This window comes from Bufo gargarizans, chromosome 10 (assembly GCF_014858855.1).
Source record: "Bufo gargarizans isolate SCDJY-AF-19 chromosome 10, ASM1485885v1, whole genome shotgun sequence".
NCBI lineage: Eukaryota > Metazoa > Chordata > Amphibia > Anura > Bufonidae > Bufo > Bufo gargarizans.
In genome coordinates, this window is record NC_058089.1 from 71,125,511 (window position 1) to 71,269,689 (window position 144,179).

General features: G+C 43.9%; 1 pseudogene; it reads right to left on the reverse strand.

Annotated features, from left to right (window-relative positions):
- Positions 1 to 76,320: 76,320 nt before the first annotated feature.
- LOC122920067 lies at positions 76,321 to 77,184 on the reverse strand (annotated as a pseudogene).
- Positions 77,185 to 144,179: the final 66,995 nt, after the last annotated feature.

Genomic DNA, 144,179 nt, shown 5'->3' on the forward strand with positions numbered 1-144,179 from the left:
GAGCCAATTTAAGAGGGAATACATGTGAGGGTGTCCTATCTTTTTCCTCAGTTAGAATAGGCATTTTTGTAGAATGACATTTACAGAAGATCTTGAAAAGACTTTTCTTCAGTTTTCTTTGTTTAGTTGGATTACTTTAATCTCTCTGTATTGTTGAAACGGAGATGAAATAACCTTTTATTAAAAATGTTACAAAAAACCACATGCTTTCAAAGGGTGTCCTAATTTTTTCACATGACTGTAACTTCAGGACATTTTCATTACATTTGTGTCACGACTGTGACTGATCCAGACAGGTCTGGGAGGAGAAGGTCGCAGCGACTTGCTACTCGCGATAGCTTGTGAGTTTGCTCCGTGGTTCAGGGTATGTCATCCGGGTTTTGCCTTGTAAACCTTTTTGTCCTGACTGGGAGTTTGTAGGCATCCTTCTCAGGTGAGTTCTGTCTGCCACTCCCAGCTACTAAATTAGTTTCAGTTTCACTTGCAGTCATTGCCAGATATAGTCCTTACTTCCAGTGCTATTCTGACCTTTGAAGGAGATCGTTTGACGGTATTGCTGTGGAGCTCTTGTCTGGCGTGGACTGTCGTTATTGGGATCACCTTCTCTGCTCGTGACTGGATAAGTCTAGCTCTGCTATAGATTGTTTGTTTGTTGCTGTCTTCCCCTGTTGTTCTCCTAGACATGAGTGATGGTGACTAGTGCTCCCATCTGCCTTTCCCCAGTCTAGTCTTGTTAGGGTGACTGAGGGTTTAGGCATCCTGCTCGCCGCACGGGTTCATACCCCGTCTAGGGTATCAGGGCAGACAGGTGCCAGCTTAGGGTTAGTCAGGGGTGACCGTTCTATTTCCTATCCGTAGATAAGGGTCCCCCTTCCCCTCATTTCTGGTGCGACATGACTGCTGCTGGGATAGCGGTCGTGACAATTTGAGATTTTGTTTAATTCTACTGTTCAGTAAAATTTCTGTTTTTGCAAAAGCTGGTGTCAGTGGTGCCTTCCTCGTCTGTGACTTCGCTGTATCCTTGGGAGCCCACCTTGGAATACGGTCTTACAGACCCACTCCTATTTTTAGCCTTACTAATGCTGATTAACCCCCTAAAGGACTCGGCCCTATTTAACCTTACGGACTTGGCCATTTTTTGCAACTCTGACCAGTGTCACTTTAAGTGCTGATAACTTTAAAATGCTTTGACTTATCCAGGCCATTCTGAGATTGTTTTTTTTTTCATCACATATTGTACTTCATGACACTGTTAAAATGAAGTAAAAAAAACAAAACCATTTTTATTTATAAAAAAATTTAAAATGCAAATTTACCAAAAATCTGTAAAAAATTGCAAATTTCCAAGATTCAATTTCTCTACTTCTATAATACATAGTAATACCTGCAAAAATAGTTATTACTTTACATTCCCCATATGTCTACTTCATATTTGGATCATTTTGGGAATTATACAAACCGGATTCCAAAAAAGTTGGGACACTATACAAATCGTGAATAAAAACTGAATGCAATGATGTGGAGGTGCCAACTTCTAATATTTTATTCAGAATAGAACATAAATCACGGAACAAAAGTTTAAACTGAGAAAATATACAATTTTAAGGTAAAAATATGTTGAATCAGAATTTCATGGTGTCAACAAATCCCCAAAAAGTTGGGACAAGGCCATTTTCACCACTGTGTGGCATCTCCCCTTCTTCTTACAACACTCAACAGACGTCTGGGGACCGAGGAGACCAGTTTCTCAAGTTTAGAAATAGGAATGCTCTCCCATTCTTGTCTAATACAGGCCTCTAACTGTTCAATCGTCTTGGGCCTTCTTTGTTGCACCTTCCTCTTTATGATGCGCCAAATGTTCTCTATAGGTGGAAGATCTGGACTGCAGACTGGCCATTTCAGTACCCGGATCCTTCTCCTACGCAGCCATGATGTTGTGATTGATGCAGAATGTGGTCTGGCATTATCTTGTTGAAAAATGCAAGGTCGGGGGGCGGAGCCTAGCAGCAGAGCCGGATGCATGCGTTTTAGAGAGCTCTGCTGCAATCCGGGTTCATCCGAGCCATAAACAGCGTCTTTTTTACTCAAAAATTGGGAAAACCGTGAGAGAAAAGTCCAAGGAGACTCCAGGGAAGTCGAAACAAGCCCTGAGCCAAGGGGATTTGGACAAATTTATAAAAAAATCTGGGGTCCGTTATGAGCCCAAGATGGCCGCCGCTCGACAAGCTTCTATCCCGGTGGGAACAGATGGAGACTCAGAAGCAGAGGATGATAGTGAGAGAGAAGATTTCACATCACAAGCGGACTTACCCTTATCCAGAAGCTTTATGAAGTCCTTGCTAGCAGAAGCGCTGGAGCCCATACGCAGCGACCTAGCAGATATTAAAAGGGACATGCATCAGCTAAATGTCCGGATGGACGATCTGGAAACATCGCAACAGGCCTCACTGGACTTCCATGGCCGAGTTGCAGGCAATCTGGATAACGCTCAAGCGCATGTAAATTATCTCTACTCACTGGTGGAAGACCAGGATAATAGAGCGCGGCACAATAACATCCGAATGAAAGGGGTCCCAGAATCCATTACTACTGAATCGCTGGAACAGGAGGTACAGCGTTTCTTCATGTGTCTTCTCCCTGATCTGCCGGCTGAAAGTTTCAAAATGGACAGGGTGCCTAGAGCGCTCAGGCCGCTACCTAAACCGCAAGAACCCCCAAAGGATGTCATATGCCGCCTTGCGAATTTCCGAATTAAGGAACAGCTTATGATCGCAGCATGGGCGAATCGGTCGGCAGAGATTGAAGGATTATCTGTGGCCCTGTTTCAGGACTTATCTCCGATGACCCGGAAGATTGGAAATTGGCAAATGTCGTGCCCATTCACAAGAAAGGTAGTAGGGAGGAATCGAGCAACTATAGACCAGTGAGTCTGACATCAATAGTAGGCAAATTAATGGAAACCCTATTAAAGGATAGGATTGTGGAACATCTAAAATCCCATGGATTGCAAGATGAAAAACAGCATGGGTTTACTTCAGGGAGATCATGTCAAACAAATCTTATAGATTTTTTTGACTGGGTGACTAAAATAATAGACGGTGGAGGTGCAGTAGACATCGCATATCTAGATTTTAGTAAGGCTTTTGACACTGTCCCACATAGAAGACTTATCAATAAACTGCAGTCATTGAGCATGGGCTCCCATATTGTTGAGTGGATTAGGCAGTGGCTGAGTGACAGACAACAGAGGGTTGTAGTCAATGGAGAACATTCAAAACAAGGTCATGTTACCAGTGGGATTCCACAGGGATCTGTACTGGGACCAATTTTGTTTAATATCTTCATAAGTGACATTGCAAAAGGCCTCGATGGTAAGGTTTGTCTTTTTGCTGATGACACAAAGATATGTAACAGGGTTGATGTTCCTGGAGGGAAACGCCAAATGGAAAAGGACTTAGGAAAACTAGAAGAATGGTCAGAACTCTGGCAACTGAAATTTAATGTGGATAAGTGCAAGATAATGCACCTGGGGCGTAAAAACCCAAGGGCAGAATATAGAATATTCGACACAGTCCTGACCTCAGTATCTGAGGAAAGGGATTTAGGAGTAATTATTTCAGAAGACTTAAAGGTGGGAAGACAATGTAATAAAGCAGCACGAAATGCAAGCAGAATGCTTGGATGTATAGGGAGAGGTATAAGCAGTAGAAAGAGTGAAGTGCTTATGCCGCTGTACAGATCACTAGTGAGACCTCACTTGGAGTATTGTGCGCAGTACTGGAGGCCATATCTCCAGAAGGATATAGATACTCTAGAGAGAGTTCAGAGAAGAGCTACTAAACTAGTACATGGATTGCAGGATAAAACTTACCAGGAAAGGTTAAAAGACCTTAATATGTATAGCTTGGAAGAAAGAAGAGACCGAGGGGATATGATAGAAACTTTTAAATACATAAAGGGAATCAACTCGGTAAAGGAGGAGAGCATATTTAAAAGAAGAAAAACTACCACAAGAGGACACAGTTTTAAATTAGAGGGGCAAAGGTTTAAAAGTAATATAAGGAAGTATTACTTTACTGAGAGGGTAGTGGATGCATGGAATAGCCTTCCTGCAGAAGTGGTAGCTGCAAATACAGTGAAGGAGTTTAAGCATGCATGGGATAGGCATAAGGCCATCCTTCATATAAGATAGGGCCGGGGCTATTCATAGGATTCAGATATATTGGGCAGACTAGATGGGCCAAATGGTTCTTATCTGCCGACACATTCTATGTTTCTATGTTTCTATGACGCTTGGAAAGCGGAGGCAGCTAAAACCTCTCCTAGAGATCCTGAATCAGAAGAAAATATCTTACCGGTGGCTGCATCCATTTGGGCTTCTGATCAACACGCCCAACAGAAAGCAAGTGATTAGATCACATGCAGACCTACCTAGGGTCTGTGAAGTTCTCGGCATCTCTAAGTTGGACATTCCAGATTGGTGCACCGCTCAGAATATCGCATCTTTACCATCTATACCATTGTATGAATCGTGGCAAACAAACTCTCCTAGGAGATATAAGAATAAGCGGCATCAAAATACTGCTGTGGCCAGATCCGAGTTGATAGATGCTGGAGTGCCAGACCACTGAGGATCGCAAGATGGGTCGAGTACCTAGTGCCTTGTTTTCTAATTGGTGGACTGTCAGGTTTTCTTCTATGCTTGTCCATTTTCTCCACATGTTAGCATTGTTGGATTTCATATATTAGTCTTCAGCTATGCCACAAAGGGTTAAGTTTTCCAGCTATGCTGAACTTCCCTTGCAGTATCCTTCCCTGACAGTATAGCGACATCTAGTGTTTATGTGTTACTACCTTTTGTGACTCCCAGGCTCATTATGGGTTAACCCATATCAGCTGGCTCGGAGGTTACCCGGCCCCTTGGAGTAGCTCCCCTCCCCGAGTTAAAGAGTTAGTTACTCTTATTAGTGTTTAACAGGTATGTTACCAATGATTTTCATACATGATGTGCTCACTTATTTGGATCCATTGAAATGGATCAATTGTTATTTTTCCCCTCCCCCTCTTTCCTTGTCTTTCCATCCCCCTCTCCCTTCCAACTTATACGTCTTGAAATGCATGATGGTATTTAGGGTATGTGGTTCTATGCACTCTAACTATGGCTAGTCTATGTATCTGCTCGTACAATGTGAAAGGGCTCAATGCTCCTCAAAAACTGAGTCAAATATGTCATTTTTTACATAAAAGCAAAGTGCAAGTTACATGTTTGCAGGAAACACATTTTCGAGCAAATCACGTCCCTAGACTATCGCATATGCTGTATAATCAATGGTTTCACAGCACTTCGCCAGGCGCTGCAAGCAGAGGTGTGAGCATAGCGTTCCACAAAAATACACCGTTTGTACATACTTCCACGCTGTCAGACACGGAAGGTATATTTATATTAAAGGAACAATAGGCCCACAAATGTACACATTTGGAAATGTCTATGCCCCAAATGTTTCTCGGGTTCCGTGGCTTATAGCAGCTTTGGTTGCTTTAGATAGTTTTGAAGAAGGCATTGTCCTAAATTGAGATTTTAATCTCACATTAATACCCAGACTGGACTCCTCCACGGGGTCATCTGCTCTTTCCAATACTGCCCTTCAGAGAATTAATGCTGCATTAGCACAGAATGGTTTTGTGGATATATGGCGGAGTCTGCATCCAAAAGACAAAGACTACTCTTTCTACTCAGCGCCCCACAAAACTTATCAGAGGTTAGATTATATTTTTATTAAGGTGCAATTTCTCCAATTCTGTATAGCCTCGAATATTGGATCTATTCTTTTATCTGATCATGCACCGGTGTTCCTGTCTTTGGTGATACCTAATATGCCGAGGTCATAATTCCGATGGAGGCTCAATGAAACGTTACTTAATGGCTCCAATATTCCGAAGCTATCTCAGCTTTTACAAGAATATTTCCAGTTAAATGACATAGGTGACTTGTCGTCTATGACTCTATGGGAGGCTCATAAGCCGGTCATGAGAGGTCATTTGATCGCTTTAGGCGCTTTCACAAAAAAGCAAAAATAAAAGAGAATTGAAGAATTAAATATGAAGATTGAACATCTAGAGAAGCGACATAGGCAGGCCCAACAAGATAGTGTACTGGCGAAGTTGGAGAATCTCCGCTATGAAATGAAAAATTTGTTAAACGCCAACACAGCAAAACTTTTCCTTTCTGCGAAATATAAGTTCTATGCCCACGGAAATAAAGCTACCAAAGTGCTCCTGTCCCAGATTAAGAAAAGGAAAATGTCCTTGTATATATCGAGTATTAAGACACCTAATTCCACTGTCAGGGGCGTAGCTATAGGGGGTGCAGAGGTAGCAGTCGCTACCGGGCCCAGGAGCCTTAGGGGGCCCAAAAACCCTTGTGCCACATAAGACACTGGCATTATAGTAAGTACATGCTGGTCAATTTACAAGAATTTAGATTGCGGGGGTGCCCTTTCAATGTTTGCTTCTAGCAGAAGGAAGGCTATGTGCTCCCCTGCCCCTTGCCAACAAGCACTAAGGAAAGGGGGGCCCAAGCTGAACTCTTGCACCAGGGCCCATGAGCCTTTAGCTACGCCCCCGTCCACTGTAGTACGTAAAACTAAACTTATTGCTCAACAGTTCTGTGATTTCTATAGCCAACTGTACAATCTCAGAGGTACCTTATCCCCTTCTAGAGAGGATTACTTAAAATTAGCTACCAAACGCTGGTTAGATAACCTTGACTTACCAGTCTTAAGCAAAGAGCAAGCAATATCTTTAAGCGTGCCTTTGTCATTAACTGAACTACAAAATGCACTAAAAGAGTCCCCATTACATAAAAGTCCAGGGCCAGACGGCTTTCCAATCTCTTATTCCGCTTTCAAAGAAATTTTACTCCCTTTTTTTTTTAAACGTGTAATGAGGCGAGGGAGAGAGGAGCCTTCAACAGCGACATGCTGCAAGCACAAATTTCCATCATTCCCAAACCGAAAAAGGACCATTCACTATGCGCAAATTACAGGCCTATATCACTATTGAATAATGACCTTAAGCTTTACGCAAAAATGTTAGCAAACAGGGTAAAGAAATTCTTGCCAGATCTAATCTCCCCTGAACAGGTAGGGTTTGTGCCGGGCAGGGAAGGTAAAAACAACATCATTAGAGTGATACACCTTATGCAATTAGCAAAACGTTCATTTTCACCTCTGGTTTTGCTTAGTATGGATGCCGAAAAGGCGTTTGACAGAGTGGATTGGCAATTCATGTCCATGACATTGGCCAGATTTGGCATACCTCAATCATTCATTGATGGTGTTATGGCAATGTACAGACATCCAACAGCAAAGGTCCTGGTGAACGGCACTCTCTCCCCCGCCTTTAAAATAACAAATGGTACTCGGCAAGGTTGCCCCTTGTCTCCTTTATTGTTGATACTGACAATAGGAACCTTACTACAGGCATTCCGACAGAACACAGAGATACATGTGATGTCCGTAGGGAAGATAGTTTATTCAACTGCCGCATTCGCAGATGACGTCCTACTTATAGTCACAAATCCAAAAGATGCGTTCCCAGTGATTATGTCTGTCCTGGGTCAATTTCATGAAGTTTCTAACTTCTCTGTTAACTTTTCGAAGTCAACAGTTTTAAACGTATCCTTGCCAGCAAGGGAACAGTCTATTCTGCAACCCACTACGTCCTTCCAATGGACGTCAAAGGCGATAACTTTCCTAGGAATAGAACTTATAGTGACTGTATAGTGAAAATTTTCTACCTATTCCACAACAACATGAAGAATTAATTAGTAGCTGGGATATCCCATTTGTCTCTTGGTTCGGCCGCAAATCCCTGATAAAAATAATACTCCTTCCAAAAGTGCTATATTATATGCAAGCCCTGCCGATCCCTATCCCCCTAGCTTTCTTTAAAAAAGTCCAGAAGATTTTTCTTAAGTTTTTATGGGGAGGAAAAAAAGCGAGGATGCCCTCAGCTTATGTAATCCGGCACTCTACGAGAGGTGGTATGGGAGTACCGGATGTTCTTACTTATCATAAAGCTATTCTTTGTACTAGAAGCCTAGATTGGCTTCGTCCTACTCCGGGTGGATTAGACATTAGGGTGGAGGAGGCGATGTCGAACCTTCCGTTACGATCTTTACTCTTCCTAGATCTGATGAAGGTTAACAAAATATTGAAAACACATAGCTCGATTACTAAACACACAATAGCACAGTGGTGTAATCTGAATATGTTACAGAAACTGATGCCCAACTATGCTTTACTTATGCAAGTAAGGGACGTTATGTTTCAGTCCAGGCTATGTTTTGGGAATACGGTTAAGGAGGGGGTTGAGAATATTACTACACCGATATTGTCCTTGTGCCCAGATGCTGATTTACCATCATTGTCAGAATTGAAGTCACATCCTGCCTTGAAACATTGTACTATGTTCCAAATAGCACATTGTTATCACGTGTTCAAAAAACTGACTAGAGCTCCAATATAGGACACGAATCATACAAAATTTGAGACAATGGCCTTGCAAAAACTGGAACCTAAAAGGAAGATTTCCCAGTTATATACTTCAATTAATTCCTTCACTAATACAACTAGATGCAGATTCATTGATAAATGGGAGGAGGAACTAGCTATACATTTTGATAAATGGGAATTGCCAAAGGTATTATTAGCTCCAGGAAAAGTATCTAGATGTGTAAAGCTGCAGGAAAATGGCTATAAAGTTCTTACACATTGGTATTATACACCACAACGTTTACATACTATGTTTCCAGAAGTTAGCTCTATTTGCTGGAGATGTGATCTTGCTATAGGGACTCAGAGCCATATCTGGTGGTCGTGTACTAAAATAAAAACTTATTGGCAAGAGATTTGTAGGGTTTTATCCCGTATAAGCAGAGTAACAGTCCGGGCGTCGCCCAAACTATGTCTTTTTAGTTTAATGGGAGAAATAGCTGGTACAAAATTGAAGGAGATTCACATCTTGTGTAAAACACTATTGGCTGCTGCCTGTATTCTCGTGGCTGTATATTGGCGGAAATCCGCCCCCCCCCCCCCCCCCCATCGTTAAACAACATTGGTATCTGAAGTGCGACCAAATTTATAGATTGGAGCAATTAGCCCATTGGGATGCCAGAACACCTCAACGCTTTTCAGATATATGGAGTCCATGGAAGAAGTTTAGAGGATTTGCTGACTGAGATAGTACCCCCTAAAGAATGCGCCGATGTCTTCTAGGAATAGTCTTGGTTGAAAATGTAAATGGGATATGAGGACTTACCATACCATACCTTTACCCTCTTCCCCTCAGTTTCTGGAAGTATTCCTGAACCCATTCTGTGATTTCCTTTACAGTAGCATTCCTGTTTGTGGTGCAGTGTCGTTTAAGGGCCCGGAGATCACGGGCATCCAGTATGGTTTTACGGCCTTGACCCTTACGCACAGAGATTGTTCCAGATTCTCTGAATCTTCGGATGATGTTATGCACAGTTGATGATGATAGATGCAAAGTCTTTGCAATTTTTCGCTGGGTAATACCTTTCTGATATTGCTCCACTATCTTTCTGCGCAACATTGTGGGAATTGGTGATCCTCTACCCATCTTGGCTTCTGAGAGACACTGCCACTCTGAGAATCTCTTTTTATACCCAATCATGTTGCCAATTGACCTAATTAGTGTTAATTGGTCTTCCAGCTCTTCGTTATGCTCAAATTTATTTTTTCCAGCCTCTAATTGCTACTTGTCCCAACTTTTTGGGGATTTGTTGACACCGTGAAAATTTGAATCAATGCATTTTTCCTTTAAAATGATACATTTACTTGGATTAAACGATGTGTGGTCGTAAACTACTGTACAGGCACACGGCAGGGCGCAGAAGGAAAGGAATGACATACGGTTTTTGGAAGGCAGATTTTGCTGGACTGTTTTCTTTTTTTTTTTTACACCATGTCCCATTTGAAGCCCCCCTGATGCAACCCTAGAGTAGAAACTCCATAAAAGTGACCCCATCTAAGGAACCGTTTTTATTTTCTGTTATTTACAACATTCATCTGACAGGTTAGATCATGTGATATTTTTATAGACCAGGTTGTCATGGATGCAGCGATACCTAATATGTATACTTTTTTTGTTATTTATGTAAGTTTTACACAATTATTTCTTTTTTGAAGCAAAAAAAATCATGTTTTAGTGTTTCCATAGTCTGAGAGCCATAATTTTTTGGGTGATTACCTTGGGTAGGGTATGATTTTTGCGGGATGAGATGACGGTTTTATTGGCACTATTTTGGGGTGCGTGTGACTTTTTGATCGCTTGCTATTACACTTTTTGTGATGTAAGGTGATAATATTGGTTATACCACCCCACTAGAATGAGTGTGTAGCGGTATATAGTCACAACCAAATTAAAGCTGAATTATTTTGTGTACTGGGTATCTTAAAACATAGCTTTTACTAGATCATTTAAAATATAATAGGTACCACTGGGTGAGAGACAACAAATAACATGTACCTCCACTATTATAAGTCACATTAGGTAAATAAATGGGTGTATCTGTGGAGGGCGGTCCTAGTAGTTGGTGGTAACCGGAATCTGCGTGACCAAGGTGCTGGTGTCTGGTTGCAGTGTTGGCACTCCTATTACACCCTATTATGGCTTTCCTACCTATAAGAGGGCTAGGGGCTGTTCTGAACAGCTGCCTAGCACACATGGAGCACCCGCCCCGACAGGGGCGACCCCATACCGAACCTTTCCCTCAGTATTGTCCTAGTTAGGCACTTAACCCTAAATACAAAGCCCTACATGCCATGTTTCAGTCTTGCTTTTCAGACCTCATCAGGGGACTTCACAAAAGTATTCATGGATAGTGAAAGATGAAGATCGTTTTAGCCTTGTACTTTCACTCTGGATAGTGGGTAGAACTTATCCATGCCATATCATGGGAAGTGTTCCATGTCAGCTGTGTGTCTCACCTCAAACAGTGGCTCACCCAAATCACCACTGTTTGTGGTGAGACACACAGCTAGCATGGGACACTTCCCATGATATGGCATGGATAAGTTCTACCCACTATCCAGAGTGAAAGTACGAGGCTAAAACGATCTTCATCTTTCACTATCCCTGAATACTTTTTGTGAAGTCCCCTGATGAGGTCTGAAAAGCAAGACTGAAACATGGCATGTAGGGCTTTGTAATTAGGGTTAAGTGCAGTACTAGGCCCATACTGAGGGCCCGGAGATCACGGGCATCCAGTATGGTTTTACGGCCTTGACCCTTACGCACAGAGATTGTTCCAGATTCTCTGAATCTTCGGATGATCGGGGCGGGTGCTCCATGTGTGCTAGGCAGGTGTTCAGAACAGCCCCTAGCCCTCTTATAGGTAGGAAAGCCATAATAGGGTGTAATAGGAGTGCCAACACTGCCACCAGACACCAGCACCTTGGTCACGCAGGTTCTGGTTACCCCCAACTACCAGGACCACCCTCCACAGGTTGTGGAACCCACAAGACGTGGTAAGATCCACCCATTTATTTACCTAATGTGACTTATAATAATGGAGGTACATGTTATTTGTTGTCTCTCACCCAGTGGTACCTATTATATTTTAAATGATCTAGTAAAGGTTATGTAAGGTGACAAAAAATGGTTTATTTAGCACAGTTTTTATTTTTTACGGTGTTCATCTTAAGGGTTAGGTCATGAGATATTTTGATAGAGCCGGACGATACGAACGCGGCGATAAAAAATATATATACTTTTTATTTATTTATGTAAGTTTTACACAATAACAGCTTTTTTTAAACAAAAAAAAAATGATGTTTTAGTGGCTGGATCTCACAGGCTCATCACAGGAAGGCAGCGTGATGCCTTCCTTAGGCATTGCACTGCCTTCCATGCCATCGGGTCCCTCCCTACAGCCCCATGGGGACCCGATACTACGGCCACCCGCACAATAAAAAGCCGCAAACTGCAGGTCTGAATTGACCTGCGGTTTGCGGCGATCGCCGACGCGGGGGGGGGGGGGGGTCACGGGAACGGTACGTCATGGGTCTCTAAGGGGTTAAATACTGATACAACAAGTTAACCAAATACTGACCATGTGATAGAGGCCATTAAAGTTCTGCATGGACGTCTTTTCTATCTGAGTAAAACTGATGTCAGACGCAAATGGACAAAACTCATGAAAATTGAGACATGCAAATTTTTCCTTCATGTGTTATCTCTGTTTTGCACCAATTCCTGTTTTTGCCTTACTAATACTGACCAAATACTGACAGTGGGAATGCAGATACTAAAAAGACAAGATCCGTTTTATTTTAATTTTTTTTAGTTGCTCTTCTGGCAGATCAGAAGAAGGGAAAAAAAAATATTGACCTGAACACAAACTTACCACTGACACGCTCCCCACTTTGTCATGGGGCCACTACTTGTATCAGTAGGTAACAGAACAGGTTCTCTAGCAATCTATGCAGAAACAGAAGACGGTGTAAAATAAGACCGCTCTTTCACTCTATAGTAGAATGAGTGGGTAACACAATATCTTATCTATCAATCAATGTGGACACCTCACAAACAGTGAAATGAGATCACTCATTCACAATTTAGTAGAATCAGTGGCTAACACGTTAACTAACAATCTATGTGGAAACAGCAGACGGTGTAAAGAGAGACTCTTGAGCCGATGCACTGTTAAACGGGGTTGTCTCATCATGGACAATGGGGGCATATCGCTAGGATATGCCCCCATTGTCTTATAGGTGCAGTTCCCGCCGCTGGGACCCACACCTATATAGAGAATGGAGCCCCAAAAGGTGGTGGCTGGAGGACTCCGCCCCAGCCACCACCAAGCCGGCTCCCCATAGAAGTGAATGGGAGCATACCGCGCATCCCATTCATTTCTATAGGGTCGACGGAAATAGCTGAGCCAGCGCTTGGCTATTTTCGCTGGCCCTATAGAAAATGAATGGAGGGCGGTTGCTCATGCACAGTCCGCCCTCCTTCACTTTGGGGCACCATTCTCAATATAGGTGTGGGTCCTAGCAGTGGGACTCGCACCTATAAGACAATGGGGGCATATCCTAGCGATATGCCCCCATTGTCCATGATGAGACAACCCCTTTAAGTACATTATACCTGATGCAAACATTGACCTGTAAGGCTGAGTTCACACTTCAGTTATTTGGTCAGTTAATTCCAGCAGTTACTGGTTGGTGCTCAAAATCCTACTCGCAGATAACATATCATGAAAAGATCTGTACCTGTTCTTTGTTTTGAACCTGTAACTGGCCAAATAAGTGAAGTGTGAACTGAGCCTAATAGTGTCGCACGCTGATGTGTTCATCAATATACTGTATGTGATCTGCCTGTCATGCTGACACAGAGTAAGTGTTTCACTACCAGAAAGGGCTAGCTATGCATGCTGCTGCAATGCACAGTAATGTACACAGGGATACACTTTTCCTGTAGACCGGGAGATAGTTGATTTAACGCGCTTTCTGACAAATGAATAATTTTTTTTAAACTTCACTCATCTCTAGCTTGCACCATTAAATATAAGAAAATAAAACTAATTGCCGACGCCAAATCCCCCTTCTCTTTGGGTTGCATAGATACTATAAATATACCACAGGTGTACTATACATAAAAACTATAATATATAAACCATATCCTATGGAAAAGTGATAATTATATGATCAGTGATTCAATAGGTAGACACATAAATATATATTGTAAGCTTGCAGGGGGGGGGGCAGCGTACGGTTCTGTTCATTCACGTGGGCACAGATGATATAAAGTTCACATCCCTTTTTATTTAGGGTCCGATTTCAGGAAGTTTACATCACATGCTTTTTAGTGGAACCCATGATTTCGAGTATAGCAGTAACAAATCACAAAACAAAAGCCTTCCCATCTGGGACTAACTAATAACACAAAGAGTTTGTCTCACCTAGACTACAGTTGGTAGGCTGATGTTCACACAGCATGTATTCTGTTCCCTGGTCCTCAGTATTCACAGCACTGTGTGCTGTCCTTGCAGGCTTCCACCTAAGTGAGCCACAGCACACTGTATATAGTAATCTAACGAGGTTAACTGCCTTAAGGTGTTTCAGAGCATAACAACAAACTGGCCTGGAAGGAAGGGAATGGTTGCTCCCTCTACCAACCTTAACAACCATTCTGTATAATCCAGGCCCCACGTATTCCAAAAAGAATCCTGCCTAAACAACTAAGTTTGTTCAGGCCACAGCACTCCCTGGATTACACTTACTTCACCCAGGTGAGAAATCTGGGTGAAATATACCTTCCTTCCACCAGTATTCCACCTGCATGACCACAATATGTACTGATCTTAATAAAAGGATAATACTATCTCGATCAGATAAGAAATAGAATACTCACTCCACTAGGGAGGTGGTCTGCAGGATAAGCTCAATACACCTACTGGCCTTATGAATCACCTTGGCATGCTGGGCAGTGGATGAACATCCAAAGCTGCACGGCACCCATGCTCACAGGAAGAACATAGTGCGTTCCACCATGGAGCGCTTCCACATGACAGGTCCAGAAGCAAGTCTCCAATATAAGCATTCCAGCTTGGAACACAAAAGACAGTAGGTGGTTTGCCGGTAGGTACAGTGCGTTCCTCCCTGGAATGCACACCCACCTCCGGTTTGGTAAAAGATTCCAATACATACATTCCAGTCTGGAGCGCAGGATAATACGCTTATTATCGGGACGGCATACAGGTATTAGAATAGATCGAATATGAATTAAAACAAATAGGTGATAACAAACAAAAAATAAAACTATTAATTAATCAAATAATAATGAATAGAATAATTGGTTTCTCATCAGTAGCATATAAATAGAGATATCATATACATATATTAAAATACAATAATTAATGCGATAAATATATATAAATATCTAAAAATTATGGGGGTCTTTTATTATACTGAAATACCCCTATATTAGGAGTATTTCAGGTGCAAATGGCGGCACAACGGTTAATTGTGCTGTAATTTCCGACTTATACGCTCACGCCAGATATAAAAAAGTGGGTGTGGGGTAGGCAGGGAAGGGGACATGTCAAAATGTAAGCCAACTAGTAAGCTGGTTTACATTTAGACTGGTGCTGGATGTATCGAAGTTATGTAGCACCGGTTTTAATAAATGAACCCCTATGTTCTAAAATGAATAAATACTTAAAAAGTTATTTATATATTTTACCTCACTAATTGCTAAAAAAAAAAAAAAATCATAGGGGAGGGAAGGGTGCCTGGTTCATAGGAAAAGGTATGAAATTGATGGAAACGCCACCGAAATGGTTCGGGAACAGCATGGGGAGGATGTCTGGATGCATCTTGGACTCCCAGGGATTGATATTGTCTGAGTGGTACGCCACTTTTACAGACTGACAATAATACGCACAAAACCGTTCACATTGTGGAACAATTGTTCATGTAGTGGGACTCCTACAGTCATAAAGCCAATGTGCTAAGTGAAAGGGCTGCCCAAAAATACAAGGAAATGGCACTACAATACACCCTTTGTTACACATAGAAGGGCATAATCCACAGACTTGAAAAATTATGATTGATGGCCTGCTGGTGACCCTCAAAAACATTTGAAGCAAGGGCCTGCTGATCTGACCATCTAAAACATTATGGGTGAGGGCCTGCTGCCGCTTTGGTGACTCTAGATAACCTGGGGCCGATCACACGTGACGACGACTATCCATTTGGATGTCTGGCCTATCAACTTTCGATGTTATTGTCAGCGCAAACCATGGTGACTATGGGTAACGGGGAATCAGGGTTCGATTCCAGAGAGGGAGCCTGAGAAACAGCTATGGCTACCACATCCAAGCAAGGCAGCATGCGCGCAAATTACCTATTAGCTATAATTAGGTGAGGGCTTGCAGGTGATCTGGCCCTCTAAATTATATGCAAGGGCCTGCTGGTGAGCTGACCCTCTAAAAGGTTGTAGGTGAGGGCCTGCAGGTGAGTTGACCCTCTAAAACATTATATGCGAGGGCTTTCGGGTGAGCTGACCCTGTAAAAGATTGTAGGTGAAGGCCTGCAGGTAAGCTGACGCTGTAAAACATTATATGCGAGGGCCTGCAGCTGAGATGACCCTGTAAAACATTATATGTGAGGGCCTGCTGGTGAGCTAAACCTCTAAAATATGATATGCAAGGGCCTACTGGTGAGATGACCCTGTAAAACATTGTAGGTGAGGGCCTGCTGGTGAGATGACCCTGTAAAACATTATATGCGAGGGCCTGCAGCTGAGCTGACCCTGTGAAAAATGATATGCGAAGGGCATATATGCGAGGGCATTATATGCGACGAATAAGCATGTGTTGATATGATGGAAAGGAGAAGGAGGATGAGAAAAGGAAGATTCAACCATATACCCTTGTTTGTGGTGAAAGGGGTGTATGGGAATACAGTGTATTTAGTACATTATAAACAACACATTTAAAGTGCCTTTATAAAAAATGGAAAAAGAGATCCGCTCACCTCTGATCTCTCAGGATAGGTGCTCCAAACCAAAAATTGAGACACCCCTCAAATTTGGATACAGTTTGTAGAAAAGTATGGAATGGGCACTCATATATGGAAATATGGGACACTATTTATTCATAAAACATATAATACAGTAAAATTGCAATATTATAAAACAATCTATCAGAACGCAATGCTCACTGTTTGAGAAAATGTATATTTTCGTAAATAAACCGTTTGGGCAGGGGCTGGTAGCTCCAAATTCTCTCTCTAATATTTCCTAACGTGGGCCCAATAGGTCCTGGGTGTTGGATGTGTATTGTTGAATTCGGAAAGAAAATAATCCTCCTAAAAACTTCATAAAATAATAGCATACACCAATCCTATAAACAATCGCACCAATTGTGAAATTATGACATAGATCAATCCTATATTTTATGTAAAAATCACAGTTATGCTAATAAATCACTGAACATTGGTGGTGAAAATTGTGTCCAGGGATAAGTAGTGTTCAGAGAGCGCTCCACATATTTGATACTTTTTACGCACTAGATACCTTTTGTGAACAATATCGGGTTCCTATTGTGTCAACTATATACTGTTTCAATTTGTTGCAATTCAATTGCTGAAGAGAAAAGTCCTTAGTGAATGACTATTACAGTTTCTTCACTTCACCTTCTTGTATCATAGTATTTTACCCACGAATGTGGGCTTGCCTCCGCCTGTGCTGTTGGTCTAATGGGACTTGCTGGTAGGTCTTTCCTCCGTTCTATGAGCCGGCGTCCCAGCTGCGGAGTTACTCGAGTCACACGTGTCTCTCACAGCTGATCCTAAGGTCTTAGTCCAATGTGAGGATCACGGACTTCAGCTCCCAGGCGCTGGTAGATGACATGTTGAGGTCTTTTGTTGCACGGTGAAGAGATTCTTTTCTCTTCTTTATAGTGCACTAAATTCCATAGAAAAGAGTGTTCATCCAAAATTTACGCCATACGCGTTTCAGGGAGACGCTTTCCCCTTCCTCAGTGGCATACCCCGATTCTGAAAGTCAGTGTAATTTATAGTTGGTACTGGTCTTTCGAAAAATCCGGTCTGGATCTTAGTTATATCCAAAAATCGGTCTGCATCCAATTCCTGGATATCATTTTGCATCCCTGCGGCTTGTTTGCGGTTTCAGTGCGATTTTTTTTATTTATTTTTTTATTATTTATTTTTTTCTCTATAGGTGCGTTTTTTCTGCTATATTTGCAGTTTTATATATATTATTTAATCCATTCGAAATTTTTCATGTTGAACCTTCCATTCTTGTATTTTACCTTGCAATGTTCGATGCAGGGAATACTTTGTGTTTTTTCAATATATATTATTACTACAACTTATTCAATAAAAGCAGTAAATATCATTGAATACCATATAAAGATAAAATTAAAAATATAAGTCAAATATAAAATCAATGAATATATATGTGCTTAATGCAGATTTCCATTAGTTCTGTGTGGAAGGGGTGTCTTCCCTCCAATAACAAATAACTTCAAAGATTATTTCAATAAAAAAAAAGCATCTACAATTTGATTACTTTTTCTTTGGATCTATATGCGTTTTTTGTCTCCCATCCACAATATTACATTTGTGAGATCAATTATAAAGGTTTTTTTTATGTAGAATCCATATATTATGCATATCTGTAGTTTTCATTTATCCTTAGGGCTTGGACAATGTAGAAAGGAGGGTGCCCGTGTGGGGTAGAGGGAGAGTTGCAGTGCTGGAAAAAACAGCCTGACATGCAACTCTGCATCGACGCCCACACGGACCACCCTATTTACATATAAAGCCAAATATCTCCAGTTCTGCGTATAAGCCCCTGGCAAGAGGCTACCAAATTCATATATTTTCCTGGCTTCTGCCCTTGATAGTCTCTCGATCTGATTTCCTCCCCACCAATGTTTCTCCACCTTCTCCAGTGCCATGAAAGAGAGACCCCTTGAGAACTTTGTTTTCCTACAGCCTAAACATCTCCCGCATCTAAAAAAGCCTTTTGGTTGAAGCCAATTTGATGTTATGCCGTTTTTAGTTCTCTCTTTCACTGAGGGGGCTATTTGAATTCCTAAATTTGGAGCCCTTGTGTATGTATTTTTAGGAGTTGGAGGCAGAAGCATCCCTATGGTTTTATCGTTATGTAAATGATGCCAATGGGATTTTATGATGGATTCTATCTGCTTTGCCTGAGTGTTATATGGCAGGATAATTCTAAAAGTTTTCTTCTTGTTTGGATTTTTGTGTTGGCTCAAAAAAGGTCTTCCTATCTAAGTTTTTGTAACGCACCTAGTTGATCAGTTAGGATCTCAACTGCGGAAGCAATGGACATCCACTATTATCCCACCACCCTTGTGTTTGGCTGTGGGATTCGCGGTTACTCAGTATGTACCCCAGGCGTCACTCTCAGTCTTAGGCGGAGAGTTTGGGGTAACAAAATCATTTACCGCTATCCATCCAATTAGTTTTACTGATGGCAAGGGGGGACTCCCAGAATTACAGGAGTCACAAGTTAGTATAAGCTAGTGCAGAGTTCAGAGTTAGCATCTAGTATGCAATAGCTTCAGAGTTAGTATATAGCATGTCCTCAGTTTAGTATATAGTATGCCATAGGTTCAGAGTTAGTATAGCATGTCCACAGTTTGTTATATACTATGCAGTAGGTTCAGAGTTAGTATAGCATGTCCACAGTTTAGTATATACTATGCAGTAGGTTCAGAGTTAGTATAGCATGTCCATGGTTTAGAGTTGAATTGGGAGTATCGCCTCACACCAGCAGTAACCACCCCACTCTGAGTTCCAGGACATTAATCAGAGCAGATAACAGGCATATACTTGCGGTTAGTTGATCCTGGCTAGAAGCCTGTGGCAAGAAGGTAGACAGTCCTTCACGAAGTTGTTAGGTATCCAGGTTTGGATATGTGGACAGAGTCCTCAGATGCAATGGAGCTAGCAGGGTGCGCACTCCATTAGTGGAACACCCTGCTTAGCACCTGCCTACTATTTAACCACTTCAGCCCCGCTAGCTGAAACCCCCTTCATGGCCAGAGCACTTTTTACACTTCGGCACTACACTCCTTTCACCGTTTATCGCTCGGTCATGCAACTTACCACCCAAATGAATTTTACCTCCTTTTCTTCTCACTAATGGAGCTTTCATTTGGTGGTATTTTATTGCTGCTGACATTTTTACTTTTTTTGTTATTAATCAAAATGTAACGATTTTTTTGCCAAAAAATGAAATTTTTCACTTTCAGCTGTAAAATTTTGCAAAAAAAAACGACATCCATATATAAATTTTTCACCAAATTTATTGTTCTACATGTGTTTGATAAAAAAAAAATGTTTGGGCAAAAAAAAATGGTTTGGGTAAAAGTTATAGCATTTACAAACTATGGTACAAAAATGTGAATTTCTTTCCAAAATGGGGTCACTTGTGGGGTAGTTATACTGCCCTGGCAATTTAGGGGCCCAAATGTGTGAGAAGAACTTTGCAATCAAAATGTGTAAAAAATGACCGGTGAAATCCGAAAGGTGCACTTTGGAATATGTGCCCCTTTGCCCACCTTGGTAGCAAAAAAGTGTCACATATCTGGTATCGCCGTACTCAGGAGAAGTTGGGGAATGTGTTTTTGGGTGTCATTTTACATATACCCATGCTGGGTGAGAAAAATATCTTGGTCAAATGCCAACTTTGTATAAAAAAATGGGAAAAGTTGTCTTTTGCCAAGATATTTCTCTCACCCAGCATGGGTATATGTAAAATGACACCCCAAAACACATTTCCCAACTTCTCCTGAGTACGGTGATACCAGATGTATCACACTTTTTTGCTGCCAAGGTGGGCAAAGGGGCACATATTCCAAAGTGCACCTTTCAGATTTTGCAGGCCATTTTTTACACATTTTGATTGCAAGGTACTTCTCACACATTTGGGCCCCTAAATTGCCAGGGCAGTATAACTACGCCACAAGTGACCCCATTTTGGAAAGAAGACACCCCAAGGTATTCCGTGAGGGACATGGCGAGTTCCTAGAATGTATTTTTTTTTGTCACAAGTTAGCGGAAAATGATGATTTTTATTTTTTTTCTCTTTTTTCCTTACAAAGTCTCATATTCCACTAACTTGCGACAAAAAATAAAAAAATTCTAGGAACTCGCCATGCCCCTCACGGAATACCTTGGGGTGTCTTCTTTCCAAAATGGGGTCACTTGTTGCGTAGTTATACTGCCCTGGCAATTTAGGGGCCCATATGTGTGAGAAGTACTTTGCAATCAAAATCTGTAAAAAATGACCGGTGAAATCCGAAAGGTGCACTTTGGAATATGTGCCCCTTTGCCCACCTTGGCATCAAAAAAGTGTCACACATCTGGTATCGCCGTACTCAGGAGAAGTTGGGGAATGTGTTTTGTGGTGTCATTTTACATATACCCATGCTGGGTGAGAGAAATATCTTGGCAAAAGACAACTTTTCCCATTTTTTTATACAAAGTTGGCATTTGACCAAGATATTTTTCTCACCCAGCATGGGTATATGTAAAATGACACCCCAAAACACATTCCCCAACTTCTCCTGAGTACGGCAATACCAGATGTGTTACACTTTTTTTGCAGCCTAGATGCGCAAAGGTGCCCAAATTCCTTTTAGGAGGGCATTTTTAGACATTTGGATCCCAGGCTTCTTCTCACGCTTTAGGGCCCCTAAAAAGCCAGGGCAGTATAAATACCCCACATGTGACCCCACTTTGGAAAGAAGACACCCCAAGGTATCCAATGAGGGGCCTGGCAAGTTCCTAGAATTTTTTTTTTTTCGCATAAGTTAGCGGAAATTGATTTTATTTATTTTTTTCTCACAAAGTCTCACTTTCCGCTAACTTAGGACAAAAATTTAAATCTTTCATGGACTCAAGATGCCCCTCAGCAAATACCTTGGGGTGTCTTCTTTCCAAAATGGGGTCAGTTGTGGGGTGTTTGTACTGCCCTGGCATTTGAGGGTCTCCGCAATCATTACATGTATGGCCAGCATTAGAAGTTTCTGCTATTCTCCTTATATTGAGCATACAGGTAATAAAGATTTTTTTCAGCCTCTGGGCTGAAAGAAAAAAATGAACGGCACAGATTTCTTCATTCGCATCGATCAATGTGGATGAAAAAATCTCTGCCAGGACATAGGAGCTCCGCCTTACATCCATACCCACTTAGCTCGTATGCCCTGGCAAACCAGATTTCTCCATTCACATCAATCGATGTGGATGAATAAATCATTGCCGGGATTATTTTTTTTTATATATATATACAAAGTGTTTGCCAAAGCATAGGAACGCCGCCTCCTCCTCAGCTCGTATGCCTCGGCAAACATATCTGTTACTGCAGAGGAGAAAATCCCGTCTTGCAGCGCCGCATACACCGACTTGCGTGTAATCTGACAGCAGCGCAATGCTTCTGTCAGAATGCACATCGGTGCTGCAGCTGGTCGATCGGTTGGTCCACCTGGAAGGTAAAAAAACAAAAAAAAAAAAACAAAAGAAAAAACCAGGCCGCAACGCAATAATTTTATTAACTTTGCAACAGAACATGTAACTTTAACTTTTTAACTGAACATTAACCTTTTTGCTTACTGGTGTTTTTTGTTTTTTTTTGTTTTGTTTTTTTACCTTTATAGAACAAACCTCTCCTTCCCCATGGGTCAATGTGCAAAGCGCAAATCGCCCAAAGATGTGGCGAAGTGCGTTATGCACTTTGTCCCATGTGAAAGGAGACGTTTGCAGCAGCAGTGAGTGAATGGGCCCTAATAGCCCTGTGTGCCTATCCCGGTGAGATGATCCCTATGCTAATAGTGTACCTGTGAGTGGTACTTCCGGAAACACTCTCCAAAGCATAGGGCAGGGTGGTCAGGGCAGTCAGGACAGAAATAGCGGGTGTCACGCCTTATTCCACTCCTGCTACAGACACGACATCTTTTTCGGGGTGACGGTTGGGTTGAGGTACCAGGAACGACATTGGGGAAATGTCGCTCGTGTAGACGGCTAACTACACTGGTGGATGGGGCCACGGAACCTCCTGGGTACAGGAGGTTCTCGATGATCTCTTCCTGAAATTTGAGGAAGGATCTAGTTCTCCCAGCCTTACTGTAGAGAACAAAACTATTGTACAGAGCCAATTGAATTAAATATACAGACACCTTCTTATACCAGCGTCTGGTTCTGCGGGAAACTAAATACGGAGACAACATCTGGTCATTGAAGTCCACCCCTCCCATGTGAAGGTTATAGTCGTGGACTGAGAGGGGCTTTTCAATGACACGGGTTGCTCGCTCAATTTGTATTGTCGTGTCTGCGTGAATGGAGGAGAGCATGTAAACGTCACGCTTTTCTCTCCATTTCACCGCGAGCAGTTCTTCGTTACACAGTGCAGCCCTCTGCCCCCTTGCAAGACGGGTGGTAACGAGCCGTTGGGGGAAGCCCGCGCGACTAGTTCGCGCGGTACCACAGGCGCCAATCCGTTCTAGAAACAAATGCCTAAAGAGGGCCACACTTGTGTAAAAATTGTCCACATAAAGATGGTACCCCTTGCCGAATAAGGGTGACACCAAGTCCCAAACTGTCTTCCCACTGCTCCCCAGGTAGTCAGGGCAACCGACCGGCTCCAGGGTCTGATCTTTTCCCTCATAGATCCGAAATTTGTGGGTATAGCCTGTGGCCCTTTCACAGAGCTTATACAATTTGACCCCATACCGGGCGCGCTTGCTTGGGATGTATTGTTTGAAGCCAAGGCGCCCGGAAAAATGTATCAGGGACTCGTCTACGCAGATGTTTTGCTCTGGGGTATAAATATCTGCAAATTTCTGGTTGAAATGGTCTATGAGGGGCCGAATTTTGTGGAGCCGGTCAAAAGCAGGGTGGCCCCTGGGACGGGAGGCGGTGTTGTCACTAAAGTGCAGGAAACGCAGGATGGCCTCAAAACGTGCCCTGGACATAGCAGCAGAGAACATGGGCATGTGATGAATCGGGTTCGTGGACCAATATGACCGCAATTCATGCTTTTTTGTCAGGCCCATGTTGAGGAGGAGGCCCAGAAAAGTTTTAATTTCGGAAACTTGGACTGGTTTCCACCGGAAAGGCTGGGCATAAAAGCTTCCCGGGTTAGCGGTGATAAATTGTGTGGCATATCTGTTTGTTTCGGCCACAACTATGTCTAAAAGCTCCGCAGTCAAGAACAGCTCAAAAAATCCCAGGGCCGAACCGATCTGAGCTGTCTCAACCCGAACTCCAGACTGGGCAGTGAAAGGGAAAACTACAGGTGCGGCTGAAGTTGGGGACTGCCAATCAGGGTTTGCCAGCACCTCTGGGATTCTAGGGGCTCTACGAGCACGTCTTTGCGGTGGCTGCGACGGGGTCACTACTGCACGTGCCACCGTACCAGCTTCAACTGCCCTTCTGGTGCTCGCTACTTCACCAGGTTGTACGGCAGTGCTGGTACTAGGTCCAGGGAGGGCTGGGCTGCTGGTGTATGCCTCACCACGTAATCCGACAGCACCAGCCCCACTCTGCTGCTCTTGAAGCGGATCCTGCGCAACCTGTGGTCTAGCGACACGGGGCCGGGTACGCCTGGTGGTATCAGGGACCTCAGCCTCCTCGTCCGAACTTTGGGTCAGACTGCCACTGCTTTCTACAGGTTCGTATTCTGACCCGCTAGATTCATCAGATGAGGGTTCCCATTCCTCATCCGACTGGGTCAGAAGCCTGTAGGCCTCTTCAGAAGAATACCCCCTGTTAGACATGTGGACAACTAAATTTAGGGGTATTCCCTGAGACTACCCAAGAAAAAAAAAGCAAGCCTGTCTTACAAAGGGGAGGCTAGCGAAGTACCGGAGGCCGCTGCGGTTGATAAAAAATATCAAAACTGATTTTTTTATCGCCGCAGTGCGTGTAAAGTGATTGTGCAGTGATCCCCCCCCCCAAAAAAATTTTTGTCACTGTGGTGGGGCGGGTGTGGGCGAACGCACGTGTGGGCGACCGATCAGGCTTGATCGGGCAAACACTGCGTTTTGGGTGGAGGGCGAACTAAAGTGATACTAGTACTATTATAGATCTGACCGTGATCAGTTTTGATCACTTCCAGATACTATAAAAGTACAAATGCTGATTAGCGATACGCTAATCAGCGAATAACGGACTGCGGTGCGGTGGGCTGGGCGCTAACTGATCGCTAACTACCTAACCAAGGGGCCTAAACTATACCTAAAACCTAACGGTCAATACCAGTGAAAAAAGAAAGTGACAGTTTACACTGATCACTTTTTTCCTTTCACTAGTGATTGACAAAGGGGTGATCAAAGGGTTAATTGGGGTTCAGGGGGGTGATCTGGGGCTAAAGTGTGCTGTTTGGTGTACTCACTGTGAAGCCTGCTCCTCTGCTGGATCCAACCGACGAAAAGAACCAGCAGAGGAGCAGGCAGCCATATAACAGATCATATTTACAAATATGATCTGATATATGGCTCTGTGATTGGCTTTTTTGAAAATCATCAGCTTGCCAGCCGCGATCATTGGCTGGCAAGCTGATGACGAAATGGTCCCTGACGAAATGCCGGCGCGAACTGCGCATGAGCGGGCCGCATAGCGCGTCATCTCGTGTCTCGCGAGATGACGCGTATATGCGTCGTTGTGCGCAGCGCTGCCGCCTCCGGACCGCACATCTGCGTTAGGCGGTCCGGAGGCGGTTAAGGCCCGGGCAGTAAGTGGGCAGAGTCACAGAAGGCCCGGCGGCCACTGCGTTCCACGCTGGAGCGCAAGTCAGCGTAACAACACAGGCGGTCGCTGCGTTCCATGCTGGAACGCAAGTCAGCGTATCATCGCAGACGGCCGGTGCGCTCCACGCTGGAGTGCAAGCCAGCGTATCGTCACAGGGAGCCGCTGCGGTCCAGGCTGTATTGTTACAGTTTTTTACTTTGGCAAGAGCTTCATTGATGATTTATTCAGGATAATCCTTTTCTTTAAATTGATTACTCATAGAGTTGGCCTCTTCCTCAAATTTGCCATCTTCCGTGCAGTTGCGCTTGAGTCGGCGAAACTGTCCGAAAGGGATATTTGTTAGCCACCTTGGCAGGTGGCAACTTAAGAAAAGAATATATCAGTTTTTAGCCATGGGTATATGAAATGTATTACATAGATATCTATTGTCTCTTCGTGTAATCCCAATATCCAGAAATTCAATCCTTTCGCTTCCAATGTTGGAGGTAAATTTCAGATTATTCATGTGGTCATTGATTTTACTGACAAATTTATCAAGATTTTCTTGTGTTCCATCCCAAATGAAAATAATGTCATCTATATATCGCCGCCATAGGACCAGGTCCGCCCCCAGTTCCGGGTCGATGTTATTGACCTCCCACTGTGCCAAACATAATTTGGCATAACTGGGGGCAAACCTGGTACCCATGGCGGTTCCTCTCCTCTGTAAATAAAATTGATCAGAGAAGAAGAAATAATTGTGATGCAAGATGTGGTTCACTCCTTCCAACACGTAATCAATTTGATTCCTATTCCAAAACTCATTCCCAGATAATTTTTCCCTCAGGGCTGCAATGCCTTGATCGTAGTTAATAATGGTATAGAGGGACTGGACGTCCAAAGTACCCATAATCCAATGGTCATGGATGTCCAGACCCTCCAAAATACCCACGATCTCAGTTGTGTCACGTATATAGAATTTTATTTTCCTCACTTCTGGTTGAAGTAAGGTGTCTATATACTGTGACAAGTTGACTGTTAGAGATCCAATGCCCAAGATGATAGGACGACCTGGTGGGTCCACAACGCTCTTGTGGACCTTTGGTAGGTAATAAAAGATGGGTAATCTGCCCGGTGTATCCATAATGAAACTATGTTCTTGTTGTGTTAAAATTCCCTGTTGTAGCCCTTTTTCACAATAATGAGAGACCCCGTTTAAAATCCTCCATAGGGTCTTTTATTCAGGGGGGTGTATGTAGCCTGATCTGCCAACTGTCTGAGGCATTCAGTATTGTATTGATCCTCTCCCCAGATAACCATGGCCCCCCCTTTATCCGCAGGGCGGATAACTACTTTTTCATTTTTCTGTAACTCCTTTATGGCTTTTATTTCCCCATTTGTTAGATTATTCCTGTATCCATTTTTTATTTTCAATTTTTCCAAATCTGCTTCTAAAACTATAATTTTGAAGACATGGAAGGGGGAAATATTAGCAGTTTAGAGGAAAGATCTGTAGTAGAGTCATTCTGAGATCTGGAAGACTACCTACTAAGACAGATCTGGGAAATACGTTCCCTACAGCTATATTTAAATCACAACAAAGTCCCTAAAGGCTTACAATTAATTAAAACTCCTGCACAGGATCTAGCAGGGGAGGCTTTTGATAAAGAATGGGAGGATCTACTACATACACAATCTCGAGCCCTGATGGAGCTTATTATCAAAAGGGGAACTATAATCTTAGATAATCTATCCGAGAAAATAATCAAATTAAAAATAAAGTTAGATAAATTCCCAAAAGAAACAGGTGTATGAAATGTGGCAGGAAATGATACATAAAAGCCTGGACAAAACTGAACAAGAAATTATAGCCCAAAAAACAAAGAAATATAAAAATACAACTAGAAAAGATGATAAAAAAAACACAATAGGGAAGAGCATACAAAAGATCATTCCCACCCCAAATTTAGTGAGCAGAAAGAGCCAAGGAGGTATAATATACTAACCCAAAATAGATTTTAGACTCTGACTGATAACTCTTTTTTAGACCAAACTCCCCCCACCATTCACCACAACTAAAAGAGAAACAACCCCAATCAGCAGATCACAGAAAGACAACACCCTACATACACAGGGCACCATACAATTTGAGACACAGAGCACCACAGGAACAGAGGAATCAAACACATCCAAAAACGGATTTAGGGAGACACGAAATATGGACACCGTACACTCAGAACAATCACAACTTAGAGAATACACGAGAGACACATTACAGGGAGAATTATCAAAAAAGTGGAAGACACGAAGATCACAGAGAAAGAGGGGAACACAGAAACTATCACTGAATTTAAATGACAACATCATTAATTTAAGTGGAGTAAAACTCACTACTACACAGATTGCACTACTGAATAAGGGATTAAAGTTTGCACCGTCATCTTTTTTGAATAAATTTGACACTTATATATAGGCATCCAGAAATCTATTAAAAAAATTTGCCTAAAAAATATTTCATCAAAAACCCACCGCTCATGGAACACCAAACAAAAGATTCATATATCCACACACCGCTAAAGAATAAATAAATAAAAATTCCTAGAGCTGAAATTGGCCCAGAAATGGCCACATTTAAAAAAAAGTGTGGAAGCAGATTTGGAAAAATTGAAAATAAAAAATGGATACAGGAATAATCTAACAAATGGGGAAATCAAAGCTATAAAGGAGTTACAGAAAAATTTAAAAGTAGTTATCCGCCCTGCGGATAAAGGGGGGGGGCATAGTTATCTGGGGAGAGGATCAATACAATACTGAATGCCTCAGACAGTTGGCAGATCAGGCTACATATACCCCCCCCCCCCCATCCCCCGAAAAAAGACCCTATGGAGGATTTCAAACGGGCTCTTTCTCATTATTGTGAAAAAGGGCTACAACAGGGAATTTTAACACCACAAGAACATAATTTCATTATGGATACACCGGGCAGATTACCCATCTTTTATTGCCTACCAAAGGTCCACAAGAGCATTGTGGACCCACCAGGTCATCCTATCATCTTGTGCATTGGATCCCTAACAGTCAACTTGTCACAGTATATAGACACCTTAATTCAACCAGAAGTGAAGAAAATAAAATCCTATATACATGACATGACTGAGATCGTGGGTATTTTGGAGGATCTGGACGTCCATGACCATTGTATTATGGGTACTTTGGACGTCCAGTCCCTTTATACCATTATTAACCACGATCAAGGCATTGCAGTTTTGGAATAGGAACAGGAATAGGAATACGTGTTGGAAGTAGTGAACCACATCTTGCATCACAATTATTTCTTCTTCTCTGATCAATTTTATTTGCAGAGGAGAGGAACCGCCATGGGTCCCATGTTTGTCCCCAGTTATGCCAATTTATTTTTGGCACATTGGGAGGTCAATAACATCGGCCCAGAACTGGGGGCGGACCTGGTCCTATGGTGGCGATATATAGATGACATAATTTTTATTTGGGGTGGAACACAAGAAAATCTTGATAAATTTGTCAGTAAAATCAATGACAACATGAATAATCTGAAATTTACCTCCAACATTGGAAGTGAAAGGGTTGAATTTCTGGATATTGAGATTACACGAAGAGACAATAGATATCTATGTAATACATTTCATAAACCCACGGCTAAAAACAGATATATTCCTTTCTCAAATTGCCACCTGCCAAGGTGGCTAACAAATATCCCTTTCGGACAGTTTCGTCGACTTAAGCGCAACTGCACGGAAGATGGCAAATTTGAGGAAGAGGCCAACTCTATGAGTAATCAATTTAAAGAAAAGGATTATCCTGAATACATCATCAATGAAGCTCTTGCCAAAGTAAAAAACTTAGTTAGGAAGACCTTTTTTGAGCCAACACAAAAATCCAAACAAGAAGAAAACTCGGATTTTAGAATTATCCTGCCATATAACACTCAGGCAAAGCAGATAGAATCCATCATAAAATCCCATTGGCATCATTTACATAACGATAAAACCATAGGGATGCTTCTGCCTCCAACTCCTTAAATTACATACACAAGGGCTCCAAATTTAGGAATTCAAATAGCCCCCTCAGTGAAAGAGAGAACTAAAAAAGGCATAACATCAAATTGGCTTCAACCAAAAGGCTTTTTTAGATGCGGGAGATGTTTAGGCTGTAGGAAAACAAAGTTCTCAAGAAAAACAACAACAGTCACCTCCACGCAAAACTCCCATTCCATGACCATCAAACATTTACCTTACTTGCAACTCTGCCAATGTTGTCTACCTGATCCAGTGCCCATGTTTGAGACAATATATAGGAAGAACCAAACATACCTTGAAAGTCAGGATAGCAGAACACCTAAACAATATTACGAAAGGTTATGAAAAACATTCGCTATCCAGACATTTTAAGGATGTACACAATCAAGACCCTAGGGGTCTCTCTTTCATGGCACTGGAGAAGGTGGAGAAACATTGGCGGGGAGGAAATCAGATCGAGAGACTATCAAGGGCAGAAGCCAGGGAAAAATATGAATTTGGTAGCCTCTTGCGAGGGGCTTATACGCAGTACTGGAGATATTTGGCTTTATATGAAAATCTGGTGGTCCGTGTGGGCGTTGATGCAGGGTTGCATGTCAGGCTGTTTTTTCCAGCACTGCAACTCTCCACACGGGCACCCCCCTTTCTACATTGTCCAAGCCCTAAGAATAAATGAAAACTACAGATATGCATATTATCCTCAGAAAATATATGGATTCTACATAAAAAAAAAAAAATTATAATTGATTTCACAAATGTAATATTGTGGATGGGAGACAAAAAACGCATATAGATCCAAAGAAAAAGTAATCAAATTGTAGATGCTTTTTTTAAATTGAAATAGGCTTTGAAGGTATTTGTTATTGGAGGGAAGACACCCCTTCCACACAGAACTAATGGAAATCTGCATTAAGCACATATATATTCATTGATTTTATATTTGACTTATATTTTTAATTTTATCTTTATACGGTATTCAATGATATTTACTGCTTTTATTGAATAAGTTGTAGTAATAATATATATTGAAAAAACGCAGAGTATTCCCTGCATCGAACATTGCAAGGTAAAATACAAGAATGGAAGGTTCAACATGAAAAATTTCGAATGGATTAAATAATATATATAAAACTGCAAATATAGCAGAAAAAACGCACCTATAGAGAAAAAAATAAATAATAATAAATAAAAAAATCGCACTGAAGCCGCAGGGATGCAAAATGATATCCAGGAATTGGATGCAGACCGGTTTTTGGATATAACTAAGATCCAGACCGGATTTTTCAAAAGACCAGTACCAACTATAAATTACACTGACTTTCAGAATCGGGGTATGCCACTGAGGAAGGGGAAAGCGTCTCCCTAAAACGCGTATGGCGTAAATTTTGGATGAACACCCCGCTTTTCTATGGAATTTAGTGCACTGTAAAGAAGAAAAAGGAATCTCTTCACCCTGCAACAAAAGACCTCAACATGTCATCTACCAGCGCCTGGGAACTGAAGTCTGTGATCCTCACATTGGACTAAGACCTTAGGATCAGCTGTGAGAGACACGTGTGACGCGAGTAACTCCGCAGCCGGGACGCCGGCTCATAGAACGGAGGAAAGACCTACCAGCAAGTCCCATTAGACCAACAGCACAGGCGGAGGTAAGCCCACATTCGTGGGTAAAATACTATGAGGCATTGTATCAAGATACGATCAAGATACGAGAAGGTGAAGTGAACAAACTGTAATAGTCATTCATCAAGGACTTTTCTCTTCAGCAATTGAATTACAACAAATTGAAACAGTATATATTTGGCACAATAGGAACCAGATATTGTTCACAAAAGGTATCTAGTGCGTAAAAAGTATCAAATATGTGGAGCGCTCTCTGAACACTTATCCCTGGACACAATTTTCACCACCAATGTTCAGTGATTCATCAGCATAACGGTGTGATTTTTACATAAAATATAGGATTGATCTATGTCATCATTTCACAATTGGTGCGATTGTTTATAGGATTGGTGTATGCTATTATTTTATGACTTTTTTAGGAGGATTATTACCTAAGTAAGCGGAGGCTGTTTACGCCATTTTCTCTCCAAATTCAACAATACACATCCAACACCCAGGACCTATTGGGCCCACGTTGGGAAATATTAGAGAGAATTTGGAGCTACCAGCCCCTGCCCAAGCGGTTTATTTACGAAAATATACATTTTCTCAAACAGTGAGCATTACGTTCTAATTGTTTAATAATATTGCAATTTTACTGTATTATATGTTTTATGAATAGTGTCCCATATTTCCATTTATGAGTGCCCATTCCATACTTTTCTATAAAGTGCCTTTATGTTCATCAGTTTTTCCTTTGTGGAGTAGATAAGTCATGGTCAATCCAGGCCTTGCTCATTTTTATAAGAGTCAACCTGTCAGCATTTTCAGTTGAAAGGGAGATACGCTTATCTGTTATAATGCCACCAGCAGCAATAAATACCCGCTCAGACAAAATGCTGACGGCAGGGCAGGCCAGCACCTCCAAGGTGTAGAGCGCCAGTTCATGACAATTGTCCAGCTTGGACACCCAGTAGTTGTATAGCACTGAGGGATCATTGAGGACGCTGACACGGTCTGCTATGTACTTCACTATCTTCAAAAAATTTTCCCTTCTTGTGACACTAGGCCGCGCATCAGGGTGAGTGTGCTGGCAGGGTGTCCTGAAACTGTCCCAGGCTTTGGAGAGTGTTGCCCTGCCTCTGTTGGAACTGTTGTGTGTTCCCCTTGTCTCCCCTCCTCGGTTGGCCAAGGAACTACGGACTCTGACGTCAGCATTGTCAGATGGAAATTTTTGGAGCAATATTTCAACAAGGATCTTCTGGTATTGCACTGTTTTGCTCGTCCTCTCCACCAGAGGAATGAGAGATGAGAAGTTCTCTTTGTAGCGGAGGTCGAGAAGGGTGAACAACCAGTAATCCGTGTTGTCTAAAATGTGTATAACGCACGGGTCGTGGGAAAGGCAGCCTAACATGAAGTCAGCCATGTGTGCCAGCGTACCAACAGGCTAGACTTCACTGTCGTCATCAGGAGGATCACTCTCAATCTCCTCATCCTCTTCCTCCTCTTCTGCCCACCCACGCTGAACAGATGGAATTAAACTTCCATGGGTACTACCTTCTGTAGCAGAGGCAACCGTATCCTGCTCCTCCTCCTCCTCCTCCTCTTCATCGTCCAATTCGCGCTGAGAAGAAAAACTGAGGGGGGTCTGGCTATCACCCTGTGTAATGTCTTCCCCCAATTCCACCTCTTCCACATGCAAAGTGTTGTTCTTAATTTTGAGCAGCAAGCGTTTGAGTAGACACAGAAGTGGGATGTTTACTCTGATAATAGTGTTATTGCCCCTCACCATCTGTGTTGATTCCTCAAAGTTTCTTAAAACCTCACAGAGGTCAGACATCCATGCCCACTCCTCGCTTGTGAATAGCGGAAGCTGACTGAAAAGGCGATGACCATGTTGCAGCTGGTATTCCACTATTGCCCTCTGCTCCTCACAAAGCCTGGCCAATATGTGGAACGTCGAGTTCCAGAGCGTGCTCATGTCGCACAACAGCCAGTGAGCTGGTAATTTCAATCGCTGTTGCAGCATTGACAGACCGGCTGAAGCTGTCGATGACTTGCGGAAATGTGCACACGTGGCGCACCTTCACCAGTAGCTCAGGCAAATTGGGGTAGGTTTTCATAAACCGCTGAACCACAAGGTTGAACACGTGGGCTAGGCATGGGATGTGTCTGAGCATGCTGAGCTCCATAGCTGCCACCAAGTTACGGCCATTATCAGACACGACCATGCCTGGTTCTAGGTTGAGTAGCGAGAGCCACAGCTCAGTCTAGTCTCTTATCCCCTGCCATAGCTCTGCGGCGGTGTGCTGTTTGTCCCCTAAGCATATCAGCTTCAGCGAGGCCTGTTGCCGCTTCAACACTGCCGCTTCCCCACTACACTGCTCCCAGCTACCGACTGATTACTGACTGGTGCTGCACGCAGATAAATCAGAGGTGGAAGTGGAGGAGGAGGCGGAGGAGGAGAAGTGGGATTTGGTGCTGGTGGAAACCCTGATCGACGTAGGTCCCAGAATCCTTGGCGTCGGTAGCACATGTGTCATCCCAGGGTATGACTCGCTCCCGGCCTCCCCAACATTCACCCAGTGTGCAATCAGGGAACTGTAGGATCCTTCTCTATGTGTCCGTGGTTAAGTGGACCTTCCCAGTAACTGCGTTGGTCAGGGCAAGTGTGATGTTATGGGACACATGTTGATGTAAGGCGGGCAAGGCACACTTTGAAAAATAGTGGCTGCTGGAGACTACGTAACGCGGGATGGCCGCCGACATCAGACTGTGGAAGGCCTCAGTGTCCACAAGCCTAAATAACAACATTTTCATGGCCAGTAATTTGGAAAGCTGCACATTTAGTGCTATAGTCTGTCGGTCAGTGTCTGGGTATTTTCGCTTGCTTTCAAAGGCCTGGGGTAAGGACATGTAAACGCTGCGCTGGGACACAGAAGTGGATGTGGTCCCTAATGGTGCTTGCAAAGGTCCAGATGCAGGGTGGTAGGCGTCCGGGCCCGCGCCTTCGACAGGGGATTGGCCAGCATGTAACATAGGGGAAGAGGAGGCAGTGGTGTGACCTGCAGACACAGATTGTGGACCCAGGCGCTCATTACACTTATTACGGTGCTTGGATGCCATGTGGCTGATCATGCTGGTGGTGGGGTGGTTGCTAGTGTTCACGCCCCAGCTCATTTTGGTATGGCACAGGTTGCAAACTACTATTCTTTTGTCGTCCGTGCTTTCCTCAAAAAAGCACCATACTGTGGAACATCTACCCCTTAGCAAGGGAGATTTCCAAAAGGGAGTGCTCCGTGGAACAGTTGCGGGCCTGTTTGGTGTGGCCCACCTTCTCCCTTTTGCCACCCTACTGCCTCTTACAGCCTGTTGCGATGCTGCAGATCCATCCCCCTCTGAACTGCTGTCCCCGCTTTGCTTTCCACCTAACCAGGTTGGGTCAGTGACTTGATTGTCCACCACCTTCTCTTTCACTTCCTGACTATGATCATACTCCTGATTTGTTAACCTAACTATAACCTTAGTGATTGAGAACTGTGTCTCATCCTTTTCATCAACCTTTTGAGAGAATAATTGCGGTTGACTCATTGGCAACTCTGTCTCATCATTATCCACCTCATTAAACACTAATTGCCATTCCCCACCGTCATGTTCTTGTGACTGTGGATGCTCAAGAGGTTGGGAATCAACGCACAAGATCTCATGTCCCTCTTCAAGCGTGCTTGGCGAGATGGACAAATCAAGTAATGGCGATGAAAAAAGGTCCTTGGAATATCCGAGTGTGGGATCACTTGTTTGGCCAGGGCCAGACTGTACATGGTGGAAGGAAGAAGGGTCAGGGTGAGTATTGTGTTGACCAGCCCCTTGGCTACTGAGACTGGACTTGATGGAAGACAGGACAGGGTGGTGTTTAACTGACTGGAAGCATTATCTGCTGCAATCCAACCGACCACCTGGTCGCACTGGTCTGACTTCAAGAGTGGTGTCCTGCGCCGCCCTGCAAACTGGGACATGAAGCTAGGTATCATGGATGATTGTTTTTATTGTGCTCTGGCAGCAGGTACAGTTTCTCCGCCCCCAGGGCCATGGCCTTTGTGTGCAACATCAGCATCACGGCCACTTCCCCATCCCTTACTGCTCGCCTTCTTCATTTTAAATGTGATATATGTATGAAAGTATGTCACACGTACAGTAACGTAGGATTTGGAAGTGTATGTGCAAAACAATTTACATAGGTATTTCTCATTAGGAAACGTTATACAGGACAGGTACCACAGGTAATGTCACTGTTCGCAGTGTCTACGGAAAAAGGGACGCTGGATGTCACTGATATTTTAGGGATGCGCACACTTTAAACAGGAGATGTGGCGCAGATAACTTATCTGTCCTCAGCGGACACCGTCTATGGAAAAAGTGCACTGGATGTCACTGATATTTTAGGGATGCGCACACTTTAAACAGGAGATGCGGCGCGGATAATTTAACTGTCCGCAGCGAACACCGTCTAAGAAAAAAGTGCATTGGATGTCACTGATATTTTAGGGATGCGCACATTTTAAACAGGAGATGTGGCGCGGATAATTTAACTGTCTGCAGAGGACACTGCCTACAGAAAAAGGGCACTGGATGTCACTGATATTTTAGGGATGCGCACACTTTAAGCAGAAGATGTGGCACAAATAATTTAACTGTCCGCAGCGGCCTATTACAGCGCAGGGTGCGCTAAAAATATATATTGCTGCTGTTACACACAATAGTCCTTAAAAGTCAATTTTTGTATAAAAATCTTTCTTTTACACTCTCTACACTGTCTATCCCTTCATATGCACAGCTCTCCCTAACACTGAGCAATTTAGCGCAGGTTGCGCTAAAAATTGAGTTGAGCGGACACCTGGATGTTCGGGTTCGACGGGTTCGGCCGAACTTCACAAAAAGTTCGAGTTTGGGACCCGAACTTGACCCTGAACCCGAATCCCATTGAAGTCAACTAAAATGGCTCTAAAAATTTTTATGGGATGGGCTACAGTGCTGCAAATGGCAGCAAAATGTGGTTAAAAGCAAGGCAAATGCTCTGCAAACAAATGTGGATAGGAAAATGACCTAAAATAACATAAAATACGTAAAAATAAAAAGTATAATCTTGATCTAGGCGGAGGAGGTCCATATGAAGTAGGAAGTTGAGGAGGCGGTGGATGTGGCGGTGTAGGTGGAAGAGGAGGGGGTAGCCAACACTAGTTTTTGGTTTTAATTTTAATTTTTTTTGTTTAAATTAGGGTACACCCCAAAATATTGGGAAATATAACCTGTGATAACCCCCACCAACTGTGCTAAACAAACGTTGAAACAATACACTGGCTGCATGGCAGGCCAGCGCCCCCAATGCGTAAAAGGCAAGCTCTGGCCATGTGCCCAATTTGGAGTCCCAGAAGTTGAAGGGGGCAGACCCATCAGTCAGTACGTTTAGGTGTGTGCACACATACTGCTCCACCATGTTGCATGTCCCTGTGATGTCCACATTCCAATTGAATATCTTCTCTATGAACTTTCGATGTTCTTTTATGCGCCTATCATGGTGATTACAGGTAACGGGGAATCAGGGTTCCAGGCCGGAGAGGGAGCCTAAGAAAGGGATACCAAATCCAAGGGAGGTCAATAGAGGAAATGTGATCGAGCGGAAATGTGGGAGAAGTTATCAAAGCGGAAGGATCGAATGAAAGGAGGGGGCGCATGGCAATTACCCACTCCCGACTCGGAGGTAGTGACGATAAATAACAATACAGGACTCTTAAGATGCCCTGTTATTGGAATGATTAATAAAAAATTACAGGGAATGTCACTGGGGTATTTTGGATTTGGAAACGTTAGACAGGAGAGGTCCTGCTGCCGCTTTGTTGACTCTAGATAACTTTTGCCTGATCGCACATCCCCGTGACGTCCACTATCCAATTGGATATCTTCTCTATCAACTTTCGATGTTCTTTTCTGCGCCTACCATGTTGATCACGGTTAGCGGCAAATCAGGGTTCCGAAGAGGGAGCGTGAGAAAGTGATACCACATCCAAGGGAGGTCAATGGCTGAAATGTGATTGTCTGCTACATTGTCGGATGAAATACACAAATTTTTGCCTGTTATATACCCCTGCTCTACCTAGTAGACAGTTAAATAAATTTCACTAATTTGTCTGTTACATTGTCATATGAAATTCACCAATTTTTGGCTGTGATATACCCCTGCTCTACCTAGTAGACAGGCAAATACATTTCACTAATTTGTCTCTTACATTGTCAGGTGAATTCACCAGAGCAGGGGTATATCACAGCCAAAAATTTGTGAATTTCACCTGACAATTTAACAGACAAATTAGTGAAATGTATTTATCTGTCTACTAGGTAGAGCAGTGGTATATCACAGCCACAAATTGGTGAATTTCATATGACAATGTAACAGACAAATTAGTGAAATTTATTTAACTGTCTACTAGGTAGAGCAGGGGTATATAACAGGCAAAAATTGGTGAATTTCACACGACAATGTAGCAGACAAATTATTGAAATTTATTTAACCGTCTACTAGGTAGCGCAGGGGTATATCACAGCCAAAAATTGGTGAATTTCACCCGAAAATGCAACAGACAAATTAAATTTATTTACCTGTCTACTAGGTAGAGCAGGGGTATATCACAGCCAAAAATTGGGGAATTTCACCCGAAAATGTAACAGACAAATTAGTGAAATGTATTTACCTGTCTACTAGGTAGAGGAGGGGTATATCACAGTCAAGAATTGGTGAATTTCACCCGAAAATGTAACAAACAAATTAGTGAAATGTATTTACCTGTCTACTAGGTAGAGCAGGGGTATATCACAGCCAAAAATTGGTGAATTTCACCCGACAATGTAACAGACAAATTAGTGAAATTTATTTACCTGTCTACTAGGTAGTGCAGGGGTATATCACAGCTAAAAATTGGTGAATTTCATATGAAAATGTAACAGACAAATTAGTGAAATTTATTTAACTGTCTACTAGGTAGAGAAGGGGTATATCACAGCCAAAAATTGGTGAATTTCACCCGACAATGTAGCTGGCTTTGGTGTGCTCGATCCCTTGACACTTTTGCACCCAGCTCCCTCTTCTGCTGTGCTGGTGGCTCTGTGCGACCACCGCCTCTTCCTCTGAACGACAAAGGTCTCTTGCATGACCTTGATTCCATGTGGGGTCGAGGACCTCATCGTCCTCCACATCATCTTCCAAACAGTCTTCACCCCTACCCTCCTCCTGTCCGTCTGCATACTGCATAAAGCCACAGCAGTTGGCACCTGTGTTTTGTCATCATCCGAGACGTGCTATGGTGGTCCTCCCATGTACCCATCCTGAAATATAAGTGGTTGGGCATCGTTGCACTCAATCTCTTCCACCTTTGGGGCAAGGCTATGTGGATGGCCCTGGGAAACCCTGCTAGCAGAGTCATCAAAAAGCAGAAGAGACTGCTCCATGACTTAGGGCTCAGACTGCTTGGCTGATTTGCAAGGGGGTGAGGTGAAGGACTGATGGCCATGGGCTGCAGGTGCCAACTCTGATCTTTCAACAGGAGACTGGGTGGGAGCAGTGGCATATCTACCATATAGGCAGACCACGCAGCTGCTATGGGGCCCGTGAAAAATAGGGGACCGCAGTGGAGAAGAGGCTACACCCCCTAATTGCTCTTGTCTATCTTTCTAAAGCTAAAGGACCTTGGTTGATGATGTCATCATAGGTCCTGTAAGGGAACTGCACAGTGTAAAGTGTAGTTCCCAGGTTAGAACAGTGCATCTGCCAGGACCTGTGATGACATCATCTTCAACATCACAGGTCCTGCAGAATCTAGCACAGGAACTGCACCAAAAATGGTGTAGTTCCTAGGTTTGAAAGGTACATCTGCCAGGACCTGTGATGACATCATCACAGGTCCTTCAACCCCAAACAGCAAGAATTAGAAGTTCACAATCAGCTCTGCATTGATCCATACAGAATGGACTGGAATGGAGTGGTAAGAGTAGGTCCTCCACTTCTTGTCATTTACTCATTGCTCACTCATGTATAATACTTTAGACAGTTGCAGTGACCACTAACTCATGTACCTCACACACACAGTGACCATAATATTACTGACCACATATTTCTGCAAACACTGCATCTACAGTATTATACCTTGTATGTTTCACATCAATACACTGCTCTGTATATATACAGTACAGACCAAAAGTTTGGACACACCTTCTCATTCAAAGAGTTTTCTTTATTTTCATGACTATGAAAATTGAAGATTCACACTGAAGGCATCAACACTATGAATTAACACATGTGGAATTATATACATAACAAAAAAGTGTGAAACAACTGAAAATATGTCATATTCTAGGTTCTTCAAAGTAGCCACCTTTTGCTTTGATTACTGCTTTGCACACTCTTGGTATTCTCTTGATGAGCTTTAAGAGGTAGTCACCTGAAATGGTCTTCCAACAGTCTTGAAGGAGTTCCCAGAGATGCTTAGCACTTGTTGGCCTTTTTGCTTTCACTCTGCGGTCCAGCTCACCCCAAACCATCTCGATTGGTTCAGGTCCGGTGACTGTGGAGGCCAAGTCATCTGGCGCAGCACCCCATCACTCTCCTTCATGGTCAAATATCCCTTACAAAGTCTGGAGGTGTGTTTGGGGTCATTGTCCTGTTGAAAAATAAAAGATGGTCCAACTAAACGCAAACCGGATGGAATAGCATGCCACTGCAAGATGCTGTGGTAGCCATGCTGGTTCAGTATGCCTTCAATTTTGAATAAATCGCCAACAGTGTCACCAGCAAAGCACCCCCACACCATCACACCTCCTCCTCCATGCTTCACGGTGGGAACCAGGCATGTAGAGTCCATCCGTTCACCTTTTCTGCGTCGCACAAAGACGCGGAGGTTGGAACCAAAGATCACAAATTTGGACTCATCAGACCAAAGCACAGGTTTCCACTGGTCTAATGTCCATTCCTTGTGTTCTTTAGCCCAAGCAAGTCTCTTCTGCTTGTTGCCTGTCCTTAGCAGTTGTTTCCTAGCAGATATTCTACCATGAAGGCCTGATTCACACAGTCTCCTCTTAACAGTTGTTCTAGAGATGTGTCTGCTGCTAGAACGCTGTGTGGCATTGACCTGGTCTCTAATCTCAGCTGCTGTTAACCTGCGATTTCTGAGGCTGGTGACTCGGATGAACTTATCCTCCGCAGCAGAGGTGACTCTTGGTCTTCCTTTTCTGGGGCGGTCCGCATGTGAGCCAGTTTCTTTGTAGCGCTTGATGGTTTTTGTGACTGCACTTGGGGACACTTTCAAAGTTTTCCCAATTTTTCGGACTGACTGACCTTCATTTCTTAAAGTAATGATGGCTAGGGACGAGCGAACCCGAACTTTTCGTAAAAGTCCGGGTTCGGGTTCGGTGTTGGTCGCTTTCTTGGCGCTTTTTGAAAGGTTGCAAAGCAGCAAATCAACAAGCGTCATACTACTTGCCCCAAGAGGCCGTCACAGCCATGCCTACTATTGGCATGGCTGTGATTGGCCAGTGCAGCATGTGACCCAGCCTCTATTTAAGCTGGAGTCACGTAGCGCCGCACGTCACTCTGCTCTGATCAGTGTAGGGAGAGTTTGCAGCTGCGACGTTAGGGCGAGATTAGGCAGTGATTAACTCCTCCAAAAGATTTCATTCAGTAATCAATGTGCAGCTGTGGATCATTGAACTGCTGCTATTCAATTGCTCAGTGTTTTTAGGCTGCCCAGAGCGTTTTTCATTCACTTTTTTCTGGGGTGATCGGCGGCCATTTTGTGTCTTGTGGTGCGCCAGCACAAGCTGCCACCAAGTACATTTAACCCTCAATAGTGTGGTTATTTTTTGGCTATATCCTACATCGGTCAAGCTGTCACACCAAGTGCATTTAACCATCAATAGTGTGGTTATTTTTTGGCCATATACTACATCAGGGGCAAGCTGAGCCTGTCACCAAGTGCATTTAACCCGTCAAGTTATTTAGTGTCCGTCAAAGCACAGTTTTTGTTCTCGGTTAAAATACAATTCCCAATTTAGCAATTTCCTAATTTAATGGTTTCTGCTGTATCAGGCCTACTTTAAATCTGTCCCTAAAAGGGTATATAAGATTCGAGGTGCAGATAGGGTTATTCTCAATAACTTCACACACACGCTACTGTGCAATTCCAAGTCTAATTCTGTGTGTAAACGTATACCTTTCACCCAGCGCCTAAATACTAGGCCTCAAATTTACATCCATCTTAATCTGTGTTTATTGCTGTGGCTGGTCAAGTTATTTAGTGTCCGTCAAAGCACAGTTTTTGTTCTGGGTTGAAATACAATTCCCAATTTAGCTATTTCCTAATTTAGTGGTTTCTGCTGTATCAGACCTACTTTAAATCTATCCCTAAAAGGGTATATTAGATTCAAGGTGCTGATAGGGTCATCCACAATAACTTCACACGCTACCGTGCATTTCCAAGTCTAATTCTGTCCGTAAACGTATACCTGTCATTCAGCGCCTAAATACTAGGCCTCAAATTTACATCCATCTAAATCTGTGGTTATTGCTGTGGCTGGTCAAGTTATTTAGTGTCCGTCAAAGCACAGTTTTTGTTCTGGGTTGAAATACAATTCCCAATTTTGCAATTTCCTAATTTAGTGGTTTCTGCTGTATTAGACCTACTTTAAATCTATCCCTAAAAGGGTATATTAGATTCAAGGTGCTGATAGGGTCATCCACAATAACTTCACACGCTACCGTGCATTTCCAAGTCTAATTCTGTCCGTAAACGTATACCTGTCATCCAGCGCCTAAATACTAGGCCTCAAATTTATATTCAGCTAAATCTGTCGTTACTGCTGTGCCTTTATTAGTGTAACACGGTACCTAAATAGATAGCCAGATAGTGTTAGGTGTCTGCAAAAAAAGGCCTGAATTTGAATTCAATACATTGGGCCAAATAATATTTTTCTCATTGTGGTGAATGGTAACAATGAGGAAAACATCTAGTAAGGGACGCGGACATGGTCGTGGTGGTGTTAGTGTACCATCTGGTGCTGGGAGAGGACGTGGCCGTTCTGCCACAGCCACACGTCCTAGTGTACCAACTACCTCAGGTCCCAGTAGCCGCCATAATTTACAGCGATATTTGGTGGGGCCCAATGCCGTTCTAAGGATGGTAAGGCCTGAGCAGGTACAGGCATTAGTCAATTGGGTGGCCGACAGTGGATCCAGCACGTTCACATTATCTCCCACCCAGTCTTCTGCAGAAAGCGCACAGATGGCGCCTGAAAACCAAGCCTATCAGTCTGTCACATCACCCCCATGCATACCAGGGAAACTGTCTGAGCCTCAAGTTATGCAGCAGTCTCTTATGCTGTTTGAAGACTCCGCTAGCAGGGTTTCCCAAGGGCATCCACCTAGCCCTTCCCCAGTGGTGGAAGACATAGATTGCACTGACGCACAACCACTTATGTTTCCTGATGATGAGGACATGGGAATACCACCTCAGCATGTCTCTGATGATGACGAAACACAGGTGCCAACTGTTGTGTCTTTCTGCAGTGTGCAGACTGAACAGGAGGTCAGGAATCAAGACTGGGTGGAAGACGATGCAGGGGACGATGATGTCCTAGACCCCACATGGAATGAAGGTCGTGCCACTGACTTTCACAGTTCGGAGGAAGAGGCAGTGGTAAAACCAAGCCAACAGCGTAGCAAAAGAGGGAGCAGTGGGCAAAAGCAGAACACCCGCCGCCAAGAGACTCCGCCTGCTACTGACCGCCGCCATCTGGGACTGAGCACCCCAAAGGCAGTTTTAAGGAGTTCCCTGGCATGGCACTTCTTCAAACAATGTGCTGACGACAAGACCCGAGTGGTTTGCACGCTGTGCCATCAGAGCCTGAAGCGAGGCATTAACGTTCTGAACCTTAGCACAACTTGCATGACCAGGCACCTGCATGCAAAGCATGAACTGCAGTGGAGTAAACACCTTAAAAACAAAGAAGTCAATCAGGCTTCCCCTGCTGCCTCTTCTGCTGCTGCCGCCTCAGCCTCTTCCTCCGACTCTGGAGGAACGTTGGCTCCTGCCGCCCAGCAAACAGAGGATGTACCACCAACACCACCACCTCCGTCACCAAGCATCTCAACCATGTCACACGACAGCGTTCAGCTCTCCATCTCACAAACATTTGAGAGAAAGCGCAAATTCCCACCTAGCCACACTCGATCCCTGGCCCTAAATGCCAGCATTTCTAAACTACTGGCTTATGAAATGCTGTCATTTAGGCTGGTGGACACAGACAGCTTCAAACAGCTCATGTCGCTTGCTGTCTCACAGTATGTTGTTCCCAGCCTGCACTACTTCTCCAAGAGAGCCGTGCCTTCCCTGCACAACCAAGTATCCGATAAAATCAAGTGTGCACTGCGCAACGCCATCTGTGGCAAGGTCCACCTAACCAGAGATACGTGGACCAGTAAGCACGGCCAGGGACGCTATATCTCCCTACCTGCACACAGGGTAAATGTAGTGGCAGCTGGGCCCCAGGCGGAGAGCTGTTTGGCGCACGTCCTTCCGCCGCCAAGGATCGCAGGGCAACATTCTTTGCCTCCTGTTGCCTCCTCCTCGGCTTCCTCCTCCTCTTCTTCCACCTGCTCATCCAGTCAGCCACACACCTTTACCACCAACTTCAGCACAGCCCGGGGTAAACGTCAGCCGGCCATTCTGAAACTCATATGTTTGGGGGACAGGCCCCACACCGCACAGGAGTTGCGGCGGGGTATAGAACAACAGACCAACGAGTGGTTGCTGCCGGTGAGCCTCAAGCCCGGCCTGGTGGTATGCGATAATGGGCGAAATCTCGTTGCAGCTCTGGGACTAGCCGGTTTGATGCACATCCCTTGCCTGGTGCATGTGCTGAATTTGGTGGTGCAGAAGTTCATTCACAACTACCCCGACATGTCAGAGCTGCTGCATAAAGTGCGGGCCGTCTGTTCGCGCTTCCGGCGTTCACATCCTGCCGCTGCTCGCCTGTCTGCACTACAGCGTAACTTCGGCCTTCCCGCTCACCGCCTCATATGCGACGTGCCCATCAGGTGGAACTCCACCTTGCACATGCTGGACAGACTGTGCGAGCAGCAGCAGGCCATAGTGGAGTTTCAGCTGCAGCACGCACGGGTCAGTCGCACTGCGGAACAGCACCACTTCACCACCAATGACTGGGCCTCCATGCGAGACCTGTGTGCCCTGTTGCGCTGTTTCGAGTACTCCACCAACATGGCCAGTGGCGATGACGCCGTTATCAGTGTTACAATACCACTTCCATGTCTCCTTGAGAAAACACTTAGGGCGATGATGGAAGAGGAGGTGGCCCAGGAGGAGGAGGAGGAGGAAGAGGGGTAATTTTTAGCACTTTCAGGCCAATCTCTTTGAAGTGACTCAGAGGGAGGTTTTTTGCAACAGCAGAGGCCAGGTACAAATGTGGCACCCAGGGCCCACTATTGGAGGACGAGGAGGACGAGGATGAGGAGGAGGTGGATGAGGATGAAGCATGGTCACAGCGGGGTGGCACCCAACGCAGCTCGGGCCCATCACTGGTGCGTGGCTGGGGGGAAACGCAGGACGATGACCATACGCCTCCCACAGAGGACAGCTTGTCCTTACCTCTGGGCAGCCTAGCACACATGAGCGACTACATGCTGCAGTGCCTTCTCAACGACAGCAGAGTTGCCCACATTTTAACGTGTGCGGACTACTAGGTTGCCACCCTGCTGGATCCACGGTACAAAGACAATGTGCCCACCTTACTTTCTGCACTGGAGCGTGATAGGAAGATGCGCGAGTACAAGCGCACGTTGGTAGACGCGCTACTGAGAGCATTCCCAAATGTCACAGGGGAACAAGTGGAAGCCCAAGGCCAAGGCAGAGTAGGAGCAAGAGGTCGCCAAGGCAGCTGTGTCACGGCCAGCTCCTCTGAGGGCAGGGTTAGCATGGCAGAGATGTGGAAAAGTTTTGTCAACATGCCACAGCTAACTGCACCACCACCTGATACGCAACGTGTTAGCAGGAGGCAACATTTCACTAACATGGTGGAACAGTACGTGTGCACACCCCTCCACGTACTGACTGATGGTTCGGCCCCATTCAACTTCTGGGTCTCTAAATTGTCCACGTGGCCAGAGCTAGCCTTTTATGCCTTGGAGGTGCTGGCCTACCCGGCGGCCAGCGTTTTGTCTGAACGTGTATTCAGCACGGCAGAGGGCGTCATTACAGACAAACGCAGCCGCCTGTCTACAGCCAATGTGGACAAGCTGACGTTCATAAAAATGAAGCAGGCATGGATCCCACAGGACCTGTCCATCCCTTGTGCAGATTAGACATTAACTACCTCCCCTTAACTATATATTATTGTACTCCAGGGCACTTCCTCATTAAATCCTATTTTTATTTTCATTTTACCCAAAGTTGAATGAACCTCTCCTCTGTCTGGGTGCCGGGCCTAAATATCTGACAATGGACTGTTCCAGTGTTGGGTGACGTGAAGCCTGATTCTCTGCTATGACATGAAGTTTGATTCTCTGCTGACATGAAGCCAGATTCTCTGTTACGGGACCTCTCTCCTCTGCCTGGGTGCCTGGGCCTAAATATCTGACAATGGACTGTTCCAGTGTTGGGTGACGTGAAGCATGATTCTCTGCTGACATGAAGCCAGATTCTCTGTTACGGGACCTCTCTCCTATGCCTGGGTGCCTGGGCCTAAATATCTGACAATGGACTGTTCCAGTGTTGGGTGACGTGAAGCCTGATTCTCTGCTATGACATGAAGACTGATTCTCTGCTGACATGAAGCCAAATTCTCTGTTACGGGACCTCTCTCCTCTGCCTGGGTGCCTGGGCCTAAATATCTGACAATGGACTGTTCCAGTGTTGGGTGACGTGAAGCATGATTCTCTGCTGACATGAAGCCAGATTCTCTGTTACGGGACCTCTCTCCTCTGCCTGGGTGCCTGGGCCTAAATATCTGACAATGGACTGTTCCAGTGGTGGGTGACGTGAAGGATGATTCTCTGCTATGATATGAAGACTGATTCTCTGCTGACATGAAGCCAGATTCTCTGTTACGGGACCTCTTTCCTCTGCCTGGGTGCCGGGGCCTAAATATATGACAATGGACTGTTACAGTGGTGGGTGGTGTGAAGCCAGATTCTCTGCTATGGGACCTCTCTCCAATTGATATTGGTTAATTTGTATTTATTTTATTTTTATTTTTATTCATTTCCCTATTCACATTTGTTTGCAGGGGATTTACCTACATGTTGCTGCCTTTTTCAGCCCTCTAGCCCTTTCCTGGGCTGTTTTACAGCCTTTTTAGTGCCGAAAAGTTCGGGTCCCCATTGACTACAATGCGGTTCGGGTTTGGGACGAAGGTGTTTGCTCAACTCTAATGATGGCCACTCGTTTTTCTTTACTTAGCTGCCTTTTCTTGCCATAATACAAATTCTAACAGTCTATTCAGTAGGACTATCAGCTATGTATCCACCTGACTTCTCCACAATGCAACTGATGGTCCCAACCCCATTTATAAGGCAAGAAATCCCACTTTATTAAACCTGACAAGGCACACCTGTGAAGTGAAAAACATTTCAGGTGACTATCTTTTGAAGCTCGTCAAGAGAATGCCAAGAGTGTGCAAAGCAGTAATCAAAGCAAAAGGTGGCTACTTTGAAGAACCTAGAATATGACATATTTTCAATTGTTTCACACTTTTTTGTTATTTATATAATTCCACATGTGTTATTTCATAGTTTTGATGCCTTCAGTGTGAATCTACAATTTTCATAGTCATGAAAATAAAGAAAATCTTTGAATGAGAAGGTGTGTCCAAACTTTTGGCCTGTACTGTATATATATATATATATATATATATATATTGCATATATTACACAGTATTATAGATGCAATATGTACAGATATATAGTATATACAGCAGTGTACTAATATGTGAGGTATGAGGTATAATATATGCAGTGTGTACAGATATATAGTATATACAGCAGTCTACTGATATGTTAGGTATGAGGTATAATAGATTATGTGTGTACAGATATATAGTATATACAGAAGTGTACTGATATGTGAGATACGAACTGTCAATACACTGCTTTATTTACTATATACCTGTACACACTGTATCTATTATACTGTACCTCTTACCTCATATGTGAGTACAGGCTGTATATACAATATATCTGTAAACACTGCATCCATTATACCTCGTACCTCACATGTTAGACTACTGTATTTACTATATACCTGTACACACTGCATATATTATACCCCGTACCTCACATATCAGTACACTGCTTTATTTACTATATACCTGTACACACTGTATCTATTATACAGTACCTCTTACCTCATATGTGAGTACAGGCTGTATATACAATATATCTGTAAACACTGCATCCATTATACCTCGTACCTCACATGTTAGACTACTGTATTTACTATATACCTGTACACACCTCATATATTATACCCCGTACCTCACATATCAGTACACTGCTTTATTTACTATATACCTGTACACACTGCATCTATTATACAATACCTTGTACCTCATATGTCAGTACAGGCTGTATATACAATATATCCTTAAATACTGCATCCATTATACCTCGTACCTCACATGTTATACTACTGTATTTACTATATGCCTGTACACACTGCATATATTATACCCTGTATCTCACATATCAGTACACTACGGAATATACTATATACTTGTACACACTGCATGTATTATACCTTGTACCTCACATAACTGCACACTGCTGTATATACTATATACCTGTACACACTGCATATATTATACCCTATACCTCACATATCAGTACACTACGGAATATACTATATACCTGTACACACTTCATGTATTATACCTCGTACCTCACATAACTGTACACTGCTGTATATACTATACATCTGTACACACTGTATATATTATAGCTCTTGTGTGCCAGGGCTGTTTTGTAATCCTAATCCGGGCCTGATGGCATAAATTATAAAACGCAGCAGCAAGAATAGTTTATGGAACAGGCCTGGAATGGGTAGTGGCAGGGGCTATAAAAGGGGAATGGGGGCCCAATTTACATTCTTGCTATGGGGCCCAGTGATTTCTATGTACACCCCTGTGTCAGCCACCCCATCTACTATCACCTGTACTTGTTCTGGCCTCACCATTCGTAGAGCCACATTTGGCCCAACCAAATAACACTGAAGGTTCTGTCGCCTACTCGCCAATGTTTCCCTTGTGCGTGTAGCTGGCACAGATTGACCACGTCCTCTCCCTGCAACAGGAGCTCCACCAGCAGCACCACGACGGGGGCCATGTCCTTTATTTGACGCTCTCCTCATTCTTTGCGCTCACCCACCAAAAAAACATATGGTTTATGTCAGGTGACAATGTAACCGCCAATAGTCAACAATTAAAGTTCACTGAGAGTAAGGCAATGATAGTGTCATAAAGAGGAAACATTTCTTGAGGTCACACAACAGTGTGACAGGCAAATTTTATACAATTACTTCACGGTCTCAACTTTTTGTAATTTTTCAAGCAACAATGTCACTGCAGTATTGACTGGTTGTATTTGACTGTGACAAATTCAGGAAAGGACCCAGACGTAGTTTCTTGCCCAAAATAGGTGGGGGTTTTTTAAAACAGAATATAACGGTATCAAACTCTTGTATTTGACTGTGAAAAATGCAACAAAGGCCCCAGATGTAGGGTCTTGCAAACATTTGTGTTTTTTTAAACCCAGAATATAACAGCAATATTTAAAGTTCGTATTTGACTGTCACAAATGAAACAAATGCCACAAAGGTAATATCTTGCCCAAAATGGGTGCTTTTAAAAAAAAAAACAGAATACATAACAGCGGTATCTAGAGCTTGCATTTGACTGTGACAAATGCAGCAATAGACCCAGGTGTAGGAGCTTGCCCAAAAATGGGTGTTTTTTTATGCCAGAATATAACAACATTATTTAACGCTTGTATTTGACTGTGACAAATGCAGAAAAGGCACCAGATGTACGGTCTTGCAAAAAATTGGTGTTTTTTTAACCCAGAATATAACTGCAGTATTTAAAGTTTGTATTTGACTGTCACAAATGCAACAAAGGCCGCAAATATATTACCTTGCCCAAAATGGGTGTTTTTTTTATTACCAGAATAAAACAGCGGTATCTAACGCTTGAATTGGACTGTCAGATATGCAGCAAAGGCTGAAAATGTATTATCTTACCAAAAATGGGTGTTTTTTTAAAACCAGAATATAACAGCAGTATCTAACGCTTGAATTTGACTGTGACAAATGCAGCAAAGGCCCCAGTTGTAAGCTCTTGCAAAATATTGGTGTTTTAATACCAGAATATAACAACAGTATATAGCACTTGTATTTGACTGTCAGAAATGCAGCAAAGGCCACAAATGTATTAAATTGCCCAAAATGGGTGTTTAAAAAATAAATAAGAATATAACAGCAGTATCTAATGCTTGTATTGGACTGTAAGAAAAGCAGCAAAAGGTCGCAAATGTATTAACTTGCCCAAAATAGTTTTTTTTTAATACCAGAATATAACAGCAGTATCTTACGCTTGTATTACATTGTCAGTAATGCAGCAAAGGCAGAAAATGTATTATCTTACCCAAAATGGGTGTTTTATTAAAACAAGAAAATAACAACAGTATCTAATGCTTGTATTGGACTGTCAGAAATGCAGCAAAGGCCTCAAATGTATTAATATGCCCAATATGGGTGTTTTTTAATAACAGAATATAACAGCAGTATCGAACGCTTGTATTGGACTGTCACAAATGCAACAAATGCCGCAAATGTATTATCTTGCCCAAAATGTTTTTTTTTTTTTTTTTTTATTAATATGCCCAAAATGGATGTTTTTTAATACCATAATATAACAGCAGTATCTTAATCTTGTATTTGACTGTTACAAATGCAGCAAAGGCCCCAGATGTAGGGTCTTGCAAAAAATGAGTGTTTATTTAAAACCCAGAATATAACAGCAGTATTTAAAGTTTGTATTTCACTGTCACAAATGCATCAAAGGCTGCAAATGAATTAACTACCCCAAAATGGGTGTTTGTTTTTTTTAATAACAGAATATAACAGCAGTATCTAACGCTTGTATTGGACTGTCATAAATGCAGCAAAGGCCGCAAATATGTTATATTGCCCAAAATGGTTGTTTTTTTAATAACAAAATATAACAGCAGTATCTAGCGCTTGTATTTGTCTGTGACAAAATCCAGCAAAGGCCCCAGATATAGGGTCTTGCAAAAAATATTAGTTTTTTTTAAACCCAGAATATAACTGCAGTATTTAAAGTTTGTATTGGAATGTCAGAAATGCATTCCACAGCGGTATCTAACGCTTGTATTGGACTGTCAGAAATGCAGCAAAGGCCGCAAATGTATTATCTTGCCCAAAATGGGTGTTTTTTTAATACCTGAATGTAAGAGCAGTATCTAATGCTTGTATTTCACTGTGACAAATGCAGAAAAGGCCTCAGATGTTGGGTCTTGCACAAAATTGGTGTTTTTTTAAACCAAGAATATAACTGCAGTATTTAAAGTTTGTATTTCACTGTCAGAAATGCATCAAATCCTGCAAATGGATTGTAACATAGTAACATAGTACATAAGGCCGAAAAAAGACATTTGTCCATCCAGTTCGGCCTGTTATCCTGCAAGTTGATCCAGAGGAAGGCAAAAAAAAAAACTGTGAGGAAGAAGCCAATTTTAGGGGAATTAAAAATTCCTTCCCGACTCCAATCAGGCAATCAGAATAACTCCCCGGATCAACGACCCCTCTATAGAAGCTATAGCCTGTAATATTATTACGCTACAGAAATACATCCAGGCCCCTCTTGAATTCTTTTATTGTACTCACCATCACCACCTCCTCAGGCAGAGAGTTCCATAGTCTCACTGCTCTTACCGTAAAGAATCCTTTTCTATGTTTGGTGTACAAACCTTCTTTCCTCCAGACGTAGAGGATGTCCCCTCGTCACAGTCCTGGGGATAAATAGATGATGGGATAGATCTCTGTACTGACCCCTGATATATTTATACATATTAATTAGATGTCCCCACAGTTGTCTTTTTTCTAAAGTGAATAGCCCTAATTTTGATAATCTTTCAGGGTACTGTAGTGGCCCCATTCCAGTTATTACTTTAGTTGCCCTCCTCTGGACCTTCTCCAGCTCTGCTATGTCTACCTTGTTTACAGGGGCCCAGAACTGTACACAGTACTCCATGTGTGGTCTGACTGGCGATTTGTAAAGTGGTAGGACTATGTTCTTATCACGGGCATCTATGCCCCTTCTGATGCAATCCATTATCTTATTGGCCTTGGCAGCAGCTGCCCGACACTAGTTTTTGCAGCTTAGTTTGCTGTTTATTAAAATTCCTAGATCCTTTTCCATGTCAGTGTTACCGAGTGTTTTACCATTTAGTATGTATGGGTGACTTGCATTATTCCTTCCCATGTGCATAACTTTACATTTGTCAGTGTTAAACCTCATCTGCCACTTATATGCCCAAGCCTCCAATCTATCCAGATCCCTCTGTAGTAGTATACTGTCCTCATCAGTGTAAATTACTTTACACAGTTTAGTGTCATCTGCAAAATCTGATACTTTACTATTGAAGCCTTCTGCAAGATCATTTAATAAATATATTGAAGAGAATAGGGCCCAATACTGACCCCTGAGGTACCCCACTAGTGACAGTGACCCAATCTGGGTGTGTATCGTTAATAACCACCCTCTGTTTTCTATAATTCAGCCAGTTATTTACCCAGTTATTCTCCCAGTCCGAGCATTCTCATTTTATATACTAACCTTTTATGTGGTACAGTGTCAAATGCTTTGGAGAAGTCCAGATAAACGACATCCATTGATTCACCGCTGTCAAGTCTAGAACTTACCTCCTCATAGAAACTGATTAAATTAGTTTGGCATGACCGATCCCTCATGAAGCCATGCTGATATGGCGTTATTTGCTTATTTCCGTTGAGATGCTCTAAGATAGCATCTCTCAGAAAACCTTCAAACAGTTTACCCACAACAGATGTTAAACTTACCGGCCTATAGTTTCCAGGCTCTGTTTTTGGACCCATTTTGAATATTGGCACCACATTTGCCATGCGCCAATCCTGTGGGACATTCCCTGTCAGTATAGAGTCTGCAAATATCAGAAATAAGGGTCTGGCTATGACATTACTTCATTCCCTTAGGATACGGGGGTGTATGCCATCCGGTCCTGGCGATTTGTCTATTTTAATCTTTTTAAGTCGCTGATGTACTTCTTCCTGGGTCAGACAGGACACTTTTAATGGGGAATTTATTTTTACATTCTGCATGTCATCTGACAGTTTATTTTTCTCACTGAATACATTGGAGAAAAAAATATTTAACAGCTTTTCTTTATCCTCGTCGCACCCCCCTCATTACTCTTTAAAGGGCTGACACCTTCAGATTTATACTTTTTAACATTTATATAATGTAAGAACATTTTAGGGTTAGTTTTACTCTCTTTGGCAATTAATCTCTCAGTCTCTAGTTTGGCCACTTTTATTTGTTTTTTTACATGTTCTATAGTTTTTTAGTGCTTCCATGCTACCCTCCTGTTTCAGTGAATTATATGCTTTCTTTTTGTCATTTATTGCTTTCTTTACAGTTCTATTTATCCACATTGGTTTCTTTTTGTTCCTTAACCTTTTATTCCCATACGGTATGTACCTCTCACAATGAGATTTTAGGATGTTTTTAACCACCTCCCGACCGCCTAACGCACGGATGCGTCCGGAAGGTGGTTGATTCATTCCTCCTGGACGCATCCGTGCGTTATCTCGCGACAGCCGAGATTTCCTGTGAACGCGCGCACACAGGCGCGCACGCTCACAGGGACGGAAGGTAAGCGAGTGTATCTCCAGCCTACCAGCGGCGATCGCTCGCTGGCAGGCTGGAGATGTGATTTTTTTTAACCCCTAACAGGTATATTAGACGCTGTTTTGATAACAGCGTCTAATATACCTGCTACCTGGTCCTCTGGTGGTCCCTTTTGTTTGGATCGACCACCAGAGGACACAGGCAGCTCAGTAAAGTAGCACCAAACACCACTACACTACACTACACCCCCCCCTGTCACTTATTAACCCTTTATGAACCACTGATCACCCCTGATCACCCCTGATCACCCCATATAGACTCCCTGATCACCCCCCTCTCATTGATCACCCCCCTGTCATTGATCACCCCCCTGTAAGGCTCCATTCAGACGTCCGTATGATTTTTACGGATCCACGGATACATGAATCGGATCCACAAAACGCATACGGACGTCTGAATGGAGCCTTACAGGGGGGTGATCAATGACAAGGGGGTGATCACGCATATAGACTTCCTGATCACTTCCCTGTCATTGATCACCCCCCTGTCATTGATCACCCCCCCTGTAAGGCTCCATTCAGACGTCCGTATGATTTTTACGGATCCACTGATACATGGATCGGATCCGCAAAACACATACGGACGTCTGAATGGAGCCTTACAGGGGGGTGATGAATGACAGAGGGGTGATCACCCATATAGACTCCCTGATCACCTCCGTCATTGATCATCCCCCTGTAAGGCTCCATTCAGACGTCCGTATGATTTTTACGGATCCATGGATACATGGATCGGATCCGCAAAACGCATACGGACGTCTGAATGGAGCCTTACAGGGGGGTGATCACCCATATAGACACCCTGATCACCCCCCTGTCATTGATCACCCCCCTGTCATTGATCACCCCCCTGTAAGGCTCCATTCAGACGTCCGTATGATTTTTACGGATCCACTGATACATGGATCGGATCCGCAAAACACATACGGACGTCTGAATGGAGCCTTACAGGGGGGTGATCAATGACAAGGGGGTGATCACGCATATAGACTTCCTGATCACTTCCCTGTCATTGATCACCCCCGTCATTGATCACCCCCCTGTAAGGCTCCATTCAGACGTCCGTATGATTTTTACGGATCCACTGATACATGTATCGGATCCGCAAAACGCATACGGACGTTTGAATGGAGCCTTACAGGGGGGTGATCACCCATATAGACACCCTGATCACCCCCCTGTCATTGATTACCCCCCTGTCATTGATCACCCCCCTGTAAGGCTCCATTCAGACGTCCGTATGATTTTTACGGATCCACGGATACATGGATCGGATCCGCAAAACACATACAGACATCTGAATGGAGCCTTACAAGGGGGTGATCAATGACAGGGGGGTGATCACCTCATATACACTCCTTGATCACCCCCTGTCATTGATCACCCCCCTGTAAGGCTCCATTCAGACATCCGTATGTGTTTTGCGGATCCGATCCATGTATCCGTGGATCCGTAAAAATCATACGGACGTCTGAATGGAGCCTTACAGGGGGGTGATCAATGACAGGGGGGTGATCAGGGAGTCTATATGGGTGATCACCCCCCTGTCATTGATCACCCCCCCTGTAAGGCTCCATTCAGACTTTTTTTGGCCCAAGTTAGCGGAAATTTTTTCTTTATTTTTTTTTCTTACAAAGTCTCATATTCCACTAACTTGTGTCAAAAAATAAAATCTCACATGAACTCACCATACCCCTCACGGAATCCAAATGCGTAACATTTTTTAGACATTTATATTCCAGACTTCTCACGCTTTAGGGCCCCTAAAATGCCAGGGCAGTATAAATACCCGACATGTGACCCCATTTCAGAAAGAAGACACCCAAGGTGCTCCGTGAGGGGCATATTGAGTCCATGAAAGATTTAAATTTTTGTCCCAAGTTAGCGGAAAGGGAGACTTTGTGAGAAAAAAAAAATCAATTTCCGCTAACTTGTGCCCAATTTTTTTTTTCTATGAACTCGCCATACCCCTCATTGAATACCTTGGGGTTTCTTCTTTCCAAAATGGGGTCACATGTGGGGTATTTATACTGCCCTGGCTTTTTAGGGGCCCTAAAGCGTGAGAAGAAGTCTGGGATCCAAATGTCTAAAAATGCCCTCCTAAAAGGGATTTGGGCCCCTTTGCGCATCTAGGCTGCAAAAAAGTGTCACACATGTGGTATCGCCGTACTCAGGAGAAGTTGGGGAATGTGTTTTGGGGTGTCATTTTACATATACCCATGCTGGGTGAGATAAATATCTTGCTCAAATGCCAACTTTGTATAAAAAAATGGGAAAAGTTGTCTTTTGCCAAGATATTTCTCTCACCCAGCATGGGTATACGTAAAATGACACCCCAAAACACATTCCCCAACTTCTCCTGAGTACGGCGATACCACATGTGTGACACTTTTTTGCCGCCTAGGTGGGCAAAGGGGCACACATTCTAAAAAGCACCTTTAGGATTTTACAGGTCATTTTTTACACATTTTGATTTCAAACTACTTACCACACATTAGGGCCCCTAGAATGCCAGGGCAGTATATCTACCCCACAAGTGAAACCATTTTGGAAAGAAGACACCCCAAGGTATTCTGTGAGGGGCATGGCGAGTTCCTAGAATTTTTTTTTTGTCACAAGTTAGCAGAAAATGATGATTATTTTTTTTTTTCTAACAAAGTCTCATATTCCACTAACTTGTGACAAAAAATTAACTCGCCATGCCCCTCACGGAGGACCTTGGGGTGTCTTCTTTCCAAAATGGGGTCACTTGTGGGGTAGTTATACTGCCCTGGCAATTTAGGGGCCCTAATGTGTGCGAAGTAGTTTGAAGTCAAAATCTGTAAAAAATGGCCAGTGAAATCCTAAAGGTGCTCTTTGGAATGTGTGCCCCTTTGCCCACCTAGGCTGCAGAAAAGTGTCACACATCTGGTATCGCTGTACTCAGGAGAAGTTGGGCAATGTGTTTTGGGGTGTCATTTTACATATACCCATGCTGGGTGAGATAAATATCTTGGTCAAATGCCAACTTTGTATAAAAAAAATGGGAAAAGCTGTCTTTTGCCAAGATATTTCTCTCACCCAGCATGGGTATATATAAAATGACACCCCAAAACACATTCCCCAACTTCTCCTGAGTACGGCGATACCAGATGTGTGACACTTTTTTGCAGCCTAGGTGGGCAAAGGGGCACACATTCCAAAATGCACCTTTTGGATTTCACCGGTCATTTTTTACAGATTTTGATTGCAAACTTCTTCTCACGCATTTGGGCCCCTAAAATGCCAGGGCAGTATAACTACCCCACGAGTGACCTCATTTTGGAAAGAAGACACCCCAAGGTATTTTGTGATGGGCATAGTGAGTTCATGGAAGTTTTTATTTTTTGTCACAAGTTAGTGGAATATGAGACTTTGTAAGAAAAAAAAAAATCATAATTTTCCGCTAGCTTGTGACAAAAAATAAAAAGTTATATGAACTCACTATGCCCATCAGTGAATACCTTAGGGTGTCTACTTTCTGAAATGGGGTCATTTGTGGGGTGTTTGTACTGTCTGGCCATTGTAGAACCTCAGGAAACATGACAGGTGTTCAGAAAGTCAGAGCTGCTTCAAAAAGCGGAAATTCACATTTTTGTACCATAGTTTGTAAACGCTATAACTTTTACCCAAACCATTTTTTTTTTGACCCAAACATTTTTTTTAATCAAAGACATGTAGAACAATAAATTTAGCGAAAAATGTATATATGGATGTCGTTTTTTTTGCAAAATTTTACAACTGAAAGTGAAAAATTGCATTTTTTTGCAAAAAAATCATTAAATTTCGATTAATAACAATGAAATACCACCAAATGAAGGCTCTATTAGTGAGAAGAAAAGGAGGTAAAATTATTTTGGGTGGAAAGTTGCATGACCGAGCAATAAACGGTGAAAGTAGTGTAGTGCAGAAGTGTAAAAAGTGGCCTGGTCATTAAGGGGGTTTCAGCTAGCGGGGTTGAAGTGGTTAAAGATATCCCATTTTGTGGCTGTATTTTTATTTTTGAGGACTTTGTCCCAGTTAGTTCGGCCCTATGGCCTCTCTTAGTCGGCTAAATTTAGCTTTTTTGAAGTTTGGTATTTTTGTTCCTCCCTGTAGAAACGCTCTTTTGAATGATAATTGGAAGGTTATTACTTTATGGTCACTATTTCCCAGGTGTCCCCCAACCTGCACATCTGTTGCTCTGTCAGGCCTATTGGTTAATACTAAGTCCAGTATGGCCGTCCCTCTAGTCGGGTCCTGAACCAGTTGGGAGAGGTAATTGTCTTTGGTTATTGCCAAGAACCTGTTTCCCTTATGAGATATACAAGTTTCAGTTTCCCAGTCTATATCTTGGTAGTTGAAGTCCCCCATAATAACCTCCTCAATTTGATTTGCCGCCTCGTCTATCTCGTTTAGTAGTTGATAGGGATGAGCGAACCCGAACTGTATAGTTCGGGTTCGTACCGAATTTTGGGGTGTCCGTGACACGGACCCGAACCCGGACATTTTCGTAAAAGTCCGGGTTCGGGTTCGGTGTTCGTCGCTTTCTTGGCGCTTTTTGAAAGGCGGCAAAGCAGCCAATCAACAAGCGTCATACTACTTGCCCCAAGAGGCCGTCACAGCCATGCCTACTATTGGCATGGCTGTGATTGGCCAGAGCACCATGTGACCCAGCCTCTATTTAAGCTGGAGTCACGTAGCGCCGCACGTCACTCTGCTCTGATCAGCATAGGGAGAGGTTGCAGCCGCGACGTTAGGGCGAGATTAGGCAGTGATTAACTCCTCCAAAAGACTTCATTCAGAGATCGATCTGCAGCTGTGGATGATTGAACTGCTGCAATTGAATTGCTCACTGTTTTTAGGCTCCCCAGAGCGTTTTTCAGTCACTTTTTTCTAGGGTGATCGGCGGCCACTTTGTCTTCTGGTGCGCCAGCACAAGCTGCCACCAAGTGCATTTAACCCTCAATGGTGTGGTTGTTTTTTAGCTAAAGCCTACATCAGGGTCAAGCTATCACACCAAGTGCATTTAACCAGCAATAGTGTGGTTATTTTTTGACCATATACTACATCAGGGGCAAGCTGTCACCAAGTGCATTTAACACTCAATGGTGTGGTTGTTTTTTGGCTAAATCCTACATCAGGATCAAGCTGTCACACCAAGTGCATTTAACCGTTAATAGTCTGGTTATTTTTTGGCCATATACTACATCAGGGGCAAGCTGAGCCTGTCACCAAGTGCATTTAACCCTCAATAGTGTGGTTGGTCAAGCTGTCACACCAAGTGCATTTAACCATCAATAGTGTGGTTATTTTTTGGCCATATCCCAGTCTAATTCTGTCAGTAAACTTATACCTGTCACCCAGCGCCTAAATAATAGGCCTCAAATTTATATCCAGCTAAATCTGTCGTTACTGGTGTGGCTGGTCAAGTTATTTAGTGTCCGTCAAAGCACAGTTTTTGTTCTGGGTTGAAATACAATTCCCAATTTAGCAATTTCTTAATTTAGTGGTTTCTGCTGTATCAGGCCTACTTTAAATGTATCCCTAAAAGGGTATATAAGATTCAAGGTGCACATAGGGTCATTCTGAATAACTTCACACACACGCTACTGTGCATTTCCAAGTCTAATTCTGTCAGTAAACCTATACCTGTCACCCAGCGCCTAAATAATAGGCCTCAAATTTATAGCCAGCTAAATCTGTCGTTACTGGTGTGGCTGGTCAAGTTATTTAGTGTCCGTCAAAGCACAGTTTTTGTTCTGGGTTGAAATACAATTCCCAATTTAGCAATTTCTTAATTTAGTGGTTTCTGCTGTATCAGGCCTACTTTAAATTTATCCCTAAAAGGGTATATCAGATTCAAGGTGCACATAGGGTCATTCTGAATAACTTCACACACACGCGACTGTGCATTTCCAAGTCTAATTCTGTCAGTAAACCTATACCTGTCACCCAGCGCCTAAATACTAGGCATCAAATTTCTATCCAGCTAAATCTGTCATTACTGGTGTGGCTGGTCAAGTTATTTAGTGTCTGTCAAAGCACAGTTTTTGTTCTGGGTTGAAATACAATTCCCAATTTAGCAATTTCCTAATTTAGTGGTTTCTGCTGTATCAGGCCTACTTTAAATTTATCCCTAAAAGGGTATATCAGATTCAAGGTACACATAGGGTCATTCTGAATAACTTCACACACACGCTACTGTGCATTTCCAAGTCTAATTCTGTCAGTAAACCTATACCTGTCACCCAGCGCCTAAATAATAGGCCTCAAATTTATAGTCAGCTAAATCTGTTGTTACTGCTGTGCCTGTATTAGTGTAATACGGTACCTAAATAGATAGCCAGATAGTGTTAGTTGTCTTTAAAAAAGGCCTGAATTTGAATTCAATACATTGGGTCAAATAATATTTTTGTTGTTGTGGTGAACGATAACAATGAGGAAAACATCTAGTAAAGGACGCGGACATGGTCGTGGTGGTGTTAGTGGACCCTCTGGTGCTGGGAGAGGACGTGGCCGTTCTGCCACAGCCACACGTCCTAGTGTACCAACTACCTCAGGTCCCAGTAGCCGCCATAATTTACAGCGATATTTGGTGGGGCCCAATGCCGTTCTAAGGATGGTAAGGCCTGAGCAGGTACAGGCATTAGTCAATTGGGTGGCCGACAGTGGATCCAGCACGTTCACATTATCTCCCACACAGTCTTCTGCAGAAAGCGCACAGATGGCGCCTGAAAACCAAGCCCATCAGTCTGTCACATCACCCCCATGCATACCAGGGAAACTGTCTGAGCCTCAAGTTATGCAGCAGTCTCTTATGCTGTTTGAAGACTCTGCTGGCAGGGTTTCCCAAGGGCATCCACCCAGCCCTTCCCCAGCGGTGGAAGACATAGAATGCACTGACGCACAACCACTTATGTTTCCTGATGATGAGGACATGGGAATACCACCTCAGCATGTCTCTGATGATGACGAAACACCGGTTGACAACTGCTGCGTCTTTCTGCAGTGTGCAAACTGAACAGGAGGTCAGGGATCAAGACTTGGTGGAAGACGATGCAGGGGACGATAAGGTCCTAGACCCCACATGGAATGAAGGTCGTGCCACTGACTTTCACAGTTCGGAGGAAGAGGCAGTGGTGAGACCAAGCCAACAGCGTAGCAAAAGAGGGAGCAGTGGGCAAAAGCAGAACACCCGCCGCCAAGAGACTCCGCCTGCTACTGACCGCCGCCATCTGGGACCGAGCACCCCAAAGGCAGCTTCAAGGAGTTCCCTGGCATGGCACTTCTTCAAACAATGTGCTGACGACAAGACCCGAGTGGTTTGCACGCTGTGCCATCAGAGCCTGAAGCGAGGCATTAACGTTCTGAACCTTAGCACAACCTGCATGACCAGGCACCTGCATGCAAAGCATGAACTGCAGTGGAGTAAACACCTTAAAAACAAGGAAGTCACTCAGGCTCCCCCTGCTACCTCTTCTGCTGCTGCCGCCTCGGCCTCTTCTGCTACTGCCGCCTCGGCCTCTTCCTCCGCCTCTGGAGGAACGTTGGCATCTGCCGCCCAGCAAACAGGGGATGTACCACCAACACCACCACCTCCGTCACCAAGCATCTCAACCATGTCACACGGCAGCGTTCAGCTCTCCATCTCACAAACATTTGAGAGAAAGCGTAAATTCCCACCTAGCCACCCTCGATCCCTGGCCCCTAATGCCAGCATTTCTATACTACTAGCCTATGAAATGCTGTCATTCAGGCTGGTGGACACAGACAGCTTCAAACAGCTCATGTCGCTTGCTGTCCCACAGTATGTTGTTCCCAGCCGCCACTACTTCTCCAAGAGAGCCATGCCTTCCCTGCACAACCAAGTATCCGATAAAATCAAGTGTGCACTGCGCAACACCATCTGTGGCAAGGTCCACCTAACCACAGATACGTGCCCAGTAAGCACGGCCAGGGACGCTATATCTCCCTAACTGGACACTGGGTAAATGTAGTGGCGGCTGGGCCCCAGGCGGAGAGCTGTTTGGCGCACGTCCTTCCGCCACCAAGGATCGCAGGGCAACATTCTTTGCCTCCTGTTGCCTCCTCCTCCTACTCGGCTTCCTCCTCCTCTTCTTCCACCTGCTCATCCAGTCAGCCACACACCTTCACCACCAACTTCAGCACAGCCCGGGGTAAACGTCAGCAGGCAATTCTGAAACTCATATGTTTGGGGGACAGGCCCCACACCGCACAGGAGTGTTGGCAGGGTATAGAACAGCAGACCGACGAGTAGTTGCTGCTGGTAAGCCTCAAGCCTGGCCTGGTGGTGTGCGATAATGGGCGAAATCTCGTTGCAGCTCTGGGACTAGCCGGTTTGACGCACATCACTTGCCTGGCGCATGTGCTGAATTTGGTGGTGCAGAAGTTCATTCACAACTACCCCGACATGTCAGAGCTACTGCATAAAGTGCGGGCCGTCTGTTCGCGCTTCCGGCGTTTACATCCTGCCGCCGCTCGCCTGTCTGCGCTACAGGGTAACTTCGGCTTTCCCGCTCACCGCCTCATATGCGACGTGCCCACCAGGTGGAACTCCACCTTGCACATGCTGGACAGACTGTGCGAGCAGCAGCAGGCCATAGTGGAGTTTCAGCTGCAGCACGCACGGGTCAGTCGCACTGCGGAACAGCACCACTTCACCACCAATGACTGGGCCTCCATGCGAGACCTGTGTGCCCTGTTTCGAGTAGTCCACCAACATGGCCAGTGGCGATGACTCCATTATCAGCGTTACAATACCACTTCTATGTCTCCTTGAGAAAACACTTAGGGCGATGATGGAAGAGGAGGTGGCCCAGGAGGAGGAGGAGGAGGAAGAGGGGTCATTTTCAGCACTTTCAGGCCAGTCTCTTCGAAGTGACTCAGAGGGACGTTTTTTGCAACAGCAGAGGCCAGGTACAAATGTGGCCATCCAGGGCCCACTACTGGAGGACGAGGAGGACAAGGATACGGAGGAGGTGGAGGAGGATGAAGCATGTTCACAGCGGGGTGGCACCCAACGCAGCTCGGGCCCATCACTGGTGCGTGGCTGGGGGGAAACGCAGGACGATGACGATACGCCTCCCACAGATGACAGCTTGTCCTTACCTCTGGGCAGCCTGGTACACATGAGCGACTACATGCTGCAGTGCCTGCGCAACCACAGCAGAGTTGCCCACATTTTAATGTGTGCAGACTACTGGGTTGCCACCCTGCTAGATCCCCGGTACAAATACAATGTGCCCACCTTACTTCCTGCACTGGAGAGTAATAGGAAGATGCGCGAGTACAAGCGCACATTGGTAGACGCGCTACTGAGAGCATTCCCAAATGCCACAGGGGAACAAGTGGAAGCCCAAGGCGAAGGCAGAGGAGGAGCAAGAGGTCGCCAACGCAGCTGTGTCACGGCCAGCTCCTCTGAGGGCAGGGTTAGCATGGAAGAGATGTGGAAAAGTTTTGTCAACACGCCACATCTAACTGCACCACCACCTGATACGGAACGTGTTAGCAGGAGGCAACATTTCACTAACATGGTGGAACAGTACGTGTGCACACCCCTCCACGTACTAACTGATGGTTCGGCCCCATTCAACTTCTGGGTCTCCAAATTGTCCACGTGGCAAGAGCTAGCCTTTTATGCCTTGGAGGTGCTGGCCTGCCCGGCGGCCAGTGTTTTGTCTGAATGTGTATTCAGCACGGCAGGGGGTGTCATTACAGACAAACGCAGCCGCCTGTCTACAGCCAATGTGGACAAGCTGACGTTCATAAAAATGAACCAGGCATGGATCCCACAGGACCTGTCCATCCCGTAACCATATATTATTGTACTCCAGGGCACTTCCTCATTCAATCCTATTTTTATTTTCATTTTACCATTATATTGCGGGGCAACCCAAAGTTGAATGAACCTCTCCTCTGTCTGGGTGCCGGGGCCTAAAAATATCTGACAGTGGCCTGTTCCAGTGTTGGGTGACGTGAAGCATGATTCTCTGCTATGACATGAAGCCTGAATCTCTGCTATGGGACCTCTCTCCTCTGTCTGGGTGCCGGGGCCTAAATATCTGACAATGGACTGTTCCAGTTTTGGCTGACGTGAAGCCTGATTCTCTGCTATGACATGAAGCCTGATTCTCTGTTGACATAAAGCCTGAATCTCTGCTATGGGACCTCTCTCCTCTGTCTGGGTGCCGGGGCCTAAATATCTGACAATGGCCTGTTCCAGTGGTGGGTGACGTGAAACCTGATTCTCTACTATGACATGAAGCCTGATTCTCTGCTATGTCATGAAGCCTGATTCTCTGCTATGACATGAAGCCTGATTCTCTGCTATGACATGAAGCCTGATTCTCTGCTATGACATGAAGTCTGATTCTCTGCTATGACATGAAGCCTGATTCTCTGCTGTGGGACCTCTCTCCTCTGTCTGGGTGCCAGGGCCAAATATCTGACAATGGCCTGTTCCAGTGGAGGGTGACGTGAAGCCTGATTCTCTGCTATGACATGAAGCCTGATTCTCTGCTATGGGACCTCTCTCCTCTGTCTGGGTGCCGGGGTCTAAATATCTGACAGTGGCCTGTTCCAGTGGTGGGTGACATGAAGCCTGATTCTCTGCTATGGGACCTCTCTCCAATTGATATTGGTTAATTTTTATTTATTTTATTCATTTACCTATCCACATTAGTTTGCAGGGTATTTAACTAGGGTATTTTGCAGCCTTCTACCTTTCCTGGGCTGTTTTACAGCCTTTTTAGTGCCGAACCCGAACATCCAGGTGTTCGCTCAACTCTAATTATCTTGCCACAAATGAGTGTTTTTTTTAATAACAGAATATAACAGCAGTATTTAAAGCTTGTATTCAACTGTAAGAAATGCATCAAAGGCTGCAAATTAATTATCTTGCCCAAAATGTTTTTTTTTTTAATACCAGAATATAACAGCAGTATCTAACGCTTGTATTGGACGGTCATAAATGCAGCAAAGGCCGCAAATATAATATATATTGCCCAAAATGGTTGTTTTTTTAATACCAACATATAACAGCAGTATCTAACGCTTGTAATTGTCTGTGACAAATGCAGCAAAGGCCCCAGATGTAGGGTCTTGCAAAAATGTTGTGTTTTTTTAAACTCAGAATATAACTGCAGTATTTATAGTTTGTATTTCACTGTCACAAATGCAACATAGTCCGCAAATGTATTATCTTGCCCAAAATGGGTGTTTTTTAATACCATAATATAAAACCGGTATCTAACGCTTGCATTAGACAGTCATAAATTCAGTAAAGTCTGCAAATGTATTATCTTGCACAAAATGGGTGTTTTTTCAAATAACTGAATATAACAGCAGTATCTATCACTTGTATTGGACTGTCAGAAATGCAGCAAAGGCTGCAAATGTATTATCTTGCCCAATATAGGTGTTTTAAAAAAAATAAGAATATAAAAGCAGTATCTAACGCTTGCATTAGACAGTCATAAATTCAGCAAAGTCTGCAAATGTATTATCTTGCACAAAATGGGTGTTTTTTCAAATAACTGAATATAACAGCAGTATCTATCACTTGTATTGGACTGTCAGAAATGCAGCAAAGGCCGCAAATGTATTAACTTGCCCAATATGGGTGTTTTTTTTAAAAACAAGAATATTACAGAGGTATCTAACGCTTGTATTCGACTTCCAGAAATGCAGCAAAAGCCGCAAATGTATTATCTTGCCCAAAATGGGTGTTTTTTAATACCAGTATATAACAGCAGTATCTAACGCTTGTATTGAACTGAGACAAATGCAGCAAAGGCCTCAGATGTAGGGTCTTGCAAACATTTTGTGTTTTTTTTAAACCCAGATTATAACTGCAGTATTTTAAGTTTGTATTTCACTGTCACAAATCCAACAAAGGCCGCAAATGTATTATCTTGCCTAAAATGGGTGATTTTTTTTATCTAATTCCAGAATATAACAGCATTATCTAACGCTCGTATTTGACTGTAACAAATACAACAAAGGCCGCAAATGTATTATCTTGCCCAAAATGGGTGTTTTTGTAATACCAGAATATAACAGTGGAATCTAACGCTTGTATTTGACACGGACAGATGCAACAAAGGCAGCAAATGTATTATCTTTCCCAAAATAGTTTTTTTTATACCAGAATATAACAGCGGTATCTAATGCTTTTATTGGACTGGCAGAAATGCAGCAAAGGCCGCAAATGTATTTTCTTGCCCAAAATGGGTGTTTATTTTTTTATACCAGAATATAACAGTATCTAACGCTTGTATTTGACTGTGACAAATGCAGCAGACCTCAGATGTTGGGTCTTGCAAAAAATTGGTGTTTTTTTTAAACCCAAACTATAACTGCAGTATTTAAAGTTTGTATTTCACTGTCACAAATACAACAATGTCCGCAAATATATTTTCTTGCCGAAAATAGGTGGTTTTTTTTCATGCCAGAATATAACAGCGGAATCTAACGCTTGTATTGTACAGTTATAAATTCAGCAAAGTCCGCAAATGTATTATCTTGCACAAAATCTGTGTTTTTTTTAAATAACCGAATATAACAGCAGTATCTAACGCTTGTATTAGACTGTCAGAAATGCAGCAAAGGCTGCAAATGTATTATCTTGCCCAATATAGGTGTTTTAAAAAAAATAAGAATATAAAAGCAGTATCTAACGCTTGTATTTGACTGTCAGAGATGCAGCAAAGGCTGCAAATTTATTAACTTGCCCAAAATGGGTGTTTTTTAATACCAGAATATAACAGCAGTATCTTACACTTGTATTTGACAGTTACAAATTCAACATAGTACGCAAATGTATTATTTTGCCCAAAATGGGTGTTTTTTAAATACCAGAATATAACAGCGGTATCTAACGCTTGTATTTGACTGTGACGAATGCAACAAAGGCTGCAAATGTACTATCTTGCCCTAAATGTTTTTTTTTAATCATACCAGAATATAACAGCGATATCTAACGCTTGTGTTGGACTGTCAGAAATGCAGCAAAGGCCGCAAATGTATTATCTTGCCCAAAATGTGTGATTTTTTTTATACCAGAATATAACAGCAGTATCTAACGCTTGTATTTGACTGTGAGAAATGCAGTAAAGGCCTCAGATGTTGGGTCTTTCAAAAAAGTTGGTGTATTTTCAAACCCAGAATATAACTGCAGTATTTAAAGTTTGTATTTTCACTGTCACAAATGCAACAAAGTCCGCAAATGTATTATCTTGCCTAAAATGGGTGTTTTTCTAATACCAAAATATAACAGCGGAATCGAAAGCTTGTATTAGACGGTCATGAATTCAGCAAAGTCTGCAAATGTATTATCTTGCACAAAATGGCAGGTTTTTCTAATAAATAACAGAATATAACAGCAGTATCTAACGCAGTATCTTGGACTGTCAGAAATGTAGCAAAAGCCGCAAATGTATTAACTTGCCAATATGGGTGTTATTTTTAAAACAAGAATAATACAGCAGTATCTAAAGCTTGTATTTGACTGTCAGAAATGCAGCAAAGGCCGCAAATTTATTATCTTGTCAGAAATGTTTTTTTTAAACCAGAATATAACAGCAGTATCTAACACTTGTATTGGACTGTCAGAAATGCAACAAAGGCCGTAAATGTATTATCTTGCCCAAAATGGGTGTATTTTTATTACCGGAATATAACAGCAGTATCAAACGCTTGTATTTGACTCTGACAAATGCAGCGAAGGCCTCAGATGTTGGGTCTTGCAAAAAATTGGTGTGTTTTTTAAACCAAGAATATAACTGCAGTATTTAAAGTTTTGTATTTTACAGTTACAGATGCAACAAAGGCCTCAAATGGATTATCTTGCCCAAAATCTGTGGGGTTTTTTATAGCAAAATATAACAGCAGTATCTAAAGCTTGTATTCGACTGTCAGAAATGCAGCAAAGGCCGCAAATTTATTATCTTGCCCAAAATGGGTGTTTTTTTAATACCAGAATATAACAGCAGTATCTATTGCTTGTATTTGTCTGTGACAAATGCAGAAAAGGCATAAGATGTAGGGTCTTGCAAAAAATTTGATTTTTTTTAAACCCAGAATATAACTGCATTATTTATAGTTTGTAATTCATTGTCACAAATGCAACAAAGGCCACAAATGTATTATCTTGCCCAAATTTTTTTTTTTATAACAGCATTATCTAACGCTTGTATTTGACTGTCAGAAATGCAGCAAAGGCCGCAAATTTATTAACTTGCTCAAAATGGGATTTTTTTTATACCAGAATATAACTGCAGTATCTTATGATTCTATGTCACTGTCAGTAATGCAGCAAAGGCAGAAAAGTATTATCTTGCCCAAAATGGGTGTTTATTTAAAACAAAAATATAACAGCAGTATCTAACGCTTGTATTGGACTGTCATAAATGCAGCAAAGGCCAAAAATGCATTAACTTGCCCAAAATGGGTGTTTTTAAATACCAGAATATAACAGCAGTATCTTAATCTTGTATTTGACTGTTTCAAATGCAGCAATGGCCCCAGATGTAGGGTCTTGCAAAAAATAGGTGTTTTTTTAACCCAGAATATAACTGCAGTATTTAAAGTTTGTATTTAGCTGTCACAAATGCAACAAAGGCCGCAAATGTATTATCTTGCCTAAAATGGGTGATTTTTTTTCTAATTCCAGAATATAACAGCATTATCTAACGCTCGTATTTGACTGTAACAAATACAACAAAGGCCGCAAATGTATTATCTTGCCCAAAATGGGTGTTTTTGTAATACCAGAATATAACAGTGGAATCTAACGCTTGTATTTGACACGGACAGATGCAACAAAGGCAGCAAATGTATTATCTTTCCCAAAATAGTTTTTTTATACCAGAATATAACAGCGGTATCTAATGCTTTTATTGGACTGGCAGAAATGCAGCAAAGGCCGCAAATGTATTTTCTTGCCCAAAATGGGTGTTTATTTTTTTATACCAGAATATAACAGCAGTATCTAACGCTTGTATTTGACTGTGACAAATGCAGCAGACCTCAGATGTTGGGTCTTGCAAAAAATTGGTGTTTTTTTTTTAAACCCAAACTATAACTGCAGTATTTAAAGTTTGTATTTCACTGTCACAAATACAATAAAGTCCGCAAATATATTTTCTTGCCGAAAATAGGTGTTTTTTTTTCATGCCAGAATATAACAGCGGAATCTAACGCTTGTATTGGACAGTTATAAATTCAGCAAAGTCCGCGAATGTATTATCTTGCACAATATAGGTGTTTTAAATAACCGAATATAAAAGCAGTATCTAACGCTTGTATTAGACTGTCAGAAATGCAGCAAAGGCTGCAAATGTATTATCTTGCCCAATATAGGTGTTTTAAAAAAAATAAGAATATAAAAGCAGTATCTAACGCTTGTATTTGACTGTCAGAGATGCAGCAAAGGCTGCAAATTTATTAACTTGCCCAAAATGGGTGTTTTTTTATACCAGAATATAACAGCAGTATCTTACACTTGTATTTGACAGTTACAAATACAACATAGTACGCAAATGTATTATTTTGCCCAAAATGGGTGTTTTTTAAATACCAGAATATAACAGCGGTATCTAACGCTAGTATTTGACTGTGACAAATGCAACAAAGGCTGCAAATGTATTATCTTGCCCTAAATGTTTTTTTTTTTCATACCAGAATATAACAGCGATATCTAACGCTTGTATTGGACTGTCAGAAATGCAGCAAAGGCCGCAAATGTATTATCTTGCCCAAAATGTGTGATTTTTTTTATACCAGAATATAACAGCAGTATCTAACGCTTGTATTTGACTATGAGAAATGCAGTAAAGGCCTCAGATGTTGGGTCTTTCAAAAAAGTTGGTGTATTTTCAAACCCAGAATATAACTGCAGTATTTAAAGTCACAAATGCAACAAAGTCCGCAAATGTATTATCTTGCCTAAAATGGGTGTTTTTCTAATACCAGAATATAACAGCGGAATCGAAAGCTTGTATTAGACGGTCATGAATTCAGCAAAGTCTGCAAATGTATTATCTTGCACAAAATGGCAGTTTTTTAAAATAAATAACAGAATATAACAGCAGTATCTAACGCAGTATCTTGGACTGTCAGAAATGTAGCAAAAGCCGCAAATGTATTAACTTGCCCAATATGGGTGTTATTTTTAAAACAAGAATATTACAGCAGTATCTAAAGCTTGTATTTGACTGTCAGAAATGCAGCAAAGGCCGCAAATTTATTATCTTGTCAGAAATGTTTTTTTTAGACCAGAATATAGCAGCAGTATCTAACACTTGTATTGGACTGTCAGAAATGCAACAAAGGCCGTAAATGTATTATCTTGCCCAAAATGGGTGTATTTTTATTACCGGAATATAACAGCAGCATCAAACGCTTGTATTTGACTCTGACAAATGCAGCGAAGGCCTCAGATGTTGGGTCTTGCAAAAAATTGGTGTGTTTTTTAAACCAAGAATATAACTGCAGTATTTATAGTTTGTATTTTACAGTTACAGATGCAACAAAGGCCGCAAATGGATTATCTTGCCCAAAATCTGTGGGGGTTTTTATAGCTAAATATAACAGCAGTATCTAAAGCTTGTATTCGACTGTCAGAAATGCAGCAAAGGCCACAAATGTATTATCTTGCCCAAAATGTGTTTTTTTAAATAACAGCATTATCTAACGCTTGTATTTGACTGTCAGAAATGCAGCAAAGGCCGCAAATTTATTAACTTGCTCAAAATGGGATTTTTTTTATACCAGAATATAACAGCAGTATCTTATGATTCTATTTCACTGTCAGTAATGCAGCAAAGGCAGAAAAGTATTATCTTGCCCAAAATGGGTGTTTATTTAAAACAATAATATAACAGCAGTAGCTAACGCTTGTATTGGACTGTCATAAATGCAGCAAAGGCCAAAAATGCATTAACTTGCCCAAAATGGGTGTTTTTAAAATACTAGAATAGAACAGCAGTATCTTAATCTTGTATTTGACTGTTTCAAATGCAGCAATGGCCCCAGATGTAGGGTCTTGCAAAAAATAGGTGTTTTTTTAAACCCAGAATATAACTGCAGTATTTAAAGTTTGTATTTAACTGTCACAAATGCAACAAAGGCCGCAAATGTATTATCTTCCCCAAAATGGGTGTTTTTTTAATACCACAATATAACAGCAGTATCTAACGCTTGTATTGGACTGTAAGAAATGCAGCAAAGGCTGAAAACGTATTATCTTGCCCAAAATGGGTGTATTTTTAATAGCAGAATATAACAGCAGTAACTATTGCTTGTATTTGACTGTCATGAATGCAACAAAGGCCGCAAATGTTTTATCTTGCCTAAAATGTGTGTATTTTAATAACAGAATATAACAGCAGTATCTAAAACTTGTATTCGACTTTCAGAAATGCAGCAAAGGCCGCAAATGTATTATCTTGCCCAAAATGGGTGTTTATTTAAAGCAATAATATAACAGCAGTATCTAATGCTTGTATTGGACTGTCATAAATGCAGCAAAGGCCAAAAATGCATTAACTTGCCCAAACTGGGTGTTTTTAAATACCAGAATATAACAGCAGTATCTTAATCTTGTATTTGACTGTTTCAAATGCAGCAAAGGCCCCAGATGTAGGGTCTTGCAAAAAATGGGTATTTTTTTAAACCCAGAATATAACTGCAGTATTTAAAGTTTGTATTTCACTATCACAAATGCAACAAAGTCCGCAAATGTATTATCTTGCCCAAAATGGGTGTTTTTGTATAACAAAACATAACAGCGGTATCTAACGCTTGTATTGGACTGTCAGAAATGCAGCAAAGGCCGCAAATTTATTAACTTGCTCAAAATGGGATTTTTTTTATACCAGAATATAACAGCAGTATCTTATGATTCTATTTCACTGTCAGTAATGCAGCAAAGGCAGAAAAGTATTATCTTGCCCAAAATGGGTGTTTATTTAAAACAATAATATAACAGCAGTATCTAACGCTTGTATTGGACTGTCATAAATGCAGCAAAGGCCAAAAATGCATTAACTTGCCCAAAATGGGTGTTTTTAAATACCAGAATAGAACAGCAGTATCTTAATCTTGTATTTGACTGTTTCAAATGCAGCAATGGCCCCAGATGTAGGGTCTTGCAAAAAATAGGTGTTTTTTTAAACCCAGAATAAACCTGCAGTATTTAAAGTTTGTATTTAACTGTCACAAATGCACCAAAGGCCGCCATGTATTATCTTCCCCAAAATTAGTGTTTTTTTAATACCAGAATATAACAGCGGTATCTAACGCTTGTATTGGACAATAAGAAATGCAGCAAAGGCTGAAAACGTATTATCTTGCCCAAAATGGGTGTATTTTTAATAGCAGAATATAACAGCAGTAACTATTGCTTGTATTTGATTGTGATGAATGCAACAAAGGCCTCAAATGTATTATCTTTCCTAAAATGGGTGTTTTTTTAATACCAGAATATAACAGCAGTATCTAACGCTTGCATTTGACAGTCACTAATTCAATAAAGGACCCAAAATGTATGATCTTGCAAAAAATGGGTGTGTATTTAAACTGAGAATATAGTTGCAGTATTTAAAGTTGTATTTCAAAGTGACAAATGCAGCAAAGGCCCCAGATATAGGGTCTTGCAAAAAATGGGTGTTTTTTTAACCCAAAATATTAGTGTTTTTTTAAACCTTGAATATAACTGCAGTATTTAAAACTTGTAACTTTGTCACAAATGCACATATGCTGTGCTAGTGCACTGAACTTGCATATATTGCCTGCCGACGCCCACCTAACTAACAGACAGATAAACGTTATTTTTCTGTGTCACTGGGCTCAGGGCAGGGTAAAAAGATGGTGCATTGCACCCACAAAACAAAATTGCTGTAGATCGCAGAGTTAACAAGCACTTCTGATAACAGATTATTTCCTATTCTCTCCCTCACAGAAGCAGCATCCTATCCCTACACTACTAAGAGCAGAGTGATGTGCAGCGCTATGTGACTCCAGCTTATATAGAGGATGGCTCACATGCTGCACTGGCCAATTACAGCCATGCCATTAGTAGGCATGGCTGTAATGGCTTCTAAAGCCACAAGAGTTAAAAGCTTGTTGATTGGCTGCTCTGCAGCCTTTCAAAAAGTGCCATTAACTCGCCGAACACTGAACTCGAATTTTACTGAAAAGTTCGGGTTCGCGTCCGGGGTCCAAAAATCCTGATGTTTGGTACGACTTTACAGTTTGGGTTCGCTCAACCCTAGCTACAAATATACAGGGAGTGCAGAATTATTAGGCAAGTTGTATTTTTGAGGATTAATTTTATTATTGAACAACAACCATGTTCTCAATGAACCCAAAAAACTCATTAATATCAAAGCTGAATATTTTTGGAAGTAGTTTTTAGTTTGTTTTTAGTTTTAGCTATTTTAGGGGGATATCTGTGTGTGTGCAGGTGACTATTACTGTGCATAATTATTAGGCAACTTAACAAAAAACAAATATATACCCATTTCAATTATATATTTTTACCAGTGAAACCAATATAACATCTCAACATTCACAAATATACATTTCTGACATTCAAAAACAAAACAAAAACAAATCAGTGACCAATATAGCCACATTTCTTTGCAAGGACACTCAAAAGCCTGCCATCCATGGATTCTGTCAGTGTTTTGATCTGTTCACCATCAACATTGCGTGCAGCAGCAACCACAGCCTCCCAGACACCGTTCAGAGAGGTGTACTGTTTTCCCTCCTTGTAAATCTCACATTTGATGATGGACCACAGGTTCTCAATGGGGTTCAGATCAGGTGAACAAGGAGGCCATGTCATTAGATTTTCTTCTTTTATACCCTTTCTTGCCAGCCACGTTGTGGAGTACTTGGACACGTGTGATGGAGCATTGTCCTGCATGAAAATCATGTTTTTCTTACCTTGCAGACTTCTTCCTGTACCACTGCTTGAAGAAGGTGTCTTCCAGAAACTGGCAGTAGGACTGGGAGTTGAGCTTGACTCCATCCTCAACCCAAAAAGGCCCCACAAGCTCATCTTTGATGATACCAGCCCAAACCAGTACTCCACCTCCACCTTGCTGGCGTCTGAGTCGGACTGGAGCTCTCTGCCCTTTACCAATCCAGCCATCTGGCCCATCAAGACTCACTCTCATTTCATCAGTCCATAAAACCTTAGAAAAATCAGTCTTGAGATATTTCTTGGCCCAGTCTTGACGTTTCAGCTTGTGTGTCTTGTTCAGTGGTGGTCGTCTTTCAGCCTTTCTTACCTTGGCCATGTCTCTGAGTATTGCACACCTTGTGCTTTTGGGCACTCCAGTGATGTTGCAGCTCTGAAATATGGCCAAACTGGTGGCAAGTGGCATCTTGGCAGCTGCACGCTTGACTTTTCTCAGTTCATGGGCAGTTATTTTGCGCCTTGGTTTTTCCACACGCTTCTTGCGACCCTGTTGACTATTTTGAATGAAACACTTGATTGTTTGATGATCACGATTCAGAAGCTTTGCAATTTTAAGAGTGCTGCATCCCTCTGCAAGATATCTCACTATTTTGTGACTTTTCTGAGCCTGTCAAGTCCTTCTTTTGACCCATTTTGCCAAAGGAAAGGAAGTTGCCTAATAATTATGCACACCTGATATAGGGTGTTGATGTCATTAGACCACACCCCTTCTCATTACAGAGCTGCACATCACCTAATATGCTTAATTGGTAGTAGGCTTTCGAGCCTATACAGCTTGGAGTAAGACAACATGCATAAAGAGGATGATGTGGTCAAAATACTCATTTGCCTAATAATTCTGCATGTAGTGTATATTGCTGCTGTCACACACAATAGTCCTTACAAAGTACCAAAACAATATTAAATTACACTCCCTACACTCTCTCTGTCCCTTCCTATGCTCAGCTTTCTCTGACTACAAATGAGCCGAACATGCGTCATCGGGTGCTATATAGCACACAATGACGCGTTCTGGCCAGCCAATCACTGTAAATTCAGTGAGTGCAGTATTTACCTACACGTTTGTTGGCTGCGTACCTACACGTTTGTTGTACCGCCATGTGCCGAGCATCGAGATGCTCGAGCCGAACAGGTGTTCGGCCAAGCATGCTCGGTCATCACTAATAAATAATTCATGGATGTTACCTACTGTACCTAATTTATAAAAAAAGCTACCTAAAATATTACAACCTACTGTATTATGTATATTCGAATCATTTAATATTCTAAGGAAATATATTACCTAGGACATTATAATATCCTAAAATATATTCTACTAGTTTCACATATTCTAGGTTCTCATTTAACCCCATGGGTGTAATAGAATTGAAATGAAATAGCCAATACATTTCCTTCCTGCTGCATAACTATTCATAGGATTTGCATATCCATTCCAACAGGGGCTACTCTTAAAAGGGCTGGATCGCCAATATGGACTGTTGCAAAATGTCTAGACACATTGTGTTTAAAATAACAGTTAACAGTTTGTTAGCAGTTTGTTGATAGCCTTAATAAAACACATGGAACCTACATTTTACAGCAGAATTTAACACTATATTTCTTGATTTATGCCTTATAGCATCAGGAAATGGGTGTTTTTTTAAAACCAGAATATAACAGCAGTATCTAACAATTGTATTGGACTGTCAGAAATGCAGCAAAGGCCTCAAATTTATTAACTTGCCCAGAACATAACAGCAGTATCTTACGATTGTATTTGACTGTGACAAATGCAGCAAAGGCCCCAGATGTAGGGTCTTGCAAAAAATGTGTGTTTTTTTTTTATCTCAGAATATAACTAGTGATGAGCGGGAGGTGCCATATTTGATTTCATGATATTTTGCCAATATTAGTTTAAATATTTGTCAATATATTAGTCGAAATCGAATATTTGTGATTATTATTGTAAGGGATCGTCTCTTTGCAGGGGGCCACACTGACAGATATCTCACCAGACAACTGATTTTCATGTCCAAACTGTGCATTTATTTTGACAGTATGCTTATAAAGGATAGTCCAGTTATACATCACTGGGTGGGGTGAGGTTCCCGCACAGCCAACACTTAAAACGCAAATAAACTCCTGCCCGTCTAGGCGCTACCTAAACAAAATACGTCCCTACCTCACTCATAGAGCTCAGTTCACACATAGACATTATATGCGGCTTTCCTCGGCCAACATCAATACTGCAGCCTTAAGGCTGTGGCAACTCCAGTACCTTTTGGGGGAGTGTGGCCCAGTAGTCCTCCAGATGCTGGGCGTGCAACACTCGTTCTCTAGGTGTCGCTAGGTCCTCCAAACCTCAGGCTATTGAAAGCCTTAAGGCCCCTCAGTCCTTCTGACTGAGACCACACACAGAGCCTCTGCTTCACAAAACAGTCTTGCTCTCCCTCCTCAGACTGACCTACTCTGAGGCGCTTTATGCAAGCCTGATTACAGCAGGCCTCACCTGCAATCACCTCAGGTAGAAAGAAAAACCCATACTGGAAGGGTGTGGACTGGGAACTCCCTTTACCAAGCCTAGCCACCAGTTCAAGTAAAATCCAGCCCGTGCATGCAAAAATGTCTCAGCAAACTATGCTTTGCTGAGACTACTGCCACTCTCTGGATTTTATCTGTCTCACATATCTGAGATACCTGAAGTGGGACAACACACCTTCCAGCACTGTTCACATTACCACATACCCCCCCCCCCCCCCCTTCTTCAGACCGGAAGATGGGATCAGTGTCACATATTTCTCTCTATTCTGCCACCCCTAGGCTAGCAGAGATCGGTTTTTCATAAACACTGACTTTCTACCTAGCAGACAGTGTCTAATGGACTCCTCCTTCTCCTCTTTGCTGAAGAACTTTTTCTTAGCTTTCTGGCTTGCTCCTTTTCCAGATTTCTTCTTCTTAGGTCCACGACCTCTAACTTCCGCAATCTTTACAGTCGTGTTTTCCATGAGGAGCTCCTGCCTCCTCCTTTTGTTGGAGATCCAGCTGGTCAGTTTTATACCACCCTTTAGCCACTCTGGTGTCACCTGGTCACGTTCGCTTTGTTTCTTTCTTCTATCAACAGATAACACTTCACTTTTTTCTTTACTCCTCAAAGGGTTTAGCTCAGGTTTGGCTTCAGAGTCCTCTATTTCTTCAGTGGCTCTCCCCACTTCGGCAGACCCCTCTTTAGCCTTATCCTTGGTCTTTGGAACATCTGAGGATTTCTCCCACTCCAACTCATCGGCCTTAGCTTATTCAGCCTTTGAGTCTCCTTTGGAGTCTTCCTTCACTCTGTTGGCTTTCTCTTCCTCCTCGGACACAGCATCATATACTTGCATTCTTAACCCCTCCTCCTCTTTCTCATCAAGGTTGGAGGTACTGGAGACACCAGGGTCCTCATCAGACTCTTCATCTTCTGGCATTCCTTCCAGAGGGTCACCCAGGATATTGTTCTCCTTTCAGGCAGGCTCTAGGAGAGCCATCTCACAGTAGTAGACAACATCTGTATACTGGCCGTCTGTCTCCTCATATTTCTTCCCTAGCAGACTGCTGGCTTTCTGGAAGGCATTGACGGCAGAGGGGACATCTTTCATGACCCGGTCCTGGCTACTCATTGCCATGAGTCTCTTGACTTCTGCCTCCACATCAGCTTCATCAACTTGTTCAGAAGAAACTTCTTCCATCTTCTCTGCCTCGGCCGGCAGTGCAGTACCACCATCTTCAGGCCCATTCTTAACAGGCTCTGACTTCTTGGCATCTTTCAAAGGCTCCTCCTCGTCAGGTTTCTCATTTTCCTTTGATCGAGCCAACCTGTCATCTTGAGAAGCTCTTGCCTCTAACCTGTCAAGCTTAGTTTTCTCCAACTCATAGACGTTCTTCCCAACATCATCCTTTGAGCTCATGAGATCCTCCATCTCTGCTCTGGGTTGCTTATTCAGCCTCTCACATTCACCTCGCTCCTCAAGCGCTTCTTCAAGGGCTCTAACCAAGGAGAAGGCCTTGGTCTCCTTCTCCCGAGCATCAGCCTCATCTCGGTCATATTCTTTGGCATATCGGGCCGAGCTGTATTTCTCTATATGAGACATAATTTGCCTCTGGTGGTCCAGGTCCACCATCAGATCATCCAATTCTCGCTGAAGTTTGTTCTTGGTTTTGCGCACAAACGTGATGGAAGCGCCCCTCTCTTTGGCCTCCTGTTCTAGCTGCTCCCTGCTTTGCTCTGTTGCAGCAGCAGATGTAGGAGTACCACCATTCTCTTTTGGACACCCTGTGGGGGTTCCACCCAGAGTCTCTTAAAGCACATTGTCCATGTCTACCGCAGTTTTCTGTGCTTCTTTGGAGCCTTTACTCTTCACCTGGATATCAGGCAGTAGATCCTTCAGCTCACTCATCTCTTTCTGATTGCAGCTGTACTGACACATCTTGTTATCTACCACTGCCTGGTTATAGGTCTCAGTCACTAGGCTGACGTCTCCCCACTTAACTCTCATCACATCAGGTATAACTATTGTCTGGTCACTACTAGCAACTACTTTAATTTTGCAAGACCTTTACTGGGTAGCTTCTTTCTCTGAGTTGGTATTGGGCTACGGCACATGCGTCACCTATATTACTTGTGTCATCAGTTCTGACCTCTAGGGGCACCGATGTGCTAATCCCCACATTGGCCACTTCCCCAGCAACCATAAAACCCCATGGGTACTGCATATCCACCCCTGGTATGTGTGGTACACCCTCTGGGCTCACAACATTAACCAGCATTTTTGTATCACATATATTTTTACCAGGAAGGGGCACTTTTCGCCTAATCACATACTGAAAGGGAAAAGGCATGGCATCATCATATACTTCACATGACCTCACATTTTCATTTTTCAATTCAACTACATCGCTATTTTCAATAGTCCTTTCCCTTAAAGGGACAGGTACAAGTTCTGCAGGAGTTTGTGCAATCTCTGCAGAAGTGTCACCATTACTCCACAACTTCCAAAACAAGGGGAAATCACGGCCCAAAACGACATCATGTGCAAGCTTGTTTGCAATCTCAAACGTATAAGTCCCAGTTCCCACTGGAGTCTCACATTCAGTGAGAGCCACCAGATAGTCCTTACTATCCGCATGAGTGTTCCACACATAGTCCCCAGCTACCAAGCTGGCATGTACCAGGCTCATCTGGCACCTTGCGTCCAACAATGCCTGGACTGAACTGCCATTCACCACAATGTTGCACATTTTCAGCGCAGTCTCTAGTCCCAGTGTCTCAACACCTCCTGGCCCAGCATATAGCATCTGCCTCTGGCTCACACCACAGTTCACGGTCTCTCAGGTACCAGGGCCCGGTCAGTCACATGCCCAACCTCCAGTGCCGTGCTCACTGTCATGTGGTCTGCTACACCAGCAATTATAGGAACAATCTTACCCATTGCCGCCTTGGGTTCGTCCCTCTCACGTACGATACGTCCATCTCCACAGTAGACATCCTTTTTTCAGAATGTTGGGAATCTCCCATCTTGGAATCCTGGTCATAGGACAACCAGGTGCACACCTTCCCACTTGGCGACATCTCCAGCAGCACTCTTTCTGTTGCTGGACAGCTGCACGCTGTTGAGGTTGGTTGCTCTTAGCAACAGCATTACGGCATCTTCGCATATCCTCTCTAGGACTCTGTACACCTTGGCAGAAAACACTTCAACTCTTGAGAGCCGCACTGCTCTCCATCTCACTCTCTTCCCATCGGTTGCCCTTGGCAACGGCATACACCACCTCTGCATCCAACCGCATCCTGAGAACCTGCAGTTCTTGGCTCCTAGTCATGAGGTCACTGCCCAGTTCCTCCGCACAGCGGTTATCATGGGAAACGCCTTGGGTTAGGACGTCTCTTGGTTTGTCCAACCCGCACATGAGCTTTTCCTGCTCCTGTTGCCACATAATTTGCCTTTGGCTAGCCTTCAGATTGGCCTGCATCAGCTGCTTGGCGAAATCCTCCATCCACCCCATAGCAACAGATAATCCTCTCTAGCAACACAGCAAGAGGGAAACATTTTTTATTTTTTCAAACAGGTCAGTCTCTTTCTGGTCTTCTGGCCCTGTAAATCTCTGCACCACAGCAAAAATAGTCCACAATAGCATGAGCAGCCCTTGCTCCACCAAATAAACAGGCTTCCGGCCCTTTAAACTCCAGCACAGCAGGATTCAGCAGCACCTGCTCTTTCTCTTGTTGTTTCCCCTAGCAACCAACTGTTGTCCTTCTCTCATGGACAACTAGCCCGCATCCTCCACCATGTGTAAGGGATCGTCTCTTTTCAGGGGGTCACACTGACAGATATCTCACCAGACAACGGATTTTCATGTCCAAACTGTGCATTTATTTTGACAGTCTTCTTATAAAGGATAGTCCAGTTATACATCACTGGGTGGGGTGAGGTTCCCGCACAGCCAACACTTAAAACGCAAATAAACTCCTGCCCGTCTAGGCGCTACCTAAACAAAATACGTCCCTACCTCACTCATAGAGCTCAGTTCACACATAGACATTATATGTGGCTTTCCTCGGCCAACATCAATACTGCAGCCTCAAGGCTGTGGCAACTCCAGTACCTTTTGTAAGAGTGTGACCCAGTAGTCCTCCAGACGCTGGGCGTGCAGCCCTCGTTCTCTAGGTGTCGCTAGGTCCTCCAAACCTCAGGCTATTCAAAGCCTTGTGGCCCCTCAGTCCTCCTGACTGAGACCACACACAGAGCCTCTGCTTCACAAAACAGTCTTGCTCTCCCTCCTCAGACTGACCTTCTCTGAGGTGCTTTATGCAAGCCTGATTACAGCAGGCCTCACCTGCAATCACCTCAGGTAGAAAGAAAAACCCATACTGGAAGGGTGTGGACTGGGAACTCCCTTTACCAAGCCTAGCCACCAGTCCAAGTAAAATCCAGCCCAGAAAATGTATACAAAAATGTCTCAGCAAACTATGCTTTGCTGAGACTACTGCCGCTCTCTAGATTTTATCTGTCTCACATATCTGAGATACCTGAAGTGGGACAACACACCTTCCAGCACTGTTCACATTACCACATTCTATATAATGCGAATGTTACGCGAATTTATATTCGCATTGCAAATTAAACTTTGAGTTCCTAAAGGTTGTATTGCTAGAATTGACGAAGATAACGAATATCACGAATATCACTATATTCTCAATCTTCGTTCTATTCAAGAAAGCCAACCATTAGGAACTCTGTTCTAAGTTTAATTCGCAATGCGATTAATATAACCTGTATTACTCCATTGCAAATTCAACTTAGAGATGGGTTCCTAATGGTTGTATTGCTAGAATTGACAAAGATGACAAATATCACGAATTCACAAATATAGCACTATATTCTCAATCTTCATTATATTCTAGCAACAACCATTAGGAACTCAGCTCTAAGTTGAATTTGCAATGCGAACATATACTCGCATTGCGAATTCAACTTCCTAATGGTTGTATTGCTAGAATATAGCACTATATTCTCAATCTTCGTTACATTCTAGAAAGCCAACCATTAGGAACTCAGCTCTAAGTTGAATTCGCAATGCGACCATATACTCGCATTGCGAATTAAACTTAGAGCTGGGTTCCTAATGGTTGGCTTGCTAGAATTGACGAAGATCACATCATATTCGTTAATTCTAGATAGCCATAGCCAAACAATAGTGAAGTAAGTTGCATATACCCCAATGCAAGAATATTACTTTGCCTACTTTTTAAAGTACATGTCACTCTTAAAGGGGTGGTCGCTCTTAAAGGGGTGCTCACTATTAACCACTTCAGCCCCGCTAGGTGAAACCCCCTTCATGACCAGAGCACTTTTTACACTTCGGCACTACACTACTTTCACCGTTTATCGCTCGGTCATGCAACTTACCATACAAATAAATTTTACCTCCTTTTCTTCTCACTAATAGAGCTTTCATTTGGTGGTATTTCATTGCTGCTAGCATTTTTACTTTTTTTGTTATTAATCAAAATGTAACGATTTTTTTGCAAAAAAATGACATTTTTCACTTTCAGCTGTAAAATTTTGCAAAAAAAACGACATCCATATATAAATTTTTCGCCAAATTTATTGTTCTACATGTCTTTGATAAAAAAAATGTTTGGGCAAAAAAAAAATGGTTTGGGTAAAAGTTATAGCATTTACAAACTATGGTACAAAAATGTGAATTTCCGCTTTTTGAAACAGCTCTGACTTTCTGAGCACCTGTCATGATTCCTGAGGTTCTACAATGCCCAAACAGTAGAAAACCCCCACAAATGACCCCATTTCGGAAAGTAGACACCCTAAGGTATTCGCTGATGGGCATAGTGAGTTCATAGAAGTTTTTATTTTTTGTCACAAGTTAGCGGAAAATGATGATGATTTTATTTTTTTTATTTTTTATTACAAAGTCTCATATTCCACTAACTTGCGACAAAAAATAAAAAATTCTAGGAACTCACCATGCCCCTCACAGAATACCTTGGGGTGTCTTCTTTCCAAAATGGGGTCACTTGTGGGGTAGTTATACTGCCCTGGCAATTTAGGGGCCCAAATGTGTGAGAAGAACTTTGCAATCAAAATGTGTAAAAAATGACCGGTGAAATCCAAAAGGTGCACTTTGGAATATGTGCCCCTTTGCCCACCTTGGCAGCAAAAAAGTGTGACACATCTGGTATCGCCGTACTCAGGAGAAGTTGGGGAATGTGTTTTGGGGTGTCATTTTACATATACCCATGCTGGGTGAGAAAAATATCTTGGTCAAATGCCAACTTTGTATAAAAAAATGGGAAAAGTTGTCTTTTGCCAAGATATTTCTCTTATCCAGCATGGGTATATGTAAAATGACCCCCCAAAACACATTGCCCAACTTCTCCTGAGTACGGCGATACCAAATGTGTGACACTTTTTTACTGCCAAGGTGGGCAAAGGGGCACATATTCCAAAGTGCACCTTTCAGATTTTGCAGGCCATTTTTTACACATTTTGATTGCAAGGTACTTCTCACACATTTGGGCCCCTAAATTGCCAGGGCAGTATAACTACGCCACAAGTGACCCCATTTTGGAAAGAAGACACCCCAAGGTATTCCGTGAGGGGCATGGCGAGTTCCTAGAATTTTTTATTTTTTGTCACAAGTTAGCGGAAAATGATGATTTTTTTTTTTTCTCTTTTTTCCTTACAAAGTCTCATATTCCACTAACTTGCGACAAAAAAAAAAAAATTCTAGGAACTCGCCATGCCCCTCACGGAATACCTTGGGGTGTCTTCTTTCCAAAATGGGGTCACTTGTGGGGTAGTTATACTGCCCTGGCATTGTAGGGGCCCAGATGCGTGAGAAATAATTTGAAATCAAAATCTGTAAAAAATGCCCTGTGAAATCCGAAAGGTGCTCTTTGGAATGTGGGCCTATTTCCCCACCTAGGCTGCAAAAAAGTGTCACACATGTGGTATCGCCGTACTCAGGAGAAGTTGGGGAATGTGTTTTAGGGTGTCATTTTACATATACCCATGCTGGGTGAGAGAAATATCTTGGCAAAAGACAACTTTTCCCATTTTGTTACACAAAGTTGGCATTTGACCAAGATATTTATCTCACCCAGCATGGGTATATGTAAAATGACACCCCAAAACACATTCCCCAACTTTTCCTGAGTACGGTGATACCACATGTGTGACACTTTTTGCAGCCTAGATGCGCAAAGGTGCCCAAATTCCTTTTAGGAGGGCATTTTTAGACATTTGGATCCCAGACTTCTTCTCACGCTTTAGAGCCCCTAAAAAGCCAGGGCAGTATAAATACCCCACATGTGACCCCACTTTGGAAAGAAGACACCGCAAGGTATCCAATGAGGGGCCTGGCAAGTTCATAGAATTTTTTTTTTTTTTTGCATAAGTTAGCGGAAATTGATTTTTTTTTTTTTCTCACAAAGTCTCACTTTCCGCTAACTTGGGACAAAAATTTCAATCTTTCATGGACTCAATATGCCCCTCAGCGAATACCTTGGGGTGTCTTCTTTCCAAAATGGTGTCATTTGTGGGGTGTTTGTACTGCCCTGGCATTTGAGGGTCTCCGCAATCATTACATGTATGGCCAGCATTAGGAGTTTCTGCTATTCTCCTTATATTGAGCATACAGGTAATGCGATTTTTTTTTTTCCGTTCAGCCTCTGGGCTGAAGGAAAAAATGAATGGCACAGATTTCTTCATTCACATCGATCAATGTGGATGAAAAAATCTCTGCCCAAAAAAAAGAAGGAGGGGAAAGGCGTCTGCCAGGACATAGGAGCTCCGCCCAACATCCATACCCACTTAGCTCGTATGCCCTGGCAAACCCGATTTCTCCATTCACATCAATCGATGTGGATGAATAAATCATTGCCGGGATTTATTATTATTTTTTTTATATACAAAGTGTTTGCCAAAGCATATGAACACCGCCGCCTCCTCAGCTCATATGCCTCGGCAAACGTATCTTTTACTGCAGAGGAGAAATCTCGTCTTGCAGCGCCGCATACACCGACTTTTGTGTAATCTGACAGCAGCGCAATGCTTCTGTCAGAATGCACATCAGTGTTGAAGCTAGTCGATCGGTTGGTCCACCTGGAAGGTAAAAAAAACAAAAGAAAAAAGAAAAAAACAGGCCGCAAACCTCTCCTTCACCATGGGACAATGTGCAAAGCGCCCAAAGATGTGGCGAAGTACATTATGCACTTTGTCCCAGGTAAAAGGAGAGGTTTGCAGTAGCTGTGTGTGAATGGGCCCTAATAGCCCTGTGTGCCTGTCCTGTGAGATGTGATCCCTATGCTAAGTGTACCTGTGTGTGGTACTTCAGGAAACACTCCCCTAAGCATAGGGCAGGGTGGTCAGGGCAGTCAGGACAGAAATAACGGGTGTCACGCCTTATTCCACTCCTGCTACAGACACAACATTTTTTTCGCGGTGGCGGTCGGTTTGAGGAACCAGCAACGACATTGGGGAAATGTCGCTCGTGTAGACGGCTCACTACACTGTTGATGGGGCCACAGAACCTCCTGTGATACAGGAGGTTCTCGATGATCTCTTCCTGAAATTTGAGGAAGGATCCTGTTCTCCCAGCCTTACTGTAGAGAGCAAAACTATTATATGCAGCCAATTGAATTAAATATACAGACACCTTCTTATACCAGTGTCTGGTCCTGCGGGAAAGGAGATAAGGAGCCAACATCTGGTCATTGAAGTCCACCCCTCCGATGAGCAAATTATAGTCGTGGACACAGAGGGGCTTTTCAATTACACTGTTTGCTCGTTCAATTTGGATTGTCGTGTCTGCGTGAATGGAGGAGAGCATGTAAACGTCACGCTTGTCTCTCCATTTCACAGCGAGCAGTTCTTGGTTACACAAGGCAGACCTCTCCATCTTTTCAAGACGGGTGGTAACGAGCCGTTGGGGGAAGCCACAGCAGCCAATCTGTTCTAGGAACAAATGCCTGAAGAGGGCCACACTTGTGTAGTAATTGTCCACATAAAGATGGTACCCCTTGCCAAATAAGGGTGATACCAAGTCCCAGACTGTCTTCCCACTGCTCCCCAGGTAGTCAGGGCAACCGACCGGCTCCAGGGTCTGATCTTTACCCTCATAGATCTGAAATTTGTGGGTATAGCCTGTGGCCCTTTCACAGAGCTTATACAATTTGACCCCATACCGGGCACGCTTGCTTGGGATGTATTGTTTGAAGCCAAGGCGCCCGGTAAAATGTATAAGGTACTCGTCTACGCAGATGTTTTGCTCAGGAGTATACAAATCTGCAAATTTCTGGTTGAAGTGGTCTATGAGGGGCCGAATTTTGTGGAGCCGGTCAAAAGCTGGGTGGCCTCTGGGATGGGAGGTGCAGGAAACGCAGGATGGTCTCAAATCGTGTCCTGGACATGGCAGCAGAGAACATTGGCATGTGATGAATTGGGTTCGTGGACCAATATGACCGCAATTCATGCTTTTTGGTTAGACCCATGTTGAGGAGAAGGCCCAGAAAAATTTTAAATTCGGAAACTTGGACGGGTTTCCACCGGAAAGACTGGGCATAATAGCTTCCCGGGTTGGCGGATATAAATTGAGTGGCATACCGATTTGTTTCTGCCACAACTAAGTCCAAGAGCTCCGCAGTCAAGAACAGCTCAAAAAATCCCAGGGCCGAACTGATCTGAGCTGTCTCAACCCAAACTCCAGACTGGGCAGTGAAAGGGGGAACTACAGGTGCGGCTGAAGTTGGGGACTGCCAATCAGGGTTTGCCAGCACTTCAGGGATTCTAGGGGCTCTACGGGCCTGTCTGTGCAGTGGCTGCGACGGGGTAACTACTGCACGTGCCACCGTACCAGCTTCAACTGCCCTTCTGGTGCTCGCCACTTCACCATGTTGTACGGCAGTGCTGGTACTAGGTCCAGGATGGGCTGCGCTGCTTGTGTTTGCCTCACCACGTAATCCGACAGCGCCAGCCCCACTCTGCTGCCCTTGAAGCGGATCCTGCGCAACCTGTGGTCTAGGGACAGGGACCTCAACCTCCTCGTCCGAACTTTGGGTCAGACTGCCACTGCTTTCTACAGGTTCATATTGTGACCCGCTAGATTCATCAGATGAGGGTTCCCATTCCTCATCCTCATCATGCGGCGGGGCGGGCGTGGGTGAACGCACGTGTGAGCGACTGATCAGGCCTGATCGGGCAAACACTGCGTTTTGGGTGGAGGGCGAACTAAGGTGACACTAATACAATTATAGATCTGACTGTGATCAGTTTTGATCACTTACAGATACTATAAAAGTACAAAAGCTGATTAGCGATACGCTAATCAGCGAATAAGTGACTGCGGTGCGGTGCACTGGGCGCTAAACGATCGCTAAACTACCTAACCAAGGAGCCTAAACTATCCCTAAAACCTAACAGTCAATACCAGTGAAAAAAAAGTGACAGTTTACACCAGGCATCCTCAAACTGCGGCTCTCCAGCTGTTGTAAAACTACAACTCCCACAATGCCCTGCTGTAGGCTGATACCTGTAGGCTGTCCGGGCATGCTGGGGGTTGTAGTTTTGCAACAGCTGGAGGGCCGCAGTTTGAGGATGCCTGGTTTAAACTGATCACTTTTTTCCCTTTCACTAGTGATTGACAGGGGCAAGAAGGGGTGATCAAGGGGTTAATTGGGATGCTGGGGGGTGATCTGGGGCTAAGGTGTAGTGTTTGGTGCTACTCACTGTGATGCCTGCTCCTCTGCTGAGACCAACCGACGAAAAGGACCAGCAGAGGAGCAGGGAAGCCATTTAACACATTATATTTACAAATATAATGTGTTAACTGGCTTCTGAATGGAGATTTTAAAAATCGCCAGCCTGCCAGCAACGATCATTGGCTGGCAGGCTGGTGACGAAATAGTGCTTTAACTTTTGCCGGCCCGCGATGTGCATGCGCGATCCGGCTGAGATCGAAATCTTGCGTCTCGCGAGATGACGCACGGATGCGTCCAGGAGGAATGAATCGACCGCCTCCAGGACGCATCCGTGCATTAGGTGGTCCTGGAGCGGTTAAATAACTTTTATTGATTAGTGTATAAAGTAGCTGGCCATCAGTTATATAGTTCTTTACTTAGGAATATTTCAATAGAGCATTTAATTATTATTTTTTTGTGGGATGAGTTGACTGTTTGATTGGGACTATTTTTGGGGGCAGATGTCTTTTCTATTGCTTGGTGTTGCTATTTTTGATATGTAAGCTGACAAGAAAATGGTGCATTTTTTTGGGTGCTGTTTTTTTGGGGTTTTTTCAGTGTTCAACACAGGGGTTAAGTCATGTGATAATTTTTAATGAGCACTTTAATAGGGACGTGGCAATTCCATAATATGTCTACTTTTTTAATATTTAACCTTTGAACAATAACAACAGTTTAGAGGCCCTGAAAAACAGATTTTACTGTCTCCATTGTCTGAGAGTCATATTTTCTTTTCATATTGTCTCAAGTAGTGTATCATTTATTGTGGGATGAGGTGACGGTTTGATTGGTACTATTTTGGGGTGCATACACCTTTTTGATCGTTTGGGGTTGGAATTTATGTCATGGAACGTTAAATATGTAAATATGTCTGTTTTTGACACTTTTTAGACATTCTTCCACACATATTGTAAACAGATATGATTCACATATTCACTGTTGCTGGGCAGATTCAATTCCCTATATGGACATAAGGCTAATGTAAACATATTCTCCCTCTAGAATGATGTCACCCAGCATCCGGTCCCGCATACAGATCCTATAGCGTATTCTATTTAACCCTTCAATGCCCTCTTAAGTCATTAATATAACTTATCTTCTTTCTCTCATAGAGAGGTAAGTAGCATATGATTGTCCAGGGTCTGTGGGTTTTGGACACATTACGCAAAACATCTGTATGAGGGAAGGGATACATTGAATACAACAACATATAACAATCAAGGAAGCAATTATAATTATAATACTGAGAATAATGTTCTCAACCAACTCAAATCCGGCAGCCAGCTCAATAACCATTCCCACCAAGAGGATGAATCAACATCTTTCTTGATATTATTAGCAATTTCATGTAACCCTTGAATATGGGACTGGATTGATCTGGAATGGTCAGATAAATTAAAACAACACATTCCTTTAAAATCTTGACATCCTATATTATGTTTAATTAACAAATACAGTAATCCACAGCAAATCGAGTTTTTAGCAATGCTCCTCATATGCCTTGTATATCTAAAAGCATATCTGATAAGGCAATAGAGGTATGATTAAGAGATTTAGCCAAGGCACATGCAATAGAATTTATAGTACGAGTATTATATATAGCCAGTCCAGGCACTCCTAATATAGAGGCACCCAAACTTGTATATTCTGTACGGCAGAGAAGGGGTAAAGGAGAGTCATAGTCTTCTGATAAAGTCTTGGTAACTGATCTGTATGCTCTCCTGATAGGGGGTTGACTTGGAAGGGCCAAAGTCAGCCTGGATAACGCACAGGGACCTCCATTAACATTAGCAGGAATGTAATTGTAGGTGCTGTTACCACAAGACAAAAAACATCCATTAGGGAGCATTATATTATAGATAAAACTGTGAGTCACAATGGTCTTATTACAACTCATGGAATTATCCAGGGAGCTAGCAAGCCTACTATTCTTTTTACAGGTGTCGTCAATATAATTATATACACTATTCTTAGGTAGTCCACTTTTTACTGTATGTCTCTACCATCACAATATAAAGTCATATCCTGGGAAAAAGTAAAACAAGTCTCTGCTGCAGTCACATTAATAGTATTTATTCTAATATTATCCCTGCTATTTCCTAATTTCTGACACTCCCCACAGAAGTCATTCAAAGGAATAAAAGATTGTGTATTGTTAGCCTTCAACCAGACTTCAAATAGCGATTCATCGAGTGTAGGCATAGCAATAACACATGTTTAAGATCCCGTGGGCTCTGTAAGTCTTTAAGGCACAATGAGCTAACATTTAGAGCATTTGCCATCCTGACTATACTATTCTGTTCATAATAAAATGGAACGGGAGCAAAGGGATCTTGCTCCTGAGCTCTTTTATATACTGACTGATTATTTGGTGCACCGCAGAAGAAACTCATCTCCTCTGGGTGATAAATACATGTAGTAATAAGCCAGACTGGCAAGAAAACACAAAGGTTAATAATTATCAGCAGACAAACAAATCTCACAGAATATTGTGGGGTCATCATTTTCAGCCTGTGGCAAGGCACTTTTCAGGGAAACTTCTTCTGAGCTCCCCTCTTTGTTCAGGGAATTCACACCTGCTTCACCCTATTTGTCTGTCTGTCACCGGAGAAGAAGCCTCAGGGACCCTTTTCACTCTGCTAGCGTGAATCCAGATTGGAGCCTCTTCTGTGAGAATCGCTGTTCTGGTGACTGCTACCACTCGGGTGGGTGGTCCAAACGGGAACTCAGTCTGTTTTCGTCCTTTTTCCAGGCGCTGGACTATCACCATGTCTCCTGGTTGGAAAGGATGCGTGGGTTCCTGTGGAGAGAAAGGAGAGGCATGAGCAACATCTTGTTCATTTTGATCTAAGACCTGGTATATACAAAAAATCTCTCTGATTGAGGTCAGTGGTTGCATGTGCTCCCCTATGGCCAAGACCATGATATTGTGCAATTAAAATCGGGGCACTTGCAACTGGGATACATAGTTACCCCTCTTTGCAGATAAGACCCGTAATAGGGTCTTGTACTGCACCTACCAACTGCCATTCTATTTTGTCACAACTAGTAGCCAAATCCTGGAGGCTAAGCAATAGATTCTCAGTAAGGGTAATGTCTGGAACTAGGGAGGTCATTTGAATTGTTGCTGCCTGATCACCTAGGGCAGTGATGGCCAACCTTGGCAATCCAGCTGCACTGAAACCACGACTCCCAGCATGCTCCAACTATTTCTATAGAGTTCTGAGAGCAGCCAAGCAAGGGGAGCACCCTGGGAGCCGCAGCTCCACCACAGCCGGAGCGCCAAGGCCAGCCACCACCGACCCAGGGCATTCCCTTTAACTATGTGGATTTGGAGACCAGTATGTGCCTGACAATGGATCCTCAGCCCTGTCTCCTGCACTAACATTGCTGGGAGAAGTGGTTCTATCTTTAAAACATCAACTTAAGTAGGAACAGCATATCCTGTCCAAGATGATCCATCTTCCAAGAACCTGCATTTATCTACCAGAAACTCCAACATTTGGCTTAATTGGAGATATTAAATTTGAATTTGAATTAGTTATTTTTATTTACTACTCCCAAAAAGCACATGGATCTAATTTTGGATCTAATTTTGCACACCCTTAAGACAGCAATTAATTGGTGAGAGGAGTAGGAATTGCATTGCTATCTACTCTTACACATGTGATACTACCCTTAGCCATGATAGATCATGGAACATGTGTGCTATGAGGCAATAGAAGCATATCCTAAGGATTGTATAGATAATAGGGATCTAGTATTTGATTGTGGGTTGTTAATTCCCTATGGGCGTTTCATTTGAAGGTTGAACAGTTGTAGCTCCTCCCACAGGCGAGGAAGTGGGCAAGTACATACAAAGTCTTTCCTCTCCCCTCTAGTGGGGAGGACTGATGGGCAGCCACGCCCGCCGTAGGTCTTTGTTCAATACACCTTTAACAACATGGAGGGACAAAATGAACTTCTTAAGATCATCCACAAAGGCAGCATTTAGGGTTTTCTCATGCATAGCCAAAGAAAGCTCCAAAATCCAAATCCACCCAACTTTCCTAGAGTTTAGTGAAAACTGTCTCTGTCCCAATGCATATTCAGACAATGTGACTGACTGATGACCTAAACGCTGCCACCTAGACTCAACTATCTTCACTATGCAGTAAATCCCCAGCTCCACATTGGACTAAATTTTCCAAATCACACCAATATTCCGAGAAAACTCTCCATATTTTAACTAATTTTCTATAAAGCAGCATAAGTACTCTGAATTCGGAATTCTATTCATCAGGGCAAAATTTATGTTACTACTAGGTGTGGTAGATGTCATACATCATACAATGATGCAGACATCCCTAGACTTTCACTCATATCTCAATAAGGACATAGAATAGGTGCAACCTTAGATTGATAGGATTGGACACTTCCAATTGGCATCATGGAGCAATCACTGCGGGCACTTCCTTAACTAGTGAAACATACAAATTGGAAAGATTATTTGCAAACATCATTGGATCTAATCCAATGCTGGAGCCCTGTCTAGACAATCTATAGATAACATACATCAGTATCTTCACAGTCTGCAGATGCATTACCAATTACCAGCCCCCTTACCCCAACCCTGAATTCCTGAGGTGGGGTTTCAGTAAGAGCACAGGAGGGGGATGTGAATACATGATGGGAGGGGTTCTTTTTGAGAGCACTGTCCAGAGTGCAAACATGAGAAGTTCTTGCGGAACTACAAGGACCATAAAGTCACAGCAGATGTGGTGGGGGACCTAGGGTGATAGGTGTAGCCATCTCAGCGACCATAGCGCAGGCTGCCAAACTCCTGAGACACGCAGGCATGCCCTGAACCTGTACGGAACCACTTTTGAGAAAAAGGCAACAGGGCGGAATTTGCCTCCATGATCTTGTGCCTGGACTCCTGCCATGGTTTTACAATTGTCCCTGGCAAATAAGTGAAACATCACACCATAGTCGGGTAGGCCCAAGCCAGGACTTGAAACCATTGCACATTTCAAATGACTAAAAGCTTGTAACATTTCATCAGACCATTTAATGAAGTCAGGCATATCAGTATTAGTGGCTTGTCTCAGAATATTATCATAGTAGGAACAATCAGCAATCCATTGGCGGCAGTAACCAATCATGCCAAGTAAGGTCAACATGTCTCTCTTGGTTTGTGGGCGGGGCAGACCTAGTACGGAGGTAATTCTGGCATGGCTGATTTTCCTCTCACCTTTACTGAGAACAAAGCCCAAATACTCAACACTTTCCATACACCATTGTAATTTTTTGTGACCATATTCACATAACCTCAGTAATAAACTAACACAGTCTGTCTGGCAGGCCTTCCAAGTAGGACTACAAATGAGGAGATCGTCCACGTATTGTAGAAGGACAGAACCATCAGGGTGTAATGACCGACGTCACGCACATGGAGGAAAACAGGGAAAGCCCTGCCCAAGGGAGAGGGAAAGATGGTGACCCCTAACTCACCTTGCGGCTGGCACCTGACTGCCCTGACGTCCCTAGATGGGTTCCTCACCCGTGCGGCGATCACGTACCTAAACCCTGGCTTTCCCTGAAATGAGCCCTAGATAGTGAACGGGCCGGTGGGATCGCTAGTCCGCACCACTGCACTAAGAGGGAAACACCAGGGAGAGGACAGACGAATACAGACAAACACATGGTGGGCGACCACAGCAGTCCACAAAGGTCCAACAGGGATCCGGAGGGTAGCGTTCTGAATCAACAATCAGAGAACGCAGCAACACAGCTCCAGTGGGTCAGAATAGATGTCCAGGCAGGAAGCTCTATCTCTGGCAACCAGAGAAGTGTGAGAGAGGAATATAAGGAGGTTTGGGAGTGCTGGACAAGGAACAGCTGAGGAGAAGGAGCTACGGATCCCTGAGTGAGCCAAAAGGGTTTGCAAAGCAAACCCAGAAAGCTACCATAAGGAAAACAGCCCTATCTTAAATAGAGCGTGCAGCCAACTACTGCGACTTCCTGACCCCGGGTATAACGGAGTCAGGCGTGGTTCTCGATACCCTCGTGACAGAGGGGCAGTCCAAGGGCGCAGTGTAACTTGGAGGACTCGGGATGACGCAAAGAGAGCTACGGCGTCGTCGGGGCTCTTGTTTTTATTGTGGGGATCCCGACCACTGGATCCGTCAGTGTCCTAAAGCTCTGCCTTCTGGAAAGTCATCCAAGTCTGAAGGATCCAAGGACAAGGTACTCCCGGAGGTGGTAAGAAGTAAATTATTGTTGCCGGTTTCTATTGCCTTTGGAGTCTTAAAGTGGTCAGGATATGCCTTTGTGGATTCAGGGTCAGCTTTTAATTTTATTGATTGCAAATTTGTTGAAAAAATGGGAATTCCTATGCTAGAATTGTCCACCCTGATCCAGGTTGTCGCCATCAATTCTACCCCCCTGCTAGGGGGCGTGGTAAAACTCTGTACTCCAGAGGTTACCCTGTCTGTGGGGGTCTGCCACTCAGAGAAATGCTCTTTCTTTGTTTTAGAGAATCTTCCTGTTCAGGTAGTCTTTGGCATGCCCTGGCTTCAGCAACACAATCCGATCATTAACTGGAGTTCGGGCGAGTTAGAGAGATGGGGGCCTAACTGTAGTTCTTGCTTAACCGCATTTTAAGCTGGAGTTTCATCAGATATTATTCCTCATTTTATTTCTGATTATTCAGATGTTTTTTCCACCACTGAGACAGATACTCTCCCTCCCCATAGGTCTTATGACTGTGTTATCTACTTGGTACCCGAGTCCAAATTTCCTAAAGGACAGATTTATATTCTTTCCGATCGTGAGTGCAGGGCCATGAAAGACTATATCCAGGAGAGTCTCAAGAAGGGACATATTAGACCCTCCACCTTTCCCCAGGGAGCAGGATTCTTTTTTGTTAAAAAGAAGGACGGTGGTCTCAGGCCCTGCATTGACTATAGAAATTTTAATAAAACCACTATTAGGAATCAGTATTCAATCCTGTTGATTCCTGATTTGTTTAACCTGATTTTGGGTGCTTCGTGGTTTTCTAAAATTGATTTGTGAGGAGCGTATAACCTAGTTCATATTAAGGAGGAAGATGAGTGACGTGAGTACGTCGCGTCTCGCTCTCCCCTCTGCGCTGGCCTCCTCCCTGCAAGCGCTGATGCCCTGACGCTGAACAGCTGACGCTGGCGTCCTCCTCCCAAGCTCCGACGCCCTGTGCCGAACAGCTGATGCTGGTGCCCTCCGATGCGCCGAACTCCGATGCGCTGAGCCGGACAGCTGATGAGGAGAGCAGAGCTGCGTGCCCGGTTTGACTCTCGCATAGCTCCTGTCTCCGCGTGTTAAGTGGAAGACGTTGCTGCCGGCCGCGGCTGTCTTGCTCTCTGGCTTGCTTTAGACTTGCTCTAGACTTCTGGCCCCTGTGCTGCTTCATCTGCTTCACCTGTTTGATTTTGATCTGCTTGATCTCGTGTTCGGCTGTTTGGCTCCTCTTTGTGGCCCCTGACCGGTTGTTCACTGGTCTGTCTGCTGCCTGCTGCCTCGCTGCTCTGCTTGACGCTGGATTGCTGGATTGTCTGCTCCTCCGGATTTTTCGTCTTGCTGGGTTTCTCCCGCCTCCTGTCTGCTGGTGCGTCGGTGTGCCTGCTGCTGGACTCCTTGACCCCCTGCTATTCGCCTGCTACCGGGTCTCTCTGCCACTCGGACGGATATCCCATATCTATACCACGGCTTGGACTTGCTGCTACGGTCACGGCGGACACTGGGACTACAACGTCGGTCACGTGAGAACTGAACTTTGATTTCGTACCTACCGTACTGTTAATGTGCTGTGGAGATAGCTTTTGCCAAAAACTAAAAAAAAAGGGAACTAAAGGAAAGAGAGAGAAAAAAAAAGAAAGGAGAAAAAAAAATAAAAATAATATTATAAATAAAAACAAAATAAAGGCGAGGGTAAAGGAAAAAACAAGGGAAAAAAAAAAAAAAGAAAAATAAAAGGAAGGAGGGGGGAGAAAAGGGAAAAGAAAGGGAGAAAAGCGAGAAGGGGCGATTAAAAAAAAATATATATATACAATATAAAGTGTTGGAAATGGCCCCAAAACGACGTTCAATTGACTCTTCCACTACTAAGCTGGGGGCTAAGACTCCAGAGAATAAAATTGATAAATTTTTAAAATCGCCCTTCTTAGCTGAAAAAAACCCAGTCAAAATCAAACCTCCAGCCAAGATGAAAAAACTGGCGAATACTCGTCAAAATGCTGATCTCTCTGAGGATGGATCAGAGGACGTTGACCAGGAGGGAGGCGAGGAAAGCTCCTCTGCACAAATACGAACGGAATGCGACCCATCGGTTTTGGATAAAATCCTTTGCGCTGTAGAAAATAATGGCACTCTGGTGCAGGGAATGTCCATGCAATTGGGGTCAGTGCAGAGCGATATTTCCTTAATAAGAGAAGATCTAGGAAAGATAAGGGAGCGAGTTCTTAGCGTGGAAAAAACCATTGATTCCTTGCAAACAGGCATGGGCATGCTAAAATCCAAAATGATAACTCTGGCCTCAGAAAATCAAGCACTACAAAATAAGCTAGAGGACCTAGAAAACAGGTCAAGGCGCAATAATGTGCGTATAATCGGTTTTTCTGAAGGAGCTCAGGGCCGACAACTAGAGGAAGAAATTAAAGATGTGGTCATGCATAGCTTTGGGAGCGAGAACTTTTCCCCTATGTTCCAAATAGAAAGAGCACACCGAATACCAGGAGGGAAGCCCATACCAGGGAGACCGCCGCGTGCAATTTTAATCAAACTTCTACTGTCTGCTGATAGAGACATGATTTTGAAAAGAGCAAGAGAATGTGCACCCATTGAATATCAGGGTACTAAACTGCTCTTCTTTCCTGATTTTGCGCGGCAGACTCAGGAGAAAAGAAGAAACTTTATAGAGATAAAGAAACGTTTGGCGGCTAAGGAGATCAAATACTCTCTACAATATCCAGCGAAATTGAGAGTAATCCATAATGGGACTTCACTTTATTTTGAGACACCACAGCAGGCGTTAAACTGGTTGGAGCAAATGGGCATCTGAAATTTTGTATTAGCAGGAATGAAGGGAAGGAAGGGAGGGAGGGGCGTCCAAGGATATTAAATATCTGCTATAGTATCCAGCGATCCAAGAGTGATCCACAAGGGAACTGCTCAATCCTGCTTAGAGAGAAAGAAAGGAAAAAAAGAAAAAAAGCATAAGAAGCGTTAGAGCAGCTGGAGAAAACGGATATTATTATGGAAGGGAGGGGCTAGGGCAAGGGAGAACGGCCGGGGGTTTAGAGGTTCGCTGACCAGATCGGGCGGATCAATGGAGAGGGGAATGGGAAGGGTGGGAACCCACCTTGCAGGTTTGGGGAGGGTTTTTTTTTTTTTTTTTATGCATAATGAAGGATGTCTACTCGGATTGTAACCTGGAATATCAGAGGGCTCGGTGAAAGGGTAAAAAGGCAAGCCATTATGGATGCACTTAAACGATATCTTCCAGCAATTATTTGCATGGTAGAAACCCATCTTACCAAAGAAACCGTGTCCCGCTTGACAACGGGATGGCATTTGCAGTCCTACCACTCCACTTTTAGTGGCTCCTCTAGGGGTGTTTCAGTTCTGATCCATAATTCTGTGGACTTCATCCTTATTAAATCCTATATAGATGACCAGGGTAGATTTATTTTTTTGCATGGTAAGCTGTATGGCCATAGCTATATCCTCGCTTTTTTTTATATACCTCCGCCCTTTTCAATGTACCCATTGGTCCAGCTAATACTCTTTTTTGAAGGGAGATCAGAATGCCGGCTAGTTTTGATGGGGGACTTTAATGCAGTAATGGACCCCAAGAAAGACAGGTTCACACTAGATGCAGAACATAGGAGGAATCTATCTGCCTCCCCGCTGCCACAATTCTGCCGGGAAGTTGGACTGGTGGATATATGGGAACATCTTGGCGGAGGTAAGCGAGTATACTCTTGCGTTAGCAGGGGTGGCAGAGCTATGTCCAGAATTGATTTAGCATTTACCAATGAGAATAATCTCTGCAATATCCGCAAGATACGATATGGCGTAAGAACAATCTCGGATCACTCACCGGTATTGATTGAGGTTTGCACTGGGAAGAATAAGGATAATAGGGGGCTAGGATTTAAGTTGAACCCATATTGGTTTTCTATCATGGACAATTTTCAGTCCACTAAATCATTGATATCCTTTTTTTGGGAAGTGAACCGCCCCTCTGCTAACATCAACATAGTATGGGATGCCCTGAAAGCATATCTGAGGGGGGTCTTCATAAGCGAGATCGCTGCAGCAAAGAGATCATTTAAAAAAAAAGAGGAGGAGTTGACCAGGGCTGTAGCAGGCGCAAGCGAGCGTTTTATCGCCCAACCTACTGAGTATAATAGGGAGGAGATGCAGAAGGCCAGCTGCTCCTTGGATAAATACATAACAGAGAAAGCAACTCATAGAGTATTCTTCAAGGGTTTAAAATATTTTTCGGAGTCTGGACGCCCCGGCAGGTTGCTGGCTAGGATAATTTCACAACAAGGCAAGAAAAATCAGTCTATTGTTTCGATCCGTAATACAGCAGGGGAAATTATAACAGATTCAGAAGGAATCAGGGACACCTTCCTACAATATTTTACCCAGATATATAGCCCCTCTCCTGGCCTGCCGCCTGACCTAGCGACGCGGTTCCTCGAGAGGATCTCACTTCCTGTTTTAAATGAAGCCCAAATAGAATATCTGGAAGAGGAGTTATCCCTTAGGGAACTTCAGGAGGCTTTGGGATCCATCACAGGGAACTCGTCGCCGGGGATGGATGGCCTTCCATATGAGGTTTACCGCAAGTATAGCGATGTGATTCTCCCTCAACTACTAGATGTCCTTTCTCAGGCAACACAGGGAGGAAATTTACCATGCACCATGATGGAGGCTCTTATTGTTTTAATTCCCAAAAAGGATAAGGATCCGATAGAAACGAGCTCCTATAGACCGATCTCGTTATTAAATACAGATGCTAAGCTACTATCTAAAGTTTTAGCTAGGAGGCTTTCACAGGTTATATCAACTATTATTCACTCAGATCAAAATGGCTTTATGCCAAAAAGGGGCACTCACCATAATTTGCATAGGTTATTTATTAACATTCAGTCTCCGGGGTGTGGGGCCCGCTCCATCCTGTCGCTGGATGCTACCAAGGCCTTCGACAGGGTGGAGTGGACTTTTCTCTGGGCGGTAATGAAAAAAATGGGCTTTGGCCCCAGATTTATGGCGATGGTTCAGCTATTATATAGCTCCCCAACTGCTAGGATCAGGATTAATGATACGATCACAGAGAGCTTCTCCCTAGGAAGAGGCACCCGTCAAGGCTGTCCTCTTTCACCTCTTCTTTTTAATATTTATATTGAACCCCTAGCAGCCAGCATAAGACAGGATCTGCAGGTGGCTGGCTTCGGTTTAATGGGGAAGCATGACCGTGTATCCCTCTATGCAGATGATATTTTGCTTTTCCTTCAGCAAACAGAAACTACTCTCCCTCGTATAATGGATTTGGTTGGTTTTTTTTCTGCTCCGTCTGGCCTAGAGATCAATTGGGAGAAGACTGCTCTCCTTCCTATAGACGAGCTGCGAGGTAATTGGGATGATCAGCTAACTGTCTCTGAATCAATAAAGTACCTGGGGATTTCAGTTTCTGCCAAACCTTTGGAATATTTACAACTTAACTTGATTCCCCTACTGATAAAGCTGAGGGCTAAATCCAAGATATGGCAAAAAATTCTCCATACGAGAGCTGATAGAATTTCTTTAATCAAAATGGTAGTACTGCCCCAGGTTCTTTATGTCCTGCGCAACTCGCCTGTATGGATCGCAGATAAGTACTTTAGACTAATTGAGCGGATGCTTAACGATCTACTGTGGGGGAGGAAGCGTGTCAGACTGAAGGCGCTCTACTTCTCTATGCCCTATAGTCAGGGAGGCCTTAACCTCCCTTACTTCAGGGGCTATTTCATGGCCTCTCAGCTTTGCCTTTTTAGCGATTGGGAAAATAGCCATTTCTGCAATAGAGTGGTGAAAGACTCAGGCTTTACGGATTTTTTTACTGTATTGGAGTCCGATTACTTACTAAATACACAGACCGGGTATACACTTTTTTGCAGAATGGCTATAAAGACCTGGCGGGTCATTAGGAGCTGGTGTGGAGTTGAGGCATCACTTATTTGCACCCCATTGTGGCATAACCTAAAGCTTGTGAATATAAGGGACTTGAAGTGCTGCCAGTACTGGAGGACGAAGAAAGTTCAGTATTTACATCAGGTGGTTAGTGGTGGACAAATTCTGTCCTCAATGGAAATAAGGCAGAGGGCAGATATGGGCGAGGTGGCTTGGTATGCATATTTCCAATTGAGGTCTGCACTCTCTAGCACTTTGAATAGTCACCTTCTTTTTATAGATTCTCCTGAATTCTTACACAATCTTATTATTAAGAAAACTGCTACAAAAATCAAAATGTCATATTGTTATAGACACTTAATGAAACACTTTTTTATGGGTCTTCTTTCTCCAGGACAGAAGTCCTGGTCTTTGCTACTTTCAGAGGTGGGTCCCCCAGATTGGGAGACTATAGGGGAAAGCTTAAAATATGTCTCACACAATTTCAATCACACTGTTGTACAATTTAACATTTTGCACAAAATATATGTGACACCTATGTGGTTATATAGAAGAGGACTTAGGACCTCCTCTGATTGCCCACGCTGCGGCGACTCCGGGGCAGATCACTTACATCTGTTCTGGGATTGCCCGATGATGGGTAGCTATTGGAGATCAGTCCAGACCACCTTGGCTTGCAAACTGAACATGCTTGTTCCCTTGTCCCCCAGGATATGGGTCTTGGGAGACTTATCGGAGGTTAACTATCAGCCCATAAATCGTCAATTACTGATTAAGGTTATGTTCCTGGCTAGGCTTATTGTCGCTAGACTATGGTTTAGCTCCTCCATCCCAGATTGTGGTAACTGGTTGGCTCTGGTTGAGAAGGTGAAAAACTACGAGAAGATTTTGAGCAAACAAAGAGGAGCTTACTTAAAGTGGAGTGGTCTGTGGGAAGAGTGGGATACGGTTTAATTAATTAATTTAAAAAAAATATATATATATATATAATTTTTTTTTTTTTTTTTTTTTACCCCTGCAAGGTTGGGAGGGGGGGGGGGGTGGTTGGGGCGGGTTGGGGATGATTTCAGCATTTAAGATATTATAAATGTCATTTGGATATGTATTTTTGTATTATAAATAAAATATGGAGATTAAAAAAAAAAAAAAAAAAACATAATAAAAAAAAATCCTCACTGACCATTAATGAGCTCCTGTCACCTCCTGTGTACAGTGCTCAGCTATTTTTGGAATTGTTTCTCAGCGGGACCCTCCACAGGACACACTGTAGTCTGCTGTTTGACTGTGCCGAATGTAAGGGCAGCCTGCATTCCCTTAAGGATGTATAATAAACTAATTAACAAGGCAGAGAAGACTCCTCTGAATTTCGTGTGATGATCATCTCTTGATAATAGTGATGATGAAAAAAAAAAAAAAAAAAAAAAAAAAAAAAAAAGAGGAAGATGAGTGGAAAACTGCTTTTAATACTCCAGAGGGACACATTGAGTATCTTGTTATGCCATTCGGTCTTTGCAATGCCCCAGCTGTGTTTCAGAATTTCATGAATTACATTTTTAGAGAACTCATCGGCAAAGTTATGATTGTTTATCTTGATGATATTCTTGTCTTTTCACCTGGGATTCTCTTGTGTCTCACATCAGATTGGTTCTTAAAATCCTCAGGGAGAATCATCTGTCCGTTTAATTAGAGAAATGTGTGTTTGGTGTTCAAGAGATTCCTTATCTCGGCTATATTATTACTCCTCATTCATTTAAAATGGATCCCAGTAAGGTATAGGCTATCCAAGACTGGGTAAGACCATCCTCCCTAAAGACACTCCAACACTTTTTAGGATTCGCCAATTTTTAACGTAAATTCATAAAGAATTTTTCTGTTATTGCCAAGCCCCTTACTGACTTAACTAAAAAAAGGTTCTGATCTGGTTAATTGGTCGTTGGAAGCCTGTCGGGCCTTTGATACCCTTAAAAATTGTTTTCAGATGGCTCCACTCTTGGTTCAGCCCGATACTGAGGAACCTTTTGTGGTGGAGGTTGATGCCTCGGAGGATGGTCTGGGGGCCATCCTTTCTCAGTTTAAGGCCATGCGCCTTCTTCTCCCGTAAGTTCTCTCCTTCGGAGAGAAATTACGATATTGGAAACCGCAAATTACTGGCCATAAAATGGGCATTTGAGGAATGGAGGCATTTTTTAGAAGGGGCTAGATACCGTATTACTGTCCTCACCGATCATAAGAACTTAGTGTTTCTTGAGGCGGCCAAACGCCTTAATCCTAGACAAGCCAGATGGGCCCTGTTTTTTACTTGTTTTAATTTTTCTGTCACTTTTATGAAGGCAGATGCCTTGTCCCGGAGTTTTAATGCCGTCCAACCTCCTGACACCCCAACCCCCCAGAACCCATCTTGCCGGCAAGCATCTTTGTGGCAGCAGTTTCTGCGGATCTTTCCTCTAAGATTGCTCCTCCACAAACACCGGCAGATAAGTTATTTGTTCCTGAGTGTTTTCATTTTTAATTATTGGGTAAATGTCATAACTCCATGCTCTCTGGTCATCCAGGTATTGCTGCCACTAAAGAAATTGCTGCTAAGGTTTTTCTGGTGGCCCACTTTGTCTGAAGATGTTCGGTCTTATGTTTTGGCTTGCGATGTTTGTGCCAGGTCTAAGACCCCGAGAACACTTCCCGCTAGTGAACTGCAACCACTACCCATTCCCTGCAAGCCATGGTCTCACATTTCCATGGATTTTATTTCTGATCTGCCCATATCATGGCCGGCGTTGCCGATCACATACGTGACACAAAGGGAGGGAAATGGGAAGGCCCTGTCCAAGGGAGAGGGAAACTCACCTTGAGGCTGGCACCTGACTGCCCTGACGTCCCTAGACGGGTTCCTCACCCGTTCGCCGATCACGTGCCTAAACCCTGGATTTCCCTAAGATGAGCCCTATGTATATGGTGGTGGAAACACTAGTCCGCACCACTAACACTAAAGGAAAACACCAAGGAGAGGACAGACAATACAGACAAAACATATAATCCCAGGTGGGCGACAACAGCGGACAACAAAAGCCCAACAGGGATCCGGAGGGTAAAGTTCTGGAACAACAACCAGGAATCACAGCTACACAGCTCCAGTAGGTCAGTATAGAAGTCCAGGCAACCAGATAAGTGGGAGAGGGGAATATAAGGAGGTTGGGAGTGCTAGACAAGAAACAGCTGAGCAGAAGAAGCTACGGATCCCTGAGTGAGCCAAAAAGGATTGCAAGGCAAATCCAGAAAGCTACCATTAAGAAACAGCACTATCTTTAGACATAGAGCGCGCAGCCACCCGCTGCGACTTCCTGACCCCGGGTATAACGGAGTCAGACCTGGCTCTTGACACCCTCGTGACAGCCCCCTTCTGAGGGGGAAATCAGTGGTGTGGGTAGTGGTTGACCGTTTTAGCAAGATGGTGCACTTTGTTCCTTTAAGTAAGCTCCCTGATGCAAAGACCTTAGCATCCTTGTTCATTAAACATGTGGTATGTATGCATGGTGTCCCTGAGAGTATCGTCTCTGATAGAGGCGTTCAGTTTGTTTCTGGTTTGTGGAGGGCTTTTTGTCGAAGATGCGACATCTCTTTATCCTTTTCATCTGCTTTCCATCCACAGACAAATGGGCAGACGGAACTGTTAAAGGGGTTGTCCCATTTCATTAATTGCTGTTAATCAGTTTCCCCAAGTGTCCTTGAATAATCTTCTAAATAACTTCTATTTCCTAACTTGCACGGTTCTCCTGAAAAATGCCTTCATCTGCGCCTCTGTTGTCTACCTGTATCCCATGGATACGGCCACATACTTGCGGGGCTTGTATGTGCCGCGCCTGCGCACAATGTCCTACCTTCTCCCCAGCCGGCCGCTCGAGAACGCGCACGCATGCCTCCCTAGCTTGTAAAACAGCCGTGTCCTGCATGCTGGAGATAGTGCCGGGGAGAGAAACAGTCTGCCTGCCACGCTGCTGTCCTGCAGATGCTAGAGGAGGAAGGAGGGCCCTGGAAGATCACAGGGCAGAGGTTAGTGATTGATATGATCTCCTATTAGTCCCGGGCCGACTCCTTCTGGGCACCGGAGCACACGGCGTCCTCGGTTGCTATGATGCCGTGCGCTCCCTCCTGCCGCCGGAATACAGTGATACATCTTATAGATCATAGCAGTGTATTACTGTTTTCCGGCAGCAGGAGGGAGCGCACGGCGTCATAGCAACCGAGGATGCCGTGTGCTCCGGCGCCCAGAAGGAGTCCAGGCAGCAATCCACAGATGCCCCCACCCCATAAGTGCCCTCCACAGATGCCCCCACCCCATAAGTGCCCTCCACAGATGCCCCCCCCCCCCTATAAGCTGGGTAATAGGTCAGTGATAATATCAGACACCGGGAAAGCTGGGTAATAAGTCTATAAGACTTATTACCCAGCTTTCCCGGTATCAGATATTAGCACTGACTTATTACCCAGCTTTCCCGGTATCAGATATTATCACTGACTTATTACCCAGCTTTCCCGGTGAACAATATTATCACTAACTTATTACCCAGCTTTCCCGGTATCAGATATTTTCACTGACTTATTACCCAGTTTACCCAGCTTTCCCGATGTCTGATATTATCACTGACTATATATAATATTGTACACCGGGAAAGCTGGGTAATAAGTCTGTAATATTATTGTACACCGGGAAAGCTGGGTAATAAGTCCGTGATAATATCTGATACCGGGAAAGCTGGGTAATAAGTCAGTGATAATATCTGATACCGGGAAAGCTGGGTAAGCTGGGTAATAAGTCAGTGATAATATCTGATACCGGGAAAGCTGGGTAATAATTCAGTGATAATATCAGACATCGGGAAAGCTGGGTAATAAGTCAGTGATAATATCTGATACCGGGAAAGCTGGGTAATAAGTCAGTGATAATATTGTACACCGGGAAAGCTGGGTAATAAGTCAGTGATAATATTGTTCACCGGGAAAGCTGGGAAATAAGTCGGTGATAATATCTGATACCGGGAAAGCTGGGTAATAAGTCAGTGATAATATCTGATACCGGGAAAGCTGGGTAATAAGTCAGTGATAATATCTGATACCGGGAAAGCTGGGTAATAAGTCAGTGAAAATATTTGATACCGGGAAAGCTGGGTAATAAGTTAGTGATAATATTGTTCACCGGGAAAGCTGGGTAATAAGTCAGTGATAATATCTGATACCGGGAAAGCTGGGTAATAAGTCAGTGATAATATCTGATACCGGGAAAGCTGGGAAATAAGTCAGTGATAATATCTGATACCGGGAAAGCTGGGTAATAAGTCAGTGATAATATCTGATACCGGGAAAGCTGGGTAATAAGTCAGTGATAATATCTGATACCGGGAAAGCTGGGAAATAAGTCAGTGATAATATCTGATACCGGGAAAGCTGGGTAATAAGTCAGTGATAATATCTGATACCGGGAAAGCTGGGTAATAAGTCAGTGATAATATCAGACATCGGGAAAGCTGGGTAAGCTGGGTAATAAGTCAGTGATAATATCTGATACCGGGAAAGCTGGGTAATAAGTCAGTGATAATATTGTTCACCGGGAAAGCTGGGTAATAAGTCAGTGATAATATCTGATACAGGGAAAGCTGGGTAATAAGTCAGTGATAATATCTGATACAGGGAAAGCTGGGTAATAAGTCAGTGATAATATCTGATACCGGGAAAGCTGGGTAATAAGTCAGTGATAATATCAGACATCGTGAAAGCTGGGTAATAAGTCAGTGAATATATCTATGTATATCTAGCACAGATCATATGGCTACTAGCTAACATGCATTTGGGATGTAGTGATTTATTGTTTTTGCTGCACAGAATGGGTTTGTAACACAGGTTTTATGAGTAAAAGTGTATTAGAATGCAGGACAGCCACAAGTTACTCCATTAGTTCACTAGCATTGGTCAGTGGTCACTGAGTGATTCCCCAGCAGGGGGATGGGCTTTACATACTCTGCAGGCTCCATGTGGATGACTCATCCACATGAACGAGCACGCAAGGACTGAGCTCTGAGGGTGAGTCATGAGGAGTGGCCGGCCTTCACTCAACTGGAGCCGAACCAGGAAGTTATCAGGACATTTACTGCTAGTAAGATTGAAACAGCAAAGTGGGACAACCCCTTTAAATCAGGTAGTGGAGCTTTTTCTAAGGTGCTATGTATCACATAATCAACTCTTTTGTGTGAGATACCGCCCGTTGGCAGAATTCGCTATTAACAATCGAGTTAATTCTTCCACGGGGGTGTCTCCTTTTATTTGTAACAGTGGTTTGCATCCTCACTTTTGTTCTAGTCCCTCTGTATTCTCACTCAACCCACAGGCATATTCTTTTACCTCTAGACTGTGCACAGTTTGGGCACAGGTTCAAACGAACAGGGAAAAGGCCCAGGAAACCCAGTGTAAACATGCCAATAAGAGACGTTCCAAGGGGGTAAATTTTGTACTCGGCGATAAGGTGTGGTTGTCGACTAAGATTCTTGCTTTGAAACAGTGTTCTAGGAAATTCTCTCCGCGTTTCATTGGACCATACAATATTATTGAGGTTCTTAACCAGCGTCCTTTAGACTTCAGCTACCCGACTCTTTTCGTATACATGATGTGTTTCATAAGTCGTTGCTTAAGAGATATGTGTCACCAATGGTTCCGGTTAAAAAACCTCCTCCACCTGTGGAGGTTGAAGGTCAGGAGGAATTCATTATCTCTAGAATTATTGATGTTAGAAAGGTTAGGAATAGAGTTGAGCGAACACCTGGATGTTCGGGTTCGAGAAGTTCGGCCAAACTTCCCGGAAATGTTCGGGTTCGGGATCCGAACCTGATCCGAACTTCGTCCCGAACCCGAACCCCATTGAAGTCAATGGGGACCCGAACTTTTCGGTCCTAAAAAGGCTGTAAAACAGCCCAGGAAAGGGCTAGAAGGCTGCAAAAGGCAGCAACATGTAGTTAAATCCCTTGCAAACAAATGTGGATAGGGAAATGAATTAAAATAAAAATTTAATAAATAAAAATTAACCAAAATCAATTGGAGAGAGGTCCCATAGCAGAGAATCTGGCTTCACGTCACCCACCACTGTAACAGTCCATTTTCATAAATTTAGGCCCAGCACCCAGGCAGAGGAGAGAGGTCCCGTAACAGACAATCTGGCTTCATGTCAGCAGAGAATCAGTCTGCATGTCACAGCAGAGAATCAGGCTTCACGTCAGCCACCACTGCAACAGTCCATTTTCATAAATTTAGGCCAAGCACCCAGGCAGAGGAGAGAGCTCCCGTAACAGACAATCTGGCTTCATGTCAGCAGAGAATCAGTCTTCATATCATAGCAGAGAATCAGGCTTCACGTCAGCCACCAATGCAACAGTCCATTGTCAGATGTTTAGGCCCAGCACCCAGGCAGAGGAGAGAGGTCCCGTAACAGACAATCAGGCTTCACGTCAGCCACCACTGCAACAGTCCATTGGCATATATTTAGGCCCAGCACCCAGGCAGGGGAGAGAGGTCCCGTAACAGACAATCTGGCTTCATGTCAGCAGAGAATCAGTCTGCATGTCATAGCAGAGAATCAGGCTTCACGTCAGCCACCCCTGCAACAGTCCATTTTCAGAAATTTAGGCCAAGCACCCAGGCAGAGGAGAGAGGTCCCGTAACAGACAATCTGGCTTCATGTCAGCAGAGAATCAGTCTTCATATCATAGCAGAGAATCAGGCTTCACGTCACCCACCACTGTAAGAGTCCATTTTCATAAATTTAGGCCCAGCACCCAGGCAGAGGAGAGAGGTCCCGTAACAGACAATCTGGCTTCATGTCAGCAGAGAATCAGTCTTCATGTCATAGCAGAGAATCAGGCTTCACGTCAGCCACCACTGCAACAGTCCATTTTCATAAATTTAGGCCCAGCACCCAGGCAGAGGAGAGAGGTCCCGCAACAGACAATCTGGCTTCATGTCAGCAGAGAATCAGTCTTCATATCATAGCAGAGAATCAAGCTTCACGTCACCCACCACTGTAAGAGTCCATTTTCATAAATTTAGGCCCAGCACCCAGGCAGAGGAGAGAGGTCCCGTAACAGACAATCTGGCTTCATGTCAGCAGAGAATCAGTCTTCATGTCATAGCAGAGAATCAGGCTTCACGTCACCCACCACTGTAACAGTCCATTTTCATAAATTTAGGCCCAGCACCCAGGCAGAGGAGAGAGGTCCCGTAACAGAGAATCTGGCTTCATGTCAGCAGAGAATCAGTCTGCATGTCATAGCAGAGAATCAGGCTTCACGTCAGCCACCACTGTAAGAGTCCATTTTCATAAATTTAGGCCCAGCACCCAGGCAGAGGAGAGAGGTCCCGTAACAGAGAATCTGGCTTCATGTCAGCAGAGAATCAGTCTTCATGTCATAGCAGAGAATCAGGCTTCACGTCACCCACCACTGTAACAGTCCATTTTCATAAATTTAGGCCCAGCACCCAGGCAGAAGAGAGAGGTCCCGTAACAGAGAATCTGGCTTCATGTCAGCAGAGAATCAGTCTTCATGTCATAGCAGAGAATCAGGCTTCACGTCAGCCACCACTGTAAGAGTCCATTTTCATAAATTTAGGCCCAGCACCCAGGCAGAGGAGAGAGGTCCCGTAACAGACAATCTGGCTTCATGTCAGCAGAGAATCAGTCTGCATGTCATAGCAGAGAATCAGGCTTCACGTCAGCCACCACTGCAACAGTCCATTGTCATAAATTTAGGCCAAGCACCCAGGCAGAGGAGAGAGGTCCCGTAACAGACAATCTGGCTTCATGTCAACAGAGAATCAGTCTTCATATCATAGCAGAGAATCAGGCTTCACGTCACCCACCACTGTAAAAGTCCATTTTCATAAATTTAGGCCCAGCACCCAGGCAGAGGAGAGAGGTCCCGTAACAGACAATCTGGCTTCATGTCAGCAGAGAATCAGTCTGCATGTCATAGCAGAGAATCAGGTTTCACGTCAGCCACCAATGCAACAGTCCATTGTCATAAATTTAGGCCAAGCACCCAGGCAGAGGAGAGAGGTCCCGTAACAGACAATCTGGCTTCATGTCAGCAGAGAATCAGTCTTCATATCATAGCAGAGAATCAGGCTTCACGTCACCCACCACTGTAAGAGTCCATTTTCATAAATTTAGGCCCAGCACCCAGGCAGAGGAGAGAGGTCCCGTAACAGACAATCTGGCTTCATGTCAGCAGAGAATCAGTCTGCATGTCATAGCAGAGAATCAGGCTTCACGTCAGCCACCACTGCAACAGTCCATTGTCATAAATTTAGGCCAAGCACCCAGGCAGAGGAGAGAGGTCCCGTAACAGACAATCAGGCTTCACGTCAGCCACCAGTGCAACCGTCCATTGGCATATATTTAGGCCAAGCACCCAGGCAGAGGAGAGAGGTCCCGTAACAGACAATCTGGCTTCATGTCAGCAGAGAATCAGTCTTCATATCATAGCAGAGAATCAGGCTTCACGTCACCCACCACTGTAAAAGTCCATTTTCATAAATTTAGGCCAAGCACCCAGGCAGAGGAGAGAGGTCCCATAACAGAGAATCTGGCTTCATGTCAGCAGAGAATTAGTCTGCATGTCATAGCAGAGAATCAGGCTTCACGTCACCCAACATTGGAACAGTCCATTGGCATATATTTAGGCCCCGATACCCAGACAGAGGAGAGATTCATTCAAATTTGGGTAGCCTCGCAATATAATGGTAAAATGAAAATAAAAATAGGATTGAATGAGGAAGTGCCCTGGAGTACAATAATATATGGTTAAGGGGAGGTAGTTAATGTCTAATCTGGACAAGGGACGGACAGGTCCTGTGGGATCCATGCCTGGTTCATTTTTATGAACGTCAGCTTGTCCACATTGGCTGTAGACAGGCGGCTGCGTTTGTCTGTAATGACACCCCCTGCCGTGCTGAATACACGTTCAGACAAAACGCTGGCCGCCGGGCAGGCCAGCACCTCCAAGGCATAAAAGGCTAGCTCTGGCCACGTGGACAATTTAGAGACCCAGAAGTTGAATGGGGCCGAACCATCAGTCAGTACGTGGAGGGGTGTGCACACGTACTGTTCCACCATGTTAGTGAAATGTTGCCTCCTGCTAACACGTTGCGTATCAGGTGGTGGTGCAGTTAGCTGTGGCGTGTTGACAAAACTTTTCCACATCTCTGCCATGCTAACCCTGCCCTCAGAGGAGCTGGCCGGGACACAGCTGCCTTGGCGACCTCTTGCTCCTCCTCTGCCTTGGCCTTGGGCTTCCACTTGTTCCCCTGTGACATTTGGGAATTCTCTCAGTAGCGCGTCTACCAACGTGCGCTTGTACTCGCGCATCCTCCTATCACGCTCCAGTGCAGTAAGTAAGGTGGGCACATTGTCTTTGTAGCGTGGATCCAGCAGGGTGGCAACCCAGTAGTCCGCACACGTTAAAATGTGGGCAACTCTGCTGTCGTTGCACAGGCACTGCAGCATGTAGTCGCTCATGTGTGCCAGGCTGCCCAGGGGTAAGGACAAGCTGTCCTCTGTGGGAGGCATATCGTCATCGTCCTGCCTTTCCCCCCAGCCACGCACCAGTGATGGACCCGAGCTGCGTTGGGTGCCACCCAGCTGTGACCATGCTTCATCCTCATCCTCCTCCACCTCCTCCTCATCCTCGTCCTCCTCGTCCTCCAGTAGTGGGCCCTGGCTGGCCACATTTGTACCTGGCCTCTGCTGTTGCCAAAAACCTCCCTCTGAGTCACTTCGAAGAGACTGGCCTGAAAGTGCTAAAAATGACCCCTCTTCCTCCTCCTCCTGGGCCACCTCCTCTTCCATCATCACCCTAAGTGTTTTCTCAAGGAGACATAGAAGTGGTATTGTAACGCTGATAACGGCGTCATCGCCACTGGCCATGTTGGTGGAGTACTCGAAACAGCGCAACAGGGCACACAGGTCTCGCATGGAGGCCCAGTCATTGGTCGTGAAGTGGTGCTGTTCTGTAGTGCGACTGACGCGTGCGTGCTGCAGCTGAAACTCCACTATGGCCTGCTGCTGCTCGCACAGTCTGTCCAGCATGTGCAAGGTGGAGTTCCACCTGGTGGGCACGTCGCATATGAGGCGGTGAGCGGGAAGGCCGAAGTTCCGCTGTACGGCCCGCACTTTATGCAGCAGCTCTGACATGTCGGGGTAGTTGTGAATGAACTTCTGCACCACCAAATTCAGCACATGCGCCAAGCAAGGGATGTGCATCAAACTGGCTAGTCCCAGAGCTGCAACGAGATTTCGCCCATTATCACACACCACCAGGCCGGGCTTGAGGCTCACCGGCAGCAACCACTCGTCGGTCTGTTGTTCTATACCCTGCCACAACTCCTGTGCGGTGTGGGGCCTGTCCCCCAAACATATGAGTTTCAGAATGGCCTGCTGACGTTTACCCCGGGCTGTGCTGAAGTTGGTGGTGAAGGTGTGTGGCTGCCTAGATGAGCAGGTGGAAGAAGAGGAGGAGGAAGTCGAGTAGGAGGAGGTGGCAACAGGAGGCAAAGAATGTTGCCCTGCGATCCTTGGTGGCGGAAGGACGTGCGCCAAACAGCTCTCCGCCTGGGGCCCAACTGCCACTACATTTACCCAGTGTGCAGTTAGGGAGATATAGCGTCCCTGGCCATGCTTACTGGTCCACGTATCTGTGGTTAGGTGGACCTTGCCACAGATGGCGTTGCGCAGTGCACACTTGATTTTATCGGATACTTGGTTGTGCAGGGAAGGCACGGCTCTCTTGGAGAAGTAGTGACAGCTGGGAACAACATACTGTGGGACAGCAAGCGACATGAGCTGTTTGAAGCTGTCTGTGTCCACCAGCCTAAATGACAGCATTTCATAGGCCAGTAGTTTAGAAATGCTGGCATTCAGGGCCAGGGATCGAGGGTGGCTAGGTGGGAATTTACGCTTTCTCTCAAATGTTTGTGAGATGGAGAGCTGAACGCTGCCATGTGACATGGTTGAGATGCTTGGTGACGGAGGTGGTGGTGGTGTTGGTGGTACATCCCCTGTTTGCTGGGCGGCAGGTGCCAACGTTCCCCCAGAGGCGGAGGAAGAGGCCGAGGCGGCAGCAGCAGAAGAGGCCGAGGCGGCAGCAGCAGAAGAGGTAGCAGGGGGAGCCTGAGTGACTTCCTTGGTTTTAAGGTGTTTACTCCACTGCAGTTCATGCTTTGCATGCAGGTGCCTGGTCATGCAAGTTGTGCTCAGGTTCTGAACGTTAATGCCTCGCTTCAGGCTCTGATGGCACAGCGTGCAAACCACTCGGGTCTTGTCGTCAGCACATTGTTTGAAGAAGTGCCATGCCAGGGAACTCCTTGAAGCTGCCTTTGGGGTGCTCGGTCCCAGATGGCAGCGGTCAGTAGCAGGCGGAGTCTCTTGGCGGCGGGTGTTCTGCTTTTGCCCACTGCTCCCTCTTTTGCTACGCTGTTGGCTCAGTCTCACCACTGCCTCTTCCTCCGAACTGTGAAAGTCAGTGGCAGGACCTTCATTCCATGTGGGGTCTAGGACCTCATCGTCCCCTGCATCGTCTTCCACTCAGTCTTGATCCCTGACCTCCTGTTCAGTCTGCACACTGCAGAAAGACGCAGCAGTTGGCACCTGTGTTTCGTCATCATCAGAGACATGCTGAGGTGGTATTCCCATGTCCTCATCATCAGGAAACATAAGTGGTTGTGCGTCAGTGCATTCTATGTCTTTCACCGCTGGGGAAGGGCTAGGTGGATGCCCTTGGGAAACCCTGCCAGCGGAGTCTTCAAACAGCATAAGAGACTGCTGCATAACTTGAGGCTCAGACAGTTTCCCTGGTATGCATGGGGGCTATGTGACAGACTGATAGGGTTGGTTTTCAGGCGCCATCTGTGCGCTTTCTGCAGAAGACTGGGTGGGAGATAATGTGAATGTGCTGGATCCACTGTCGGCCACCCAATTGACTAATGCCTGTACCTGCTCAGGCCTTACCATCCTTAGAACGGCATTGGGCCCCACCATATATCGCTGTAAATTCTGGCGGCTACTGGGACCTGAGGTAGTTGGTACACTAGGACGTGTGGATGTGGCAGAACGGCCACGTCCTCTCCCAGCACCAGAGGGTCCACTAACACCACCACGACCATGTCCTTGTCCGCGTCCCTTACTAGATGTTTTCCTCATTGTTATCGTTCACCAGAACAACAAAAATATTATTTGGCCCAATGTATTGTATTCAAATTCAGCTGAATATAAATTTGAGGCCTAGTATTTAGGCGCTGGGTGACCGGTATAGATTTACTGACAGAATTAGACTTGGAAATGCACAGTAGCGTGTGTGTGAAGTTATTCTGATTGACCCTATGTGCACCTTGAATATTATATACCCTTTTAGGGATAGATTTCAAATAGCTCTGATACAGCAGAAACCACTAAATTATGAAATTGCTAAATTGGGAATTGTATTTCAACCGAGAACAAAAAATGTGCTTTGACGGACACTAAATAACTTGCCCAGCCAGAACAGTACAGCGGTAACGACAGATTTAGCAGGATATAAATTTGAGGCCTAGTATTTAGGCGCTGGGTGACCGGTATGGATTTACTGACAGAATTAGACTTGGAAATGCACAGTAGCGTGTGTGTGAAGTTATTCTGAATGACCCTATGTGCACCTTGAATATTATATACCCTTTTAGGGATAGATTTCAAATAGCTCTGATACAGCAGAAACCACTAAATTAGGAAATTGCTAAATTGGGAATTGTATTTCAACCCAGATCAAAAAATGTGCTTTGACGGACACTAAATAACTTGCCCAGCCAGAACAGTACAGCGGTAATGACAGATTTAGCAGGATATAAATTTGAGGCCTAGTATTTAGGCGCTGGGTGACCGGTATGGATTTACTGACAGAATTAGACTGGGATATGGCCAAAAAATAACCACACTATTGCTGGTTAAATGCACTTGGTGTGACAGCTTGACCAACCACACTACTGAGGGTTAAATGCACTTGGTGACAGGCGCAGCTTGCCCCTGATGTAGTATATGGCCAAAAAATGAACAGACTATTGCTGGTTAAATGCACTTGGTGTGACAGCTTGACCAACCACACTACTGAGGGTTAAATGCACTTGGTGACAGGCGCAGCTTGCCCCTGATGTAGTATATGGCCAAAAAATGAACAGACTATTGCTGGTTAAATGCACTTGGTGTGACAGCTTGACCAACCACACTACTGAGGGTTAAATGCACTTGGTGACGGGCGCAGCTTGCCCCTGATGTAGTATATGGCCAAAAAATGAACAGACTATTGCTGGTTAAATGCACTTGGTGTGACAGCTTGACCAACCACACTACTGAGGGTTAAATGCACTTGGTGACAGGCGCAGCTTGCCCCTGATGTAGTATATGGCCAAAAAATGAACAGACTATTGCTGGTTAAATGCACTTGGTGTGACAGCTTCACCCTGATGTAGGCTTTAGCCAAAAAACAACCACACCATTGAGGGTTAAATGCACTTGGTCGCAGCTTGTGCTGGCGCACCACAAGACACAAAGTGGCCGCCGATCACCCCAGAAAAAAGTGACTGACAAACGGTCTGGGCAGCCTAAAAACAGTGAGCAATTGAGTATCAGCAGCTCAATGATCCACAGCTGCAGATCGATCAATTAATCAAGTCCTTTGGAGGAGTTAATCTGCCTAATCTCGCCCTACTGTCGCAGCCGCAACCTCTCCCTATGCTGATCAGAGCAGAGTGACGGGCGGCGCTATGTGACTCCAGCTTAAATAGAGGCTGGGTCACATGGTGCTCTGGCCAATCACAGCCATGCCAATAGTAGGCATGGCTGTGACGGCCTCTTGGGGCAAGTAGTATGACGCTTGTTGATTGGCTGCTTTGCAGCCTTTCAAAAAGCTCCAAGAAAGCGTCAAAAAGCGCCAAGAAAGCGACGAACACCGAACCCGAACCCGGACTTTTACGAAAATGTCCGGGTTCGGGTCCATGTCACGGACACCCTAAAATTCGGTACGAACCCGAACTATACAGTTCGAGTTCGCTCATCCCTAGTTAGGAACTCCTTTCAATACCTGGTCCACTGGAAGGGCTATGGACCCAAGGAGAGGTCTTGGGGCCCAGCTACTGAGATCCACGCCCGAGAAGTTTCATGATGAGCATCCTGGGAGATTTGTACCCAAGGGCTTGGATGAAGTGTCCCCTCGTAAAAGGGGGGGGTACTGTAACGGGGCGCCGAAGGCGCACTCGGTCTCCCATCAGCTGCAGACCTGCTGCTTAGCTTCGGGAGCGAGGATCGATCTGTGTTCGGCCTCGCTCCGAGAGCGGCTTTGCTAGCTGGGAGGCTTCCTGCTCCTAGGTCTGCCTTGAGCGCTGAGCTGATCACTCGGTGCTCGACTTGCCTGTCTGTCGGTCATGTGACGCTGGCCACGTCACATGACCCTCACTCCCCACTATAAATACCGGCAACCTGCTGGCTTCAGGTTGCCTGTGATTCTGGTCCCTTAGGCTGTGTATTATTATTATTGCTATTTAACTTCCCTTTGGATTTGACCCTTGATCTGCTTCTTGACAGCTCTTCTGCCTGCTCCCTGACGCTACCTCTCGGATTTTGACCTCGGCTTGCTTTTGGATTTTTCTTTGCCTCTTCTCATGTACTGACACTTTATTTACAGATGCCTAAGTAGGCAAAGAAACCTATCTTGGCCCAAGTCAAATTAATATATCACTTTTATTCGATATGCATTAAAACCTGAATAAGTGCATAGAACGCAATGGTACCGACCATTGAAACAGAAAAGTAAATGGTATAATAAAACCACAGCCATCAAACCACTGTTGTTGACATTGGCTTAGTAACATAGGAGAAAAAGAGAGAGGTGAAGGCAGAAGGGGGGGACGGGGACGTGCACAATCCCTACCCCTGAATGCGTGAGGGAGACTAAATTGCCCTACCACGTTTACACTTTATGGCTGCAGTTAGATCTAGTTGCCTTGCTTTCACATCTGCTACATGTGTGTACTGGTGTGCGACTTATACCATCAGTACACCCAGGCAAATATAGATACTGCCTATCTCCTGCCTATTAATCCAGACGTGGATAACACTATTGATTCTCCTATAACTGCCAGCTACTATCTGTGGTGAATCTGTAATCCATCCGGACTACTCATGAAAGCTACACAGTAGAGAGGTGACCGCACATTAAAACCTAACTCTGCCCCCCAGAGTTGGGGGGCAGAGTTAGGTTTTAATGTGCGGTCACCTCTCTACTGTGTAGCTTTCATGAGTAGTCCGGATGGATTACAGATTCACCACAGATAGTAGCTGGCAGTTATAGGAGAATCAATAGTGTTATCCACGTCTGGATTAATAGGCAGGAGATAGGCAGTATCTATATTTGCCTGGGTGTACTGATGGTATAAGTCGCACACCAGTACACACATGTAGCAGATGTGAAAGCAAGGCAACTAGATCTAACTGCAGCCATAAAGTGTAAACGTGGTAGGGCAATTAAGTCTCCCTCACGCATTCAGGGGTAGGGATTGTGCACGTCCCCCCCCCCCCCCCCCCTCCTGCCTTCACCTCTCTCTTTTTCTCCTATGTTACTAAGCCAATGTCAACAACAGTGGTTTGATGGCTGTGGTTTTAATGTCCCATTTACTTTTCTGTTTCAATGGTCGGTACCATTGCGTTCTATGCACTTATTCAGGTTTTAATGCATATCGAATAAAAGTGATATATTAATTTGACTTGGGCCAAGATAGGTTTCTTTGCCTACTTAGGCATCTGTAAATAAAGTGTTTAAATAACCTTGCCCTAGTCTGGTCCTATAGCTATCTAGTTCTCTTGTACTGACGTGACCTCCCGGATTTTGACCTCGGCCCGCTCTCACATCTGTCTCTGTCTCCTCCCTCGTATTTATGTGACCTCCTGGACTGACCCCGGCTAGTTGACCCGCCTCTCCCTTCCGTTTTTGGTAGGACCTTGCTTGTTCCATCTCTCTGTCCGCTCGATTGCTACCTCTCATTGGCTGTCCGCTTCCCTGCTGTCTCCATCTATCTGCTTGCACTTACTCAGGTCAGGGACTGTCGCCCAGTTGCGCCCCGTCACCTAGGGCGGGTGGTGCAAGTAGGCAGGGACAGGGGACCGGGTGGCAGCTCAGGGGGTGCACCTCTACTCTATCTTTATACCCGTGACGTTACCCTGTGACATATACATTACAGAGTGTTAGTGGAAGATACAAAAGTTATGTAAGCATTGTACCTGGGCAGATTTTGTTTTGGATCTCAGTGATACGATCCTGGTGTCTCCGCTTCAGGTCGGACCACTTTTTAATAATGGCCATCCTCCTGTGCTTTCCATCATGGTTACGATATAGCTCGTAACCTATTTTTCACAGGATCTGCTGCTTCTCCAAGCGGCACCTGGTGGTGTCGTATTTCATCTGTAACATTCGCTGCAGGATAAAAATGCAACCATATGATCCCAAATTTTTTAAATAAAAGTATTAGAAATTAATGTCATCATCTCAACACAACAAAAAATATTTGAGTGTTTGAAAGTAAAATATTAGATTTAATAATAGTTATAAAATCGGATTATATTGAAATTGTATGTGTGTGGGGTATGAGCATTTGGACATTGGCCATCTGAGAAGAGGTGTAGCTGTCTAGTGAGGTGACCGTACAGTATGGGGTGCACAGTGGGTCCGCCTCCACGTGGTGCACCCTGGATAACTCTAAATGAACCAGCAAATAATGGAGGTCAAACATTACTTCTCCTGACCAACCAGACGCATATTAGAATCCAAAGACTGTGTGTGTGTGTGTGGGGGGAGGGATATACACTGTGGGGTATACACTGTGGGGTATATAGTGTGGGGTATGCACTGTGAGGCAGAAAAATGCATGTGCAATGTGCATATGAGAGATATTTCTCCGCTATCCCTATATGCATGCTACCAGACATAGTGGTGGGATGTCATAACAATTCTTAGTGCACCTATCATTAACCCCCTCATGCCCAATTACATAGCTGTACGTCATCGGGCGGTTGTTTAAACATGGCAGCCGCTCTTGGCTGATGCGGGCGCCATAGCCGCGTCCGCCAGTAATGTCGATCAAGAACTTTGAACCCCTCAAATGCCGTGGTCAATCGTGAACATGGCATCTGCATGCGCCCAAACAATTTAGTTTTACTTTAGGTTTTGCCTGGACCCCCCGTGTGGCAATCTGAGGAGCCGGAGCCTGTATGCAGCAGTCTGGCTCTTTGTAAATGACACGAGGATGCTGCACAGTATTTCCTTTAGAGCCCTTGCCTGTAATAGGGCTCCATAGGAAAGTAGTAAAATCATCATAGACTCCAATACAAGTGTATTGGAGTCTATGATAATAGCAATCAGATGACTGATTGTTATAGTTCCCTATAGGAACTATCTAAAAGTAAAACATTTAAATCTCCACCCTCCCCCCCCCCCCAAAAAAAAGAAAAACTAAACAAATAAAAAAAATACACATCATGGGATGGCGCAGAAGGAACACCATTTGAAAGGCAGATTTTGCTGGACTGGTTTTTTAACCTCATGTCCCATTTGAAGCCCCCCTGATGTACCCCTACAGTAGAAACTCCAAAAAAGTTACCCCATTTTAGAAACTACGGGATAGGGTGGAAGTTTTGTTGGTACTATTTTAAGGGTACATATGATTTTTGGTTGCTCTATATTACACTTTTTGTGAGGCAAGGTGACAAGAAATAGCTGTTTTGGTACAGTTTTTAATTTTTGTTATTTACAACATTCATCTGACAGGTTAGATCATGTGGTATTTTCATAGAGCAGGTTGTCACGGACCCGACAATACCAAATACTTTTTTGGGTTGTTTGTTTCAGTTTTACATAACAAAGCATTTTTTTTTTTAGGATTCTTAATTGTCTCCACATTCTGAAAGCCATAGTTTTATTTATTTTTTGGGCGTGGGCGACTGTCTTGTGTAGGGGCTATTTTTTTTCAGGATGAGATGATGGTTTGATCTGCACTATTTTGGGATGCGTATGACTTTTTGATCGCTTGCTATTACACTTCTTATGGTATTCACCTGAGGGGTTAGGTCATGGGATATTTTTAGAGAGCAGGTTATTGAGGACGTGGAAATACATAATATGTCTACTTATATTATTTATTTTGTCCCTATTTTTTACCAATTTTTTTACTTTATTTGGGGAAAATGATGTTTGAGATTTTATTTTACTTGAAACTATAAAAAAAAAATTGGGGGGTGAATTTTTGTCACACTTTGGGACTTCAACTTTTGGGGGTCTGATCCCCTTTACAATGCATTCCAATACTTCTCTATTGGAATGCATTGGCTGTATGAGTAATACAGTGTATATTACTCATACAGCTTCCTGTCTGTGAGATCCAGGGGGCTGGATCTCACAGGCTCTTCACTGGAAGGCAGCCCCGATGCCTTCCCTGCAATTGGGTCCCCGTCACAGCAGCACTGATTTCAGCAGGCACCCAGTTCCGATCACCGCCCTCCGTGCGGTGGTGATCAGAACTACACATGACGTACCGGTAAAGGGGTTAAAAACCCGTAAAACTGGGGTGGCATTGCTTTTATTTTGCTATTTTTGTCCATTTTGCATTTTGTTTGGCTTTCCAATACATCACATCCAATATTAAATGGCAGCGTTAGAAAGTACAACTTGTCCCGCAAAAAAACAAGCCCTAATATGGCTATGTGAACAGACAAATAAAAAAGTTATGGCTCTTTGAAGGCATTGAGTGAAAAAAAAGGCTAACAAAAAAACTCTGGCTTTGACAGGGTTAATATGCATTGGAGCTAGATAACATGTGAATTTGTATAAATACATTGAAATAACAAGCATGTCATATGTAATACAGTGCTGAAATGTGGAATTACTTACAGTGATCAGGAGATCTTCGTCGACTTCTTTAAAATTGCTCGAGACCATCACACACAGATAAAAGTTCTTTTTCTGTGTCACTGGGCTCAGGGCAGGGTAAAAAATGGTGCACCGCACCCACAAAACAAAATTGCTGTGGATCGCAGAGTTAATAAGCACTTCTGATAACAGATTATTTCCTATTCTCTCCCTCACAGCAGCAGCATCCTATCCCTACACTAGTAAGAGCAGAGTGACGTGCAGCGGTACATGACTCCAGCTTAAATAGAGGATGGGTCACATGCTGCACACTGGCCAATCACAGCCATGCCATTAGTAGGCATGGCTGTGATGGCTTCTAAGGGCACATGAGTTGAACGCTTGTTGATTGACTGCTCTGCAGCCTTTCAAAAAACACCATTAACTCGCCGAACACCGAACTCGAACCCAAACTTTTACTGAAAAGTTTGGGTTCAGTTCCGGGGTCCAAAAATCCTAATGTTCGGTACGAACCCAAACTTTACAGTTCGGATTCGCTCAACCCTAGCTACAAACATATATTGCTGCTGTCACACACAATAGTCCTTACAAGGTACCAAAAAAATATTAAATTACACTCTCTGCACTCTCTGTCCCTTCCTATGCTCAGCTCTCTCTGACTACAAATGAGCTGAACTTGCGTCATCGGGTGCTATATAGCACACAATGACGTGTTCTGGTCAGCCAATCACTGTAATTACAGTGAGGGCAGTACTCACCTGCACATTTATTAGCTGCGTAGCAGTCAAGAAATGTGTGGGGAGGAGACTCGAGCATTGCGCTCGAGCACATGCGGTACTCGGTCGAGTACCGCCATGTGTCGAGCGTCGAGCATGCTCGATCATCACTAATAAATAATTCATATATGTTACCTACCTAATTCATGAAAAGCTACCTAGAATATTATAACCTACTGTATATTATGTATATTCTAATCATTTAATATTCTAAGGAAATATATTACTTAGGGCATTATAATATCCTAATATATATTCTAATAGTTTCACATATTCTAGGGACTCATTTAACGCCATGGGTGTAAGAGAATTTAAATTAAATATCCAATATATTTCCTTCCTGCATTGCTGTTGATAGGATTTGCATATCCATTCCAGCGGGGGCTACTCTTAAAAGGGCTGGATCGCCATTATGGACTGTTGCAAAATGTCTAGACACATTGTGTTTAAAATAACAATTGCCAGTTTGTTAGCTGTATGTTGATAGCCTTAAAAAAAAAACATGGAACCTAAATTTTACAGCAGAATGTAACACTAGTGAAGCTGTATTTCTTGATTTATACCTTCCAGCATCAGGAAATCAAATATTGACAAGAACACACTTTAAAAGTCTAGACGCCAATAGTTATTTGGATTTCAACAGTTGTCATCATTTGTGGAAATAAAATATTCCTTATGGCCAAATAAGAAGAATCAGGAGGATTTGTACAGATCACAAGATTATGAGAGAGGAAGTCACACTCCTAGGGTCTATAAGAGAAGGGATGCCCAAAAAAATTATAATTATGTACTCTATAAAACAAGTTTTGGGGTAAAATCAAAGTGACTGTCTAAAACCATGCCTACGAGGGTGCGTGTCTTGACTATAGCAGCGTGAAGTTGCACTTGCTGTGAGCTCCCGCCACGAGACGAACGCAACAAGCTCCTTACTCACCAGCGGTCCCCCATGGTGCATAAAACAAACGCTACGGCGCCATCGCTTGATCCCCATCCCCTCCACCCACACAGATCAGTGGAAAGGGACATGCAACGTGACCCGAACAGGGAGAGGGAAGCAATGCCACCAGATGAGGGAGGCCAGTTACTGGCGCAAGGCGCCACGTGGCGACCGCCATCTTACTCCCTAGCTATGGAGTCTCTACCCTCCAAACAGCAGTCTCCCCATGACCCAGCGGCGTCTGCAATACTCTCAGCAATTGAGGGATCTTGGGACTGGAGGGAGCATGTGAAAAAACTGCCAACTAGGCAGGAGATGGAGCAATTTATAGTGAGCTTGGAAAATTCTTATAAACAAGAGCTACATATAATCTCCAACAACATGCAAATCGTGGAGGAAAGAGTCGGCGCTGTAGTCTCTCAAGAAGAAATGTCGGCCAGAATAGACAACATAGAGGGCAAAGGAGACATCAGAGAGCAACATATCAGTCAGCTATATCGGCTCCAAGAAGATACTGAAAACAGGAGCAGAAAAAACAACATAAGGATCAGAGGGCTCCCAGAGTCTATGCCTACAGCAGATTTGATTCACATTTTACAGGACTTTTTCAAGAAAATCCTGGTCCGTTACTGATGACCTCAAAATAGATAGGGTGCACAGGGCTCTGGCGCCTCCTAACCCTGACCCTTCTAAGCCTAGGGACATTATATGTCGCTTGCACTACTATACGGTCAAAGAGGAAATCATGCGGAAGACGCGGAATCAACCAACCATTGAATTCAGAAACGCTCACATCTCTTTACTGCAAAATTTATCCCGCTCGACTCTGCAACAGCATAGAGCTCTGCAACCTCTGTTGGAATGTCTAAAGGAATAGTATTGATCACGAATATTCAAATTTTTATCGCGAATATAGGTACTTCGAAAATTTGCTAATATTTCGAATATAGTGTTATATATTCGTAATTTTGAATATTCTATTTTTTTTTTTATCAGTACACATGATCCCTCCCTGCTTCTAGCTTGTGGGCCAATGAGAAGGCTGCAGTATATTTGACTTTAGGAGTAGTGTTGTTTGCGAATTTTCGTAATACTAATTTTTTATTGCAAATTTTTCAACTTAAAACTATTAGACAAAGAAAATTATAGCACTATTAGCTATATTGCTCTATATTCGATTTTTTTTTTATATTCGCTATATTACTATAACTTCGTTTTTTTTGACTATTTGGAATATTCTAAAACAAGAATATATAGCAATATAGCGAATATTTGAAAAAAAAGAATATAGAGCAATTTAGCTAATATAGTGCTATAATCTTCTTTGTCTAATAGTTGTAATTTTTTTCTCATCTGAAGTTCAGATTGGAAAAAAATTACAACTATAAAAAACAGATTATAGCACTATATAAGCTAAATTCTTCTATATTCATTTTTTTGAATATTCTATTGCTATAAACTCTTGTTTTAGTATATTACATATGTGCGTGAAAAATCCCAGTAACTGAGCAGATTGTGAAATACTCAGACCGGCCCGTCTGGCACCAACAACCATGACACGCTCAAAATTGCTTAAATCACCTTTCTTTCCCATTCTGATATTCAGTTTAGAGTTCAGGAGATTGTCTTGACCAGGACCACAACCCTACATGCATTGAAGCAACTGCCATGTGATTGGTTGACTAGATAATCGCATTAATGAGTAATAGAACAGGTGTTCCTAATAATTCTTTAGGTGAGTGTATATGTATGTGTCTACCTATTGAATCACTGATCATATCATTATTAGAGTTGAGCGGACACCTGGATGTTGGGGTTCGGCCGAACTTCACAAAAAAGTTTATGGTCGGGACCCGAACTTGACCCCGAACAGAAACTCCATAGAAGTCAATGGGGACCCGAACTTTTGAGCACTAAAATGGCTGTAAAAATGTCATGGAAAGGTCTAGAGGGCTGCAAATGGCATCAAAATGTGGTTAACAGCATGGCAAGTTAGGATAGGGAAATGACTTTAAATAACATAAAATATGTAAAAATAAAAAATTATAATCTTGATCTAGGAGGACGAGGTCCATATGGAGTAGGAGGTTGAGGAGGTGGTGGATGTGGCGGTGTAGGTGGAAGCGGCAGTGGAGGAGAAGGAGGAGGTAGCCTACACTGCTTTTGGTTTTAAAATGTATTTATAAAATTAGGGTACACCCCAAAACATTGAGAAATATAACCTGTGATAACCCCCTCCAGTCATGCTAAACACACGTTCAGACAATACATTGGCTGCAGGGCAGGCCAGCACCTCCAAGGGGTAAAGGGCAAGCTCAGGCCATGTGCCCAATTTGGAGACCCAGAAGTTGCAGGGGCTGACCCCTGTCAGTCAGTTCGTTTAGGCGTGTGCACACTTACTGCCCCACCATGTCGCACGTCCCCATGATGTTCACGATCCAATTTGATATCTGCTCTATCAACTTTCGATGTTCTTTTATACGCCTACCATGGTGATCACGGGTGGCGGGGAATCAAGGTTCCAAGCCAGAGAGGGAGCGTGAGAAAGAGAGACCACATCCAAGGCAGGATTGATTTTTTCAAATTTAAAATTATAGAGTTAAAATATGGGAGAAATCATTAAAGCATAAGGCTGCGTTCACACGGGCGAGATTTCCGCGCGGGTGCAATGCAGTAGGTGAACGCATTGCACCTGCACTGAATCCTGACCCATTCATTTCAATGGGGCTGTGCACATGAGCATTTTTTTTCATGCATCACTTCTGCAATGCTTTAAAATCGCAGCATGTTCTATATTCTGCGTTTTTCACGCAGCCCTGGCTCCATAGAAGTGAATGGGGCTGCGTTAATAACGCATTGCATCTGCAAGCAAGTGCGGATGCAATGCGTTTTTCACTAATGGTTGCTAGGAGATGTTGTTTGTAAACCTTCAGTTTTTTATCACGCGCGTGAAAAACGCATCAAAACGCATTGCACCCGTGCGGAAAAAACTGAACAACTAAACGCAATTGCAGCCAAAACTGACTGAACTTGCTTGCAAAATGGTGCGAGTTTAACTGAACGCACCCTGAACGCATCCGGACCTAATCTGTCACGCTCGTGTGAACTCAGCCTAAAAGTGTGACAACTTTTCAAAGTTTAAGGATTGAATGAAAGGATGTGGTGCGCATTAATTACTGAATAATTTATTACATTTTATTCCCTGTTACCTATGCATAGCAGGTGTTTATTGACGTTTAAAATTGTATAATGTCAACCCAAGAATGTAACAGAAATTATTGAAATTTATTAGGCTGTCAACTCGGTAGAGGAGGGGGTATATTACACCCAAAAATTGGTGAATTTCACCAGAAAATGTAACAGACAATTTTTTTTTCCGGTCTACTAGGTAAAGGAGTGGTACATCACACCAAAAAATTTGTGAATTTTACCAGAATATATAACTGACAAATTATTATACCTGTCCACTAGGTATAGCAGAGGTACCATACACCCAAAAATTTGTTCATTTCACCAGAAAATGTAACTGACAATTTTTTTTTTTTTTTTTGCTGCTCCACTAGGTATAGCAGTGGTACTATACACACCAAAATAGGTGAATTTGACCCTAAAATGTAAATGACAATTTTTTTTTCTAAACCGGCCTACTAGGTATAGGAGTGGTACTATACACTCAAAAATTGGTGAATTTCACCCAAAAATGTTAATGACAATATATATATATATATATATATATATATATATTATTATTTTTTGAAACGGCTGTCACGCTGGACAGGATACAAGATACAACAGAAATCCACAAACAAGTGTCTAGGCCAGAAGCTGGGGATAAAGATCACCTCCTTACAAATCCCTACCAGCTCTCCCTAGACTTCTGTGCCCACGTTCAGACCCTGAGGATGGTAATAAACGTGCCCCCGTGCCTAAGGCTAAACATTACCTAAGATGGTGACAGGGGGAAAGAGACAGCTTGCTTCCTCAGACCTGGAGGAGGCAGGCGTCTCTCTAACAGCCTAGACAGAACACACACAAGAAAACAAAATCAACTTATCTTGTCACAGAGCAGATACAGCAAATCTTTCTTTCTTTCTTTCCTTCCTCTGAGAAAGATAGAAGCTATAACCCGCACAGGACACTGGGAAGGGGCGCAATTTAAACTCATACAAACGAATCCACCCAGTGCAACTGAAGGGAGGCAGATACAGCTCAACTCCAAAACAAAAACAAAAAACTACACACGTGCTGCTAACTTGGCAAACCTCCGCACATAACCTGAGCAGGGCATGACAACGGCCTACTAGTTATAGCAGTGGACACTACTATGTAAATGACAAAGTAGTGAATGATCTAAAATAAAATACGTATAAATAAAATAAAATAAAATTATTTATGAGGTGGAGTTCCATATGGAGTAGGAGTTTAAGGAGGTGGTGGATGTAGCGGTGTAGGTGGAAGTGGCGGTGGAGGAGGATGAGGTAGCCAACACAGGTTTTTGGTTTTAATTTTATTTAAAAAAATTAGGGTACACTCTTAAAGAGTGTGAAATATCCAAAATACAAGAATGAGCAATTGCACTGCAGTATAACAATGGCTGCTTAGTTCCGGAGACATGTCTATTTTGCACAAGGTACGGACAAGTCCTGAGGGATCCATGCCTGATTCATTTTAATGAACATGAGCTTGTCCACATTGGCTGTGGACAGGCGGCTGCGCTTGTCTGTGATGATGCCCCCTGCAGTGCTAAACACACGTTCAGATAATTCACTGGCTGCAGGGCAGGCCAGCACCGCCATGTGCCCAATTTGGAGACCCAGAAGTTGAAGGGGGCAGACCTGTCATTCAGTATGTGTAGGCGTGTGCACACATACTGCTCGACCATGTTGGTGAAATGCTGCCTCCTGCTAAGACGTTCCATATCAGCTGGAGGTGCTGGTTGTTGTGGCGTGCTGACAAAGCTTTTCCACACTTCGGCCATGCTAACCCTGCCTCTGAGGTGCTGGCGGTGCCCCAGCTGCCTTCACCTTGTGCTTCCACTGTGCCCCCGCTGTAAGGTCGGACTGCCACCAGCAGCGCGTCTACCAGTGTGTGCTTGTACTCACACATCTTACGATCACACTCCAGTGAGGGAATTAAGGACGGTACGTTGTCCTTGTAACGGGGAACCAGCAGCGTGGCCACCCAGTAATCAGCACAAGTTAGAATGTGGGCAACTCAGCGGTCGTTGTGGAGACACTGCAGCATGTAATCGCTCATGTGTGCCAGGCTGCTCAGAGGCATGAAAAGCTGTCCTCTGTGGGAGGTGTATCCTCTGTGTCCTTTGTATCCCCCCATCCACGCACCAGTGATGGCCATGAGCTGGTCTGGGTGCCACCCTGCTGTAAACATGGTTCCTTCTCCTCCATCTCCTAATTCTCCACCCTGTCATCCTCCAGAACTGTGCCCTTGCTGGACATTTGTGTACCTTGGGTTTGTGGGTGCAGGAACCCACCCTTGGAACCACTTGGGAATGACTAGACGGAAACCCTATGAAATGATCCCTCTTCCTCCTCCTGTGCCACATCCTCTTCCATCATAACCAGGAGCGTTTTTTTAAGGAGGCATAGAAGTGGGATAGTAACGCTGAGAATTGCATTATCGGCACTAGCCATGTTGGTGGAGTACTCAAAACAGCGCAACAAGGAACACAGGTCTCGCATGGAGGCCCAGTCATTGGTGGTGAAGTGGTGCTTTTCTGCCAAGTGATTCACCCGTGCGTGCTGCAGCTGAAACTCCACTATCGCCTGCTGCTGCTCGCATAGTCTGGCCAGCATGTGCAAGGTGGAGTTCCACCTTCTGGGCATGTCACATATGAGGCGGTGAGCGGGAAGGCCAAAGTTAAGCTGCAGCGCTGACAGGTGACCCGCACTTTATGCAGCAGCTCTCACATATCAGGGTAATTTTTAAGGAATCTCTGCACCACCAAATTCAGCACATGCACCAGGCAAGGGATGTGCGTCAAACCGGCTAGTCCCAGAGCTGCTACGAGATTTCGTCCATTATCGCACACCACCAGGCCGGGCTTGAGGCTGACTGGCACAAACCACTCATCAGTCTGTCGTTCAAGGCCCGTCCACAGCTCCTGCGCGGTGTGGGGTTTGTCCCCCAAACAGATACGTTTTAAAACTGCCTGTCGTTTACCCCTGGCTGTGCTGAAGGTGTTACTCTGACCAGATGAGTAGCTGGTAGAGGAGGAGGAAGCAACAGGAGGCAAACTGAAGTGCCCTGCAATCCTCGGTGGTGGAAGGACATGCACCAAACTGCTATCCGCCTCAGGCCCAGCCACTACTGCATTTACCCAGTGTGCTGTTATGGAGATATAACGGCCCTGACCGTGATTATTGGTCAATGTATCCGTAGTCAGGTGCACCTTGCCACAGATGGAGTTGCGCAGTGCACACCTGATTTTGTCCCCTACTTGGTTGTGCAGGGAAGGGATGGCTCGCCTTGAAAAGTAGTGGCGGCTGGGCACGACATACTGTGGGACAGCCACCGCCATAAGGCCTTTAAAACTATCCGTCTCCACCAGACGGAATGACAACATTTAAAAAGCCAGTAATTTAGAAATGCTGGCATTCAGGGCTAGGGATCGCGGGTGGGTAGAGGGGCACTTCCTCTTCCTCTCCAGTGTTTAGGAGATGGAGAGCTGAACGCTTCTGTGGGACATTGTGGAGATGCTTGGTGACCCAGGTGTTGGTGTTGCTGGCAGATCCTCTGTATGCGAGGTGGCAGGTGGCACTGTCACTCCAGAAGCGGATGAAGAGGCCGAGACTGCAGCAGAAGAGGAAGCAGGAGGAGCCAGAGACCTTTCTTGGTTTTTGAGGTGTCTACTCCAGTCCACTGCGGCTCGTGCTTTGCACTTAAATGCCTGGTCATGCAGGTTGTGCTAAGGTTGAGAACATAGCCGGCTTCAGTAACTCTGCTGGCCAAACACCTCCCACGGCGGCCCCCTTACAGTTCGCCCCATAACACCCTCTCTCCTGCTACATTTGATACATCTATAATGCCGCTCCACAAGGCGACCACAATGCGTTCCAGCGTGGAACGCAAACAACTTCCGGTTTTGAAAAAAGCGCAGCTGGACACTCCCCCTCCCAGCTGACATCACTGAACAACCAAAAACGCCCTCTACCACACAGGGGCGGTCCCCCAATGCATTTTTGGCGCGTTTTTTCCAGTTTTTTGGCGCCTTTTAGCCAATTAGTGGCCATTTTAATAACTATCTTAACAAGACCATAAGGGTATAAATACCTGTGAACAAACACAGAGACATTATTGCTCCTGATGAAGGGACGTGCCTGTCCCGAAACGTGTTGAGCCGGATTTTTATACATGCAATAAAGACGTTTGAAAAGAAGCACCCGTGTGTTTGGCTGCCTTCATCCGTTAAAACTCTAGAAGTGATCCAGGCTGGGGGGGTATTTGGTTTACAGGTGTATTATGCTTATCCTGGTAAACCGCCCCCCTCGTGAAGTGAGTAAAACTTACCCATGATACCACAATATTTTAATATATATGTCGGTATATACATGTTTATATATTTTTTAACACAAAAAAACCTTTTACCCATCATTATATCCTACTGTACCACATCACACTGTGTATGATGCTGCAGAATACGGCCTCTTAGGCAATAGAGACTTTATGCAGTGATCCCACTTTTATGTACAACCTTTTTATCCTTTTATTCTCTCAGCAGATTTTATATGTGTGTACTATCACTTGTGTTTTGTATGCTGATATTATTTATTTTATTCACATACGTGTATATACAATTTTTTTCTCATACACTTGACATCACTATACACAACTATACCGTCCCCACCTTTACAAACAAAACAAACGGAAAGCTATTACACACTTAAGCAGCCCAACTCAAATCCACCATTCCCAACATCCACCACTATTGGCGCCCACAAGCACATGTGACAACTTGCCTAAATTCAATGCCGCCTACAAATTGCTTCCGTTGTCACACACCACTTTGCCGATCTCCAGTTGGTGCGGGGTCAGTCACTGATCCACCTGTGCATTCAGGGCGGACAGGAGTGCTGGTCCGGTGTGGCTCTCTGCTTTCAGGCAAGTCAACCCCAAGACAGCGTGACACTGTCGTATCCGGTATGTGGAATAGCCCCTTGGGAGCTAGGGGGATTCAGTAGATGTGCAGCCAGACGCCGCAGCAGAAGAGGACTCAGCCGAGGAGGTTATCGAAGAGGATGGAGAAGGAGTAGAGGAGGTGGCAGTAGGCCTGCCTGCAAGTCGTGGCGGTGTCACCAACTCCTCTGCATAGCCACGCATTCCATGCTTGGCAGCCGTCAGCAGGTTGACCCAATACGCAGTGTGGGTGATATACCTGCCCTGACCGTGCTTTGCAAACCAGGTATCAGTGGTCAGATGGACCCTTGCCCCAACACTAAATGCCAGAGACGCCATGACTTCCTTTTCAATCACTGAGTAGAGGTTTGGGATTGCCTATTTTGAAAAAAAAAATTGTCCGGGTACCTTCCACTGTGGTGTCCCAATAGCGAAAAATTTTTTTGAAGGCCTCAGACTCCACCAGCTGGTATGGTAAAAGCTGGTGGGCTAAGAGTTCCATCAAGCCAGCTCTCAGACGCCGGGCAAGGGGGTGACTCTGTAACATTGGCTTCTTACACTCAAACATTTCCTTGACAGACACCTGACTGTGGGCAGATGAGATGGAACTGCTGAAGGTGAGAGGCGGAGTGGCTGGTGGTTGAGAGGCGGCAAGAAGGACAGCAGTGGTTGACGTGGCTGAAGATGCTGGACCAGGAGGAGGATGGTGGCTTTGAGTTTGTGTGCTGCTTGTACTCATGTATTGATCCCATTGGCGTTTGTGATGTGAAATCATGTGCCTTCGCAAAGCAGTTGTACCGAGGTGGGTGTCGGACCTCCCACGACTCAGTTTCTTTTGGCACAGGTTGCAAATTGCACAAATTTATCAGAGGCAGACACACACAAAAAATGCCACACTGCTGAGCTTTGCAATGACGGCATTCTGATGGTGGCAACAGCATGCGTTGATTGGCATGCTGTCTGGCTGACCCCGGGTGCTGATACATGCTGTCTGACTGTACCACTAGCTACTTGCGACGACCTCCCCCTGCTTCCAACTTGTCTCCTCCTTCTCTCTGTCTCCCCTACTGAACTTTCCCCCTCTTCTTCTTCTCTTCGAGCAGTCACCCACGTCGCATCCACGGACACATCGTCATCATCAACCACTTCACTTGTATCTGACACCTCAGCAGAGGAAGCAGCAGCGGGTACAACATCATCATCATCATCACACTGTGCATCCATGTGTGTAATGCTGCCTGACTGAGACATATCCCTGTTATCTAGATCCTCTGGCAATAATGGTTGCGCATCACTAATTTCATCCAACTGATGTGTAAATAACTCCTCTGACGGATCAAGTGAAGCAGCTGTGGTGGCTGTGGTGGTAGTGGTGGTGGTGGCGGCGGGCGGGAAAGTGGTAACTTGAGAGCAGGTGACCAAAGCTGAGCTGGAGGAGGATGGTGCGTCAAGGTTCTTAGCGGAAGCTGTTGAAGATTGGATGTCCTGTGTAAGCCAGTCAACTATGTTCTCAGAATTTTTCGGGTTCAGAGCCTCTGAACACTGGGCATTATTCCAGGGCCAGTGGAAGTCACAGCACCAAGACCACGATGGCCCATGCGGGGTGGCCTGACTCTGCCTGTCATTTTTTTTTTTTTATAAGTGGTAGGTACTATGCGTGCAAGGTACTGTGCCACACTATATAAGTGCAAGGTATTGTGAGTGACACCCTGTAACGGTATGAGTGGTGGCCTACCCAGTGGCCACAGTACAGTCTGTGGGCCAGACACACACTGGCTTGCAACTGCAATTATATCACAGAGAAATAATACATTGAAATTTTTTTTTTTGCAAGTTATTGTGACACCCTGTATGAATGGTGTGCACACAGTACAGTCTGTGGGCCAGCCAGTCATTCACTGGCTTGCAACTGCGATTATATCACAGAGAAATAATACATTGAATTTTTTTTCATCTGAAAGGTATTGTGATTTGTGAGTGACACCCTGTAATGGTATGAGTGGTGGCCTAGCCAGTGGCCACAGTACAGTCTGTGGGCCAGACACTCACTGGCTTGCAACTGCGATTATATCACAGAGAAATAATAAATAGATTTTTTTTATCTGCAAGGTATTGAGTGACAACCTGTAACATTATGAGTGGTGGCCTAGCCAGTGGCCACAGTACAGTATGTGGGCCAGACACTCACTGGCTTGCAACTGTGATAATATTACTGAGAAATAATACATTAAAAAAAAAAATATTTGCAATATATTGTCTGTGACACCCTGTATGAATGATGTGCACACAGTACAGTCTGTGGGCCAGACAGTCACTCACTGGCTTGCAACTGCAATTATATCACAGAGAAATAATAAAAGAAATTATCTGCAAGGTATTGTGATTTGTAAGCGACACCCTGTAACAGTATGAGTGGTGGCCTAACCAGTGGCCATAGTACAGTCTGTGGGCCAGACACTCACTGGATTGCAACTGCGATTATATCACAGAGAAATAATAAATTGATTTTTTTTTATCAGCAAGATATTGTGACACCCTGTATGAATGGTGTGCACACAGTACAGTCTGTGGGCCAGACAGTCACTCACTGGCTTGCAACTGCGATTATATCACAGAGAAATAATAAATTTAATGTTTTTTTATTTGCAATATATTGTCTGTGACACCCTGTATGAATGATGTGCACACAGTAAAGTCTGTGGGCCAGACAGTCACTCACTGGCTTGCAACTGCGATTATATCACAAAGAAAAAATAAATTTACTTTTTTTAATCTGCAAGGTATTGTGATTTGTGAGTGACACCCTGTAACGGTATGAGTGGTGGCCTAGCCAGTGGCCACAGTACAGTCCGAGGGCCAGACAGTCACTCAATGGCTTGCAACTGCGATTATATCACAGAGACTAAATAATTTGAATTTTTTTATCTGTAAGGAATTGTGAGTGATAGCCTGTAACGGTATGAGTGGTGGCCTAGCCAGTGGCCACAGTACAGTCTGTGGGCCAGACACACACTGGCTTGCAACTGCGATTATATCACAGATAAATAATAAATTGATCTTTTTTTTTTTAATCTGCAAGGTATTGTGATTTGTGAGTGACACCCAGTAACGGTATGAGTGGTGGCCTAGCCAGTGGCCACAGTACAGTCTGTGGGCCAGACACTCACTGGCTTGCAACTGCGATTATATCACAGAGAAATAATAGATTTAACTTTTTTTGTCTGCATGGTATTGTCTGTGACACCCTGTATGAATGGTGTACACACAGTACAGTCTGTGGGCCAGACAGTCACTCACTGGCTTGCAACTGCGATTATATCACAGAGAAATAATAAATTGAATGTTTTTTTATTTGCAAGATATTGTCTGTGACACCCTGTATGAATGGTGTGCACACAGTAAAGTCTGTGGGCCAGAAAGTCACTCACTGGCTTGCAACCGCGATTATATTACATAGAAATAATAAATGTAATTATTTTTTATCTGCTAGGTATTGTGATTTGTGAGTGACATCCTCTAACGGTATGAGTGGTGGCCTAGCCAGGGCCACAGTACAGTCTTATATCACAGAGAAATAATAAATATAATTTTTTTATCTGCAAGGTATTGTGAATGACACCCTGTAACGGTATGAGTGGTGGCCTAGCCAGTGGCCACAGTACAGTCTGTGGGCCAGACAATCACTGGCTTGCAACTGCGATTATTTAACAGATAAATAATAGATTTAACTTTTTTTATCTGCAAGGTATTGTCTGTGACACCCTGTATGAATGGTGTGCACACAGTACAATCTGTGGGCCAGACAGTCACTCACTGGCTTGTAACTGCGATTATATCACAGAGAAATAATACATTTTTTTATCTGCAAGGTATTGTGATTTGTGAGTGACACCCTGTAACGGTATGAGTGGTGGCCTAGCCAGTGGCCACAGTACAGTCTGTGAGCCAGACACTTACTGGCTTGCAACTGTGATTTTATCACAGAGAAATAATAGATAGAATTTTTTTATCTGCAAGGTATTGTTTGTGACACCCTGTATGAATGGTTTGCACACAGTACAGTCTGTGGGCCAGACAGTCACTCACTGGCTTGCAACTGCGATTATATCACAGAGAAATAATACATAGACTTTTTTTTATCTGCAAGGTATTGTGATTTGTGAGTGACACCCTGTAACGGTATGAGTGGTGGTCTAGCCAGTGGCCACAGTACAGTCTGTGGGCCAGCCTCTCACTGTCTGGCAACTGCGATTATCAATAAAAAAAAAAAAAATTGACTTTTTTTATCTGCAAGGTGCTGTCTGTTACACCCTGTATGAATGGTGTGCACACAGTACTTTCTGTGAGCCTGCTGCTTTTCTCACACGGGCAGGCGACTGCAATATATATATATATATAGTAAGGCTGTTACCAGCCTGCATTTGTGGGAGGGGCGTCTGGCTACTTATTTCCTCAGCTACCGTTCAGCCAGGCGCCCGATCCTCACGCATTACTGCGGTATCGCGCTCCTTCCCCTCCGACCCGAGTCCTTCCTTTCGGTTCCTGCGCTCACGCGACGTCGACGTCTGGACTACCATTCGCCAGCCTTCCAGGTAATCGAGGCACAGCTGGCTCCGCTCTAGCTGTGCCTCACGCCTGGTCTCTAGCCCCCTTGTGGTACAAGTTAGATGCCGCTCTCCCGCAGCTAGTTCCGCTCGCATGCATACAAGCGGCTGGGTTGGGGAGCGGCATCCTGGTTAGGTTTTTGCCGGTCACATGCCGCACAAATTGGGGGTGCATAAATAAGATCCACTGTTGGTAGGCAGTTTGTGCATTCATTTTCGCCACCTATGCACTCACTTAGATCTTAGTTTTACTACAAGTTTTCGCAGCATAAGGGGCATTGGCAATATTCTGGTTCTGTGATACAGGCAGCGCTCCCGTTTTCAGGGGGGCGCAGTTTCTTTTGTGCCCTCTGCCAGCTTGCTTTGGGGCCCTGCGCATCGATCCAAGGTATCGCCTAGGGTTTCCTTTGCGGGCTCTCACCAGTTTATTTATGGGCTACAGCACCCATCCTTGACCCATGTGCTCATTTAAACGCGTTCACAATACATAGGTCACAAAAAAAAAAAAAAAAGGGGGGGGGGGGACACTCATCAACAGTTAGTCTGCCTATTTCTCTGCCAGCATCACAATACCAGAATTTACAATTTACGTGATGTTGGTGATTTCACTTTACTGCTTAATTTAGCGGTTTCTGTGTTCTGTCTCACTCTGCTTCTGTCACCGGGCCCACCCGTATTGTCGGGGTCTTCTGGATCACCCGGGGTCTCAGGCCTTCTAATCCACCCAGGGTGTCAACGTTCCTGGATCGCCCAGGTTGTTCATGTTCCTGGATTGCCCAGGTTGTCAATGTTCCTGGATCGCCCAGGTTGTCAATGTTCCTGGATCGCCCAGGTTGTCAATGTTCCTGGATCGCCCAGGTTGTCAATGTTCCTGGATCGCCCAGGTTCTCAATGTTCCTGGATCGCCCAGGTTGTCAATGTTCCTGGATCGCCCAGGTTGTCAATGTTCCTGGATCGCCCAGGTTGTCAATGTTCCTGGATCGCCCAGGTTGTCAATGTTCCTGGATCGCCCAGGTTGTCAATGTTCCTGGATCGCCCAGGTTGTCAATGTCCCTGGATCGCCCAGGTTGTCAATGTCCCTGGATCGCCCAGGTTGTCAATGTTCCTGGATCGCCCAGGTTGTCAATGTCCCTGGATCGCCCAGGTTGTCAATGTTCTTGGATCGCCCAGGTTGTCAATGTTCCTGGATCGCCCAGGTTGTCAATGTTCCTGGATCGCCCAGGTGGTCAATGTTCCTGGATCGCCCAGGTTGTCAATGTTCCTGGATCGCCCAGGTTGTTAATGTCCCTGGATCGCCCAGGTTGTCAATGTTCCTGGATCAGCCAGGGTGTCTGTCTTTGTTTACCCAGGGTTATTACATCTGTTCTGATGTCGTGTGTTCCTTCCTTTAGATTGGGCAGTAGTTATTTTCCTTCTTCTCCTTCGTTTCATATAGGAATTCCGAGGGGCTCCTAGGTAAGTCGGTTTAGAGATGGTCACTGGGGCGGGGTTAACCGTTAGTTTCGATACTCAAGTCTGTTCTTTTTCATTAGTTCCAACTTAAACGATTGAGGTTTTGGAGCCGTGCTTCCAAATCCGTTCGTATCCCATCAGGTAGGTTCATTCGTTGGTCACTTTCACACGCCTTTAGTCTCTCACATTCTTCCGGCCGCTCTCCCTGCATCCGTCTGTGCTTCTTTTCCGTTATTATAGGTAGACATAAATTCTTTCTTTTTTTTTGTTTTAGTTTTTTTCCCTCAGGTCAAACATGTCTCACATGTCTGATATGGATGACAACCTCTCCATGCCAGGAACTTCCATCTCGGGGCACAACAGCAGCACATCCTTAAGAAATTGGACAGTGCCAAAGTTGATTGCCGAGCTTAATCGCAGGGGGATTTGGCATCCCGCGTCTGCCCGCAAGGCCGAATTATATCGTCTCCTGATGACCACTCCGGGTTTGACAGCTGAGCAGTCCAATATCGACTCCATCCAGCTGGCACTGGCTCAGATCCAGTCTTCCATCATCGGACTCGCTAGCTCAGTCACGGACATTCAGACTAGGGTAGCGGTCTTGGAGACCAGGCCAACAGCCTCGCCGCAATATCCTTGTTCGGCAGTCATTTCTTCCATTCCTCAGGACGTTGCAGGTAGGCCTTCTGCCACCCCCCAAATTGCTCCTTCCCACTTTGTTCCGGAGCATATCAAGAAGGATATCCTGGCAGGCAAGGATGTAACTTTGGCGTCCATTCTGATTGCCTCCCAGGATATTTCTGAGAACCGAGTCATTAACTGCGGAGAGGTTTCTGTGGTTTTGAAGGCCAAGGATGCTCGGCTAAATAGGAAGTTGTCTGTTTCCGAGTTTGTTCTGGCCTTCAGCCTCTACAGGGACGTGGTGTGCTCCGCTCAGCCTAATCGCAGGGAAGAGTTGGACACCTACTTGTACCGGATTACGGCATTTTACGACTACCATAGTTCGTTTTCTGCCGAAGCCGCCGCTGCCCTGAACCAATTTCAGTTCATGTCAAACTGGCCAGACTTGGACATGGAGTTGTTCTGCCGACACTTTGCGGGTCTGAAGGCTCCTCTGTGTGCCATCTGCCAATACATTTTCCATTCTACTGAATGGTGCCCTAATCCAGTGCAAGATCCGCAGTCAGCACCCACGCCAGGTCCTTCCGGGTCCTCCAGGTCTTCCTCTTCTTTAGATAAGCTGGGCAGGCCAATTGTGTACCTCGGTAGTAGTCAGGTGTGTAATAATTTCAATGCCAAGGGCTGCGCCTTCAATGCTTGCCGAGCGCTTCACATTTGCTCTCTTTGTTTTCGGGTCCACCCCCGTCCTTTCTGTCCCAGGAAGACAGCCAGGGACTCCTGACTAGCCGGACTCAATTTGGAGTTACTGGCTGCGCTTCTGCAGGGCCACCCTGACCGTCCCTTCGTCGCCTTCTTGTTGGATGGGTGCAGAGAAGGGTTCCACACCGGTCTTGTCATGCTCCTCCAGGGCTGCTGGGTGGGTCCCAATCTGCTTTCCGCTTCCAGTGACCCTGAGGCGGTGACCACCCTCATTCAGGCAGAAGTCGACAAGGGGTTCGTCATTGGTCCCTTTCTAAAGATTCCGTTCCAGTCATGGCGTATTAATCCTATTGGCCTTGTCACAAAACTATCTTCCAATAAAAAGCGTCTCATCTATGACCTCTCCGCGCCTCATATGTCCTCCATCCCCAGTCTCAACTCACTCATCCCCTCTGAGGAATATTCTATGCAGTATTCTTCAGTTGATGAGGCCATTCAGTATATTCTACAAGCAGGTGTCGGGGCTTGGCTGGCCAAGGTAGATATCGCCGATGCTTTCAAGCTGCTTCCAATACATTCGCAGCTTTGGAAGTACTATGGCATCAAGTGGGCAGATGAATTCTACTTTGCCAACCGGCTTACTTTTGGGTCCAAGAGCAGCCCTTGGCTTTTTTAACAACTTGCCAAGGCCCTGCATTGGATTCTCATCCATCACAGTGGGTTATCCATGGTCGTCCACTACTTGGACGACTTTCTTCTCATTGAAAGGCCCAGTCAGGCCCCGTCCATTCCCCATACACTCCTGGACATTTTTTCCCGTCTTCAGGTTCCTGTGGCTACGGCCAAGACTGAGGGTCCGGCTACCAAGGTCACCTTCCTGGGCATCATATTAGATACCGTCAAGATGGAGGCTAGCCTCCCCAGCGAGAAGTTGCTTAGGATCCGCTCAGCTATTTCCCAGGCGGTTCAGTCTCACTCTCTGACCAAGGTGGAGCTTCAATCCTTGCTGGGGATGCTTAACTTCGCCGCCAGAATTATGCCTCAAGGCAGGGCCTTCCTTTCCAGGTTGTTATGTCTCCTGCCCTCTGCCCCAGAGCAGGATTCCGTCGTCCATCTGGACAGCCAGGCCATTGCAGACCTTGTCATGTGGAACACTTTTCTCTCTGACTGGAATGGCATTTCTTTGTTCATTCCGCAGTGGGATTCTTCTTCCCACATGGTTTTCTCCGACGCCGCTGGTCCCTCCGGGTTCGCCGCCATTTTCAGGTCTCATTGGCTGGCTGCCGGACAGCCGCCAGAATTAGCCTCAGACTCAGCAGCTCAGCAGCAAATCCTCCCCCCTTCTGGAACTGTATCCCGTCGTGGCAGCAGCCCAGGTTTGGGGTCACCATTGGTCTAACACTTCTGTGACGTTCGTTACGGATAGTCAGACCTTGGTGGACATTGTCAACAAGGGCAGGGCCCAGTCCTCCAGGATCATGGCCTTGTTCGCAAGTTAGTTTGGTTATCCCTCCACCACAATTTCCACATGCGTTGCGTCCACATTTCAGGCGAACAGAATAGGGCCGCGGACGCTCTTTCCCGTTCTAATTTTGTGATTTTTTTTCCAGGAAATGCCTGACGCGGATCAGTCAGGCACGCCCGTGCCCCAATTCAGCACTCTCATTCTGGATTAGATTTGCTCATAGACGAGGCCAAGGGTCTGGTTGCAAAATCATTGTCGCACAATACGGCAAGGAATTATCAGGCTGGCTTAAGAGCTTTTGACAAATTTTCCAAGAGTCATCCGAGGGGTCAACACTCCGAAACCTCCTACATCATGGCCTTATTGGCCTATTGTCACTCACATCTATCTCTGTCATATAGTACCATCAGACTTTATTTAGCGGACTACAACATCACGCTATGTTGGCCACTCCTCATCGCAGGTCCTTTTTTTCCATTCAGGCTATTAAAGCCACCCTTCGGGGTATTCAAAAGGAGGATAAGGGGTCCGTAAGCCACAGGAAACCAGTGTCTAGCAAATTGTTTAGAGATCTCTTCTCGTCATTGGATGGTAATCCTTTTGGGCCCTGCACTAGCCTGATTCTGAAAGCGGCCATGTATCTTACTTTTTATGGGTTCCTTAGGCCCGGGGAGGTTCTGGCTGGCCCAAATCATCAAAACCATCCTTTGAAGCAACATTTGTCATGGGGCCTGGGCCATTACACTCTCCTGCTACCCTCCACCAAAACCAATCAGACGGGTCCTCCCACAGAGGTCAAATTCTACCCGACCTCGAACAATTGGTGTCCAGTTCAAGTGCTGCATCAATTGCTAGCGCTTATCCGAGATTCACTGCCAGACAGCCCGCTCCTGCCGCACGCAGGCAAGCCTCTCAATACCTCTCAGTTCATATCCTGCATCCGTGCCCTCGCCCAGGGTCTAGGTTATGACCCCAAGGTAATTTCGGGGCATTCGTTCTGTATAGGGGCGGCCTCCGCTGCCTCTCGGCATCAGGTGCCAGCCCATGTCATTCGGTCCATGGGGCGGTGGCGGTCCTCCTGCTTTACCAGATATATACCCAATCCTCAAGTAGAGATATCTCGTGCCTTTCGTTCACTGGCTTTGTAATTTTATAATAAAGTGTTGTACAATTTTATAATAAAGTGTTGTACCTAACAATTGTTTTTGCCCCCTTTTTCATTGGTGTACCCGCACACGTGGCTCCCGGCACAATCCAGCCACTATGTTCAGGGCAGGTTTCTCTGCGTACGCTGACGTTGTCCTAGCCCTGACCATAAATATATATATAAATTTAAAAAATCTGATTGATGTACCAGCCCTAAAAAGTTCTTTTTGTGGTGCTGTCAGGACGCTGTCCTTACAGCAGATGAGTCTGTGGACACAGAACACTGCCCTAGTTAACGCTTTCCCTATTATATCAGCAGCAGCACTGTCCCTCCTCTCACTAACAATGAATCTAAAATGGATGCTGTCCAGGAGGTGGGAGGGTCTGGGAGGGAGGGTCTGCTGCTTATTGGCTGGAATGTGTCTGCTGACTGTGAGGTACAGGGTCAAAGTTTGCTCAATGATGATGTATAGGGGGTAGACCGAACATCTCGTATGTTCGCCCGCCGCGGCGAACGCGAACAAGCCATGTTCGCCGTGAACTGTTAGCCGGCGAATAGTTCGGGACATCACTAATGGTGTATATGTTACAGTCTTTATGAATAGTACACCTGTGGTATATTTATAATATCTATGCAACCCAAAGAGAATGGGAGATTTGGTGCTGGCAATTAGTTTTATTTTCTCATATTCTACATATTTTGGGAATTTATGACTATGAGCAATGCTTCAGCACTTGTCTTGCCTTACCCTCCTTTTTACCTTTTTTACTATTTTTAGAGGGCAATACAGAATACATATTATCTATTTCATATCTATCCAAATTTTGCTCACCCTATTGGCTCTCTATTGCCCTCACTTACTTGGTTCCAGCCAAGAATTTGAATTGTACTTCTTTTTTTATATAAACCCAAATTTTAAAAAAGGACATTGGAATAACACATATTTGATCTTTATTTAATAATTAAAATCACATCCATTAAAATAAATATCGGTGTTACATGACATACATAGAAGTAACAAGATATCCAGGGAAAAAAAACCAGTTGGGATTACAAGTTCTATATAATAATTGCACAACGGACCAGGAGGATAATAATAGAAACTCAGTAATACAAAGTGCAAGTGCCTTCCAGTAGATATAAGGACGCCAATAAATTAATACATAGTCTAACATGATTTTGCATATAAAAAAAAATCACGTTTCACCTAAAGCTTCATCAGGGGATAGGAATGGGCAGATGTGTCCTTAGATGGAACTTTTTGAACATCAAATTCCAAGCAAAGAGTTGTAAATCCTTTATTGCTGTAAATAAATCAAATTTAGACTTTGGTACAAATGAAAGACCCAGAAGTAACATCTCCACCTGTTGTTTAGTCAAAATATGATCCAAGAGATTTATTACCTATAACTTCTGTGTATCATTGAATGGTCTCTTGCTTTTTCGTTTTTTCTGATTATAATGTTTGTGTTTACACCAGTTCCTGGTCTGATACAGGTTCTGTCCCCCTTCTAAACAAGTACAGTTGCAAGAAAAAGTATGTAAACCCTTTGGAATGATATGGATTTCTGCACATAAAATGTGATCTGATCTTCATCTAAGTCACAACAATAGACAATCACAGTCTACTTAAACTAATAACACACATAGAATCAAATGTTACCATGTTTTTATTGAACACACCATGTAAACATTCACAGTGCAGGTGGAAAAAGTATGTGAACCCCTGGACTAATGACATCTCCAAGAGCTAATTGGGTGAGGTGTCAGCCAACTGGAGTCCAATCAATGAGATGAGATTGGAGGTGTTGGTTACAGCTGCCCTGCCCTATAAAAAACACACACCAGTTCTGTGTTTGCATTTCACAAGAAGCACTGCCTGATGTGAATGATGCCTTGCACAAAAGAGCTCTCAGAAGACCTACGATTAAGAATTGTTAACTTGCATAAACCTGGAAAGGGTTATAAAAGTACCACCAAAAGCCTTGCTGTTCATCAGTCCACAGTACGACAAGTTGTCTATAAATGGAGAAAGTTCAGCACTGCTGCTACTCTCCCTAGGAGTCACTGTCATGTAAAGATGACTGCAAGAGCACAGCGCAGACTGCTCAATGAGGTGAAGAAGAATCCTAGAGTGTCAGCTAAAGACTTGTAAAAGTCTCTATAATATGCTAACATCCCTGTTAGCGAATCTACGATACGTAAAACACTAAACATGAATGGATTTCATGATACCACAGGGGAAGCCACTGCTGTCCAAAAAAAATATTGCTGCATGTTTACAGTTTGCACAAAAGCACCTGGATGTTCCACAGCAGTACTGGCAAAATATTCTGTGGACAGATGAAACCAAAGTTGAGTTGTTTGGAAGAAACACTCAACACTATATGTGGAGAAAAAGAGGAACAGCACACCAACATCAAAACCTCATCCCAACTGTGAATTATGGTGGTGGGGGCATCATGATTTGGGGCTGCTTTGCTGCGTCAGGGCCTGGACTGATTGCTATCATCAAAGGAAAAATGAATTCCCAAGTTATCAAGACATTTTGCAGGAGAACTTAAGGGCATCTGTCCACCAGCTGAAGCTCAACAGAAGATGGGTGTTGCAACAGGAAAACGACCCAAAGCATAGAAGTAAATCAACAACAGAATGGCTTAAACAGAAGAAAATACACCTTCTGGAGTGGCCCAGTCAGAGTCCTGACCTCAATCCGATTGAGATGCTGTGGCATGACCTCAAGAAAGTGATTCACACCAGACATCCCAAGAATATTGCTGAACTGAAACAGTTCTGTGAAGAGGAATGGTCAAGAATTACTCCTGACCGTTGTGCACGTCTGATCTGCAACTACAGGAAACGTTTGGTTGAAGTTATTGCTGCCAAAGGAGGTTCAATCAGTTATTAAATCCAAGGGTTCACATACTTTTTCCACCTGCACTGTGAATGTTTACATGGTGTGTTCAATAAAAACATGGTAACATTTAATTCTTTGTGTGTTATTAGGTTAAGCAGACTGTGATTGTCTATTGTTGTGACTTAGATGAAGATCAGATCACATTTTTGACCAATTTGTGCAGAAATCCATATCATTCCAAAGGGTTCACATACTTTTTCTTGCAACTGTACATCCCACTCCAGTGGAGACTTCAGATGATATAGACACACTACAGCTCCTTGGGGCATTTTGTAACTCATTTCCATCCATATCCTGTAGGTCTCTCTGAAAGATTTTTTTGCTTCAGATCCCCAAATAGTTTTGCCCATTTCACATATGCCTCATCGAATTCTTTATGGAATGAATCCCATTCCGCCGAGTACTTGTTCCAATTGACTTTGCACATTGGAAATCTCAGTATCCATTTCAGTCAGAGTGGCATTATTCTCTAGCAACTGCATAAAGGTTTTAGAGCAGTTGTTACATGCCTGATCCCCTGATGAAGCATTAGGTGAAATGTGCGTTGGAGCGCAGGGTCCCCATGGTTGGTACTTTGTTATTTGATGGTTTTTTATATGCACAATCATGTTATACTATGTATTAAGGTGGATTAATTTATTGGCGTCCTTATATGTATTGGAAGGCACTTGCTCTTCGTACAGTATTACTGAGTTGCTATCATTAGCCTCCTGGTCCGTTGTGCAATTATTCTATAGAACTTTTGATCCCAACTGTTTTTTTTCCCCTGGATATCTTGTTACTTCTATGTATGTCATGTAACATCGCTATTTATTTAAATGGATGTGATTTTAATTATTAAATAAAGCTTAAATATTTTTATATATAACGGTGCAATTTTTTTAAGGCTACTTTCACACTTGCGTTCAGAGCGGATCCATCTGAGACGGATCCGCTCATATAATGCAGACGGTGGATCCGTTCAGAACGGATCCGTCTGCATTATATTGTAAAAAAAATTCTAAGTGTGAAAGTAGCCTGAACGGATCCGTCCAGACTTTACATTGAAAGTCAATGGGGGACGGATCCGTTTGAAGATTGAGCCATATTGTGTCATCTTCAAACGGATCCGTCCCCATTGACTTACATTGTAAGTCTGGACAGATCCGCACGCCTCCGCACGGCCAGGCGGACACCCGAACGCTGCAAGCAGCGTTCAGGTGTCCGCCTGCATAGCGGAGCGAGGCAGAACGCTGCCAAACTGATGCATTCTGAGCGGATCCGCGTCCACCTAGAATGCATGAGGGCTGGACGAATGCGTTCGGGGCCGCTTGTGAGCCTCTTCAAACGGAGCTCACAAGCGGACACCCGAACGCTAGTGTTAAAGTAGCCTTATTTTGGCTTATATATTAAGTGGGCATAGCATACGGGTGTTGATTGGATAATATATTACCCCATTACTTATAGGTGTGTATATATATTCTTACCATATTTTTATTTCTCTCTTATTGCACCATTAAAGGGAACTTGTAATCATATTGTGCCTATGCAGCAAATTGTACGTCGCTGCTTCGCCCAATACACAGTTTTCAAACAATAAACTATAAAGCTGTTTTGCGGAAATAAAAGTTAATATTTCATCCTAAGCTGCCGTCATTGTGGGACCATACAGGGGCATATAACTGCAATTCCCTAGTCATAGAGTCACTGCTGCCAGCCAGCCCACCTCACTCTGTCTGATATTCCTGACATCAGTGCAAGCTCCTCTGAAATCTTGTGCATTTGCATTCACCACTGTGTTTCCTCCTTGCTCACATTGGTATTGAGCGGAGGTGCATACACCACTACACCACATATGCCATTACATGCACAATTTAATTACAGGTTCCCTTTAATGAGCGATTCACATTCCATGGACGTGCCAAATCAACAAACCAAATTTTTGTTCTAGCACACCACATATACACCTATGTATAATTCTTTCTTTTTCTGAAAGTTGGGAGGTAAGATTCAACTTTCTACTATTACCTATTATTAATGGGAGTTATGCATTAGGGTTATTAAATAATAGGCACTGCTTTTATTTTCATAGGATGTCTTTTTGTTTTTGGAACTAAAAACAAGTACACAAGGCTTCTATGGAATTTAGGCTCCAAGAGAAGGAAAACCAAGTGGGCTTTATAGATGAGGTATAAATTGATTGTATAACAATAGATAGAATAGTGTGTTTTTGTGAAATGTGAGGCTATATAATTATCACCCTATGTATTATCATGATATTATACAGTTATAATGTTGCAGTTTGACAGCATATTATTGTGATATACAATTATTAGACTACCGTATGACAGTGTGTTATGGCAACACATAATTCTTATATTGCAATGTTAGAATATATAATTATTATATTGATGTGTAACAGTTTATTATTATTATATAATTATTGCAATACAATGTGACAATGTATTTTGATGCTATACAATTATTACACTACACCATACACAGTATATTATTATGTTGATATATAATTATTACATTTCATTGTTACAATGTTTTATGATGTTGATCTGAAATTAATACACCATATTATGGCAGTGTGTAATTATGACAATATAGAATTATTACATTGCAATGTTACAATGTATTATTATGGTGATATCCAGATATGTTATATATTATATTGCAGTATGACAGTGCGTTATTATGACAATAGAAAATTATTACAATGCAGCGTTACAATGTATTATTATGATTATATACAATTGTCACACTGCACTGTGACAGCAGTGTGTTATTATGATTATATTGATTTATTACACTGCAGAGTCAGAATGTTATTATTTTCAGTCTTTTTAATTGCCCTATTAAAAGAGAAAAACATTTCTTACCTGTAATGCTTGCAAGAAAATTTAGACTAGAACCTTCAGAATCACAGGTGCATATCCATGAAGCAAACATAATTG